General features: G+C 47.2%; 1 protein-coding gene and 1 non-coding gene across 9 annotated transcripts; both read left to right on the top strand.

The window, feature by feature from the left end:
* Positions 1–34,721: 34,721 nt before the first annotated feature.
* PRRC2B (proline rich coiled-coil 2B) lies at positions 34,722–111,133 on the top strand. 8 transcript variants are annotated; one of them, XM_038744786.1, is made up of 33 exons: positions 34,722–34,799; positions 61,385–61,554; positions 61,943–62,120; positions 64,740–64,842; positions 66,974–67,046; positions 70,749–70,892; positions 72,679–72,920; positions 73,374–73,495; positions 73,860–74,002; positions 77,302–77,392; positions 78,663–78,855; positions 79,926–80,241; positions 82,570–82,751; positions 84,813–85,020; positions 85,649–85,871; positions 86,641–88,707; positions 90,257–90,465; positions 91,423–91,568; positions 92,682–92,823; positions 93,346–93,428; positions 94,004–94,192; positions 94,348–94,542; positions 94,819–94,911; positions 95,068–95,154; positions 96,293–96,397; positions 96,607–96,799; positions 98,226–98,323; positions 98,828–98,955; positions 99,299–99,539; positions 102,148–102,324; positions 102,715–102,806; positions 104,153–104,234; positions 105,764–111,133. In XM_038744786.1, exons 2-33 carry the CDS (start codon positions 61,440–61,442, stop codon positions 105,896–105,898), a joined length of 6,795 nt encoding a protein of 2,264 aa, XP_038600714.1. In that variant the 5' UTR covers positions 34,722–34,799; positions 61,385–61,439; the 3' UTR covers positions 105,899–111,133. The 8 variants fall into 8 exon arrangements, with proteins under 8 accessions (XP_038600714.1, XP_038600712.1, XP_038600716.1 ...); XM_038744784.1 differs by having other exon boundaries at positions 94,001–94,192; XM_038744785.1 differs by having other exon boundaries at positions 34,726–34,799; positions 61,389–61,554; positions 94,001–94,192.
* On the top strand, positions 97,364–97,449 carry LOC119927527. The gene has a single exon (XR_005450522.1). It is a non-coding gene; the product is annotated as a small nucleolar RNA SNORD62 (small nucleolar RNA).
* Positions 111,134–113,010: the final 1,877 nt, after the last annotated feature.

Raw genomic sequence — 113,010 nt, 5'->3', positions numbered from 1 at the left:
CACTGAACCTAATAATAATAATTATGATACTTGTTAAGCACTTACTATGTGCCAAGCTCTGTTCTAAGCACTGTGGCAGATAAAAGTCAATCAGGTTCAACGCAGTCCCTGTCCCACATAGGGCTCATAGTCTTAATCCCCATTTTACAGACAAGGTCACTGAGGCATGGAGAAGTGAAGTGACTTGCCCAAGGTCACACAGCAGACAAGTGCGGAGAAGGTATTAGAACCCAGGTCCTTCTGATTCCCGGGCCCGTGCTCTATTCACTAGGACTCGCTGCTTCTCTAGGAAAGAGCAATCATAGTTTTTGCTTGGCCCACCCCTGGCTGGGGGATTTTGAGCAGGTCAATGAACCTCTCCGTGCCTCATTGTTCCCATCTCCAAAATGGGGTCATCAGTGCCGTTCCCCTTTCTGTTTCCGTGGGATGGGCAGGGTTGAGGGAGATCATGCATGGGAGATGCCCCCAGCCCCTCAGAAGGCACTGCGTGATGTAGGGGTGGCCAAAGTTACCTGCCCCTTGAGCTGTATATGCTCTTCCAGGAGCCAAGAAGACAGTGTCACTTCTGGGCCCCGCAGTTCTCTGAGGGTGGTCCGGGAGCATTAGCTGCCCCCGGAAGAGAAAAAGCACAGGCCTTGGAGTTAGAAGGTCAGGGATTTTTATACTGGCTCCTCCACCTGTCTGCTCCGTGACCTTAGGCAAGTCACTTCACTTCTCTGAGCTCAGTTACCTCATCTGTAAAATGGGGGTTGAAACCGTGAGCCCCACATGGGGCAGGGATGTGTCCAACCTGATTTTAGAAGCAGCATGGCGTAGTGGCTCCAGCACGGGCCTGGGAATCAGAAGGTCGTGGGTTCGACTCCCAGTTCCGCCAATTGTCCTCCGTGTGACTTGAGCAAGTCGCTTCATTCTGCCTCAGTTCCCTCACCTGGAAAATGGGGATCCAGGCTGTGAGCCCCACATGGGACAGGGACTGTGTCCAACCCAATTAGCTTGTATCCACCCCAATGCTTAATACAGTGCCTGGCACATAGTAAGCATTTAACAAATGCCATAATTTAACAAATGCCAAATGGCGCTTGAATCCAGAAGTGGGTAACTTTTTCCAGAGTGAGCAAAGATGTGGCAGCCAAAAGCCAGCAGAAAGTTGGGGTCCAACCACTACCTGACAGCAAGTGACGTGTGTCTTAAAGAAACCAAAAGCACCCAGAGGTTCCAGGGATGACTCCATCCCTCCACCTTACCCCTCACACAGTGTCCTGAACTTAGCATTTGACCCTCAGCTGCTTTGCTGTATATATTTGTAATTTTATTTGTTTGGATTGATGTCTGCCTCCCCCCTCTAGACTGAGAGCTCACTGTAGGCAGGGATATGTTGCCAACTTGTACTTCCCAAGCGCTTAGTACAGTGCTCAGCACACAGTAAGTGCTCAATAAATACGATTGATTGAATGAATGAATGAATGAATGGTCACTGTTCATTGTTGTATTGTTCTTTCCAAGTGCTTAGTACAGTGCTCTGCACACAGTAAGCACTTTATAGATACGATTGAATGAATGTGAGCAAAGCAAGCGGTGCAGTCTTTTTCTGGAAATGTCATCTTGGGGTCAAGAAGAAGAGAAACGTTCCAGGTGGGTACAGGGGAAAGACTCATTTTTGGCCTTATTCGTTTCTTCCCCTGGTTTTTAAAGCCTTCTGCAGCAACGACACCGGCTGTTGGGTTTCCTGTCTCGTTAAACCCTCTTCCTGTTACCCAGGATGCTGCAGCTGCTGGAGGAGAACTGGCGCTCTGGACCGGAAAGCTGGTGATAATTTTTCTTCCTCCCTCCTGCGCGGCCCAATTTGCAAGATGCGTTGTTCCAGTAAATGGCTAGGGAAGCGAGGCCCACTAGGCAGCCGACCCTGCGAGTCGTGGGGTGGGGAAGATGGGGTAGAGCTGCGTGACCTAGCGGATACAGCCAAGGCCTGGGAGTTAGAAGGATCTGGGTTCTAATCCCGGCTCTGCTACTTGTCTGCTGTGTGACCTTGGGCAAGTCACTTAACTTCTCTGGGCCTCCATTCCCTCATCTGTAAAATGGGGATTAAGACCGTCAGCCCCATGTGGGACAGGGACGGTGCCCAAACCAATTATCTTGTATGTACCCCAGGTTTAGAACAGAGATTGGCACATAATGCTTAACAAATACCGCAATTATTATGCGGGCAGGGAATGTGCAAATTGTTTTACTGTACTCATGCTTTGCATATAGTAAGTGCTTAATAAATGCCATCATTATTATTATTATTACTCTCCCAAGTACTTAGTACAGTGCTCTGCACACAGTAAGTGCTCAATAAATATGATTGAGTTGAATTGAATTATTATTATTATTGTTATTATTATTCCTCAAGTAAAATGGCTGGGCAGGCCTGGAAGGTTGTATAAAGGGTCTAAGAAGCTTCCCAGACTCTGGTCAGTAAGAACACACTTCCAAAAGGGCCTAAAAGCATTCCCAGGGCCCCCAGCTCTGGAATCAATAAATCAAATTTATTGAGTGCTTACTGAGTGCAGAGCACTGTATTAAGTGCTTGGGACAGTACAATATAGTAGAATTGCTAGACATATTTCCTGCCCACGATGAGCTTGCAGTCTAGAGGGGGAGACAGATATTAAAGTAAACAAATAAACTATGGACTTGTACATAAGTGCTGTGGGGTGGAGGGTGGGGTGAATAAAAGGAGCAAATCCAAGTACAAGGGTGATGCGGAAGGGAATGGGAGAAGAGAAAATGAGGGCTTAGTCAGGGAAGGCCTCATGGAGGAGATGTACCTTCAGTAAGGTTTTAAGATACTGGGGAGAGCCAAGAGAGGCTTGACCTATGCCATGTTTGAGGAGATTAGGGAGGGCAGAGGCCAGGATCCATTTTCCCACCTTGTCCTTGAGCCTCAACCCTCTCCATTCAGAAGGACTTCAGCCTCAGACCAGCCAGATCTGAATGGCTGGATCTCTGGGGGCCCCGAATACACCAGTGCAGGGCCGAGGTTGGGAATCCCTGCAGCCTCCCGCCCCATCCCGAAAAGTCCAGTTTCTAGGGGTAGCTTGAGCTGGAGACGCTAGGGAAGACAGGAATCTCCGGCACAGTTGGCGCTTCCTGTTCCGTGCTGCCAATTCCAAGATGCCTCTTGCCAAGGATGCGTGAATCTCTGATTCCTCAGGCTGGATGAAGGATGGGGAGTTCAGCTGATGCCTTAGGCTAGAAACTCAGCTGAGAGAGGATGGAATGAGAAACTTCTAACGCTGGCCCAACCACTAGCATAGTGTGAAGGGGTATTTAGCCTCTTCCAAGGGACCTCAGTTTCTCTTTCATTATAGATGGAATTGTATTCCAGGTATTCCTCACGGGAGAACCAGCAATTATGTAAATATTTTTTATTTATTTCATTCATTCATTCAATCGTATTTATTGAGCGCTTACTGTGTGCAGAGCACTGTACTAAGCACTTGGGAAGCACAAGTCGGCAACATATAGAGACGGTCCCTACCCAACAGTGGGCTTACAGTCTAGAAGGGGGAGACAGACAACAAAACAAAACTTATTTGTATCAATGGCTCCCCCCAACAGACTGTAAGCTCACTGTTGGCAGGGAATGTGTCTGTTTATTGTTTATTGTACTCTCCCAAGCACTTAGTACAGTGCTCTGCACACAGTAAGTGCTCAATAAATATGATTGAATGAATGATTGAATGAAATGATGGTAGGAAGCACTTGGTCTTTCTAAGTACCCTTTTTAAACAGCATAGACTGTACACATTCATTCATTCAATCATATTTATTGAGCACTTACTGTGTGCAGAGCACTGTACTAAGCACTTGGAAGAGTACAATATAGCAATAAACAGATACATTCCCTGGCCACAAACAAGCTTACCGTCTTCAGATCAAGTGCCTTAAGTGTATCCTGGTCCTAGGCTGAGGTTTTTACATTAAGACTGTAAGCTCACTGTGGGCAGGAAACAAGTCTGCTAACTCTGTTGTGCTCTCCCAAGTGCTTAGTGTGGTGCTCTGCACATAGTAAGCGCTCAGTAAATACCATTGAGGGATGGATTGATTGACCGTCATCTAACTGCCCTCATGGGCAGAGAAGCATAATAATAATAATTAATAATTTTGTGATTTGTTAAGTGATTACTATGTGCCAAGCACTGTTCTAAGCACTGGGGAGGATATAAGGTAATCAGGTTGTCCCACGTGGGGTTCACAGTCTTAATCCCCATTTTACAGATGAGGGAACTGAGGCACACAGAAGTGAAGTGACTTACCCAAAGTCACACAGCTGGTAAGTGGTGGAGCTGGGATTAGAACCCACGACCTCAGATTCCCAAGCCCGGGCTTTTGCCACTGAGCCGCGATGGTACAGGGGGTTGTTGGGTAGGGACCAGCGTGGCTCAGTGGAAAGAGCCCGGGCCTTGGAGTCAGAGGTTATGGGTTCAAATCCCGGCTCCGCCAATTGTCAGCTGTGTGACTAGGGGCAAGTCACTTCACTTCTCTGGGCCTCAGTTCCCTCATCTGTAAAAAAATGGGGGATGAAGACTGTGAGCCCCCCCGAGGGACAACCTGATCACCTTGTAACCTCCCCAGTGCTTAGAACAATGCTTTGCACATAGTAAGCATTTAATAAATGCCATTATTATTATTATTATATGTTGCCAACTTGTTCTTCCCAAGTGCTTAGTACAGTGCTCTGCACACACTAAATGCTCAATAAATACGATTGAATGAATGAATGAGTGAGGAAGAGCAGCATGGCCTAGTGGATAGAGCACAGGCCTGGGAGTCAAAAGGTCATAATTATTATTATTATTATTAAGCACTTAATATTATAATATATAATATTATAATATATAAGGTATATTATTATAATTATTAAGCACTTGCTATGTGCAAAGCACTGTTCTAAGCACTGGGGAGGTTACAGAGTCATCAGGTTGTCCCACAGGGGGCTCACAGTCTTAATCCCCATTTTGCAGATGAGGGAACTGAGGCCCAGAGAAGTGAAGTGACTTGCCCAAAGTCACACAGCTGACAATTGGCGGAGCTGGGATTTGAACCCGTGACCTCTGACTCCAAAGCCCGGGCTCTTTCCACTGAGCCACGCTGCTTCCCAATAGGTCAGGGGTTCCAATCCCGGCAGTGCCACTCATCTGTGCTGTGAACTTGGATAAGTCACTTCACTTCTCTGTGCCTCGGTTGCTTCATCGGTAAAATGGGGCATGAGACTGTGAGCCCCACATGGGACAGGGACTGCGTCCACCTTGATTTGCTTGTTTCCACCCCAGTGCTTAGTACCATGCCTGGCACACAGTAATCACTTAACAATGCCACAATTATTATAATTATTAGGAGTGAAAGTCTCGGGATTTCAAATCTAGTGCTTCTGTGGGAGAAGTAAGGGAGGCTGGAAAACTTCACCTGGATGGGGGCGGGGCAAGGGGGCTCTTCTCTGCTGATTGATCTTTTCCCATTAAAGTCCTGGAGATAAGGAATTCAAAATTCATTTTCTCTACCAGGAAGAGCAGTGGGCTGGGACTGCAATTAATGAGATGATATCTCCCTGACATACACCCAGCCTGGGCCGATTCCAGTGGATGGTTATTTATTCAATCATATTTATTGAGCCCCTACTGTATGTGGAGCACTGTGCTAAGCGCTTGGGAGAGGACAATATAACAATTAACAGACATATTCCCTGCCCAGTACAAGAGGTTTTGCCCATTCTTTCCCAGCCCCACAGGCACTGAGATGGATGGGTGGGAAGAGCAGACATTCCTACTCTCCAGGATATAGCTCAGGGGCAAACATCAGCCCTCTGCCTCTTGGCCTACCCCTCTTTCAAGCAGCTAAATTAATTTCAATATAAAGTGAGGAAAGGGGAAGGGGCAGGGGGCTTCAAAGCCTTACTGAGGGCACATCTTAGTACGGTGCTCTGCACATTTTAAGTGTTCAATAAATACCATCGATTGACTGACTGATTGATTGATTGCTGGCACTCAGACCTCCCTTAAGGCTCCACCTTCCCAGTCTTCCCAGCGGGGAGAAAGCTCGAAGGAGGGAGGAGGGGAAGGAAGAGCTTTCCCCTTCCCACTCGGCCTCTCTGTCTTGTGATGCTGAAACCAAAGAACCCCCTGACTCAGCAGGTTATTAATAACCCACCCGCCCTCTCCCCTCACCTATCCTCCTGGGGCAGCAGCTCTGGCAGAAGGGACCTTGAACAGTGCTTTGCGCAAAGTAAGAGCTTAATAAATGCCATCCTTATTATTATTACCTTGTGCCCTCAGGAACAGGGAGATCGGAAAGCACGGTTCGCAGATTCGGCCCTCTACTCTCAATTTCGTCCCCGCCAAACCCAGGCAGCTCACGAGCCCCTTCCTTCCTCTCCCCCTCGTCCCCCTCTCCATCCCCCCATCTTACCTCCTTCCCTTCCCCACAGCACCTGTATATATGTATCTATGTTTGTACATATTTATTACTCTATTTATTTATTTTACTTGTACATATCTATTCTATTTATTTTATTTTGTTAGTATGTTTGGTTTTGTTCTATGTCTCCCCCTTTTAGACTGTGAGCCCACTGTTGGGCAGGGACTGTCTCTATATGTTGCCAATTTGTACTTCCCAAGTGCTTAGTACAGTGCTCTGCACATAGTAAGCTCTCAATAAATAGGATTGATGATGATGATGATGATGTAAATTACCCCTCCCTGTTCATCTCCTTGAACTGTTTACTTTCTCCTTCATGCTCCTTTTGAGAAGCAGCATGGCCTAGTGGATACAGCACAGGCCTAGGAGTCAGAAGGACCTGAGTTCTAATCCCGGCTCCGCCACTTGTCTGCTGTGTGACCTTGGGGAAGTCACTTCACTTCTCTGGGCCTCAGTTCCCTCATCTGTAAAATGGGGATTAAGACTGTGAGCCCCGTGTGGGACAAGTACTGTGTCCCTCATCTGTAAAATGGGGATTAAGACCGTGAGCCCCATGTGACTGTGTCCAACTTGATTAGTAAGTCGACAGTAAGCACTTTACGAATACCACAATTATGATTATTGATATTGTTATTCTGGGATGAGTCGTATTCTCGGAAAGAGGCGGTTCTTTTTTTTAATGGCATTTGTTAAGCACTTACTTTGTGCCAGGCACTGTATTGAGCCCTGGGGTAGGTACAAGTTTATCAGGACAGACACAGTCCATGTCCCACACGGGGCTCACGGTCTAAATCCCCATTTTACAGACGAGGTAAAGCTAGGGAGGGAAGCCAGGCCCTAGATAAACACATCCTTAGCTTTCACTTGCACCTCTAGACAGTGAGCTCATTGTGGGCAGGGAATGTGTCAGTTTGTTGTTGTATTGCACTCTTCCAAGCCCTTAGTACAGTGCTCTGCACTCAGTAAGTGCTCGATAAATACGATGGAATGAACAAATGCCACAATTATTACTGTTATTATTGTAATTGGTAATTGGTAAACATAATTGGTAGTCATGTTAGTGTGTAACAAAAGGGTATGAAGTCCAGTTCCTTGTATTTTTCGTTATTCTCCTCCCATTCACCGACCCAGCAGCGGCATGGCGTAGAGAAGCGGCATGGCATAGTGGATAGAGCACGGGCCTGGGAATCTGAAGGTCACGGGTTCTAGTCCCGGCTCCACCACTTGTCTGCTGTGGTGACTTTGGGCGAGTCATTTCACTTCACTGTGCCTCAGTTACCTTATCTGTAAAATGGAGATTGAGACTGTGAGCCCCACATGGGACAGGGACTGTGTCCAACCCAATTTACTCATGTCCACCCCAGCGCTTAGTACAGTGCCTGGTATCTAGAGAAGCAACATGGCTCAGTGGAAAGAGCACGGGCTCTAGATCATTTTTCTAGAACATTATCTTGGGCATGTCTCCCTGCTTCTCAAAACTCTCTAATTGTTGCCCATTCCTCTCCACCTCAAGCCTTGACCCACTGACCTCAGTTGATTCTTACCCTCTTTTCGGGCAGGGAATGTTTCTGTTATATTGGACTCTCCCCAGCACTTAGTACAGCTCCATTACACCTCCACTCACATATTTTGTTCTCCTCCAACTAACTCACTCACTGAGTCTCATTCTCGACTGTGAGCCCACTGTCGGGTAGGGACTGTCTCTATATGTTGCCAACTTGTACTTCCCAAGCGCTTAGTACAGTGCTCTGCACACAGTAAGCGCTCAATAAATACGATTGATTGATTGATTGATTGAGTCTCACTCCCTGAGTCTCATTCTGGTGAAGCAGCGTGGCTCAGTGGAAAGAGCACGGGCTTTGGAGTAAGAGGTCATGAGTTCAAATCCCGGCTCCGCAAATTGTCAGCTGTGTGACTTTGAGCAAGTCACTTCACTTCTCTGTGTTTGTTACCTCATCTGTGAAATGGGGATGAAGACTGTGAGCCCCATGTGGGACAACCTGATCATTTTGTAACCTCCTCAGTGCTTAGAACAGTGCTTTGCACATAGTATGTGCTTAATAAATGCCATTATTATTATATAGTAAGCGCTTAACAAATACCATTATTATTATTATTATTATTATTATTATAAGACACCCGGGGAGGGAAGCAAAGGAGCCTCTCCATTCCTGGTTTATCTCTGTTGCCGAACTGTACTTTTCAAGCACTTAGTACAGGGCTCTGCACACAGTAAGCACTCAATAAATACGATTGATTGATTGATAGTAAGCGCTCAATAAATACGATTGAATGAAAGAATGAATGGTTCCTCCCCCTCCCCATCCCCCCCGCCTTACCTCCTTCCCCTCCCCACAGCACCTGTATATATGTATATATGTCTGTACATATTTATTACTCTATGTATTTATTTATTTTACTTGTACATATTTATTCTCTTCATTTTATTCATTTTATTTATTCTCTTCTCTCTGATCTCCCATCCTCGTGTCTCTCCCCACTTCAATCCATACTTCATGCTGCTGCCTGGATTGTCTTTGTCCAGAAACGCTCTGGGCGTGTTACTCCCCTTCTCACAAATCTCCAGCGGCTACCAATCAACCTGCGCATCAGGCAGAAACTCCTCACTCTCGGCTTCAAGGCTGTCCATCCCCTCGCCCCCTCCTACCTCACCTCCCTTCTCTCCTTCTCCAGCCCAGCCCGCACCCTCGGCTCCTCTGCTGCTAACCTCCTCACTGGGCCTTGTTCTCGCCTGCCCCGCCATCGGCCCCCGGCCCACGTCCTCCCCCTGGCCTGGAATGGCCTCCCTCTGCCCATCCGCCAAGCTAGCTCTCTTCCTCCCTTCAAGGCCCTGCTGAGAGCTCACCTCCTCCAGGAGGCCTTCCCACACTGAGCCCCTTCCTTCCTCTCCCCCTCGTCCCCCTCTCCATCCCTCCATCTTACCTCCTTCCCTTCCCCACAGCACCTGTATAGATGTATATATGTTTGTACATATTTATTATTCTATTTATTTATTTTACTTGTACATATCTATTCTATTTATTTTGTTAGTATGTTTGGTTCTGTTCTCTGTCTCCACCTTTTAGACTGTGAGCCCACTGTTGGGTAGGGACTGTATATGTTGCCAACTTGTACTTCCCAAGCGCTTAGTACAGTGCTCTGCACACAGTAAGCGCTCAATAAATACGATTGATTGATTTTATTTTGTGAATAGGTTTTGTCTGGTGGTCTGTCTCCCCCTTCTAGACTGTGAGCCCGCTGGTGGGTAGGGACCGGCTCTAGATGTTGCCAACTTCGACTTCCCAAGCGCTTAGTGCAGTGCTCTGCACACAGTAAGCGCTCAATAAATACGATTGAATGAATGAATGAATGAGTGAATGAATGAATGAATGAATGAATGAATGAATGAATGGTTTTTGTTGGCCACCAGTTCAGGCCAACTGGGCTCTCTGTGGCGGCGGTTTCTGTCCCACAGTGCCCTCTTGCGGGAAGCGATGGTTAAGGCAGATAGTTCATTCATCCAATCGTATTTATTGAGCGCTTACTGTGTGCAGAGCACTGTACTAAGCGCTTGGGAAGTACAAGTTGGCAACATATAGAGACGGTCCCTACCCAACAGCGGGCTCTTGGCAATGGCAATCGACAAGCTTAGTAAAGTTCACTCTTTCACTCATTAATAATAATTATGGTCTTTTTTTAAGCGCTTACTATGTGTCAGGCACTGTACTAAGCGCTGGGGTGGATACAAGCAAACTGCGTTGGACACAATCCCTGTCCCACATGAGGCTCACAGTAAAGCAGCGTGGCTCAGTGGAAAGAGCCCGGGCTTTGGAGTCTGAGGTCGTGGGTTCAAATCCCGGCTCTGCCACTTGTCAGCTGTGTGACTTTGGGCAAGTCACTTCACTTCTCTGGGCCTCAGTTACCTCATCCGTAAAATGGGGATGAAGACTGGGAGCCCCCCCGTGGGACAACCTGATCACCTTGTAACCTCCCCAGCGCTTAGAACAGTGCTTTGCACATAGTAAGCGCTTAATAAATACCATCACTACTATTATTATTTTACAAATGAGGTAACTGAGGCACAGAGAAGTGAAGTGAATCCCCAAGGTCACACAGCAGACAAGTGGTGGATCCAGGATTAGAACCCATTCTAGACTGTGAGCCCATTGTTGCTGACTTGTACTTCCCAAGAGCACAGTAAGCGTTCAATAAATACGATTGAATAAATGAATGAATGACCTTCCGACTCCCAGGCCTGTGCTCTATCCATTACCCTACGCTGCTTATATTTATTAAGCGCTTACTGCATGCAGAGCTCTGTACTAAACACTTGGGAAAGTACAATACAACAATAAGCAGTAATGATCCCTGCCCACAGCGAGCTGACAGTCTATAGCGGGGGAGACAGACATCAATACAAATAAATAAAATGACAGATATATACATAAGTGCTGTGGAGCTGTGAGGCGGGGGAAGAGAAAAGGGAGAAAGTCAGGGTGACGCAGAGGGGAGTGGGAGATGAGGAAAAGTGGGGTTTAGTCTGGGAAGACCTTCAATAAGGCTTTGAAGGGGGAGGAGAGTAATTGTACTTAGGGAAATCCCTCATTAAATCACAGCAATCCTCACCAATTTATTCACCTGGACAAATTGTCACTTTTCCAGAGTAAATAGGAAAGGGGTTAGTTAGGACCCCAGAAGCAGCATGGCATAGTGGATAGAGCACATGCCTGGGAGTCAGAAGGTCATGGGTTCTAATCCCAGCTCTGCCACTTGTTAGCTATGTGACCTTGGGTAAGTCACTTCATTCAATTGTATTTATTAAGCGCTTACTGTGTGCAGAGCACTACACTGAGTGCTTACTTCTCTGGGCCTCAGTTACGTCATCTGTAAAAAAGAGATTGAGACTGAGAGCCTCACATGGGAAAGGGCCTGTGTCCAACCCGATTTCCTTTTAACCACCCCAGAGCTTAGTAAGCATAAAGTGTGGTAAGATCTTAATAAATACCACAATCATTATTATTATTATTAAATCATTCAATTGCATTTATTGAGCATTTACTGTGTGCAGAGCACTGTACTAAGCGCTTACTTCTCTGGCCCTCAGTTACGTCATCTGTAAAAAAGAGATTGAGACTGAGAGCCTCAGATGGGAAAGGGACTGTGTCCAACCCGATTTCCTTTTAACCACCCCAGAGCTTAGTAAGCATAAAATGTGGTAAGCACTTAATAAACACCACAATCATTATTATTATTAAATCATTTAATTGCATTTATTGAGCTTTTACTGTGTGCAGAGCACTGTACTAAGCGCTTACTTCTCTGGCCCTCAGTTACATCATCTGTAAAATAGAGATTGAGACTGAGAGCCTCACATGGGAAAGGGACTGTGTCCAACCCAATTTCCTTGTATCCACCCCAGAACTTAGTAAGCATAAAGTGTGGTAAGCGCTTAATAAATACCACAATCATTATTATTATTATTAAATCATTCAATTGCATTTATTGAGCGTTTACTGTGTGCAGAGCACTGTACTTAAGCGCTTACTTCTCTGGCCCTCAGTTACGTCATCTGTAAAATAGAGATTGAGACTGAGAGCCTCACATGGGAAAGGGACTGTGTCCAATCCGATTTCCTTGTATCCACCCCACTTGTAAGCATAAAGTGTGGTAAGCGCTTAATAAATACCATAATCATTATTATTATTATTATTAGATCATTCAATTGCATTTATTGAGCACTTACTGTTTGCAGAGCACCGTACTAATTGCTTACTTCTCTGGCCCTCAGTTACGTCATCTGTAAAAGAGAGATTGAGACTGAGAGCCTCATGTGGGAAAGGGACTGTGTCCAACCCGACTTCCTTGTATCCACCCCAGAGCTTAGTAAGCATAAAGTGTGGTAAGCGCTTAATAAATACCGTAATCATTATTATTATTATTAGAAGCATCTGTGGTCAGTGGAAGTTTTTTGTTGCTGTTGTTGTTGTTTTTGTTTTAGTATCAGAGACACATGTGGAACTCTCCAGCCCCATCTGCCTCCAATCCAGAGTCAACCCATAGTCATGATCCAGAATGCCTTTGTGGCATTGTTTGACTCCATCCAATTCCCTCTCATGTCCTTCCTCCTTGATCCCAGTCCCTTAAGGTTAGTAGGGGTCCCCTCCCCAAATTACAGATTGGGAAACTGAGGCAAAGGGCAACGTTTTCACCATGTTTTGAAAACTCCGAAGGTTTTTGCAAAACCAAAGGAGTTTTGATTCCAGAGAAGGTCTCGATCAACGCTGGGTTGTCCTTGGAGGACATTCTATTTTGGTGATTTAGATGGTAAGCTTCTCGAGGGCAGAGGCCATGCCTTCTATTTTGATTGAATGTGCCCAACTGTCTTGAACAGTGCTGGGTACTCAGCACAGCCTTAATAAATCCTGATGGTGGTGATGATTCAGAACCCTCCAGGACGATCAGTTGTCAAAAGATAATAATAATAATGGCTTCTGGAGTTCGTGGAGCACTTTTATCATCCACTGCACTTTCCGATCAACAACCGCACATCTGAAAGGCAGAAAAGAGCAGACACTGTGCTTCCCGTTTACAGATGGGGCAACTGAGACCCAGAGAGATTAATTGAGTTACGCCCATTTTACCCAGCAGGACCAGAGCAGATTTGACTGGAACCCAAATCAATCAATCATAGTTACTGAGTGCTTACTGTGTGCAGAGCTCTGCACTAAGCACTTGGGAAAATAGAATATAACAGAGTTGGTAGACACCTATTGCCTGCCCCGATTTTCTGCCCTTTACTCTTTCCTCAAAACCACGCTGGATTTTGATTTGGTCACAGAGAGATCCCAGAACTTGGAGAAGGAAAGCCTTCAAGCATATACTTACCTCCAGAACGTTACTCAGAATCCAATCCGTTTAGGTTCCCTGCATCCCAAAGAAGCTCTCTCACGAAGGGTAACATGGTAACTGTTAGAAAGGTGAAAAGTGAAAACTGAGGGTCCATTTCGCTTCCCACCCCCAGAATAATAATAATAATAATAATAATAATAATAATAATAATAATAATAACTGTGGTATTTGTTAAGCGCTTACTATGTGTCAGGCACCGTAACTAAGCACTGCGATGGATATAAACAAACTGGGTTGTACACAGTCCCTATCCCACATGGGGCTCACAGTCTCAATCGTCATTTTACTGATGAGGTAACTGAGGCCCAGAGAAGTGAAGTGACCATGTGTCACTTAATCCTAGTGCTTGGTTTGGGGGGCACAGAGCACTGGTACCTATTTCCAATGGATCTGTTGGGTTCTCTTTCAAATTCATAGAAAAAAAAAATCCTTAAAAAAAAAAACAAACCCACCTGCTTCAAAAAAGGCATTTCCGGGCTGAACTGGCACCTTCCTGGGCCTGCTTTCCCATCAGCCATGTTGACAATCAATCAGTCAATGGCATTTATGGAACACTTCTTTTGGCAGAGCAGTTTGCTAAGTGCTTGGGAGAATACAATACGGTTGGTAGTCACGATCCCTGTCCTCAAGGAGCCTCCAATCTGGTGGGTGGGAGGCAGACATTTATTCATTTATATTAATATCTGTCTCCCCCTCTAGACTGTAAGTTTGTTGTGGCAGAGAATGTGAATGTTAAATTGTACTCTACCAAGTGCTTAGGACAGTGCTTTGCAAGCAGCAAGCACTCAAATAAATATGATTGACTGACTGACATTCAAATAAATTACAGGGTAACAGAAGCAACTATGAGGCTCTGTATGGATAATAATAATAATAATTGCATTTGTTAAGTACTATGTGCCAAACACTGTTCTAAGGGCTGGAGTAGAAACAAGCTAATCAGGCTGTCCCACGTGGGTCTCACAGTCTTAATCCCCATTTGACAGATGAGGTAACAGAGGCACAGAGAAGTTAGTTAAGTATTAGGTGATACTTGTCTTCTGTGTGACCTAGAACAAGTCAGTTTCACTTTGCTGGGCTTCAGTTTCCCCACCTATAAAATGGGGATTAAATACCTATTTTCCCCCTTCAACTGAAAACCTCATGTGGGACAGAGACAGGTTTAATTGTATCTACCTCAGCACTAGCAGAGTACTTGCCACGGAGTAAGATCTTAATAAATACTATTATTATTATTATGCTATGCTGCACTGGGAAGGGGTGGGGCAGAGGTAGCAGTTGCCACAGGCTAGATGTCACAGCCTCATGTGTATAAATATATTGGTACTTGTTAAGTATTTACTTTGTGCCAAACACTGGGGCAGATGCAAGATAAGCAGTTCGGACACAGTCCCAGACCCACATGGGGCTCACAGTCTATGAAGGAGAACAGGCATTGAATTATAGATGTGGAAACTGAGGCACAGAGAAGTTAAGTTACTTGCCCAAGGTGCCAGCTGTGTGACCATAATAATAAAAGAAAAAAATTCATTTACTATGTGACAGGCACTGGGGTAGACACAAGAAAATCAGGTCCTGTTATCTCTGGAAGTGGAGGAACTGGGATTCAAATGCAGGTCCTTTGACTCCCAGGCTCTTCCTCTTTCCACTAGGCTATCCTACATATAGCTGCCTTTATTATTATTATTATTATTATTATTATTATTATTATTATTATTATTATTATTACAGAAGGGCTACCAGACTGAGCCCCCTCCTTCCTCTCCCCCTCCTCCCCCTCCCCATCCCCCTGCCTTACTTCCTTCCCCTCCCCACAGCACCTGTATAAATGTATATATGTTTGTACATATTTATTACTCTATTTATTTTATTCATACATATTTAATCTATTTATTTTATTTTGTTAATATGTTTTGTTTTGTTGTCTGTCTCCCCCTTCTAGACTGTGAGCTCACCGTTGGGTAGGGGCCGTCTCTATATGTTGCCAACTTGTACTTCCCAAGCACTTGGTACAGTGCTCTGCACATAGTAAGCGCTCAGTACATACGATTGAATGAATGAAATAATGAATGAATGAATGAATGCCTTTTTATCTTTGCCCTTGCTAATTGTAAATATTTTTATGTCCATCTCCCTTAATTGAGTGTAAGGTCTTCATAGACAGGGAACATGTCACGTCTTCATTGTCAACTTCTCAGCCACCTAATGCAGAACATTACCCTAATAATAATAATAATAATAATAATAATAATAATAATAATAATGATAATAATGGTACTTGTTAAGAACCTACTCTGTATCAAGCACTTTTCTAAGCTCTGGAGTAGATACAAGTTATTCAGGTTGGACAGTTCCTTCCCACACGAGGCTCACACTCTTAATCCCTATTTTACAGTTGAGGGAACTGAGGCCCAAAGAAATGAAGAGACTTGCCCAAGGTCACATTGCAGACGTGTGGTGGAATTGGAATTAGAACCCAGATCCTTCCGACTCCCAGGCCCATGCTGTACCCACTAAGCCAAGCCGTTTCTTGTGGACATTTAATAAATGCCCCTAAATGGGCATTCAATCAATCAATCAATCGTATTTATTGAGCGCTTACTGTGTGCAGAGCACTGTACTAAGCGCTTGGGAAGTACAAGTTGGCAACATATAGAGCCAGTCCCTATCCAACAGTGGGCTCACAGTCTAGAAGGGGGAGACAGAGAACAAAACCGAACATATTAAAAAAATAAAATAAATAGAATAGATATGTACAAGTAAAATAAATAAATAGAGTAATAAATATGTACAAACATATATACATATATACAGGTGCTGTGAGGAAGGGAAGGAGGTAAGACAGGGGATGGAGAGGGGGGTGAGGGGGAGAGGAAGGTGGGGGCTCAGTCTGGTGTTACTTTTACTACTATTCATTCATTCATTCAATTGTATTTATTGAGCGCTTACTGTGTGCAGAGCACTGTACTAAGTGCTTGGGCAGTACTATTTGGTAACATATAGAGACGGTCCCTACCCAACAACGGGCTTACAGTCTAGAAGGGGGAGACAGAGAACAAAACCGAACATATTAACAAAATAAAATAAATAGAATAGATATGTACAAGTAAAATAAATAAATAAATAGAGTAATAAATATGTACAAACATATATACATATATACAGGTGCTGTGAGGAAGGGAAGGAGGTAAGACGGGGGATGGAGAGAGGGATAAGGGGGAGAGGAAGGTGGGGGCTCAGTCTGGTGTTACTTTTACTACTATTCATTCATTCATTCAATTGTATTTATTGAGCGCTTACTGTGTGCAGAGCACTGTACTAAGTGCTTGGGAAGTACTATTCGGTAACATATAGAGACGGTCCCTACCCAACAACGGGCTTACAGTCTAGAAGGGGGAGACAGAGAACAAAACCGAACATATTAACAAAATAAAATAAATAGAATAGATATATACAAGTAAAATAAATAAATAGAGTAATAAATATGTACAAACACATATACATATATACAGGTGCTGCGGGGAAGGGAAGGAGGTAAGACGGGGATGGAGAGGGGGACGAGGGGGAGAGGAAGGAGGGGGCTCAGTCTGGTGTTACTTTTACTACTATTCATTCATTCATTCAATTGTATTTATTGAGCGCTTACTGTGTGCAGAGCACTGTACTAAGCGCTTGGGAAGTAGTATTCGGTAACATATAGAGACGGTCCCTACCCAACAACGGGCTTACAGTCTAGAAGGGGGAGACAGACAACAAAACAAAACACGTAGACAGGTGTCAAAACCGTCAGAATAAATAGAATTATAGCTATATGCACAACATTAACAAAATAGTGTGGTAAATATTTACAAGTAAAATTGAGTAATAAATCTGTACAAATATATACATCATTAGTGGCAGAGGAGAGGAGTGTGTGGGCTGGGCTGTAGAAGGAGAGAAGGGAGGTGAGGTTAGGAGGGGGAGAGGTGATGGACAGCTTTGAAGCCGAGAGTGAGGAGTTTTTGCTTGATTCGAAGGTTGATAGGCAGCCACTGGAGATTTTTGAGGAGGGGAGTGACATATCCAGAACGTTTCTGTAGAAAGAGAATCCAGGCAGCGGAGTGAAGAATAGACTGAACTGTTACTAATGCTGCAACTACTCTCACTACTCTGTTCTGGGAGTGGGTATGGTCTAAGTGTGGTGATTTTTGAAATAGACACATGTGGGCAAAGAGGGAAAGTAGGGGTGAGAATGGCTCCTGAGAAGGCCTGAGGAACCCAGCCCTGTCATGGGTTTGGGAATGCCCTGACCTCTCTGTGGCAATCAATCAATCAATCAATCGTATTTATTGAGCGCTTACTGTGTGCAGAGCACTGTACTAAGCGCTTGGGAAGTACAAGTTGGCAACATATAGAGACAGTCCCTACCCAACAGTGGGCTCACAGTCGGAGAGGCTCAGCATTCAGGTGAGGCAAATGCCACAAGCAGCTCAGTGAGATGCAGTTCAGAGAAGCAGCTTGTCCAGATCATCATCATCATCATCAATCGTATTTATTGAGCACTTACTGTGTGCAGAGCACTGTACTAAGCGCTTGGGAAGTACAAGTTGGCAACATATAGAGACAGTCCCTACCCAACAGTGGGCTCACAGTCTAAAAGGGGGAGACAGAGAACAAAACCAAACATACTAACAAAATAAAATAAATAGAATAGATATGGACAAGTAAAATAAATAAATAAAAAGAGTAATAAATATGTACAAACATATATACATATATACAGGTGCTGTGGGGAAGGGAAGGAGGTAAGATGGGGGGATGGAGAGGGGGACGAGGGGGAGAGGACGAGGACGAGGGGACGAGGTCCAGATGGATAGAGCAAGGGCTTGGGGATCAGAAGGACCTGGGTTTGAATCCCAGCTCCTCCACCTTTCTGCTGGGTGACCTTGGGCAAGTCACTTCACTTCTCTGTGCCTCAGTTACCTCATGAGTGAAATGGGGATCAAGACCCTGAGCCCCACTTGGGACAGGGAATGTGTCCAACCTGATTACCTTGTATCTACCCCAGTGCTTAGAACAGTATTATAATCCCTCAGAGTAGTGAGAGTAGTAGCAGTATTAGTAACAGTTCAGTCTATTCTTCACTCTGCTGCCTGGATTATCTTTCTACAGAAACGTTCTGGGTATGTCACTCCCCTCCTCAATATTTGTTATTCTAACAAATACTATTAAAAAATTTTTAAAAAAGAAAGGAGGCAACACAAGCAAAGAGAAACAGAACCTGAAAGAGGGGTCAAAAAACAGTGAGACAGAAAGGATTTATTAAATTAAACGGCCCAGCTGGCTTCTAGAGAGTAAGGACAATAAATGAATAAATAAAATAAATGAAGATGCAGATACTTAGCATCTTAAATATCTGCTTCTGGCTGCAAAAAACCGAGCACACTGAAGGTAACTCCAAAACTGCAGGATCAGAGTAGCACTCAACTGCCAAGGACCCGCCAGGGCCAGCTCTCCAGAGGTTTAGCAGAGGGGGGAACCCGCCAGAGGGGTTCCTGAGATCTGTCGTATTCAACTCTCCCAAGCACTTAGTACACTGCTCTGCACACAGTAAGTGCTCAATAAATATCATAGATGATGATTAGAACCTATACAAGACAAACCTCAGGGCTGGTCTCTTTATCAGGACCTAAGCAACAGAAACGTCAGGGCTGGTCTCTGGATTTGGTCTGTTAATTCTTCTACCTGTCCAGACAGTCAGGACCAATGTGATTGTTTCTGATCAAAGACTTCAGACAGACCGAGTTGAAGAGGCACAGTTGAAGACCGCTTCAGACTGCTCCGTTGGTGGCTTCAGAGCGAAAGTCAGTGTTTGGATGTGGATAACATGGAGATATGGCCGTGGCATCACTATGGGTCGGAAGCGACTCGACAGCATAAGACAAGAACGTTGGAGGGGACCGTTATTAATCAATCAGTCAAATAATAATAATAACTATGGCATTTGTTAAGTGCTTACCATGTGCCAGGCACTGTACTAAGCTCCAGGTGAGAAACTACAAGGTAATTGGGTTGGAAACAGTCCCTGTCTCACATTGGGCTCACAGTCTTTATCCCCATTTTTCAGATGAAGTAACTGAGGCACAGAAAAGTGAAGTGACTTGCTCAAGGTCACACAGCAGACAAGTGGCAGAGCTGGGATTAGAACCCATGTCCTTTTTACTCCCAGGCCTGTGCTCTATCCCCTAGGTTTAGCAGAGTATCGGGTTTTTTTGGCATTTACAGATAGAGATTCTTTTTCAGCGGCACATGCAGTAGCCAAATTGGAGGAGGCCCAGTGAATGGTGCACTGAATGGGTCTGGGCCTGGCTGGGAAGAGAGTATGCTTGGCAGTGGGGGTGGAGATCAAGGGATGACTATGTATTTTGGGGTTCTGCCACTATCTCCAGGTCCTGAGGCTCTTGGAGGACACCCCTCAGTTTACCTGAGAAATGGGTGGAGGATTTGCTGGGTTGGATAAGAGGGTGGGGAAGGAGAGAGAGGGCTTAGAGAACTGGAGGGGGCAGAAAAATATAAGTACTAAAGATCTGAGGAAAAGAAAAGCAAGTAGAAATGGCCAGTATCCTGATTCACTGAGCAAAGTGTGGGTGTGGGAGTTTTTTGAGGGCAAGAGAAGGGGCTGTTTCAGGCTGGTGATTGTATTATAGGGAGCTCGGAAGGACAGTTAACAAACGACAGAGAGAAAGGGCGAGAAGCAGTGAGGGGAAGACAGGAGGAATAATTGCATTTCAGGACCTGAGGGAGTTTGACATGGATGTGTTTTCCCCTTTCGGTGAGAGTAGTCTCCTAACTAAATGAGGGTTTCATCAGGGGGTTGATAGTCAAAATCGGGCAGGACTATAATCTGAGAAGCAATCAATCAATTTTACTTACAGAGCACCTAGAGTAGGCAAGTCACTTAACTTCTCTGTGCCTCAGTTTCTTCATCTGTAAAATTAAGATTAAATACCTGTTCTCCCTTCAGTTTAGACCATGTGCCCCATTTGGGACAGGGACTGTGTCTGACCTGATGATCTTGTATTTATTCCAGCACTTGGTAGTGTTTGGTATATAGTAAGTGCTTAACAAATATCATAGTCATCATCATCATTTTTATTATTGTTGTTACTATTATTAGTGTGCACAGCACTCTACTAGGGTTCAATAGAAGACATGATCCCTGCCCACAAAGCTCTTACAATCTAACTAAGGAGGCAAACATGCAGTAATTTACAATTAAGGGAAGAAGTACTCCAACACGATTTCTACATTGAGGTGTACAATTGTACAATAAGGGGCTGTGGGCACAAAAGTTCTGAGCATTGAGGAGATAGTTGAGATGATGTAACCTATAATCCACCCCGTGTGACTGAATCCTCAGGAATCAGCCAGAATGACGGAGAAAATCCCAAAAGCTTCTCCTGCAGAGAGATACTTCAGGACGTGAAGGTAGAGGGAGGAGCAGTAAATCCAAATGACAAGCATTGGAACTTTCTCCAAGCTGTCCAAACCCAGACAGAGCACAGTATTTCAGTAAGAATGATAACTGTGGTATTCGTTAAGTGCTTACTATGTGTCAGGCACTGTACTAAGTGCTGGGGTGGATACAAACAGATCGGGATGGACAGAGTCCCTGTCTCACATGGGTCTCACAGTCTTAATCCCCATTTTACGGATGAGGTAACTGAGGCCCAGAGAAGTGAAGTGACCTGCCCGAGGCCACACAGCAGACAAATTGCATAGCTGGGATTAGTGCCCATGACCTTCTTCCTCCCGGGCCCGTGATTTATCCACTAAGCCACGCTGCTTCCAAGCAAGTTCTAACCCAGATCTCCTTGGACTTTGACATACGTTGTCACTAGGCCTTAAGTACATATTTAGAACAGCATTCCTGGGCCTATTTGTGCTTAACAAGTACCATAATTATTATTATTATTAATTCAACCATATTTATTGAGCATTTACTGTGTGCAGAACGCCGTACTAAGCACTTGGGAGAGTACAATTCAACAATAAACAGACACATTCCCTGCCCACACTGAGCTTATATTCGGGGGTGGGGGAGACAGACATGAATAAAAATAAGTAAATTACAGATCTGTACGTAAGTGCTGAGGGGCTGGGAGTGGGGGAAGAACAAAGGGAGCAAATCAGGATGATGCAGAAGGGCATGGGAGAAGAGGAAAGGGGGGCTGAGTCAGGGAAGGCCTCTTGGAGGAGATGTGCCTTCAATAAGGCTTTGAAGGGCGCGAGAGTAGTTGTCTGTTGGATTTGAGGAAGGAGGGGGATCCAGGCCAAAGGCAGGATGTGGGCGAGAGGTCAATGGCGAGATAGATGAGATCAGGGCACAGTGAGAAGGATAGAATTAGAGGAGCGAAGTGCTTTTTAGTAGGAGAGAAGCAAAGTGAGGTAGGAAGGGGCAAGGTGATTGAGTCTACGACCTCAGGGGAGATCAAGCTAGTGAACTAAAAATCAATCAGTCATTCAATTGTATTTATTGTTGTATTTATTGAGCACTTTTCTATGCACTTACTATATATGTGGGTTGCTCATTTTTCCAAATTTATTTGCCACGGTGCTTCACATAAGTTTGTTTTTTAACATTTTCTTCTTTCCTCAGCCTACCTCTGAACTGAAGATGGCCCTATTATATCCAGTGTATACCAGCTTTTCTTGTTTGTTTAACTGCTATTAACCTGGAAGAAAATAGGCTAAGAAAGATCTATTTTCTGTAAAGGAGTTTTTAAGCAATCATGTCAATAGAATGAGATCCCTAATAATAAACAGCGATTATGTTTTTTTTTTTTTAAACATCTTCTGGGAGGTGAGAGAGTCAAATAATGGCCCATGGGACCCCATTAGCACTAGCCATAAAAGTGATTGGGTGTCCTGAGCAGAATTCATTCATTCATTCATTCAGTGGTATTTATTGAGGGCCTACTGTGTGCAAAGCACTCTATAAAGTGCTTGGGAGAGAAGCAGCATGGCTTAGTGGAAAGAGCATGGGTTGGGAGTCAGAGGTCATGGGTTCTAATTCTGACCCCACCACTTGTCAGCTGTGTGACTTTGGGCAAGTCACTTAATTTCTCTGTGTCTCAGTTACCTCATCTGTAAAATGGGGATTTAAGACTGTGAGCCCCATGTGGGACAACCCGATTACCTTGTATCTATCCTAGTGTTTAGAACAGTGCTTGGCACTTTGTAAGTGCTTAACAAATACCATCGTCATTGTTATTATTACAGTATAAGAATAACAATACAACAATAAACAGAACCCATGACCTCTGACTCCGAAGCACATGCTCTTTCTACTAAGCCACTCTGCTTCTCTCCCATGCACTTAATAGAGTGCTTTGCACACAGTAGGCCTTCAATAAATACCACTGAATGAATGAATGAATGAATTCTGCTCAGGACAACTAAACAAGCTGCATTAATCTGGTCCTGGGAGAGGGGCATTCATGAATTTAAACTTGATTCTATAGATGAAATGCCGGTGAGCAGACACATATTGACAACGAGCTTAAATTGTAACAGCAAATTAATAGTTCAACCATTTTCAGTCTGGTTTTTAGAATTATTTTCCAAACAATGAGGAACTCTTTCAAGACCTAGTGGAAAGAACATGGACCTGGGATTCAGAGGACCTGGATTCTAATCCTGGCCCTGCCGCTTGCCTACTATATGACCTTAGGCAATTTACTTCACCTCTCTGCCTCAGTTCTCTCATCTGTAAAATGGGGATTAAGATTGTGAGCCCCATATGGGACAGGGACTGCGTCCAACCTAATTATCTTGTATCTGCTCCAGTGCTTAGTACAGTGCCTGGAACATAGTAAGAGCTTAACAAGTACCATACCAAAAAAAAAAGGAATAATTTGTATCTGCACATGGGCATTTCATCTATAGAATCAAGTTTAAATTCATGAACGCCCCTCTTCCAGGGCCAGATTAATGCAGGTTGTTTAGAGGCTTCAAGGGAGCGGTGACTGTGAGGAGTTGGATTAGGGACCATCTCTATATGTTTCCAACTTGTACTTCCCAAGTGCTTAGTACAGTGCTCTGCACACAGTAAGCGCTCAATAAATACGATTGAATGAATGAATGAATGAATGAATGAATGAATCTGAAACCCCACGTCCCATCCCCCTGCTTTGGAGAGCTCCACTGGGAGCTGACTAAACCCTCATTTCCTCTTCTCCCATTCCCTTCTGCGTCATCCTGGTACTTGGATTTGCTCCTTTTATTCACCCCTCCCCAAGCCCCACAGCACTTCTGTACCTATCCGTAACTTATTTATTTATTTTAATGTCTGCCTCCCCCTCTGTAAGCTCCCTGTGGGCAGGGAACATGTCTACCGGCTCTGTTATATCGTACTCTCCCAAGGTCTTAGTACAAAACTCTGCACGCAGTAAGCAGCAGTAAGTAGAAGCAGAGCACTGTACTAAGCGCTTTGGAGAGTACAATATAACAATAAACAGGAACATTCCCTTCCCAAAATGAGCTTACGGACTAGAGGGGGAGACAGACCTTAATATAAATAAATAAATTACAGATGTTTACGTAAGTGTCGAGGGCCAGGGAGGGGAAGATGAATAAAGGAAGCAAATCAGGGCGGCACAAAAGGGAGTGGGAGATGAGGAAAGGAGGGCTTAGTCAAGGGAAGCCTCTTCCCTGAAAGTATTTCCCTGATGATAGTATTTATTAAGCGTTTGCCCCGTGTGCAGGGCAATCACTGTACAAAGAGTGGGGCCTATTGGATTGAGCATGTTCCACCGGTTGTCTGCTGTGTGACCTTGGGCAAGTCACTTTACTTCCCTGAGCCTCTGTTACCTCATCTGTAAACTAGGGATTAAGTTGTGACCCCCCACGTGGGTAAGCAGCGTGGCTCAGTGGCAGGAGCCCAGGCTTGGGAGTCAGAGATTATGGGTTCTAATCCCACCTCTGCCACTTATAATAATAATGGTATTTATTAAGCGCTTACTATGTGCAAAGCACTGTTCTAAGTGCTGGGGAGGTAACAAGGTGATCAGGTTGTCCCACGGGGGGCTCACAAATCTTAATCCCCCTTTTACAGATGAGGGAACTGAGGCACAGAGAAGTTAAGTGACTGGCCCAAAGTCACACAGCTGACAACTGGCGGGGTCTGGATTTGAACTAATGACCTTTAACTCCAAAGCCCAGGCTTTTTCCACTGAGCCATGCAGCCTGTCAGCTGTGTGACTTTGGGCAAGTCACTTCACTTCTCTGGGCCTCAGTTCCCTCATCTGTAAAATGGGGATTAAGACTGTGAGCCCCTCGTGGGACAACCTTGATTACCTTGTATCACCCCCAGAGTTTAGAATAGTGCTTGGCACATAGTAAGCACTTAACAAATACCAACATTATTATTATTATTAAGCGCTCAATAAATACAATTGACTGACTGACTGACATGGACTTTGTCCAACCTGATTATCTTAGTAGAGTGCCTGACATTGTAAACACTTAACAAATATCATTTTTAAAAAAGCACTGGGAAGGAATACATAGGTTGGAATTGAGTATGATTCCTGTCCCTTGGGAGAGGACCCTCATAATTTTTTTAGCTTGGTGGGACAATTCTAGCTAGCCCAGAGCCATCGCGTATGTGACCAATGTAAAAACGTTAGCTATTGCACTGTCAATGTTAAGTCAGGGAAAATATTTCCTTAGGGAAGTCATGTATGACTTCCAACTCATGTATGACTTCCAAGTCATGTATGTTGCCAACTTGTACTTCCCAAGCACTTAGTACAGTGCTCTGCACACAGTAAGCGCTCAATAAATATGATTGAATGAATGAATGAATGTATGAAACCTTTAAATGAAATGGGGATTAAGAGGGCATGGGACAAGTTCTGTGTCCAACTCGATTTGCTTGTATCCACCCCAGCGTTCAGTACAGTGCCTGGCCCGTATTAAGCACTTAACTAAGTCCCGCTTTTTCTCAGCTCCCCCTCCCTTCCGCATCACCTCGAATCACTCCCTTTGCTCTTCCCCCCTCTCCCTGCCCGACAGTGGCTCAGTGGAAAAGAGCCTGGGCTTTGGAATCAGCAGTCGTGGGTTCAGATCTCTGCTCCGCCAATTGTCAGCCGTGTGACTTTGGGTAAGTCACTTCACTTCTCTAGGCCTCAGTTCCCTCATCTGTAAAATGGGGATTAAGACTGTGAGCCCACCGTGGGACAACCTGATCACCTTGTAACCTCCCCAGCACTTAGAACAGTGCTTTGCACATAGTAAGCACTTAATAAATGCCATCATCATTATGATTATTATATATCAATAATTCTATTTATTTATATTGCTGCCTGTTTACTTGTTTTGGTGTCTGTCTCCCCACCTCTAGACAGTAAGCCCATTGTGGGCAGGGATTGTCTGTCTTGCTAAATTGTATTTTCCAAACTCTTAGTACGGTGCTCTGCACACTGTAAGTGCTCAATAAATACAACTGAATGAGCCCTTGGTGGGCAGGGATGGTCTCTCTTTATTGCCATATTGTACTTTCCCAAGCGCTCAGTCTGGTGCTTTGCTCACAGTAAGTGCTCAATAAATACGATTGAATGAATGAATGATGTATGTTTACTTGTTCTGATGTCTGTCTCCCCCCTTCTAGACTGTGAGCCCCGTGTGGGCAGGGATGGTCTCTCTTTGTTGCTGAATTGTACTTTCCAGGCGCTTAGGACAGGGCTCTGCACACAGTAAGCGCTCAATAAATACGATTGAATGAGCCCATTGTGGGCACGGATGGTCTCTCCTTGTTGCTGAATTGTGCTTTCCAGGTGCTTAGTAGGTGCTCTGCACAGCGCTCAGTAAATACAATTGAATGAATGAATGAAGCCTGTTTACTTGCTTTGATGTCTGTCTCCCGTCCCTCTAGACTGTAAGCCTGTTGTGGGCAGGGATTGTCTCTGTTGCTGAACTGTACTTTCCGGGCGCTTAGTACAGTACTCTGCACACACAGTAAGCACTCAATAAATACGATTGAATCGAGGAATGACACCTGTTTACTTGCTTTGATGCCTGTCTACCTCCTAGACTGTGAGCCCGGTGTGGGTAGGGATGTTCTCTCTTTATTGCTGCATTGTACTTTCCAAGCGCTTAGTACGATGCTCTATACATAGTAAGTGCTCAATAAATGCGACTGAATTAATAAATGATGCCTGTTTATTTGCTTTGATGCCTGGCTCTCCCCCTCTAAACTGTGAGCCCGTTGTGGGCAGGGATGGTCTCTCTTTGTTGCTGAATTGTACTTTCCAAGCGCTTAGTGTGGTGCTCTGCACACAGTAAGCGCTCAAGAACATGGCTCACTGGCTAAGCAACAGACCTGGGAAGCAGAAGGTCGTGGGTTCTAATCCCACCTCCGGCAGGTCTCAGCTAAATCAATGACCTCATCTCCTAAATTTGAATTAACATCCTGAGCCATGAACAAACACCTTTACTTGTACAAGACTTGAGACTTGGGATAAAAGCTTAATTTGAGAAATCCCATCATTATTATCCAGCGCTTAGAACAGTGCTTGGCACATAGTAAGCACTTAACAATTATTAAATACATTGACTGAGAGCTCACCTCCTCCAGGAGGCCTTCCCAGACTGAACCCCCTCTTTTCCTCTGCTCCTCCTCCCCTCCCCATCACCCCCACTCCCTCCCTCTGCCCTTCCTCCTTCCCCTCCCCACAGCACATGCGTATATTTGTACATATTTATTACTCTTTTTTATTCATGATGTGTACATAGCTATAATTTGATTTATTCCGATGGTTTTGACACCCTTCTACTTGTTTTGTTTTGTTGTGTGTCTCCCCCTTCTAGACGGTGAGCCCGTTGTTGGGTAGGGACCGTCTCTATCTGTTGCTGAACTGTACTTTCCAGGCGCTTAGTCCAGTGCTCTGCACACAGTAAGCACTCAATCGTGGCTCAGTGGAAAGAGCCCGGGCTTGGGAGTCATGGGTTCTAATCCTGGCTCCGCCACATGTCTGCTGTGTGACCTTGGGCAAGTTACTTAACTTCTCTGAGCCTCGGTTACCTCATCTGTAAAATGGGGATTTAAAGTGTGAGCCCCCTGTGGGACAACCTGATTATCCTGTATCTACCCCAGTGCTTAGAACATGCTTGGCACATAGTAAGCGCCTAACAAATACCGTCATCATTATTACTACTTATTTTGTTTTATTGTCTGTCTCCCCCCCATAGACTGTTAGCCCATTCATTCATTCATTCAATCAATCGTATTTATTGAGCACTTACTATGTTCAGAGCACTATGTACTAAGCTCTTGGGAAGTACAAATCAGCAACATATAGAGACGGTCCCTACCCAAAAAGGGCTCACAGTCTAGAAGGGGGAGACAGACCACAAAACAAAACAAGTAGACAGGTGTCAATATCATCGGAATAAATAGAATTAGAGCTACATACACATCATTAATAAAATAGAGTAATAAATCTGCACAAATATAGACCAGTGCTGTGGGGAGGGGATTGTTTTGCACATATTACTCTATTTTATTAATAATGTGTATGTAGCTATAATTCTATTTATTCCGATGGTATTGACACCTACTTGTTTTGTTTTGTTGTCTGTCTCCCCCTTCTAGACTGTAAGCCCGCTGTTGGGTAGGGACCATCTCTATCTGTTGCCAAATTGTACTTCCCAAGCGCTTAGTCCAGTGCTCTGCACACAGTAAGTGCTCAAAAAATACGATTGAATGACTGATGAAATGACTATGACTTTTTTTAATGGTATTTATTAAGCACTTACTAGTGCTGTGGGGAGGGGAATGTTTTGTACATATTTATTACTCTATTTTATTAATGATGTGTATGTAGCTATAATTCTATTTATTTTGATGGTATTGACACCTGTCTACTTGTTTTGTTTTGTTTCGTTTTGTTGTCTGTCTCCCCCTTCTAGACTGTAAGCCCGTTGTTGGGTAGGGACCGTCTCTATCTGTTGCCAAATTGTACTTCCCAAGCGCTTAGTCCAGTGCTCTGCACACAGTAAGTGCTCAAAAAATACGATTGAATGACTGATGAAATGACTATGACTTTTTTTACTGGTATTTGTTAAGCGCTTACTATGTGCCAAGCACTGTTCTAAGCGCTGGGGCAGATACAAGGTAATCAGGTTGTCCCACGTGGGACTCACAGTCTTCATCCCCATTTTACAGATGAGGTCACGGAGGCACAGAGAAATTAAGTGATTTGCCCAAGGTCACACAGCTGATAGGTGGTGGAGTAGGGATTAGAACCCACAACCTCTGACTCCCGAGCCAGTGCTCTTTCCACTAAGCCACCTATGATTATTATGAAGTAGGGTATTTGCAGCATGGCTCAGTGGAAAGAGCTCGGGCTTGGGAGTCAGAGGTTGTGGGTTCTAATCCCGGCTTCGCCACTTGTCAGCTGTGTGACCTTGGGCAAATAACTTCTCTGTGCCTCAGTTACCGCATCTGTAAAATGGGGATGAAGACTGTGAGCCCCATGTGGGACACCCTGATGACCTTGTCTCCCCCCCAGCACTTAGAACAGTGCTTGGCACATAGTAAGCGCTTAACAAATGCCATCGTTGTTATTATTATTATTATTATTATTCTTTGTGCCTCAGTTCCCTCATCTGTAAAATGGGGGTGAAGACGGTGAGCCCCACATGGGACAACATGATCACCTTGTGTCGTCCCCCCCCAGCTCTTAGAACAGTGCTTGGCACATAGTAAGCGCTTAACACCCTAGCCACTTCCCCCTCCCCATAGCACTTGTATATATTTGCACATATTTATTACTCTATTTTATTAATGACATGTATATAGTTATAATTCTATTTATTCCGATGGTATTGACACCCGTCTACATGTTCTGTTTTGTTGTCTGTCTTCCCCCTTCTAGTCTGTGAGCCCGTTGTTGGGTAGGGACCGTCTCTGTATGTTGCCAATTTGTACTTCCCCAGGCGCTTAGTCCAGCGCTCTGCACACAGTAAGCACTCCATAAATACGATTGAATGACCGACTGACTGATGGAACGACGATGATGATTGAGAAGCAGCGTGGCTCGGTGGCAAGAGCCCGGGCTTGGCAGTCAGAGGTCGTGGGTTCAAATCCTAACTCTGCCACTTGTCAGCTGTGTGACTTTGGGCAAATCACTTCACTTCTCTGGGCCTCAGTGTCCTCATCTGTAAAATGGGGATGAAGACTGTGAGCACCCCGTGGGACAAACTGATCACCTTCTCTCCACCGCTCCAGTGCTTAGAACAGTGTTTGGCACGTAGTAAGCGCTTAATAAATGCCATCATCATCATTATTATTATGAAGTAGGGTAATTTGCGGTGTGGCTCAGTGGGAAAGGGCTCAGGCTTGGGAGTCAGAGGGCGTGGAGTTCTAATGACTGGGAGCCTGTTGCTGGGTAATAATAATAATGATGATGATGGCATTTGTTAAGCGCTTACTATGTGCAAAGCACTGTTCTAAGCTCTGGGGGGAATGTAAGGTGATCAGGTTGTCCCACGCGGGGCTCACAGTCTTCATCCCCATTTTCCAGATGAGGTCACTGAGGCCCAGAGAAGTGAACACAGCTGACAAGTGGCAGAGCCAGGTTTAGAACCCACGACCTCTGACGGCGGAGCCAGGATTAGAACCCACGACCTCTGACTCCCAAGCCCGGGCTCTTTCCTTGAGCCACGCTGCTCCTCTTCTAGACTGCGAGCCCGTTGTGGGGTAGGGACCGTCTCTATATGTTGTGGATTTGTACTTCCCCAGCGCTTAGTGCAGTGCCCTATGCACAGTAAGCGCTCAATAAATGTGCTTAGTCCAGTGCTCTGCACACAGTCAGTGCTCAATAAATATGGTTGAATGAATGAATGAATGAATATGATTGAATGAATGAATAAGTGCAATTGAATGAATAAATACGATTGAATGAATGAATAAGTACGATTGAATGAATATGAATGAATGAATACAATTGAATGAATGAATGACTACAATTGAATGAATAAATAAATAGGATTGAATGAATGAATGAATGAATGACTATAATTGAATGAATGAATAAATAAATAGGATTGAATGAATGAATAGGATTGAATGAATGAATTAATAGGATTGATTGATTGAATGAATGAATAGGATTGAATGAATGAATGAATGAATAGGATTGATTGATTGATTGAATGAATGAATGAATGAATAGGATTGAATGAATAGCGTGGCTCAGTGGAAAGACCCCGGGCTTTGGAGTCAGAGGTCATGGGTTCAAATCCCAGCTCCACCAACTGTCAGCTGTGTGACTTTGGGCAAGTCATTTAACTTCTCTGGGCCTCAGTGACCTCATCTGTAAAATGGGGGTTAAGACTGTGAGCCCCCCGTGGGACAACCTGATCACCTTGTAACCTCCCCAGCGCTTAGAACTGTGCTTTTCACATAGTAAGTGCTTAATAAATGCCATTATTATTGTTATTAATCAATAGGATTGATTGAATGAATGAATAGTATTGAACGAATGAATAGGATATGTATATATGTTTGTACATATTTATTACTCATGTATATAAGTTTGTACATATTTATTACTCTATTTATTTTACTTGTACATATTTATTCTATTTATTTTATTTGGTTTATATGTTTTGTTTTGTTGTCTGTCTCCCCCTTCTAGACTGTGAGCCCGCTGTTGGGTAGGGACCGTCTCTATATGTTGCCAACTTGTGCTTCCCAAGCGCTTAGTACAGTGCTCTGCACACAGTAAGTGCTCAATAAATACAATTGAATGAATGAATGAATAGGATTGAGTGAATGAATAGGATTGGATGGATGAATGAATGAATAGGATTGGATGAATGAATAAATAGGATTCTATGGATGAATGAGTAGGATTGTATGGATGAATAAGTAGGATTGATTGAATGAACGAATAGGATTGGATGAATGAATGAATAGGATTGATTGAATCATCATCATCAATCGTCTTTATTGAGCACTTACTATGTGCAGAGCACTGTACTAAGCACTTGGGAAGTACAAATTGGCAACATATAGAGACAGTCCCTACCCAACAGTGGGCTCACAGTCTAAAAGGGGGAGACAGAGAACAAAACCAAATGGCAGCAAACCTTGTGACTCCCAGGCCCCTACCCTGTCATCATCAATCGTATTTATTGAGCGCTTACTATGTGCAGAGCACTGTACTAAGCGCTTGGGAAGTACAAATTGGCAACACATAGAGACAGTCCCTACCCAACAGTGGGCTTGGGAGAATATCCGGTAGAGTTGACGATCACGTTCCCCGCCCACGAGGATTGGGTGAATGAATGAATGAATAGGATTGGATGAATGAATAGGATTGATTGAATGAATGAATAGGATTGGATGAATAATAATAATAATAATAATGGCATTTGTTAAGCGCTTACTATGTGCAAAGCACTGTTCTAAGCACTGGGGAGGATACAAGGTGATCAGGTTGTCCCACGGGGGGCTCATAGTCTTCATCCCCATTTGACAGATGAGGGAACTGAGGCCCGGAGAAGTGAAGCGACTTGCCCAAAGTCACCCAGCTGACGAGTGGCGGAGCCGGGATTCGTACCCATGACCCCTGACTCCGAAGCCTGGGCTCTTTCCACTGAGCCACGAATGAATAGGATTGGATGAGTGAATGAATAGGATTGATTGAGTGAATGACTAGGATCGGATGGATGAATTAATATAAATGAATGAATGAATATGAATAAATGAATAGGATTGATTGAGTGAATGAATAGGATTGGATGGATGAATGAATAAATATGAGTGAATGAATGAATGAATAAATAGGATCCTCTCCTCCGAGCGCCGCCATAGACGCCCCCTGCTTCCACCCCCCCCCCCCCCCCCCACTTAAGCAACCTTCCTTCTAGTGCCCCCCAACCCCCCTTCCCGGTCCGGTCCTGACTGACTCTCCCCCGCCATCCCGGGAAAAAGGCCCTTGTTATCACCAAGTTACATTAAGGACAACCTCATTCGCACCTACTCAGCCCTCCTGTCCCGCCATGGACCCCCGGCCCACGTCCTCCCCCTGGCCTGGAATGCCCTCCCTCTGCCCATCCGCCAAGCTAGCTCTCTTCCTCCCTTCAAGGCCCTACTGAGAGCTCACCTCCTCCAGGAGGCCTTCCCAGATTGAGCCCCTGCCTTCCTCTCCCCCTCATCCCCCCTCCATCCCCCGCATCTTACCTCCTTCCCTTCCCCACAGCACCTGTATAAATGTATATATGTTTGTACATATTTATTGCTCTATTTATTTTACTTGTACCTATCTATTCTATCTATTTTATTTTGTTAGTATGTTTGGCTTTGTTCTCTGTCTCCCCCTACTAGACTGTGAGCCCACTGTTGGGTAGGGACTGTCTCTATACGTTGCCAGCTTGCACTTCCCAAGCGCTTAGTACAGTGCTCTGCACACAGGAAGCGCTCAATAAATACGATCGATTGATTGAATGAATGAATAAATAGGATTGAATGAATGAATGCACAAATAGAACTGAATGAATGAATAGGATTGATTGTGCGAATGAATAGGATTGGATGGATGAATGAATAAATATGAATGGATGAATAAATATGAATGAATGAATAGGATTGGATGGATGAATGAATAAATATGAATGAATGAATGAATAAATAGGATTGAATGAATGAATGCACAAATAGCACCTGTATATATGTATATATGTTTGTACATATTTATTACTCTATTTATTTATTTATTTTACTTGTACATATCTGTTCTATTTATTTTATTTTGTTAGTATGTTTGGTTTTGTCCTGTCTCTCCCCCCTTTAGACTGTGAGCCCACTGTTGGGTAGGGACCGTCTCTATATGTTGCCAACTTGGACTTCCCAAGCGCTTAGTACAGTGCTCTGCACACAGTAAGCGCTCAATCAATACGATTGATGACGATGGTATGAATGAATGAACAAACAGGATTGAATGACTAAATGCACAAATAGGACTGAATGAATGAATGAATAGGATTGAATGAATGAATAATTAGGATTGAATGAATGAATGCACAAATAGGACTGAATGAATGAATAGGATTGAATGAATGAATAATTAGGATTGAATGAATGAATGAATGCACAAATAGGAATGAATGAATGAATAGGATTGAATGAATGAATAAATAGGACTGAATGAATGAATAAATAGGATTGAATGAATGAATAAATAGGATTGAATGAATGAATGCACAAATAGGACTGAATGAATGAATAGGATTGATTGTGTGAATGAATAGGATTGGATGGATGAATGAATAAATATGAATGAATGAATAGGATTGGATGGATGAATAAATATGAATGAATAAATATGCCTGAATGAATGAATGAATAAATAGAATTGAATGAATGAATAAATAGGATTGAATGGATGAATGAATAAATATGAATGAATAAATATGCCTGAATGAATGAATGAATAAATAGGATTGAATGAATGAATAAATAGGATTGAATGGATGAATGAATAAATATGAATGAATAAATATGCCTGAATGAATGAATGAATAAATAGGATTGAATGAATGAATAAATATGAATGAATAAATATGCCTGAATGAATGAATGAATAAATAGGATTGAATGAATGAATAAATAGGATTGAATGAATGAATGAATGCACAAATAGGACTGAATGAATGAATAGGATTGATTGAGTGAATGAATAGGATTGGATGGGTGAATGAATAAATATGAATGAATGAATGCACAAATAGGACTGAATGAATGAATGAATAGGATTGAATGAATGAATGAATGAGCTTGAATGAAAGCACAAATAGGACTGAGGGAGGGAGGGAGCGAGGGAATGACGAGGACGATTATGGCGGGTGCGGGGAGGGGGGTTGCGAGGCGTCGGAGGGCCTGCAGGGGGCGCTGGGCGGCGGGGACTCCGGGCTCTGCGGGAAGGACCGGCTCCGGGGCCCACCGACCTACCGACCCACCGACCGACCGACCGACCGACCGACCCACGGGGACGGGACACCGGCGGCGAGCAGGAGGAGGAGGAGGAGGAGGAGGGGGCAGAGGAGGAGGAAGAAGGGGAGGAGGAGGAGGAGGAGGACCGGGCCTGGCAGCAGCGGGGGAGGGGGAGCGAGCGAGCGAGCGAGCGAGCGCCAGGCACCGAGCGCGGCCCACACCCAGCCGGGGCCCGGACCCGCCGGCCTCCCCCTCCGCCTCCTCCTCCTCCTCCTCCCGTTCCCTGCCCTTCTCCTTCTGCCCGTCCTTGTCGTCCTGCCCCCCGCCGCCGAGCCCGCCCCGCTCAATCGGCCGCCATCCTGCCGCCCGCCCGCCCCCCCTCCCGAACGGCCCCGTCCCCCGCGGCTGGGGCTTTCCAGGCCGAGCCCGACCCCCGGACCCCGAACAGGTGGGTATTGGCCGAGGAGGCGAACACAAAATGGAGGCCGGGCCTCCTCGGGCCTCCCGCTTTTGTCCTCGCCGGCCCCCCGCCCCCGGCCTGGCGGGGACGGGAGCGGTAGGCCCGACCGCCCGGCAAACGCCATTGTTATTGTTTATCCGCCCCCAACGGGCAGCCCCCCCGGGTGCCCCGCCCGTCCTCCCTCCGTCCGCCCGTCTCCTCGTGTCCCGAATTGGGGGGGAGGGAGGGGAGCGGCCCCTCGGTTCACCCCCGCCCCCCCCCCCCAAAATAAAGGTGATCCGGGGGGGCCGTGGTGCGCACACGGGACCCCACTTTACACCCCCCGCTGGGGAGCGATCCGCCAGCTCTGGGGGGGGTCCGTAGCCCCCCCCAACCCGCCCCCCTTTTCCTGCTTGGAAGGCCGACGGGGGTGAGGGGGCCGGGGGGGGGACGACACGGTGGTTGGGCTTTGGCCCCGCCTTCAAGGCCGGGGGGGGCCCGGGGGGGGGGGGCATCGGTTTTCCCACCGCCCCCCCGGCGGGGTTGGCGTTGTCGTGATGGGCCCTTTTCGCCCATTGTTTTCGTCTGCCGAGCTCAGAGGGGAGGGGGCGGGCGGGGGGGGTTGTCTCTGTGCGTGTATTTGAGAGGGTGTGTGTGTGGGGGGGAGAGAGTGTGTGTGAGTGTATGTGAGAGTGTGTGTGTGAGTGAGAGAGCGCGTGTGAGTGTGTGTGTCAGAGAGAGTGTGAGAGAGAGTATGTGAGAGAGTGAGAGTGTGTGAGAGGGAGTGTGTGTGTGTGAGAGAGTGTGTGAGAGTCTGTGTGAGAGTCTGTGTGAGAGTGTGTGTGTGAGAGAGAATCTGTGAGAGAGAGAGAGAGAGAGTGTGTGTGAGAGAGTGTATGTGTGTGAGCGAGTGTGTGTGTGAGCAAGACTCTGTGTGAGAAAGTGTGTGTCTGTGAGTGTGTGTGTCTGTGAGAGAGTCTGTGTGTGAATGTGTGAGAGATAGTATGTGTGAGTGTGTGAGCGTGTGAGAGACTTTGTGTGAGAAAGTGTGTGTGTGTGAGAGAGAGAGTCTGTGTGAGAGTGTGTGTGTGAGAGAGAATCTGTGAGAGAGAGTGTGTGTGAGAGTGTATGTGTGTGAGCGAGTGTGTGTGTGAGCAAGACTCTGTGTGAGAAAGTGTGTGTGAGTGTGTGTGTCTGTGAGAGAGTCTGTGTGTGAATGTGTGAGAGAGAGAGTGTGTGTGTGTGTGTGTGAGCGTGTGAGAGACTTTGTGTGAGAAAGTGTGTGTGTGTGTGTGAGTGAGAGAGAGAGTGTGTGTGTGAAAAAGGCTCTGTGTGAGAAAGTGTGTGTGTGTGTGAGAGAGTGTGTGAGAGTGTGTGTGTGTGAGAGAATGTGTGAGAGTGTGTGTGTGTGAGAGAATCTGTGAGAGAGAGAGAGAGTGTGTGAGAGAGTGTATGTGTGTGAATGTGTGAGAGTGTGTGTGTGAGCAAGACTCTGTGAGAAAGTGTGTGTCTGTGAGTGTGTGTGTCTGTGAGAGAGTCTGTGTGTGAATGTGTGAGAGATAGTGTGTGTGTGTGAGCGTGTGAGAGACTCTGTGAGAAAGTGTGTGTGTGTGTGTGTGTGTGAGTGAGAGAGAGAGGAGTGTGTGTGAAAAAGGCTCTGTGTGAGAAAGTTGTGTGTGTGTGTGAGAGTGTGTGAGAGTGTGTGTGTGTGAGAGAATGTGTGAGTGTGTGTGTGTGAGAGAGTGTGTGAGAGTGTGTGTGTGTGAGAGAATGTGTGAGAGTGTGTGTGTGAGAGTGTGTGTGTGTGTGTGTGTGTGTGTGTGTGTGTGTGTGTGTGTGTGTGTGTTGCAGGGGGAGGCAAAAAAGAGTGGTTGTCTGCCTGGACTGGAGGTTATAATTGGGTAGTTTACAGGGCACCTTCCTAGTAAACTATAATCTTCGGATCCAGCCCTCACCTCCAAACCCCCGCCCCCCAAACACACACACACACACATACACATACACCCCTCTTTTCAGAAAGATGTGGGGTGGGAAGGTAGTGCCTGGTAGCACAAAATAAGGGGGTGGTGGGGTTTTAAGGCTGGTGCTTTTTGGTAGATTCTCACGCGGTGTGGGTTCACAGTCCCTTCTAAGCTTCCGGGAGGCCTTCAGAGATCTGGCGTCGTCATTTCTTAAAATATTTCTGCTCGCATCTCGGCAGCCCGTATTGTGTAGCGGTCTCTTTGTGCAGGGTGAGGAACAGCTTCCTGTCTAAGGGCTTGGAACAATAATAATAATAAGCATGGCCTTTATTAAGCACTTACTATGTGCTATGTGCAAAACACTGTTCTAAGCGCCGGGGAGGTTACAGGGTGATCAGGGTGTCCCACGGGGGGCTCACCGTCTTCATCCCCATTTTACAGATGAGGGAACTGAGGCCCAGAGAAGTGAAGTGACTTGCCCGGAGTCACACAGCAGACCAAGTGGCGGAGCCGGAATTTGAACCCGTGACCTCCGACTCCAAAGCCCGTGCTCTTTCCACTGAACCACGCTGCTTCTCTGCTTCCCCGAATACCATTGCGGGGAAGGGAGAGCCTGAAATTCCCAACTTCTGAGGCCTTGGAATGGTACGGAAGCAGCGTGGCTCAGTGGAAAGAGTACGGGCTTGAGAGTCGGAGGTCATGGGTTCTAATGCCGGCTCCGCCACTTGGTCTGCTGTGTGACTTTAGGCAAGTCACTTAACTTCTTTGAGCTTCAGTGACCTCATCTGTAAAATGGGGATGAAGACTGTGAGCCCCACGTGGGACAACCTGATCACCTTGTATCCCCCCCAGCGCTTAGAACAGTGCTTGGCACAGAGTAAGCGCTTAACAAATGCCATCATTATTATTATTACAGGCAGGGGGCTGGTTTTCTTCCTCCTTTCTTGCTTTTGGAGCACTGTTGAAATTTAGGAGACTGTATGTTCTCAGGATGAATAGTGCTTGGTGTTTGGGGACAGGAGGCTGGAAAATATTGAATCGTGAAGCAGCTTAAATTTTTTCCATACATTTAACGGGAGTTAAAAGGTGCTCCGCTATCTGGAATTATTGGCTTGCGCCAGAGAGCCGGAGGAGATGTGATCCCCTCCAGAAGATAGGTTTGTGTTGGCCGATTTGGGGTGTCAGGATTGTGTAGGAACAAGAGGGTTTTAAAAAAAAACAACTTATAATCTCACTGCTAAAAACAGTTTAATAATAAACAGGATGTAGCTCTGCAGGGGCCTGCCAGATGGGTTTTTTTTTTTCCCCTTCTTGACTTCTAAATAAGAAACAGCACTCTCTTGGAAATTTTGGGTTCTGATGGGTGGTTTTGCTAATGCAAAATTGTAAGGTGCTGATTTAAACACCCAGGGTGGTCCCCACAGACCTTCTGGCTTACGGATAAGAGAAATATTTCATAAAGTATGGCCAAGCTTCTAGAAAATGTAATGAATGTGGGAGTTAGTCGTTGAGATTGTCATTTAACAAACGGCTTCCAAGGTGCAATCTTTATCAGATTTCAGTCTACTTAACACCGTAGAAACCTTTAGAGAGAGATGATGATGATGATGGCATTTATTAAGCGCTTACAAAGTGCAAAGCCCTGTTCTAAGCGCTGGGAAGGATACAAGGTGATCAGATCATCCCACGTGGGGCTCACAGTCTTTGTTTTCCAGGTTTTGGCTACATTAGTTGGAAGTAACTCATCCTCATCATTTTTTTGGAGGGGAAGTTCTTGACCACCCATCTGAAAACTTAGTTATGGCTCCTCAAGAAGCAAACCATCCTTATTCATTCAGTCACATTTATCCTAATCAAAGAGTAAATATTCAACAGCGAGCAAATGAAATGCTTTTTCCCCATTGTCTGTGATGGGCTCTGATGTAGGAAAATATTTCCTATTTATGTTTAAAGCAAAACAACAACAAAAAAAAAACCCAAAGACGACGACGATACAGACAAGCCAGGATGACGTGCTTATGATGAAGTATCCAGTGCTTTGGCTGTTAAGAGGGGAGAGAGTACTGGGAGACTTATTTGGGAAGCAGCATGGCCTAATGGAAAGAGCACGGGCCTGTGAGTCGGAGTACCTGGGTTCTAATCCTGGCTCCGCCACTTGCCTGCTGTGTCACCTTGGGCAAGTCACTTAGCTTCTCTGTGCCTTGGTTTCTTCAGCTGTAAAATGGGGCTACACTGCCTGTTCTCCCTCCTGCTTAAACTGTGAGCCCAATAAGGGACAGGGACCGGGTGGATGCCTCAGCGCTTAGAACAGTACTTAACACATAAGAGGCGCTTAACAAATAACATAGTGATAATAACATTTTGGCGTTTTCATCTCTGCCTTGGGCCCTGCCCCTCTCTTTCTTGTTCTTTCTATGAGCCTGCTGCCAAGGTGTCTCACCTTGCTTTCCTCCCCCAGGATGTTGGGAAGGGAAAAACTATTTCCCTTCCTTTCCCCTGTAAATTCCTTTCCCTGTTGAATTTTGATTTCACAAGTTAGCAGGATCATAGTGCCCAGTGGGTTCAGAACACTCATCGTAGTAAAAAGGAAGAACAGCACATAACCCCTGGCCTCAGGGAATTTACAGTTAAGCAGAGGAGCTGGAATGAATGCCAATGCAAAATATCTAAATGCATGCAAGAGATGGAACACTTGACAAACCTAAGAATGATCTGCAGGGATGTACCCAGAGGTTTGGGGTTTTCTGGGGTGATGGGAGTAGCCTGACTCAGGAAATGTTATGTTGGGAAGGTTTCGTGAAGGAGAGAGATTGTGGTAGAGTTCTGAAGAAGGTGAGGGGCTCGCTTTGACAGGAGAAGCGGGGAAGTCATTCCTGGGCGGGGGAATGGTATGTGCAGCGACTCACATGTGCAAGGGGTGGCAAGAGTGTAAGCCTCTTGAGGGCAGGGATTGCCTCTACCCCCTCTGTTGTAGTAGCCCAGGGCTCTGCACCCCGTAAGCGCTCAGTAAGTACCATTGTTTGAAGAGGGTCTGCCTGCTGTAGTGGAGACTACCAGCGAGGGAGCAGGTTTGGAATGGGAGGCCAGTTAGTAGAACTATCTCTTTTCCTGTGAGTCCACAAATTGGCCTTTCTTCAGATGCTTATGAGGAGCAGTGTTGGCAAGGGTATGGCCAGCTTGAACCCTGGCTGCTTAGTTCTCCTGTCTCTTCCCCCCCAAGCCCCACCAACTTGGAAATCTTGCTGTAATGTTAATAATAATTGTGGTGTTTGTCAAGCGCTTACTATGTGCCAGGCGCTGTACTAAACACTGGGGTGGATACAAGCAAATAGGGTTGATCAGCATCCCTGACCCACGTGGGGCTCACAGTCTCAACCCCCATTTTACAGCTGAGGTAACTGAGGCCCAGAGAAGTGAAGTGACGTATCCAGCAGACACGTGGCAGAGCCGGGATTAGAACCCAGGTCCTCCTGCCTTCCAGCCCGTGCTCCATCCGCTACGCCACGGTCTGTGGAAGCCGTAGTGGTACAGACTCCGCTCTCTGTTGACCGGAGGGAAAAGAGGAAGAAAGGAAAATGCCAGCCTCAGCTCCATCCGACTACTTTGAGGGAGGGAAGGGGTCAGTTGGAAAGCATTGAGGGGCTCTGGGGTACGTCGGGCCCTCCAGTGTCCTCCCTCCCACCCCGTGCCAGAGTGTGGACACATCCGTAACTCCACACATGCTCCGGCCTCGCTGGCACAGGCAAAGCTGTTTTTGGATGTGGCCAGTGGTGTGGCAAAAGTCAGAGCAGACAAGGGCAGACTGTTGAGGTGGTTGCAGAAGGTTGGCAAAATCCCAGTTTGCCCAATGGATAAAAGGGCCCTGGATGTTTTGGTCTGCTTTGTAAATGCAACTCAGAAACTGACCCTGGTTTTGCAGACATGGTGTTCCTTCAGCCCAGAAGAGGGTTGTTGTTTTTTGTTTGGGTTTGGTTTTTTTCCGGTCACTTTGGAAAAATTCTGGTCCTCGTACTCGCTGCTGCGGTTTTACGTTAGTAGCAACTCAGCTGGGAACCACTCCCCCTGTACCTTCTCTGGCCCAGAGAGATAGCCACCTTTCCAGGACAAATAGGTATTACTGGGCTGAGCATCCACTGTGATTTATTGCTTCTCCTCCTCCCCTTCTTTGGGCCTTTTTACTCCTCTTTAGCATCCCCAAACAAAGTGGGAGAAGAGTAGGTGGGGCCTCAAAAAGCTTTGGAACTGAGATTGCAGGCAGTGTTTATTTCTGCTGCCGACGTGCGGCATTTTTAAAAGTTTGAGCTTCGAGGCGATCGAGTCTGATGATGGCAGAAATGAAGTCTGGGGGATTGTCCGGTTATTCCTGTCCACGTTGCCGCGGAGAATGGAGAACTGGCTGGGCCGAGCGTCCGCCGAGGGAGGCTTGTCACAAGCGGAGCCGTTGTCATTTTGGTACAAAGATGGCGAGACTTGCCTTCTGTCTGCTCCGCTTTTCCTTCAGGCCGAAATGAATAAAAATACAGCACGGGAAGGAGCGACCTGAATGGAGGGGAGAGAGGCATTTCTATAATAGCAAGTCAGAACCAGTCTCAGAGTAGGAGTTGGTTGAATTTTGCTCAGTTTTGTTGCCTTTGGTCATTGGCCAGCTAATGCCCCCATCTTCCTCTTCATTGTCAACTCTCCATTTTCTTGGTGATTTTTTTTATTATGCATTTAACAATGGTTTTGCCTTGCATAAAACAATGACTCATGTAATGGCTGTATCTAGGTAGTCGTTCTTTCATTATTTCATCATTTAGGATTATTTTTGAGTTCAGTTTGATTTTTATCCCAGGAATCCTCTCTCTGCCAGGTAGTTATGTCCTGTACAAATATTTCTGGAGTGTAATAATTCCTCCCTACCATTAGAAAATCTGGGAAAACGGAACAATTGTAAGCACCCATAAAATATCGTTTTCAATATTGTAAAGGTCTTTGTGAACTTGTGTGGGGATTAAAAAAAAAAGTAAGTCCTAGAAAAGGTGCAGAACAGCCAGATCATCTTCCTTATGTTTCAAGATTCAGGATGAAAACCTGACTTCATTTGAGAATGAGAAATTTCTGTGTAGCTTTCAGGAAACTTGTGTTTTGTGACTGAAGCCAAGAAATGGGTTCCTATGGTGAAGGAGAAATTAAAACCAGTGAGTAGTACAGTATGGTTTGAAATTTAAACTAAAGTATCAAATTTCAGTATTTCATGCCACTGGTGTTTTGAAGGCTTAGATTTATGCTACCAGTGACCTCACTTTTTATACCTACAGGTGGACACTTGGGAGAGCTCAACTGGTAAAGCGGGATTGGGATTTTAGAGGCTTTAGTTTAGGACTGGGAGACAAGAGTCCTCCGTTCTGTTCGTTTGACATGGAAAGAATCAGAGAAACCAGGCTTAATTAGGGTATTTGTTAAGCGCTTACTCAGTGCCAAACGCTGTTTTAAGCACAAGGACAGGTGAAGGCTCATCAGATTGAACACACGCCTGGTCCCTCATGAGGCTCACAGTCTAGGAAGGAGTAGAATTAAGTCCCATTTTACAGATGATGAAAGTGAAGTGCAGGAAAGTGAAGTGACTTGCCCAGGGTCATACAGCAGACAAGTGGCAAAGCCAGGATTAGAACCCAGGTGCTCTTTCTCCCAGGCCCAGGCTTTTTCCATTAGACCTTGCTGCTTCAGTCTCACTTTCGATACCTGTGGTTAAATTGGCTTGAAATGCTCTTCCGAGAATCCAAGCGGCCAGAGCCAGGTGTTGTTTATCTGTAAACAGTGGTTTCTATATTTCTTGGGATGTGTTGGAGTGTAAAATTATTCCTCCTCAGCGGCAGCACCCAGGTAGTCTTTACTCCTTGGGAAAGTACAGTAGAGTTGAAATCATGATCCCTGTCCTCAAGGAGTTTACAAGCTAGTGGGGAAGACAGGCACAAAGTAAATTCCGGATGAGAAGAAGAAGGGAATGGAAATAGGGATGTGTTGAGGGAACAGATGCTTAAATCGGAGAGTATGTATGTTGACGTGTAAAGAAGTGCCATGGGTGGTAGTGAGTGTAGCCAAGTGCAGAGGTTCAAGTAACAGAATCTCCCATCAGGATGAGCGATGGTCCTGTGTCTTTAGTCACCTGCCATCGATATGTTGCCAACTTGTACTTCCCAAGCGCTTAGCACAGTGCTCTGCACACAGTAAGCGCTCAATAAATACGATTGAATGAATGATTATACAGCTAAGGGAGCAGTTGGGAGGCTACCACATGGGGCAAGAAAAGTTAATCAAAGAGAGCCTGTCTGAGGAGGTGGGAGTTTCGAAGGGCTTTGCAAAGGGGAGAGCTGTGGTCTGGTGGCTTTGGAGTGGGGAGGGGAGGTCCAGGCAGGTGGAAGAGCATGAGCAAGAGCTGAGACAAGAAAGATGAGGTACGGTGACTAGATTCATTTAAGAGGAACAAGGAGTGTGAGCTGGGATGTCGTGGGAGAAGAGAGTGGTTAAGGGGGAGCTAGTTGATTGCCTTAAAGACAGTGGTCAAGAGTTTGTGCACAGTTCGGAGAGGAGTGGGTAACGTGGAAGGTTTTTGAGGAGTGGGGAAATGTGTACAGAACAGCATTTTGGAAAAATGATCCTAGGACTAGATTATCTGGGATTATTATTTGTAGTCCGTGTTTTTTTCTCTGTTCAGAATCATTTCTTCTCCACGTCTGCAGTATCATCCTGTTGGATTCCCATTCATAATCCAGTCTCTGCAGTTGCTATCCTCTCCCCTGCCACCTATGATCGTATGTGAGTTGAAGAGCAAACCAGAAATGAACAACTTTTGCAGGTTAAAAATGGTCAGAATCTTGCATGCAAAGAGGGTTTCATTCAAAAAAAAAGAGTAACAGTGGAAATTTGCAAGAAAGGAGCTTGTTGGTTACGTTGTTTTCTATCCAGGTGTTCAGAGCTGTGGTCTCTCATGAGGGTGCAGACTTTTGGACTGCGAGGATTTACCATGTTTTGCCGTGAGTAGAGTGGATAAGTGAGAAGCAGTATGGCCTTGTGGATAGAGCATAGGTCTTGAAGTCAGAAGGACCTGGGTTCTAATTTCGGCTCCCGCCCTTGTCTGCTGCATGACCTTGGGCAAGTCACTTCATTTCTCCGTGCCTCAGTTACCTTATCTGTAAAATGGGAATTGACCCGGAACCCTATGTGAGACATAGACTACGTCCAACCTGATTAGCTTGTGTCTACCCCAGTGCTTAGAACAATGCCTGGCACACAGTAAGCGCTTAGCAGATTCCCTGAAAAAAACTGCCGTGGCTCAAGATACTCAATGTCATTCCAAAGGTGTCTGTCCCATCTCCTTTTGCAGCATGTTTGAACAAGTTTGTGATCCTGTTGGAAAGGGAAGTGAGTCCAGACAAGCTTTTCCAGACTTCATACATGTCCCGACTGTCTCTGGGAGGTGTTTTCCAAGAATCAGGGCTGGAAGGACTTTGTGAACATGTGTGGGTTTTAAAAAACAAAACAAAACAAAACTGTGTGGACTGGTGTTTTGAAAATCATGCCAGCTCCAGGTAGGTTATCCTGATTCCTGCTTAGTGGCAGTGGGTACAACTCCCAGGTAGAATTGAAGGGTGTATTCTAAGGCCGTTTGAAAGAGTAGAAAATCATTTTCACCTGTGTGGTGGATACCCATGGATGTAAACTTTTGTAGCTGAATCACACGGCATCAGACATAGGTTGTTAAGAGGAGAGCAGTAATCGGTGAAAGCCAGCCCAGTGTGCAGGGTGCTGTATCTTTATAATGTTTTTTATTAGGTTAGTCAGTGAGCACATTGCAAAAGCACTGCGACAGCTAGTATTGCTTGTGTTTTTTAATGTAGACATTGAAATAATGGAGGGATTGTTCTGGGCATCTCATTTGAGGGATAAAATGGGGTGAAAAGGTGGAATTAAAAGGGGAAAACAATGGCCAGCGGGTCAAGTTGTGAATTTTGAGGAGCTGTGTTGTTGGGGGTTTTTTTCCTTTTTTATAAAATGGTATTTAAGCACTTAATATGTGCCAGGCACTAATAATAATAATAATGATATTTGTTAGACACAGTCTGCCAAGAACTGTTCTAAGTGCTGGGATAGGTTCAGGTTCATCACGTTGTCCCACGTGGGCTCCAGATGAGGTGACTGAGGCCCAGAGAAGTTAAGTGATTTTCCCAAGGTCACACAGCAGACAGGTGGTGGAGGCGGGATTAGAACCCACGCCCCCTGACTCCCAAGCCTGTGCCCTTTCCACTAAGCCACGCTCCCTCTCTACTGAGCACTGGGGTTGATGCAAGTTAATTAGGTTGGACATAGTCCCTGTACCACATAGGGCTCCCAGTCTTAATCCCCATTTTACAGATAAGGTAACTGAGGCCCAGAGAAGTGAAGTGACTTTCCCAAGGTCACACAGCAGACAAGTGGCGGAGCTGGGATTAGAACCCGGGTTCTTCTGGTTTACAGGCTCATGCTGTATCCACTAGGCCAAGATTGGAAATCCAGATCCTTGCCGGCATTGTATATTCCTATTCGAATACCCCTTTTCTGAGACTTTTGTGTGTCCCCTTGGAGATGTGTCAGGTTCTTAATGTTGCATTTGTGTGGTTTCGTTGCTGTTGGAAATGTTTATTTTTGTTTTGTGACTCCGATCCCCTGTTTATACTTTCTGAATTAATGGCATACCACTCTTCAAACCACTGGTGCGTTGTGCCGTACCAGATCCCTATACAGTAATCCCACCTCTCCCACTTAGTCCACTGTCTTTCCTTGTTTTCTTCCATTTCTCAGCAATATCCCCGCTAATTGTCACCTGTGAAGTGCCTCTGCAAAAATTAAATAGCCGGCAGGGTCTGTCTGCTTGGTATTTATTTTAGTCTGTAAACCACTTTGAATCCTGAAAAGATAGAAAGTGGTTGGATAATGCAGGTGGGGATTGTGCTGTTATGGCCCTGGATTGAATGTCTTTTGTTACCCAGTGCTTTGAGATAATTCGCTATATGAGTGATGTGGTTTCCTTTCTTTTTTTCTCCTCATTCTCCAGTGGCCCTATAAGATAGTCAAAAAAATACAACAGTCCTAGAATATACACCAAAAAAACTCTTCTTGTTTAACCTCGAGAACCAGAGCCTAGAGGGTTGGAAATAGGCAAGCGAATGCTCTTGGGGTTGGTTTGTTTATCTAGTTTTAGTGCTCTGCGTTGAGGGAGAGAGCTTTGACTGACTTCTGGTGACCAACATTTTTCTACCAACTGGAAAATCGCTTCCTAGTAAGCACATCACATTGGCATCTCCCTTTTGTGATCCTTGGTCATTCCTTTGTCACTCGGAGGTACCTGTTACAGTCCCAGAACAAGCGTTTGAAGATGGGGGATGAGGAGAGAGCGATGCAGGAAGATGGCAGATGTGGAGGAAGCGGTATTTAATGCACTTGCTTCAGCCCTCTTTAGGGACTGGTGTAGTTCGTGAAGTCATTCAACTTAACCTTGGTATCACTTCGCTTTCTAATTTATCTTACTCCAAATGTACTGTATTGTAGCCAGATGGAAATCTTTCACCAGTGTTGGGGAAGTCGAAGCTTTTACAGATGACCCGCTTGAAGAGCAGAGAATACGGCCATCAACAGGCGTTGCCAATATAATTCGGTGCAAAGAGACTGAAACAGTACGGCACAGCATTGGAAATGTGTCGCATCTGGGCAATTCAGTTGTTGTTTCTCAGGGACCCAACTCTGGTCCTCTCCTTAATTCATTTTGGACAGGTTTTAAAATGTTGATCGATTGAATAGGTCCAGGACCCTGGGATATTTATAGATAATAGCCCAATTTCTTCGTGGATCTCAAAGGACGTTAAGCACAGTTGTAGTGTAATCTGGTTATTAGCCTCCATGTACAGATAGTTCGGGTGACGGGGTGGGAAGGAAACTGGCTATAATTTTGAGGGATGTGATGAAGTCGTTTAAGCAGGGAAAACAGTATCTTTTAAATTTTTTTCCAGAGATTGCTTGAGATCTATACCAAATAAATGGGTTGTTTTGGCAAAGTCTTCAGAGTACAGAATTGTTTGTTTATGGCTGGGAAGGGAGGTGGAAGGATTATTTTTTAATGCAGACAAAAATCATTTAAATTACTGTCAGTTTGCTGGGTAGTCAAATCCTCATATTTTGACTGCCCCCTCCAATCACAGGTCAGTAAAATGATCTCAGAAGACTTCTGGTCTTGGAACGGATGTGGCCAACGTGACAGATTCCGAGCGACATTTGGTCTTTATTTTTGGGTTTTCTCTTTCTCCGTTAACACAAAACACGGTATAGTCTGATGGGTGGCTAATGTGACTAATTTGTGCAAACTAAGTCGAGTTTCCCCTTGGATTCTCGGGCAGGGAGAGTGGGAGGAGGAGGAGATAGCTCCATTTGGAGGCCTGGAAGGACACCGCTTTCCGTGACTGAATTTGGTCCAGTGTCCTTAATTTCTCTTGCCCAGCAGGCACTGCAAGGGGCGTTCTTTTTTCTTTTTCATGACTGTCATTTTGCACATATAATGTGTAACCTGGAGAGATTCATAAAGCATCTGTCTGTGAAATGAGTGCTTTCCCACGTGTGGGTGAGAGAGAGATGGAAATACTCTCGGCTTTAAGGAAAAAGTGAAAGGGGAAAAGAAGCTTAATTCAAGGTCAGAATGGTCAGGGCCTTCCTAGGCAGTCTTCCATTTGGCTTTGGAAAAGTCGCTGCCGTCGCTTATCTTCCTGCTTAGCATGGAGTGTGTGGCTCTTCAAGGATATGTAGCGAAGATGAATGCTTTTCATTCATTCAGTCATATTTATTGAGTGCTTTCTGTGCGCAGAGGGCTTGGGAGAGTACAGTATAACAATAAACAGACACATTCCCTGCCTCCAATGAGCTTACAGTCTAGAGGGGGAGGCAGATGTTAATATAATTAAATAAGTCATAGATACATAAGTGCTGAGGGGCTGGGGATGGGGGTACGAACGAAGGGAGCAAGTCAGGGTGATGGAGAAGGGAGAGGGAGAAGAGGAAAGGAGGGCTTAGTCCGGTCAGGCCTCTTGGAGGAGGTGTGCCTTCAATAAGGCTTTGAAGCGGGGGAGAGTAAGTGAGTGCTTTAAAGCCAGTGGTGAAGAGTGTTTGTTCAGTGCAGAGGTGGATGGGCAGCCAGTGGAGTTTCTCGAGTCGGAAAACGTGGCCTGAACATTTTTGGAGAAAAATGATCCACACAGCAAAGGGAAGTATGGACTGGAGTGGCGAGGGACAGGAGGCAAGGAGGTCAGCAAGGAGGCTGATACGGTAATCAAGGTGGGGGAGGATACGTGATTGGATTAATGTCTACATGGTTTATGTCTACATGTGCTGACCAGTTGGAAAGGTCTAGACCTTGTGATATTTCTAGTAATATTGCATTTTCTTTGTGGATCTCAAAGAACTTTAAGCCCAGCTGTGGATACAATTTGGCTGCCACATAGTATACACGTGTGCGTATATTTATATATATATATATTAGAACAGTGCTTTTCACATAGTAAGCACTTAATAAATGCCATTATCATATATGGAGAGCGAGCACGCTCTGTTTTGTGATCTTTCAGCCAATAGCCATTTGCTCTGTAATTTTTTTAATTAAAGTTCTGTGGTTATACAGCACCTGGAATTTCTCTGTTTAGGATAAGAAGCTCTCTACTCTTCGTTCTCCTTCCCTTTTTTTTCTCTTTTGGATCTGTCTTGCAACCTCGCCTCCGACCTCACCCTCCACCAGTCTTTTCCAATTCCTTCAATATAAGCAAGAACTCTTCTTGCTGAAAGCGATAGGTGGCCTGTGGTTTGGGCTGTTATTGAAATCCATAGCCTTGGTGTTTTTTGTTTTTTCCTGACTCAGTCAGAAATGCCATGGAAGCAGGCATTGCTTTGTTGCGTTTTGTTGTGGTTGTGGTTCAGGTCTTACTCGTCCTTACGCTCTGCCGTTCTAACAGTTTTGCTTCCCCAGATTTGAGTAGCATCGGAGCCTCTGATTAATCAATGGAATTAATGGAGCACCTCCCGTAGATAGAGTACTGTACTCAGTGCTTGGGAAAGTACAACAGATTATTAGACATGATTCCTGCCTTCAAAGAGCCAAGAGCCCAGTGGGAAAGCCGGGCACACAGAATTAGACGGGAGGAAGTAAGAGAATATCGAGAATTGTATAAAACTGATGAGGGTGTTTGGGAATACTTGGGTTCTTGGGTGATGCAGAAGTGCTGAAATAGGGGATATAAGGTTGGGAAATTAGAAGTCAATCAAGGAAGGCCCTCTGGAGGAGATGGGATTTCAGAAGGTCTTTGTAGGTGGGGCAATCATTGATCTGTTGGGAGTAGGAGGGCGAGAGCCCATTGTTGGGTAGGGAATGTCTTTATATGTTGCCAACTTGTACTTCCCAAGCGCTTTGTACAATGCTCTGCACACAGAAGCGCTCAATAAATACTATTGAATGAATGAATGAGAACAAGGTACGGCATGAGGAACAAAGATTGCGAGCCGGGGAGTAGCGTAACAAGGAGAGAACTGTTTGAGTGCTGTAAATCCATTGGTGAGGAATTTCTGGTTGATGCTGCGAGGAATGGGCAATCACCGGGGAGTGATATTTCAGAAAAATGATGCAGGCAGGAGAGGGAAGTATGGACTTGAAAGGGGTGAGAGTGGAGGGAAGATTAGTGAGGTGGCTGATACTCTTCAAGCTTTAACATAGCCCCTGCTTAATCCTTGCCATCCTAATTGCCCTCCTGCAGGATTGTGCCACATGTGGAAGATACCGAAGAATCCATCCCTGTTCTGCTTCCTGAGGCAGGGACCCTCCCAGCACCCCCCTTGTATTACTATATCACCCTGCTCCCATCCTGTCCAAAGTCTTGGAATAGATTGTATACATCCACTGCCCCCGCTTCCTCTTTTCCTGACCCCCAACCATCTGCTTTCTGGCCCCTTCACTTTACTGACCACATTCTAAGATCTCAAATGCCCTCCCTGCTAAATCTAATGAGCTCCACTCTATCCTAAATCTCCTTGGCCGCCTTTGACAATTTTTTTTAAGACAGTTGTTAAAGGGCATACTGTGTGCCAGGGGAAGATACAAGCTAATCAGGCTGGACCCATTCCTTGTCCTACATGTGGCTCACAGTCTTAATCTCCATTTTACAGATGAGGTAACTGAGGCCCAGAGAAGTGATTTGTCCAAGGTCACACAGCAGACAAGTGGTGGAGCCAGATTAGAACTCCGGCCCTTCCGACTCCCAGGCTGTATCCACTAGGGCAAGCTGCTTCACAATGTTGACCACTCTCTTGCCCTGGAAACATCACTCAACTTTTGTTTTACTCACCGGTTGCACTCCCGGATCTCCTGTCTCTCTAGCCACTCTTCGGTCTCTTTTCGTTTGCATTTCTTCCGTCTCTCACCCCTTAAAGGGGTATATCCCTCAAGACCTTTACTACCTTGTCAATCACTTGTTCAGCGAGCTCATCTACTCTCTTCAACTTCATGGATAACTCCCACGTTTATCTCAGCCCTGGCCTCTTACCTCCCTCCTGAACGTCTCCTCACAGATGCCCCACCGACACCTTTAGCTCAGTTGTGTCCAAAATTAAACTCCACATCTTCCCTCCCAATCCACCCTTCTGCCTTTCCCATCTCAGTTGACAACATCATCATCTTCTCCCTCCCAGAAACCTGCAACCTTGGAGTCATTGTCGTAATAATTGTATTTATTAAGCACTTCCTATGTGTCAATGTACCGAGCACTGGAGTCGATACAAGATAATCGGAAAAGCCCATTTCACATGGAATTCAGTCATAGGAGGAGGGAGAATAGGTTTCAAGTCGCCATTTTACAGATGAGGAAACTGAAGCATCGAGAAGTTAAATGACCTGCCCCAGGTCACATCATCATAATAATAATAATGGCATTTGTTAAGCGCTTACTATGTGCGGAGCACTGTTCTAAGCTCTGGGGGGATTCAAGGGGATCATGTTGTCCCACGTGGGGCTCACAGTCTTAATCTGTATTTTACAGATGAGGCAACTGAGGCTCAGAGAAGTTAAGTGACTTGCCCAAGGTCACACAGCAGACATGTGGAGGAGGCGGGATTAGAACCCATGACCTCTGATTCCCAAGCCCGTGCTCTTTCCACTAGGCAAATTCTCACGTTCCGTTTGACGCTCAGTCCTCCCGGTTTTTCCTCCACAAATGTTTAGCAGATTGGCCCATTCCTCTCCATCCAGATGGTCACCACGCTGATAGGGGCGCTTGTCATACTCCAGATAGACTACCGTGTGAGCGTCCAGCTTTCCCCTCTCTGGTCTAGATCACTTTTCTAAAACATTCTACACCCACCTCCACCTCTCAGAAACCCGTCCCTCTGTACCATAAGCAGCAACTCGTGACCATTGGGTTTAAGGCTCTCTCCCTCTTACAGATCAGTTCTCCTCTCCCACAGCATTAAAGTTCCCCCCTCATCTTTCCTCTTTATCCTGCTTCCTCGCTGCGATTTTGTTTTTGACTTTCCTACCTGCTACCCCTTGCTCAGGACCTTCCTCCTCGGTCAGTCGTATTTATTGAGCGCTTACTGTGTGCAGAGCACTGGACTACACGTCTGGGAGGATAGTACAGTTCAACAGAGTTGGTACGAGCTTACATTTCTGGAGAGGGAGACGGACATTAATTAATATGAATGAATGTGTTATGGAAAGGTCCATAAGTGCCGCGGGGCTGAGAGAGGGGCGTATAAAGGGAGCAAATTCAAGGGCAAGGGGGATGCGGAAGGGAGTGAGAGAAGAGGAAATGAGGGCTTCATCAGGAGAGTTCCCTCATGCCTGGGACTCTCCCCATTCAAGTCTCTTCCCCCGCCTCACTGGCCACATCTCCCTATTTTCAAATCCCTTCTGAAGTCTCAGTCCCTACAGGAGGCTTTCCTGGAATCATTTTTCTACTCCATACCTCAGCATTTATGCACTGACAGTCGCCCACAGCCCTTTTCTATATATTTGCCTTGGCTTTAAATCACTCAATCACCTTGCCCCCTACCTGCACCTACCTCCTACCTCACCTCGCTACTCTCCTACATGCTTCACATGCTTCACTCGTCTAATGCTAACCTTCTCACTGTACCTCGATCTCATCTGTCTCGCTGCCAACCCCTCACCGACATCCTGCCTGTGGCCTGAAACGCCCTCCCTCTTCATGTCCGGCAGACAGTTACTCTCCCCACCTCCTAGGCCTTATTGAAGGCCCATCTCCTCCAAAAGGCCATCCCTGACTAAACTCACTTTTCCTTTCCTTCCACTCCCTTCTGCATCACCCTGACTTGCTCCCTTGATTCATCCCCCCCCAGACTGTAAGCCCGTTGTGAACGGGGATTGTCTCTCTTCATTGCTGAATTGTACTTTCCAAGCGCTTGGTACAGTGTTCTGCACACAGTAAGCGCTCAATAAATACGAATGAATGAATGATCTCGCCATGCAGGAACTGAGAGTCCGTCACCTCTTCCTTGGGCAGCTTTCGAACTGCAGGCCGGCTTCTATTGTTGGCGTCCCTTTCCCTACTTAATAGCGCAGGGCATTATCTGGGATCTCTGGAACGAGTAAGAAGGCCCTTTTTTGTGTGTGTGTTTGTGTGCTCAGCTGTTGTGCCCGATTTAGAGACCTGGCCCCCACTTTAAGGTCAGAGTATACCTTATCTGGTATATTCCGAGTAGCACCTAGCAATCCGTAGCTGTTAATTGACGGCAAACTGCCTGCCCTGGCCATTTCAGGCCCGTACTTCACTGGCACTCCCTCTTCTTTGCTTAAGTGGTTTGTTAAGTGCCCGAGTGGGTGGGGAGGGGGATTGCTGGCTGTCACTCAGCCTCCTCTCCAGCTAAGTGCTTGGCAGAGTCCTTCCGTAAATGCTGGTGCATGGGAGCGTCTCCCCTGGGCCGGCTTCACAACTCCCCCTTGTCTCCCTGGAGCCACCAGCCAGAGGGAGGTCAGAGTTGGGTCTCAGGCCTGTCTCATTTCCAGCAGAACTATCAGTCATTCAGTCAGTAGTATTTATTGAGCGCTTACTACATGGAAAGCACTGTACTAAGCGCTTGGGAGAGTGCAGTATAACAGTAAAGAGACAAATTCCCTGTCCGCAGCGAGTTTACAGTCTAGAGGGGGAGAGAGATGTTAATATAAATGAATAAATTACAGATATGGACATAAGTGTCCTTAAGTGGGGCTGGGATGGGGGATGAATAAAGGGAGTGAGGCAAGGGTGATGCAGAAGGGAGTAGGAGAAGAAAGGAGGGCTTAGGAGAGGCCTCTTGGAGGAGGTGTACCTTCAGTAGGGCTTTGAAGGCCGGGGAGAATAATCGTCAGAGATGAGGAGAGAGGGCATTCCAGGCCAGAGGTTGGATGTGAGGGAAGGGTTGGCTGATCCCCCTCTCCCCACAGGTTTCCCGGCTCCTGCCCCTCTCCTACGACCTATGCCCATTGAGGTTCATTTATCTGTTTCCTCTCATTTGCGTTCTCTGCCTTCTGAATTCCCGCTTCCCTAGGCTCTGGTCCTCCTGCCTCCTTAGCCCCTTTGCTCTTCCCTCCTGCTCCCCTTCTGCTTTTCTCTGGTTCCTGCCCTTGTCTTCACTAAACCAATCACCCGTCAGGCACTGCCTCCCTGCCAGTCAGTGTGTGTTTGACCTATGTTAGCTCCTAACCGAGGGTCTGGGTGCGATCCCGTCTGCAGTTGAATTTTGATTATTCAGGATAGTGGAAGGGATACATGGTCTAAATAATACAAAGCCATGCCTGGAACGAAAGAGGTGAAATGACTCAGGTCTCATTTGGGCATTAGGGGGTTGGAGCCTTAGGCTAACGGAGCCTGGAGAAAAACACTTTGGTGAAATAAGGGTATTGTGGTGTGGGAGGGAAGGCAAGCTTACAGCTGGTGAGAGTTGAGAAACGCTGCGGATAATCCACAGAGATGGCTGGTTGGAAAGATAGTTGCTCTTTTGAGAATCCTTAAACTGGGCTTTGGTTTATGAGACTCTCACTCTCCCTTTGGCATTCAGGCAACCTGGTAGAGTTGTTATTTTTATTTTATTTTTTATGGCATTTGTTAAGCACTGTTCTAGGAACTGGTGTAGATACAAGTTAAGCAGGCCAAATTCAGGCCCTGTCCCACATGGACCTCACAGGTTAAGTGAGAGGGAGAACAGGAATTGAGTCCCCATTTTGCAGTTCAGGGAATTGAGGCACAGAGAAGTTAAGTGACTTGCCCAAGGTCACCCAGCAGGCGGAGTTGGGATTAGAACCCAGGTCCTCCAGCTCTCAGGCCCGTGATTTATCCAGTATTATTTGTCTCACAATATTTCTGTCCCGCAACCGTAAACCTGAATGAATGTAGGGTTTGGGCCAGTGAACAGTGAAGCCTTCTGGTGAGTGACAGATATCCTTCAGGCTAGGAGAGAGGGTGCTGACCTACCTCTGGCCAATAGCCGAAGCGTTTTGACTAGCAGTACGATGAGGTCTTCTGTTTACAGATAAGCTGCATCATACTGTGAAGGCTTTCTGATACGGACTGACGTGGTTCTCCGGAGGAGCAGCGTGACAGGTCTTGACGAGTGGTATCACTTCTCCTATTGGATCGTCACAATCCACGGATCAGTGCACTTGTTTAGCATCCCTGATGTTGGAAAACCATGTTTTGATCATTTTACTTATCTCGTTTTCAAGTAAAACAAAACGTTTATTGAGGCATTTGAGAAAAATTGGGATCCAGAGAGGTTAATAATAATGATGACAGTATTTGTTAAGCGCTTACTATGTGCCAAGCACTGTTCACAAGGTGATAGGTTGACCCAAGTGGGGCTCACGGTCTTAATCCCCATTTTACAGATGAGGTTACTGAGGCACAGAGAAGTGAAGTGACTTGCCCAAAGTCACACAGCTGACAATTGGTGGAGCTGGGATTTGAACCCATGACCTCTGACTCCAAAGCCCGGGCTCTTTCCATGGAGCCACGCTGCTTCTCCGCTGCTGTCAAGTGTCACAGGGCAACACAGAAAATCCAGTTGAGGGGCAGGAGTGAGACCTAGGTCTGTATGACCCTTATCTTTCTTATTATTATTTCTGTGGGCTTCCTAAAGCTTCAAGGAGAGATCCTTTAAAGACTGTTGGAAGTACTGTCTTTATGTGGGGTCTTTGGTTCTAAAAGATCCTTTTGTATATTTCATATATGTATGATGTCACTCTTGAAGTGCAGCCATTTCTGGTTTGCCATCAGCTTGCAGATGCTTCCCTTCCCGCCCCCCACAAGAGAAGTGGGGGGAAAGGGAGAACCTATCTGAGTCCTCGTGGGCCAGAAATCTCAATATCGGGGACCCAACGTGAAGTCTATAAGAAACATACGTGGGCCCAGGATCCGTGATTCACCTTTAGGGGTGCTTCTGTGGGGTGCTGAGACTTGGAGACGTAGCATCCCAGAGGCCAACGAACAGATGCAAAACCATCCCATCCGCTTTGTTACGACCTTCCCTACCGTGAAGGCAAGGGGCTGCGAGCGGTTTGGGAAAGGGTGGGGAGACTCTTGAATTTATTCATTCAATCGTATTTATTGAGCACTTACTGTGTGCAGAGCACTGTACTAAGCGCTTGGGAAGTACAAGTTGGCAACATATAGAGAGGGTCCCTACCCAACAATGGGCTCACAGTCTAGAAGTCACTTCTTATGTGAAGTACACTCTACTAGGAACTTGGGAGCATACAGTAAAATTAGGGGACACAACATCCCTGCCCTCGAGGAGCTTTCAGTTTAATGGAGGAGATTGGGAGACTCTCTCGTGAGCTTGCAGTGAGCTCCTTTAGGTATCACGTGGAATCCAGCTTGGGTAAGGCTCAAAGGCAGGCGGTCTCAAATCCTTTCTTCATTTGGTGACAGGAAGAGGAATCCACAAAGGCTAACTCTGCCACGGTGCATCTTTCTGGGGCAGGAGATCTTTAAGGAAGAAAAATGAATAAAACTCACTCCGGCAGCATGGTGTAGTGGATAGAGCACAGGCCTGAGCGTCAGAAGGTCACGGGTTCTAATCCCGGCTCTGCCACTTGTCTGCTGGGTGACTTAAGCCAAGTCACTTCATTTCTCTGTGCCTCAGTTACCTCTTCTATAAAATGGCGTTTGAAACCGTGAGCCCCTTGTGGGTCAGGGATGGTGTCCAACCCGATTTGCTTAGGGCAATCCAGCGCTTAGTGCAGAAATAAGCACTTAACAAATACCGCAATTATTATGAATTCGTTTTGTCTTCTGTAAGACTGTGGGCAGAGAATGCATCTACCAACTCTGTTGCATTGTACTCTCCCAAGCACTTAGTACAGTGCTGTTCACCCAGTAAGCACTCAGTAAATAACATTGATTGATTCCACAGCGTGAACTCCAGAGATACGCAGGCTTGGATTGCACACTTCCAAAAATCTAAAACGTAAAATTGTAAATCTAGATCGATATGCCTTCTTTCTGACTCCCAGTTTCGTGGTCCCCCTTACAATATTGGTGCTTGAGAAAGCCCACGTTCTCCCTCAGGCCTGGAACTCCAACAATCCACGACTTTCTCCGCCTATGAAGCCCTCTGACGAACACATCTTCTCCAAGAGACCCTCCCCGACTAAGCCCTTTATTTTCCCCTATCTGCCCTCCCTTCTGTGTCATCTGTGCACTTAGCTAGTCCCCTTTAATCATCCTGATACTCACCCCAACCCCATGGTAGCGATATAAATATTCTTATACTCTACCATGTCCCCTGTTCGTAATCACTTTTAATGTCAGTCTCCCGCTGTGTACCATAAGTTCCTTGCAGACAGGGATGGTGCCTTCCAACTCTGTGTATTGTAATAATAATAAAGATGGCATTTGTTAAGCGCTTACTATGTGCCAAGCACTGTTCTAAGTGCTGGGGTAGATACAAGGTAATCAGGTTATCCCATGTGCGACTCACAGTCTTAATCCCCATTTTACAGAAGAGGTAGCTGAGGCACAGAGAAGTTGTGACTTGCCCAGTCACACAGCTGACAAGTGGCGGAGCTGGGATTAGAACCCATGACCTCTGACTCCCAAACTTGTTCTCTTTCCACTAAGCCACGCTGCTTCTCAGCATACTTTCCCAAGTGCTTAGTGCAGTGCTCTGCATACTTTAAGGCACTTAGTAAATGCCAATTCTTGATTGATTAAATATCAGCTCCTTGGAAGTCACGCTGTAATCAATGAGACCTCTTTACTGTGATCGTCTTTAATACCTTCTTCCTCTTTATGTTTTTTATGGCATGACTGAAGCGCTTCGTACAGTGCTCTGCACATAGTAAGCGCTCCATAAATACGATTGAATGAATGAATCTATGCCTCAAATGTGGCACGTCCTTGATTTCAGGGTACAGATGGGAGAATTTCCATTTGTAGATGGAATGATGAGTGATTTTTTTATTTTTCAATTTCTCTGCTTTTTTGGGAACACAAAGTGCCTGGGCTTTTAAGACAAGCAACTGGCAAGTCCTCACTTTTAAAACTGAATGTATTTAGGGAATTAATCAGTACTCTTGAAAGCCAGAGGTTGATTGCTGTGGACCTGAGATCTTTAAAGCTGCGAAAACAAATGGAAAGACTTGTTCTAGTCCAATGTCTCAATTTCATAAAACTAATCAGAACCTGATCCTTCAAACCCGTCATTCCTAGTAATAGAGAATGGGGAAGATGCGGTGAAAGAGGAGAGTTTAATGAATAAGGGCTTTCATACTCTGTTGTTGTTTTTGCAAAGTGCTTTTTCCTTTTTTTGTTCAATCCTACTTCCCAGTCTGATTTTGTGGCTTCTGTATGTATTGACAATGGGTTTCTTCCAAATCACCCAAAACATTGGGTATCTAGGGGAGAATGACTTACTATAATTCCCTTGCCCACTTGAAAACCCGAAAGACATTCTTTTGATTCGAGTTTCACAACTCACTGGGGCAAACTGTTGAAAGCTCGCTAGACGTGGGAAGGGGAAAAACCCATAGATTTGGGCGAGACCCATAGGGCTCACTTGTTAAGGTCTCTGAGGAGGTTTTGGCGTGAGAGTGAATGGAGCGTCTTCTCGTGAAGGTTCAGTGGAGGAAGGTTAGAAACCTTAAGTCTCAAAGGCTCCTTGTTGTGAGGTCTTCAGTGCCGTCAGCCAGCTGAACCTTGGCCGGGTTGAACAGCTAAAGACTTAAGAAGCAGCTCCCATTCCGACCAACCAGGTAATGGCTGAAGGAATTAAAGCCAGAATTCCTCACTCAATCAATCCAGTGTATTTATTGAGTGCTCACTGTGTGCAGAGCACTGTACTAAGCACTTCGGATAGTACAGTGTATAACAATGCAGTGCGTCACATAGCGCTTAACAAATACCATTATTATTATTATTATTATTATTTGCAGAGCACTGTACTAAGCACTTCAGATAGTACAGTATATAACAATGCAGTGTGTCACACATAGTAAGCGCTTAACAAATACCATTGTTATTATTATTATTATGAAATCTGCCCTGGCCTTATCTTAATTTGTGCTTTTCCAGATCTGTTACACTTATTTCAGGTGGGATGATTCACCCCGTTGCAGATTGCCGCTCCTCTCAAGTTGGCTGGGTCCAGTTGGACCACAGCCTGCCTGGGCTTTGTATATAGTCCGCCTAATCCTCTTACCTGGAAATGGCTTTTGATAAGAGGATTACTCTGGGGAGTGGTTTCCTAGGTTGAGAAGATGGCGTCTTTCAGAGTAGCTCCAACCTGTCGAACAGGTGGAACAACTGTCTGTCAAAGGGCGACCGTTTTTAAGCTGGCTGTGAAGATTTTTGCATTGCACATTCAATCAGTCAATCAGTCGTATTTATTGAGCGCTTACTGTGTGCAGAGCACTGTACTAAGCGCTTGGGAAGTACAAGCTGGCAACATATAGAGACAGTCCCTACCCAACAGTGGGCTGGTAGTTCCAAACACCATCTTCCCAGCATTCTGTTTAAACTCTGGCCATATCTGGAAACTCTGGGGAGCCCTCTGAGATTTTTGTTGTCGTTGTTGTTGTTGTTTGGGGGGCCATGTTTGATAAGATTCCCTTCCTTCACAACATCGCTAAAATCCGCTCCTCCCTCTCCATCCAAACTACTACCACATTAATGCAAGCACTTATCCTATCCCACCTTGGTTATCATATCAGCCTCCTTGCTGACCGCCCTGCCTCCTATCTCTCCCCACTCCAGTCCATACGCTACTCTGCTGCCTGCATCATTTTCCTTCAGAAACGTTCAGACCATGTTTCCCCACTCCTCAAGAAACTCCAGTGGTTGCCCATCCACCTCCACGTCAAACAAAAACTCCTCACCCTTTGGTCTTAATAATAATATATTATATACTATAATATATTATATTATAATAGTAATATTATTATATATGTTGAGTGTTTACTATGTACATTGTAATAATAACAATGACATTTATTAAGCACTTACTATGTGCAAAACACTGTTCTAAGTGCCGGGGAGGTTACAAGGTGATCAGGTTGTCCCACGTGGGGCTCACAGCCTTAATCCCCATTTTCCAGATGAGGTAACTGAGGCACAGAGAAGTGAAGTGACTTGCCCAAATTCACACAGATGGCAATGGGCGGAACCTGGATTTGAACCCATTACCTGCTGACTCGCAGGCCCGTGCTCTATCCACTAAGCCATGCTGCTTCAAAGTGCTTTAAAGCACTCAATCACCTTGGCCCTTCCTACCTCACCTTACTACTCTCCTACTCCAACCCAGCCTGCACACTTCATTCCTCTAATGCTAACCTTCTCACTGCACCTCGCTCTCGTCTATCTCGCCACCGACCTCTTGCCCACATCCTACCTCTGGCCTGGAATGCCCTCCCTCCTTATATCAGACAAATAATTGCTCTCCCCTACTTCGAAGTCTTATTAAAGGCACATCTCCTCCAAGAAGCCTTCCCTGACTAAATCCTCCTCTCCTCTTTTCCTACTGCCTTCTGCATTGGCCTGACCTGCCCCCTTCATTCATCCTTCTTCCCATCCCCACAGCATATATGCATATATCTGTAATGTATTTATTTACATGTATTAATGTTTGTCTCCCCCTCTAGACTGTGAGCCCGTTATGGGCAGGGACTGTTTCTGTTTGTTGTTGTATTGTACTCTCCCAAGAACTTAGTACAGTGCTTTGCACACAGTAAGCACTCAGTAAATTCGATTGAGTGAATTAACTCCCCATGCCCCTAATCCACTGTATTCTTCAGGTTGATTCTAGGTCCTGTTCTTTGGCCCCCAGTGAGTAACCTTTAGTCCCCTGCTCCTTTAGCTCCTTCGTCTCCTGACCCGAGCCAGAGAGCATCTCGGCATCGCCTGGCCCTGAGTATACCCGTATGAACCCGGTTTGAGAAAACGCTGCTCCAACCTTTTGAAAAGCGTGTTTTCTCCCACGGAGGGACTCCAGTTTCCTCCCAGATGTTTGGTTCTGGTTTCTCCTGCCAGAGGTCGGATAATAGTATGGCTTGGAGGCCAGGTGAGGGGGAGTGATGTTTCCCTTGTAGGAAGAATAGTGAGTAAATCAGCTAAAGGTGTGATCTTACTGAAACTACTCAAAGTTGTTCCTTTTGGCCTAATGTTTATGAGAGAGACCCGGGCCAGCAGCCAAGGGGGTGTATGTCTGGCCTGGGACCCTAGATGTAGACAAATCTCCAGTGGGGGAAACTTGAATGACTGTCTTTGTTTCCTTATTTTTCCTGTCAGAGTTGGGGTATAGCAAAACACGCACCTCTAAGCCCGGTAAAGAAAATTCAGTGCTAGAAGAATCTCCTGATTCCACATGGTGATCAAGAATTTAAATGAATAAATGATTAGGAAACACAAAGATGCTGTTACCATAACAACAGACTCATGCACGTTGCCTGTTGGCGGGGAAAGGCGATGTCAAGAGAATTAGAGCCTCCCTCCTGAGGTTTGGCTGCTTCTCTCTCAGTCCCTCCTAAGCGGGGAGGGGAGAGAGGTAGAATGGAACGGTCCACTTAGTCGATGTGGACAGTTACCATAGACATGTTCACCAGTGTATGTGCTGTAGTGAACCTGTTTATTTCCCATATGTTCATCTCAAAAATCTGCCTTTTTAAGGGCAAAGCAGATGTTTATTTTCCATCTGAATGGGCAATGCTTTGTGTTTGAAACCTCACACTCCTGAATGTACCCGAATGGATTACTTATTTGTGTTTTCTCTCCCCTTTTGGTTTTGTTTAGATTTGTGTTTTTTTCCCCTAGACTGACAGTGCTAAATTGTGTTGTTTGCCCAGTGGCCTCTCCTCTTCTCTTACTTCCCATCTGTTTTCTTTGATGTTCAATTCCTGTCCACAAACGTAGAGTAAATATTCTCCAATTTGCAAGATCCCCTCTGAACCTGGGGACTACAGAAGCAGAAACTCTTGTATTTCAGTGCATGTGGATTTGTAATAGATGTTGGCCGGCTCATTCTAAAGAAATCTAGTACACGTAGGGAATGTGTGATCATAGGGGAAGAACTAATTGATGCTCCTCTCCCTCCTTCTTTTCAAAGGCAGATCGGAAGCGGCGCCGAGAAAAATTTCCTTACTAGATGACATTTCATCGCAATGTCCGATCGTTTGGGGCAACTAACCAAGGGAAAGGATGGGAAAAGCAAGTACTCGACTCTCAGCCTGTTTGATAAGTATAAAGGAAAGTCAGTAGAAGCTATCAGAACCACAGGTAAAGAAAGTGGATACCTCTTGGCCATTGCTTTTCTTGGATGATGCATGTCAGAAACCAGAAGCTAGAGGGGAGAGGGGATTCTCGAGGGTCCTGTTTTGGGTTGGGCCTGTGGGACCTAGGAATCTCTATGTTCTGTTCCTTGCGGTCTGACATTCCTTTCACTACATCGATTTACGTAGTAAAATTTGGCCCCCACCAGGTTTCCTAGGGCTGGCTAGCTGCCGTTGAAAGGACTATTGGATTGCAAAGGGTTTTATTGTTGTTATTTACCTCGTCGGCTTTTCTCATTGCTGCTCTTGGGAAGAAACTGTTCCATTGTGGTCCAGCTCCTCTGGCACTTTTCCATTTTGTTGTTTGTGGCTATAGCTTTTCTTCCATTTTGCAGTTATTCCTAGACATGGCTTACAGAGTCTCGGGAAAGTTGCCACTGCTCGGCGTATGCCACCTCCTGCAAACCTGCCAAGTTTGAAGTCTGAGAACAAAGGAAACGACCCCAACATCATTATAGTACCTAAGGACGGTACAGGATGGGCAAACAAGCAGGATCAGCCAGACCAAAAGAGGTAGGGGGGCCGTACAGCTTCAAGAGGCGGTGCTTTTGTGGGTTAGGCTAAAGGCTGCTTTCCGGGCTCAATTTTTTTAGGTCACTTCCAGGCATGGGAAGAGAGGGATGGGTGGCTGTGGCTGGTGGGGGGAATCCAACCGCGGCTCTTCTCCCTCGGGACATTGCTAGAAGGGAAGGAGTAACTCTGTTTCTTGATCATCCTCTCTATTGCCCTGATTGTTGGAGGTGACGCTCTTCAGTGAGTAGCAGTTTCCTTCCCTGTGCCTTCCTTATTCTTCAGGCAGGCCCTGTCTCACTTCATCTGGGTGCAGAGCTGCTCTGGAGCTTCGGGGCTGGTGGCATCCGCCGTTTTTGGTGTCCCAGTTCCTAGGGAATCCATGCCCCGGCTGGCATGATTTGGATGGGTGGTTGGAAGACATTCATTCATTCATTCAATCATATTTATTGAGCGCTTACTGTGTGCAGAGCACTGTAGTAAGCGCTTGGGAAGTACAAGTTGGCAACATATAGACACGGTCTCTACCCAACCACGGGCTCACAATCTAGAAGGGGGGAGAGACATAATCACAAGACAAAATCACAAGAGTCAGTTGGCCACTGGTAGATTTTCAGAGGTGCAGTTTTAGCCCTTTCATTTTATTTTTTTATGGTATTCTTTAAGTGCTTACCATGGGCCAGGCACTGGACTAAGCACTGAGGTAGATACAAGGTAATTAGGTTGGCTATCGTCCTCGTCCTGCATGAGGCTCACGGTCTTAATCCCCATTTTACAGGTGAGGGAACTGAGGCCCAGAGGAGTAAAGTGACCTGCCCAGGGTCACACGACAGACGAGTGGCAGAGCCGGGTTTGGAACCTCTGTCCTTCTGACTCCCAAGCCCCTGCTCCATCCACTAGGCCACACTACTTCACTATCCTGCGTTCCCAGGCTACTGATAGGTTTTTAAAGTGAATGAACTTCAGTCAGGATCAAGCGGGTAGGGTCGAGGGGATTCTCAACTCCCTTCATTTTAGATTAGAAGCTCCTCCTGGCCAGGGACTATGTGTTCTGCTTCTGATCTACTTTCCCAGATGTTTAGTACCATCAATTGAAGGAAGCAGAAATTGTCAAATGGACAAAAAAGGACTTTTCATAACCACAGTTGGGACATAACTTTTGGCAGTAATAATAATAGTAATGATGATATTCGTTAAGTGCTTACTGTGTGCACTGCTTTAAGCGCCGGGGAGGTTACAAGGTGATCAGGTTGTCCCACGGGGGGCTCACAGTTTTAATCCCCATTTTACAGATGAAGTAACAGGCACAGAGAAATTAAGTGACTTGCCCAAAGTCACACAGCTGACAGTTGGCAGAGCCGGGATTTGAACCCATGACCTCTGACTCCAAAGCCCGTGCTCTTCCCACTGAGCCACGCTGAAAACCCAAAAATCCATGCAATTTACTTTATTTAATCTCCTCAGTCTCTTCAAGAATTATTCTATACATGTGTCCTGAAAGGAGGTAGAGTGAAATTCAGGTTCTCCTGGAATCTTCTGTGGTGCTGCCTGGGGCAGAGGTTGGAGAGAGAATGCCTAAAGAAGGAGGAAATCATTCCCCTCCATCTAATATTGCTCAGGCTTGAAATAGGAGTTTTGAACAACGGTAATGAGGGCTATTCTTGGTGCAGATCTGACTGGGTAGAGGTGGGAGAATTTGTGTCGAGAGCATCATGCCTGAATAGTCACTGCCGAAATCCCTGGACTGTTTTTCTCAGGGTTTTTTTTGGCGGGGACGGGGGAATGGGAGTTGGTTTTTCTTCTTCCTCCTACTGTTCCTTTTTTGTAACCACTGAAAAAAAAAAAACGGAGGCCTCCCTGGGTATATCCGTCTTGGGCTAGGAGGTACAAGAGGGACATCACCAGGAGACTAACCATAGATATGGGCATTGGAAGAGGAGGAAGAGCAAGGACCTTCACTAAACAGAAGTTGCAAGTTTTGAGGAGAGGAGTTGGAGAGAAAGCAATGTGCATGGGAAGCTGTTGAGTCTGAATGTTCTAGACTTTGGAAACATTGAAAAATAACGGGAAATCTGGAATCCGGAGGGTTTTTTCTCCAACGTAAAACCTCCTTATTAAAACCCACTACTTGCGCCCTTCTTTCCCCAGCCGCGTTTCAAGGCAGTGAAGCTTCCTTTGGCTCAGAGAAGTGATGTTTCTGTGCCGGAGGAATAAAGCGCATCGACCAAACTTAATTAATGTGACCCTGGGAGAACCAGGGGACCCGACTACATTGATGCGAGCTGGGGGAGGCCGCCCGGCCTTCCCAGGACTCAGTTTCTCCTAATGCGTCAGCTGTGGTGATTTGCAGCAAAGTATGGCTTTGGGAGACAGAAGGCACTCACAGAAGGGCAGAAGGTTGTTCTGTCCCTGTGTAAAATGCCAGCTTGTGTTTAGGCCCGAGGAAAAGCTTCATTTCAGGTTCACTTCTGCCAGAAGAGGAGGAAGCAGAGGGAAAAACATTTGGTTAGAGTAGACCTTTCATCCCGCAAAGTAAAGCGTCGAAGCAGCTGTCGCCTTATGGAGAATCTGGGGCCTGGGCTTCAGCCCATCAGCTCTTCACGATGGTGTCGCCTCTTGTAGTTCCAGTGTGACGGCCGTACAGCCGCAGGAGTCGCTGCCGCAGCCGGGTTTGCAGAAATCTGTCTCCAATTTACAGAAGCCGACACAGTCAATCAGCCAGGAGGTAGGTACAGGCTCACTGTAGCCTAGTTCATTCATTCATTCATTCATTCAATCGTATTTATTGAGCGCTTACTGTGTGCAGAGCGCTGTACTAAGCACTTGGGAAGTCCAAGTTGGCAACATATAGAGACGGTCCCTATCCAACAGTGGGCTCACAGTCTAGAAGGGGGAGACAGAGAACAAAACAAAACATTAACAAAATAAAATAAATAGAATAAATATGTAGAAATAAATAGAGTAATAACTATGTACAAATATATATATATATATATATATATTTATATATATGGGGAGGGGAAGGAGGTAAGGCGGCGGGGGATGGGGAGGAGGGGGAGAGGAAGGACGGGGCTCAGTCTGGGAAGGCCTCCTGGAGAAGGTGAGCTCTCAGTAGGACCTTGAAGGGAGGAAGAGAGCTAGCTTGGCGGATGTTTGGAGGGAGGGTGTTCCAGGCCAGGGGGAGGACGTGGGCCGGGGGTCGATGGCGGGACAGGCGAGAACGAGGCCCGGTGAGGAGAATAGCGGCAGAGGAGCGGAGGGTGCGGGCTGGGCTGGAGAAGGAGAGAAGGGACGTGAGGTAGGAGGGGGAGAGGTGATGGACAGCCTTGAAGCCCAGGGTGAGGAGTTTTTGCCTGATGCATAGGTTGATTGGTAGCCACTGGAGATTTTGGAGGCTAGTTGTCCTCTGGCCCTTAGTCTTATTATTATGGTATTTGTTAAACGCTTACTATGTGCCAGGCACTGTACTAAGCGCCGAGGTGGATACGAGCAAATCAGGTTCGACACAGTCCCTGTCCCACGTGGGACTCACGGTCTCAATCCCCATTTTACAGATGAGGGAACTGAGGCACAGAGAGGTGAAGTGACTTGCCCAAGGTCACACAGCAGACAAGTGGCAGAGCCGGGATTAGAACCCAGGTCCTTCTGGCTCCCAGCCCCTTGCTGTAGCCACTAGGCCACGGTGCTTCTCTAGCACCATTCTGAGGTGCTTCCTTTTTGGTTTCTGGGAACTCACAGGTGCTTTCATTCATTCAATCATATTTATTGAGCGCTTACTGTGTGCAGAGCACTGTACTAAGCACTTGGGAAGTCCAAGTTGGCAACATATAGAGACGGTCCCTACCCAGCAGCGGGCTCACAGTCTAGAAGGGGGAGACAGACAACAAAACAAAACATATTAACAAAATAAAATAAGTAGAATAGTAAATATGTACAAGTAAAATAGAGTAATAAATCTGTACAGACATATATACAGGTGCTGTGGGGAGGGGAAGGAGGTAAGGCGGGGGGAGATGGGGGGAGAGGAAGGAGGGGGCTCAGTCTGGGAAGGCCTCCTGTAGAAGTAGGTGCTTCTACTTAGGAGGGTAGTTCTTGCACAACCAGTCTGTCCCAGCAAGCAGTGATGTATGGCATTTATGTCCTGGCTCAGGAGGACTGTGGGAAACGCCCTAACTGGTAGAGCTGAAGTACCAGGCCTTGTTGCTTCACCCTGCCTGTCTTGTTCGGACAATGTCGCAGCTGTTTCTGTGTTGATCTTCCGCATTAGAATGTAAACTCCTGGAGGGCAGGGACGTGCCACTTGGTTATTCGGCACTTCCCGAGCGTCCAGTACAGTGGGTACCCTTGCACCAGGTGGGCACTCGATAAATGCTTCCACTGCTTTAGAGAGAGGCACCAGAAGACTGGAGAGAGTAGGAGGCGGGAGGAGTTAACATGTGCAAATGAGCATACTTTCCCTCCTCACTGAGAAAGTCCAATTGTTTTCCTCGCAGCACTGGCATTCTCTTTCCCCTGCTGAGGAAGGGAGGGACAGGGGAAGAGAGATAGTAGATTGTGGTAGCCCCTCCTCTTGGATTGGATTAATGAATTGCAGGGAAAGGTTTCAGCTCCTCTTGGCCACTGTAACAAATTGGAGGGAAAAGGTTTCTACTTCCACCTTCCTTCCTGTTAGGGGGAACCCGGCAAACAAAATGACTCTCTTGATCATTGGGGAAATTTGTGCTTAGAAGGGAGTGAGTGAGGTCTGAATCCCAGGGACACCCCAATTAATAAGAGGAGGGCTTTCTCATGTAGCCTGAAATGCGGCTTTCTGATTTTCTTTTTGTTTTTTTTCCCCTCCCCTTTCTTTGTTACAGAATACAAATTCAGTGCCAGGTGGACTAAAGTCATGGGCACAGCTGAATGGAAAGCCAGCAGGACACGAAGGTGGTGAGTGAGTTTGGGTGTGTGAGTTTGGGTGTGTGTGTGTGTAGGGAATGGTTCACTAGTTCTGTAGAGTGTATAGCCCAGCCAGTCCTGAAATAGTGAGCGTTCCTCTGCATTCTTGAATGCCAGATCTGCAAGTCTAAGCATGGCTTCTGGTAACAGCCACACACATCAGTGCTTGGGAAAGAATGGCGTGGTGCCTATTAACTAGCACTTAGAACGCCGTTCCGGGTACCCGTGCACTTGACGGAGGCAGGTTCTTTGCTTGTTGACTTTGTTTCCACCTCAGAGCACGAAAATCAGTATTCCTGCCGAAGTAAATGTGCGGGGGAGGGCTGAACCCTCGACCCCCACCACCGTGTCATTTGATCGGGCTGCTGACAGAGTTGGCATGGTAGTATGCCTGGGATACATCTGCTTTCCCTCTCCCAGGACCACATGTAGGAGGTGTTGTATTGCTTTGCGCCATCTCAGGGCAGGACTCTATAAATAAAATCACCCCAGGGACGTAGGCGCTTAGTTGTTGACAACTACAAAGAAGCAGTCAACAGGTAATATTCAGTGAATCTGCACAGGAAAAGAGGGAGGCTTCCATAATCTCACCAAGAAATATGGTGGACAACTGTTTGGAAATAGAGGTGATATTCAAACTGAATAATGTATTCCTTTTTAGCTATTACCTTCAGTGTGCTACTGCTGCAAACCTATAGGCCCCAGAGCTTCTTAAAGCTGAGGTGAAACCTGAAATGGGAGCGATGCATACGGATTGACGGTGGCCAAAGAACTTTAAACTGAGACGCGAGAACTACAGTTTTTGTCCCAATCTAATCTTGCTCTCCCAGTTAAGAGGCTTCATGGGGAGAGTAGTAAGTAGGGAGATTTGGTGAAAAATAAATACTTTAAAGAAGCAACGTGGCCTAGTGGAATGAGCGCTGGCCTGGAAATTAGAAGGACCTCGGTTCTAATCCTGGCCCCGCCACTTGTCTGCCATGTGGCCTTGGGCAAGTAACTTAACTTCTGTGCCTCAGGTACCTCATCTTTAAACTGAGGGTTAAGACTGTCAGCCCCATGTGAGACATGGACTATGTCCAACCTGATTAACTCAGTGCTTAGAACAGTGCTTGGCACATAGTAAGCGCTTAACAAATACCAACATTATTATTATTATTATTGTATGTACCCCAGCACTTAATACAGTGCCTGGCACATAGCAAGCATTTAACAAATACCAAAAAAAAGGTAATCTGGTGCGAAAAAATATCAGTTTTCACTTTTATAATTTTTACAAACTTCCTCTAATTTAATAGAGCATCTAATGTGATGCAAATAATATTCACTGTTCTTTATGCTGGGAGGACATAGCTGATGCCTTAAAGGTCACAGGAGAGGTTGTAAGATTCTCATGTAGATGGTAAGTTCCTTGAGGGTAGAGAGCATGTATACAAACCCTTTTGTACTCACCCAAGGGCTTGGTACAGTGCTCTACACGGGGCAGGCGCTCAAATACCGTTGATTGAAATGGGGTTGGTCCTGAAATGAGGCTCCTAGGCCAATGTTGAGAACTCTTTGCCTGTTTCTAGGACTTTCCTTCCAAGATGATGTAGATCAGAAATATAAGTTCAGTCGTTTTTGTGAGATCATGGATGTTTCAGTCCAAAAGATTTATTTTTGGTGTAGTTTTTCTTTTGCTTAAACTTTTCCTCTGAGAAGGTTAATGAAGAGGTCGTTTTTGGAAAATTAAAAGGTGCTTGAAGTGCCAGTCTCCCTGTATAGAGGCTGCTTCACTTTGTGATTCCCACAGCCACTTGGGAATATAGGGGGTCGTTCAAAGAAAAGCTGGGAGTTGAGGCTACCATTTACTCAGTGTGTGTGTTCTGGAGAGAAATCATTTCACCTTTTGGCCTTAGGCTCTGTGAAATAGGTGCTCTAGATATTGATTAATGCACCCTCAAATTCCATCACTTGTATCAGTGTAGTCCCTTTCCTCCCAGGGCATTATGGAAGTTTCAAATATTGTACAGTCGGTTCTCCCCAAATAATAATAACAGTAGTAATTACGATACTTGTTAAGTGCTTACTGTGTGTCAAGCACTGTTTTAAGCTCTGAGATAGATATAAGCTAATCAGGTTGGACAGAGTCCCTGTCCTACATGGGCTGCACAGTCTTAATCCCATTTTACAGATGAGATCACTAAGGCCCTGAGAAGTTAAATGACTTGCCCAAGGTTGCACAACAGGCAATTGGTGGAGCCGGGAATAGAACCCACAACCTTCTGATTCCCAAGCCAGGGCTTTATCCACTAGGCCTTGCTGGTTCTCCCCAGACAAGTGTTTTCCCAGCAGGTTTGGGGTAGAATGCTGTTGTTCTTTCAGTCGAGTAGCTGTCTGGTTAGGACCCACAGGAAGAAGTATCAGGGAAAACAGATTCGCTACAATACAAGTTTTCCTTAACATGGGCCTCTTCAAAAACGTGACCCCTACATTTATAACACCACCAGGAGAATCCAGGTTTAGGCAAGTTCAAAAACGAAGGCTATGTTCTCCATAGGTTTAGGTCCAGTAGGCTGCAGTAAACTAGGGGTCGGGAGGTGGAGAGGAACTTTTCATGTTTTTGCCTCACCAGTTTACCATAACAAAACTACTGTGTAAGTGAAATACCCTTCTCATCAACAAGAATTCCTTGCGATACTTGTAAATTGGCTTTCTGGTTAATAGCTAGTGAATAATGCATGCAGTGATCAGGGTAGCAGGTTTATTTGACTCTGGGCCTCCTTACAAACTGGGGTAGTGGGTAAGTTGCCATTTACTACGGCCGCAGTGATCTCGGCTGTATCTTTTTGGCAAGCTCAGCCCTGGTTAGAATTATTTGCCGATTATTTAGAGAATCAGCAGGGCTTTGAATCAGTGATGCCTAGGCCTGAGAAAAACCTGTTCCTAACATCTTAAGTTGTATAGGGGAACAGTGCACTCCATAGGCATTTGATACACCATTGTTATCCCCATTGTTCTAATTTTACCAATGCCAGCAGAAACTTGAGAAGCAGCATGACCGAGTGGAAAGACCACGAGCCTGGGAGTCGGAGGACTCTGCTGATTGCTGATTGCTTGCTGTGTGACCTTGAGCGAGTCACTTAACTTCTCTGTGCTTCAGTTCTCCGGTTGTCCCTCCCACTTTGACTCTGAGCCCCATTTGGACGGGGACTGTGTCTAACCTACTTGATTTGAATCTACCCCAATGTTTAGAACAGTGTTTGACACATAGTAAGCACTTCACAAATACCGTAAAAAAACCTTAGAGCACCAAATCCCACCATGGGCTTCTAAGGGCCAGATAAGTCGGTTCCAAGGAATTTGAGAGAAATTTTGTACAAAAGCAGCAAACTAAAATGGGCAGAGAAAGGGAAGATTAGATGTCTGGGGGTGCGAGAAGCCCGACATCCTTGTTGAAGCCAGCAGAGGGTGAGGAGGTGAGAATTTGGGCTATGGGACGAGGGCCTCTTACTGGCAAGGGTTCCCTACTGCCCATGCATGTGGAAGCAGGGCCCGGCCTGGGTGGACTCTTTACCAACAGCCCCTCATAAGCAGTGCTTTAGACAGGCCACAGATTGTAGGCAGAAGCTTTCCCGAGACTTGGGGCATGAAGTTCAAGGTTTTTCTGGCGATGAGATCCCTCTCCCTACTAAATCACTCTGGTTTCCTTGACAGGTTCAAGGGGCTCAAGCCGACTCTTATCCTTCTCTCCCGAGGAATTTCCGACGCTGAAAGCAGCTGGCGAGCAGGACAAGGTTGGCAAAGAAAAGGGCGTCTTAGATCCGTCGTATGGGCCCGGACCAAGCCTCCGCCCCCAAAGTGAGTGAATTGGCAGCTTATGCCTCTTGGTACCGACCCGGGGAGTACGATTTTCTCTTCTTTCTGTCCTCTTCTCTATATATTGGCTTGCAGCCAAAGCCACCTGTAAGGATAGGGGATTCATTACTGGTAAATAAAAATATGCGCAGGTTAAGTGAAAGTCAGTTAATCAGGTGTGATTAATCCAGAGATGGTCTGTAACATCTTCCTTGAAATGGGCACTGTGGACCTTCTGATTCAGGAGTTTGGGGAGATTGTTTATTGATAGTGCTCTGCATATAGTAAGCACCCAATAAATATGATTGATTGTTACTTAATGCTACTAGTATCTTGAGTGCCCAGGCAGATGTGTGTAATCCAAGACTCCCTTTTAGCTCCAATCAGAGAGATCCTAATGGAACTCTGATGGCTTTTACCCATGATTGTGGCTTAGGGTGTTACTATGGACAAAAAGTATGGATGATCAGGCAGGTACCCAAGTTTACCCTGTGCTCCTCTCCCCATGGAGATTCACAAAATAAAAGATTAACAGTCTCATTCTCCACTTTGTACTACTCTGGCTGAAAACCAGGTGATTGTTATGCATCTGCTTACCTAATAATAATAATATGGTACTTGTTAAGTGCAAACTGTGTGCCAAGCACTGTTCTAAGCACTGGGGTAGATACAAGTTAATCAGGTTGGATACTGTCCATATCTCACATGGGGCTCACACTCTTATTCCCAATATAATTCCCTTCGGTAGGCCTGTTCCAGGTTTCCCAGGATCCTCCTGGGTCCGTGCTATCCATTCCAAGGCCAACATTCTGGATTTTCAGTGTTAGAAGGCTTTTCTTTGTCAGATGTCTACCCCCTTCCCCTCCCCGAGGATTTATATGCAGCGGGTGGGTGACTTCACTTACTGGGCCTTAGTGTACCAATAATTTTTTTTATTCCTCTCCCTCTCTCCAAGGGCTAGCTAAGCAGAAAAGTTCCAAACAGTCCTTGAAGTCTACAACATTTTGCAAAAGCCCAACCTCTGCTTTCCACTTGAATAGTACTGGTGTACTGATGGCAACAAGCATTAGTAGCCTAAAGAAGAATGGTATTAATTTGGGGGATTATGCCATCGCTTGCATTAAAACTCCTAATGTTCAGACTTTGAGTTCTTCAAACCTGGCCCATTTCCTTGTTTGCCCATTCTAGTTTACAGCTGGGCAGAATCTTACTTAGCTCTCTGTTTTTGTCTTGTCCCACCCCTTTGTTGGGGAAAGCTTCGTGTTTTATAATAAAATTAACATCTCCCCGTCTGCACTTCTTGATAGCCCCTTTTCTCATGGACTATATATCTACGTAGCAGTAATGGTACTTGCTAAGTGCGTACCCTGTGCCAAGCACTGTACTAAGCACCGGGGTAGAAACAGGAAAATCCGGTTGGACATAGTCCCTATCACACATGGAGCTCTCAGTCTAAGTAGGAGGGAGTAGGATTTAATCTCCATTTTAGAGATGAGGAAACTGAGGCAGAAAGAAGTTAATTTGCTCACGGTCACACAGCAGACAGGTGGTGGGGCTGGGATTAGAACCCAGGTCCTCTGACTCCCAAGCCTGTGTTCTTTCTTCTAGGCCACTCTGCCCTAGGGGGATGGATTTCCGTTTACCCCCGTCTTGCAAATTGCCCAGTACTCAACTCAACTCAATATGACCCCCTCATTTTATATATTCTCGTGAAAGAGGGTGTTCCCTGATTCAGTACCTCATACAACCCCTCCTCCCCCCACCCCCTTTTGCCCCTTTTAATTTCCAGATGTGACGAGCTGGAGGGAGGGCGGTGGGCGGAACATAACCTCTGCCTCGTCTCTGACCGCCTCCCCAACTGAGCCGGGCAGCAAGAATTCAAGTACAGGAGACGGAGCCCCCTCCTCGGCATGTACCAGCGATTCTAAGGAGCCTTCTCTCCGCCCGGCTCAGCCTACCCGAAAAGGGGCTTCACAATTCATGGGAAATGTATACCACCCACCTACATACCATGACATGCTTCCTGCTTTTGTAAGTCCTTGGAGAATTCGGCGTGTGTGAATTTTCCCTAAAGTCGGATTGTTAGTGTCCAGCGGAATTTAGGCCAACTGGTCACTCCCTTTCCCAGATGTTTCCCTGATAGTATTTTGGAGATTCTTACTCCGGTAATTTCCTCCTTTAGACGTGGGGTTGAACCAGTCTCTCTCCATAGTTCCTTACACTATTTTGACTCCAGCTCTTCAGGGAAAGAAGAGTCAGGTGTTTGCCAAGATACCACTGTCACATAGTTTGCCTACAAAAGAAAGAAGGGCATTAAGTAGGAAACCTAAGATTGCCCCATTCGTTTCCTCCCCCCGCCCCCTCCTCCAGTCTAGCTAGAACTCCAGTCTCCTTCCCCCAGTCAGCCCATTTCGTATGTCAGACTCAGATGGTTTACCTTTTGGTACCTCAGAAGAAAACCCATCTATCAACGTTGTGTTTCAGATGTGTACTCAGCAGTCATCAGAGGCCCAAGGAACAGTGGAACGAGGGTCTTTCCCCCTCCCTCAACTTCGCCTGGAACCCCGAGTTCCTTTTAGACAGTACCAGATGAATGACCAAGATGGGTAAGGTTGCTGCCTGGGACCGATGAGAAATGCTTGGAGCCAGTGGTCTTAGCAAGTGGCCCAGACAAACCGTGCCCGTACTCAGAACAGATGGATCAGCCTGATGGAGTCTGGGGCCTTGTTTTCCAATTTTGGTTTCAGATCTTGGTGAGGCTGCGAGGTTGGAAAGTAGTGGCTGGGATGCGGAGGGAGTAATGCTGGGGAACCGTGGGAGGGCAGGCAGAGGTCTCAGGGAGGGTACTCGGATCAGAAGGGTGATCGTCGTGAACTTTAGGTTGAAAGCTGAAAAGGAAGCAAATCAAGATGATCACTTCTAGCTGAATGGTGCGGCCAGCCCCATAAGTGGTCTTTGTCTTCCCCATAGGAAAGAGACCAGAATGGGAGTGTCCCGCCCAACTCGCCCAGTTAGACCGCAAGGAGAGCGGGTGCCACGCCCCACCATTATCAATGCTGAAAACCTGAGAGGACTGGACGAACTTGACACTGACGCGGATGACGGCTGGGCAGGTAACGGGTAGTTCCGTGATGTTCGGCTCAGGTCGGATAACAAATCCTGAATGTCCAAAGGTTCTGTCGCCTAGAAATCAGCTGTCGATCGTTCACTTGTCGAAATCATAATATAGAAGCAGCGTGGCTCAGTGGAAAAAGCCCGGGCTTAGGAGTCAGGTCATGGGTTTGAATCCTGAGTCCGGTACTTGTTCATTCATTCATTCAGTGGTATTTATTGAGCGCTTACTGTGTGCAGAGCACTGTACTAAGTGCTTGGAAAGTACAAGTTGGCAACATATAGAGACAGTCCCTGCCCAGCAACGGGCTCACAGTCTAGAAGGGGGAGACAGACAACAAAACATGTGGATAGGTGTCAAGTCATCAGAATAAATAGAAATAAAGCTAGATGCACATCATTAACAAAATAAATAGAATAGTAAATATGTGCAAGTAAAATAGAGTAATAAATCTGTACAAACATATATACAGGTGCTGTGGGGAGGGGAAGGAGGTAGGGTTGTGGGGGATGGGGAGGAGGAGAGGAAAAAGGGGGCTCAGTCTGGGAAGGCCTCCTGGAGGAGGTGAGCTCTCAGTAGGGCTTTGAAGGGAAGAAAGAGCTAGCTTGGTGGCTGTGCGGAGGGAGGGCATTCTAGGCCAGGGGAAGGACGTGGGCTGGGGGTCGACGGCGGGACAGGGGAGAACGAGGTACAGTGAGGAGGTTAGCGGCAGAGGAGCGGAGAATGCGGTCTGCTGTGTGACCCTGGGCAAGTCACTTCACTTCTCTGTGCCTCAGTTACCTCATCTGTGAAATGGGGATTAGGACTGTGATGCGGACAACCTGATCACCATGTATTCCCCCCCGCCCCAGTGCTTAGAACAGTGCCTCACACGTAGTAAGAGCTTAACAAATGCCATCATTATTATTATTATTATTATTATTGATTCACATCATAAGGTGCCAAATCGTTTTTTCTGTCAGAAGCCTAAAACCAAGCTGACGTAAAGAGGGATATTTTTGATTAGGGAAGCACCCTGGCTGCTGAGAGTCAGAAAACCCGGGTTCTGATCCTGGCTCTGCCACTTACCTGTTGTGTGACCCTGGACAAGCCCCTTCTCAGTGCCTGGCACATATTAAGTGTTTAATAAATTGAGAAGCAGCATAGCTCAATGGAAAGAGCCCAGGCTTTGGAGTCAGAGTCATGGGTTCAAATCCCAGCTCGACCAATTGTCAGCTGTGTGACTTTGGGCAAGTCACTTAACTTCTCTGGGCCTCAGTTACCTCATCTGGAAAATGGGGATTAAGACTGTGAGCCCCCCGTGGGACAACCTGATCACCTTGTAACCTCCCCAGCGCTTAGAACAGTGCTTTGCACATAGTAAATGCTTAATAAATGCCATCATCGTCATCATTATTATTATCATTATTGCTATTCTCTCCCTTCAACTACCATCCCAATGAAGATGATTCCCAAATCTACATACCCACCCCTACTCTTTCTCCTTCTCTGCATTCGTGTATTTCCTCCTGCTTTCAAGACATCTCTACATGGATGCCCTGCCGATACCTCAAATTTAACATGTCCGAAACAGATTTCTCATCTTTCCACCCAAACCCCGCCCTCCCCACGACTTTCACATCACCGTAGACAGCACCACCATAATAAATAATAGGAGGCACATGAATGTTACAAGTGGGGAAAATTCATAAGTGGAAAGTGTGGCTGCTGAGCTGACATGACCCTTCGGATTTGGAGAGACAATTGGGGAAGGCTTCCTGGAGGAGGTGAACAACTCGTCTACAGCCTGGAAGAGACCAAGGAAGAAGAGAGAGAGATTGTTGTTTGTGGGAGGACCCTTTCTGCCCGGGTGTTTTCTACTGCTAATATTGACCAAAAGGGTAGCCAGTAGGGACCCGTTGGTTTGATATTGGCCACAAGGACTATGGGCCACCCCCATGATTTCTCCCCAGTTTGAGCCAATGGGTTTCTTGTTTTTTAAGGTTTTTCCATTTTCCCTTTTCAAAAGAGCTGTGAAACAACTCCTTTCCGCTGCTGCATCTTGCCTCAAGGCCTCTTTGGTTCAGTATGGAACATTTAGATTGTGAACCCCATGTGGGACAGGGACTGTGTCTGACCTGATTATCTTATACCTTTTCCAGAGCTTAGAAACAGTGCTTGGCACATAGTAAGTGCTTAACAAATAGCATAGTTATTATTAATAATTAACGTGGCTTAGTTCATTCAATTCATTCAATTGTATTTATTGAGCGCTTACTGTGTGCAGAGCACTGTAGTAAGCGCTTGGGAAGTACAAGTTGGCAACATATCTGCCCGGGTGGCAAGAACCCGGGTTTGGGAGTCAGAGGTCATGGGTTCTAATCCCGGCTTTGCTGCTTGTCAGCCGTGTGACCTTATGCAAGTCACTTAACTTCTCTGTGCCTCAGTTACCTCATCTGTAAAATGGGGATTAAGGTAATGAGCCCCCACGTGGGACAACCTGATTACCTTGTATCTACCCCAGCGCCTAGAACAGTACTTGGCACATAGCGCATAACAAATTCCACCGTTATTATTTAATGTATCCTGCTCCAAAGTGGGCTCCGGGCCTTGGAGCCCACCCGACTCGAATTTTGGTGCCTTCATTTCGGGATAGAGTTCAGAGCAGTATTCACTAGTGCACCTTCTCTTTCTTGCCTCCCCTCCCTCAAAATATCAACCTTGCCTCTATTTGGCATTCCACCTCCCCTTTTGCAAAATGGAAAAAGGATCAAGCTTACGTGGCCAGTGTAAATGGTGATTTAGTAATCATTCGTCTGAATCATCCTACATTTAAGGAAGTGAAATTGAAAACTAAATGTTAAATCAGTGAATAGCCAGATAACCAATTTAGGTTAGTTGTTTCAGGGGGATGGAGGGGTGAGTTCTCGATTACCACCAGGCTTAAACAGCTCACGTGGCTTCACAAGTGCTCGTGTGTTTTAGATTGAACTCGAGCGAATCAGTTTTCAATAACATACCTTAGAGATGAATGTTTGCTCATTGCTACCTGCAGTCTTGATTTTGGTGCTTTTTTTTTGATGGCCTAGTGGATAGAACATGAGCGTAGAAGTCAGAAGGACCAGGGTCTAATTCCAGCCCCACCTCTTATCTGGGAAAGTCACTTATGTGTGTCCATTCTGGTTATCTTGTGTCTACCTCTACCCAGCACATAGTAAGCACTTAATAAATACCATAAAAAATAGCTTCCAGGTCTCGGCATATCAGGTAGCTGTTAAGATCTTCTCTTTCACATTTGTGTGCATTTCCTTCCTGCTTTAGGACTTCATGAGGAAGTGGATTACTCTGAGAAACTGAAATTCAGCGAAGATGAGGAGGAAGAGGAAGCTCTTAAGGATGGAAGACAGAAGTGGTAAGTGTGTTCCATCCAGTCTTCGCCAAGAGCCCCAGGGTCTTTCATTTTAGTAGGCGTCTAAATGATTCGAGTATTTTAGAATAAATTATAGTGGGGGTAAGGCATCAGTGTAATGGCAGTCTGGGGTTGATTTTCTTGAATGTTCCTTCTTTCAGGGAAGTGTAAATGAGGGTGTAGTAGGTATGGAGTTTTATGAGGATCTCGCTGTAGTGAACGGAAACAAAATCACCGTGAATTGGTGATTGTGCCAAAGATAAGAAATCTGAACCACTCTAACAGGAGGCCAGCAACCTTGCTACAGTGTTCTTGTTTTTTATTTTAATCGGACTTGAACTTGGAAAAATTGAATTCAGTCAGGGAGGATGGGATCGGGGGAGATGGGGTTGTCAGTTGAGGTCATCCTCGGTAGCTGTTACTTCTTGCAGCTCCTTTCACCTCACCACTCTGCTCTCTTTCCCCCTGTCCCCTGCATCACGGTCCCCTGCAGTGTAGTCACTGGAGTTGAGGAGAAATGGAGGGGGGTTTTTGCCACCAGAATGATTCCCTTTCTCCCTGCTGTGAAATTTGGACCACGAGTGAAAGTTTTTGACTCCTTTTCTGTTCCCAGCCACACCATCTCTGGATTAGAGAAGCAGCATAGTCTAGTGGAAAGAACACGGGAGAGGGAGTTGAGACCTGGATTCCACTTCTGGCTCTGCCACTTGCCTAGTGTGTGACCGTGGGCAAGTCACACACACACAAAAATATAATAATAATAATGGCATTTGTTAAGTGCTTGCTATGTGCAAAACACTGTTCTGAACTTAGTTCTGTGCGTCACTGCCTTCATCTGGAAAATGGAAACAAAATATCTGTTATCCCTTCCCTTTCGACTGTGGGCCCCATGTTGGGACATGAACTGTGTCTGATCTGATTGTATTTGCCCAAACACTTAGCATAATACTTGCCCCACAGAAAGTTCTTAACAAACACCCCTTTATTATTATCATTATCATCTTCCTCTCACTTCTCCCCATCAGACTCACATATTTGGAAAAGAAAGTTGGAAAGAGTGGAAAGGTTCCTTTTTGCTCACATTGGACGTTAACTGATCAGCATGCACTTACGCTCTCTCACCCTTGATTCTTACCCTGGACTATTTGGGTAGTTTAGATCAGCTAGACTTTATTTTAGTTTCATCGGAATTCCCATCCCTTCTAGTAGTGAGTGAAATGAGAATGAGGATTTTGGCACCTAGGAGAAGTACCCAAAGATATTTTGATTTTAGGAATAACTGGGATCCTAGAAGACAGCGGCAGCTCTCCCTGAGCTCTGCAGACAGTGCTGATGTCAAGCATCCTGTGGAGGAAAACAAGAACTGGGGCGACCCCGCGGGCCTGTCCCGGGCCATCCGCAAGGTGCCCGAGCCCCAGCCACCATCCAGGAAGCCGAACAGCTGGACACCAGCTCCTGATTATCAGGTATTCTCACCTGTGTTGGTTCCTGTAGCCCAGGTGGGCCACGTGATCCCTTCAGGAGCTCGCTGCAAGCTCATGAGAGAGTCTCCCAATCTCCTCCATTAAATTGAAAGCTCCTCGAGGGCAGGGATGTTGTGTCCCCTAATTTTACTGTATGCTCCCAAGTTCCTAGTAGAGTGTGCTTCACATAAGAAGTGACTTCTAGACTGTGAGCCCGTTGTTGGGTAGGGACCCTCTCTATATGTTGCCAACTTGTACTTCCCATGCGCTTAGTACAGTGCTGTGCACACAGTAAGCGCTCAATAATACGATTGAATGAATGAAGTGCAGATGATGATGGTGATGATAGGCTAAAGGCGTAAAGTGTGGCCAGATGAAAGAAGACTTCCTTTATAGCCAGATATAGTCCTCTCATTGTTCAGAAGGCATTATTACTTGCTTCTCTCCTGGAAGAAAGAGGTGGCAATGGGAATCTAGCCATCTGGACTCACCTGGCCTGCTTGGCTCCTTCTGTCAGTCAGTCAGTTGTATTTATTGAGTGCTTACTGTGGGCAGAGCACTGTACTAAGTGCTTGGGAGGGTACAGTACATCTGAATGTCCTCTGAATCAGAGCTCGCTCTTTCGTTTGAAACAGAATTGCCCATCTGGAAATCCACCTGTTATCCCGAGCATTTGAGCTTTGGTGGGTCAGTAAAGTGGCTCTGCAGAATGGCTTGGTGAAATCATCTTGTAACCCCACGTCACTCTCCAGAAGAAGCTTCATGTTCCTTTTGGAGCAGATGCCTTTAATGCCTTCACGTGAGATCCTTAGCACCCCAAAACATCATCTGATGCACATTGCTCAGGGACACCCACAAGTACACCTGGCCTTTTTAAGGAGAGAAGTGTAGAAAGAGCGATTTTTTTCCACAGCTGTCAGTTGATACAGAGAAACTGGACTGGATTTCTCTGGGAGAAGAGTTGAGAAATTGGAACCCCCAAGGCCCACGCTCGATCTTTGCATTCTGTGGTTTGGGCTTGAGGGGTGGAGAAAGTGGTGCTGAAGCTTCCTTGGCCTTTCTCCTTTCGGCAGAAGCCCTGTCTGGGGGGTGTCCTCCGGCAACAGTCTCTGGAGGAAAGAGAAGAGAAGCCTCCTCCGCGGCAGAAGTTCATCCAGTCGGAGATCTCTGAGGCTGTGGAACGGGCGCGGAGGCGGAGGGAAGAGGAGGAACGGCGGGCCCGGGAAGAGCGGCTGGCTGCCTGTGCCGCTAAGCTCAAGCAATTGGATCAGAAGTGCAAGCAAGCGCAGAAGGCCAGCGAGGCGCAGAAGCAAGTGGAGAACGAAGAGTCCCACTCCCCTAGTACCGAGAAACCCCTGGTGCAGGAGAACGGCCACCCTCTGCGCAGAGGTAAGATCCTGATATCTGGCCTTGTTCTCTGAAGGCCTCAGGGTTTTAGTAATGGCGTTCGATTCCATGGCCCCCTTCATTCAGATGGGGCTCTGAGTGTTCTCTAAAACACCATTGTTCCTCCTTGTGTGGTTTTTCAGAAGATTTCAGAGAAGAACCGGTGAGATTTTGCTCCGTTTTTATTGATGGGGGAAGCCAAGCTCACTGGCCCTGTGCAGAGGTGTTAACAGGGCCAGGAATTGAGCTCAGTCTTCTAACCACTGGAGCAGACCTTTCCCCTCACCTAGGGTGGTAATTTGAAATGAAGGCTCTAGCCCACTGTTTGCTGTGGCTTCAGACACGAAATTCCCCGTGACCGTAGGTATCCTGTTTTAGCTGCTGTCTTGGTCGATCTTTTCCATTTGTTCACTCTCCACAAAAAGAACACTTTTTTTTTTTTTGTTATCCCGCAGGCTTCCAAGCTGCTTGGGTCAGAGGAGACTTTTCATTTTGGAGACCCATTTGTCCTTTCAGTCATCCCCCTGGGGCTTGGGAGGCACTCGTGGGTTGTGAGCACCCTAGGTCACCACACCGTCCTGGGGCAGTCCCTTGACCAGCTCTGTGTCCGCTAAATGGGAGTGAGCATGAATTCGTTTAAAACTGTAGCTCAAAAAAGCCAGATGAGTCCCTTGTTTGTGATGTGGGTTTGATAACTTGGGAGATGCGGCCATTTCCTAACTCTTGTTTTTATCTTGGCAGTATCTCTTTTTACCCCTGGGATTTTAAAGCAGGCTGTGGGTGACTTGCCCTTTTCTGTCCATCTTCTTTGATCCACTTGTAGGTTGAGGGAAGCCTGGCCTTAATCTGTAGCTTGCTCAGGGGTGAGCATATTTTCTGTACTTTGGCCCATGGAAAGCAGAAACTCGTGTCCTCAGCTCTCCAGTTTGCGTACTGCCTGATTGATTCATCATTCTGTCCCTATACCGTGGAGGGGCTTTTGGCATGATGGGAGGGGGTGGGCTGGGGTGGGTAGGGGACAGGAAACCATTGCTATTGGACTTGGAAGAAAGCTAGGTCATAGTGGAGAATTTGGCTGTTAAATCAGGAGAAAGTAGAAGGAAAGGCTTGGTTTGTGTTTTCTGCAGTGTGGTAATGGAAGTTGCTGGGTATTAAATTCCTTCTGAATTAAACTGGAGCCACTGGTCACTAAATTTCTCTGCAGTCTCATGTTTCCTCCTACCTCCAGGACATCTACTTAGTTGTCCCGCTCTCACCTCCAACTTAACATGACCAAAACAGAACTCATTTTACCACCTAGCCCTGTCCTCATGACTTTATCCCTGTAGACACCACCACCATCCTCCCTGTCTCACCCCTTACCGTGGCAGTACCCTTGAATCGTCTCTCTCATTCCGCTCACACATTCAGTCTATCATCATATCCAGTCAGTTCTACTTTCACAGCTCTGGAATCCATCCTTTTATCTCCATCCAAACTGGTACCACACTGATTCAAGCAGTTGTCATAACCCGCCTTGCCTACTCCTCACTGATCTCCCTGCCTCTCTCTACTCTGCTGCATGGATCGTTTTTTAAAAAACTATCCAATTCTAATCTCTCCACTCCTCAAGAACCTCCAGTGGTACCCATCCACCTCCACATCAAACAGAAACTCTACCATTGGCTTTAAGGTACTCACTCAGCTCTCCCTCTCCTATCTTACCTTCCTGATTTCCTACTAAAGCTCAGTCCAGCCACTTCGCTCTTTTAACACCAACCTACTCTCTGTACTTCGATCTCATCTGTCCTGCTGCTGGCCACTTGCCCATTTCCATCCACTGGCCTAGAACTCCCTCCCCTCTCGTTTTTGTCAGACCACCACTTGTGTTCCCAGTTCGAAAGCCTTCCTAAAATCCCATCTGCTTTAAGAGGCCTTCCCTAATTAAACCTATTTCCCTACTCCCCCGACTCCGCGTTGCCTCTGCAGTCGGCTCTGTTCCCCATAACCACTCTGTTTACCCCACAGCACTTCTGTACATGTCCGTACAGACTGCCATTTCCCCTAGCTCTAGTTTATTGGAATCTGTCTCCCTCTCTAGACTAAGGTCCTTGTGGACAGGGGTTGAGTCCACCCGCTGTGTTGTACTGTACTTTCCTTAGCACTTAATAAGGTACTCTGCACACAGTAAGTGTTTAATAAATACCACTGATTCCTCTAAGTGCTATGTAAATGAACAATGCAGTGTGAGTGCTGAAGAACGGTAATAATTTGCCTCATGCCCCGAGTGCTTTTGCCAGCTGACAGTTGATCATTTTACACCCTGCGCTTCTCCTGTGGTTTGCCTCTCAGCGACACCGGAGCTTCATACCCAGGAGCCCCCGGCTGCTTATCCAGAAGAGGACCCAGTGGTTCCTCCAGCTGTGGCCCAGAGCAGCAGCGACGAAGAACTCAGAGAGTCCACCTCTCCAGCCCAAGAGTTCAGCAAGTTCCAGAAGTCACTTCCCCCAAGATTTCAGCGCCAGCAGCAACAGGTACGAAGGCATTTAAAGGGTGGGCCCAGATCTTCCAATCTCAGAATGATGCTTCCTTCTGCCACCTCCAAATCCAGGCATCAGCTCTTGGAGTTTACAGCAGTGGGAATAACGGTTATAGGGTGCGATTGCGAGGGCAGAGTCCACGCACTAAAACCAGGATCCAGAGTTGTGCTGATCTACGTGTCAGTGGAGTGTCTGATGGCAAGCGCCTGCCCCCAGTATCTCGTCGGAGGCAGGGGTGAACCAAAGTATCAAGTCTTAGAACTTGCTAATCGTGTGGCTTTGAAACAGGGTTTCTGCTTGACAGCATGGCAACCTTCTGTGCTCTTTAGAAGGAGGAGGTTGTTAACTCTTAGAAAATGAATGAGTGATAGTAAGAGAGTCTTTCTCTCTTCTGGTCTTTATAACTCACAGCCTTCGGAGAGGCCGAAGAGTCTATGATGGAATGAGCACAGCATTTTAGCTCAGAAACTTCCTAACAGGGGACTGCTGTTTAGCATCAGAAGCGGTTAATTTGATTGCTGGGCTTTTATAGAGCTCCCCAGTTAGCTTGGGAAAAAAGTAGCTAATCTCGAAAAACAGCTATCTTATAATTACATGTAGAGAAGGTGTTTAATTACTGATTGGGGTAAGTGTTTTGGGTAACCCCAGTTAAGGGCACAACAATAACAGTTGCTACAGTGAACTTCCTTGATTGTCCCACCCCACCAAAAAAAAACCCAGACCCCCAAAAAATACAGATTGGATGCAAAATAGAAAGCTCTGAGTAACGTAGAAGAATCTAATGCCCAGACCATGTGGTAAAATCCTTCAGGGACATTGGGGGTCTAGACAGGGTGCATGTCTACCAACTCTGTTATATTGTACTGTCTCAAGTGCTTAGTACAGTGGCCTGCAACACAGTAACCGCCCAATAAATAAGATCAATTGATCGATGGTCAAGAAAATCCGGTGCAGTCTCATCTGCCCCCAACCTGGAAAAGTCTAGACGTGCCCATCTGTCAAGCATGGGTTCAAATCCCGGCTCCGCCAGTTGTCAGCTGTTGACTTTGGGCAAGCCACTTCACTTCTCTGTGCCTCAGTTCCCTCATCTGTAAAATAGGGATTAAGACTGTGAGCCCCCCGTGGGACAACCTGATCACCTTGTAACCTCCCCAGCGCTTAGAACAGTGCTTTGCACATAGTAAATGCTTAATAAATGCCATCATTATTATTATTACTATTATTATTAAGCAAGAACCTGACTGAGGGCAGGCTGCCCTTAGTACTGTGAAGCGGGAGAAAGTGTCCCTTTAAAGGATTTATTATTTATTTATTTTTTGAAAAATATTTAAATGCCCGCAATGCATTTCCCACAACGAGTCCTGGCATATGGTATGGGAACTCACTAGACTGGCTGGGCAGCCCTTGATGTTTGTGGTTGGGAAGTGGCGTGACTCATGGATGCTGGAGGTGTGCGGGGTGGTTTACAATGTTCTGGGGCAACACATCTTGGCAGCAGGCTCGTTTTAGGCTGAGATGATCAAGATGCACCTTGGGAATGCTCACTGAAGGGATGATGCGTGGGTGGGGAGAACCATCATACAGGAGGAAATCAACTCTCTCCTGCTGATTTCAGCTTCACGTGAACAAGTGCTGGAACACCTCTGCGCCTCTGCTTTAATTACTGTTATTATGGTACTTACCGAGTGCTTCCTATGTGCCAAGCACTGTTTTAGGTACTGGGATAGTTACAAGGTAACGTCCCAGCTGTTGTTCTTCTCCCGTGCCGCCTCACAGACCTCCACTGAATCTGAAGGCCCACTCCTGTCTCGGGAATGGCGGCCCTGGGCCAGAGGATACCACTCTGACGTGTCTTTTCCCCCCTCTTCTCTCCAGTTGACTGGTCCGTGCCTTGGTTCCGTTTTTCCCTGTGGTGCAGAGCAGTATTAAATCCTTCACTCGTTTAGAAAGATTGGTGTCCACCTGGCTCAGGCAGGCCCAGTGCGCTTGTAAGAGGTGTTTGCCGTTCCAGGAATCGTGTGCTTACTCAGTGGTTCTGTTCTCCCGTTTGTCTAGGAGCAGCTGTATAAAATGCAGCATTGGCAGCAGCAACAGGTGTACCCCCCACCTTCCCACTCCCACCCTCAGCGCACGTTTTACCCAGCCCATCCTCAGATGCTGGGGTTTGACCCCCGTTGGATGATGATGCCCTCCTACATGGATCCTCGCATGACTCCAGCTCGAACCCCCGTCGACTTCTACCCCTCCGCCCTCCACCCTTCAGGTAGGAGACCCGACGGCGATGCCACTGCCTAGGCCAAACCACTTGTGTTGGAACTTCATAGGAAATCCCACCTCCGTAGGCCCGGGGCTTTTGGCAGAATAATCCTGCCAGGGGTGTAATCGGCCTTAGGCCTGCTTTCTCAGGGCGAGAGAGTAATTCGCAGTGGTACCGAAGTGAAAGTTTGGGCAGAGGAGTGGAAGCCCAGGTAAACGGACGGAACTGTTTTCCCTTTTGCTCATTTCCTCATATGGAGGCAGCTCTATTCGGGCTGCTTTTTTGGTGAAATTTGGGAGCGTTACGACATCATTATGGCCAGAGACTTGAAGTCAAACACAAAGGCTCGGCTCTGCCAGGCCCATTGCAAAGAAGTGGAATCAGGCTACCCACACTTTGTGCTTCCACTAGCCGGATGTTCTTATATTGGACCAGATCTGTCCGGATCTGGGGAAGTCTAAACAACCAGTACACCTGGTTCCTCTAAATGGCTGCCGCCGACTGGCAGCCCTCTTCCTCTCTTACCCCTCCACTCTCCTTCCTCCTTTCCCGGATGGTTGGTCACAGGCATGTTTCCTTTCTGAGATCTTTGGTACAACTATAAGATGTTACAGGTCCTTTCTGTGCTCTCCAGGAATAATGAAGCCGATAATGGCGCAAGATTCCCTAAACGGACCCGGCTGTCGCTCTGAGGAGCAGAACTGTCCGTCCTCTCTCCAGCAAGAAAGGAAAGTTGCTCCCATTGATCCAGCCCCTGTGTGGAGCCAGGATGGCTACGCGGCAATGCAGAGCAAGGGGTACTCGCTCCCACACCCAAAACAGAATGGGAGTTTGACAGTGGAGGGAGTTCGTGGCAGGTGAGGGGCAATGTCGTGCTTGCTGTTGGTTTGCTACTGCCCAGCCTCCGGCTGTCTTGAAAACCCCTGCTTGCTGGAGGCGGTGAAGAGTCAGTGGAGAGAGTGGCTGTCCCACGAGACCCTGACTCAGGAGGAAGGCCGAGGGGGTGGAGGGGTGAGGGGGCACACTTGATCTGAGTACCCTGAAGGAGTAGAAAGGGGGCTAAAGAGCTGCTGGGCATCTGGGGAAGAGAATTGCACTTCCATTGCGAATGGAGAGCATGGAACAGACAGACCTTGGACTCTGAAGGTCGGGGGAACGATGACTTTAATCCTGCCTCAGGCTCACGGAGGAGGGAACCTCACAGCTGCCCCCGACTCACACGGTTGTCAAATTTAGAGAAGGTAGCCCGACGGCAATCTGGCACTTTACTCCCCAGGCCCCTGACTCTTGGTGAACGTGTGGAATTCAGTTCGTTTTTTGCACCAGAGCATTTCTCTGGCTCCTCTTTTATCCGGGGTGGAATGTGTCCACCAGGGCCCTTCCTAGACTTCCTCAGGGTTGTGGACTTGGGTGCCATTGGCAGATCAGTAGGTCAGCAGGTGTGACGCTTGCAGACCCGTGATCACCTAGTTGGAAATAGAGCATGCATTTTGTGCTTGAATTTTTTTTTCTTTTTTCTTTTTCTTTTTTATTTTTTTCCTCCCTTTTTGCCGTAAACTGTGTTCAGCATGGGAACCCGGAGCCAGACTCCAATCACATTGACTGATTTTTCTGGTTCCTTTTCAGGAATGAAAGCTCTTACTCTGCCTCAGCTGGAAGGTCAGGGGGCATAAGTGCCCAGCGCGATCTCTTTGAGGAGAGAGGGGATGAGTACTTAAATGCTTTTGACAAGAAGGCCCCTGCAGACTTTGACAGCTGTGTACCCTCTCAAAGAATAGGCCAGGAGCTTTTGTTTCCACCCCAGGAAAACGTACAGGAGGCAGGTGGCCCCGGGGGCCAGCATTCAAGCCTCAGGTGCTCCCCGTTGGAGTCTGACTTGGTCCCAGCTGATAAAAAATCAGAGTACAGTGGTTGGGATGTCGGACAGACCCCAAAACCCTCAGACCCAGCCACGACTGTGAGAGAAGAGGCTCCCGGGGATGAGCAGCCCTATGACCCTGACTCCTTGAAGAAAGACGGAGGGGGCAACAAGCAGCCCGCCCCAGAGTCAGAGTGGACCCCCGAAAACCGAACCACCAGCAACCCACCTCAGGAGCAAATGGGGAGGTCCCGGAGATCGGGGCCCATTAAAAAGCCGGTCCTGAAGGCCCTCAAGGTAGAAGAGAAAGAGAAGGAGCTCGAGAAGATTAAACTGGAAAGTGGGGAGGAAAGTGCCCGTCCCCCGAAAGAGAAGGGGTCTCCGTACAAGGCGGAGAACGAAGAGGGCGACGGCGAAGACCCCGTGTCGGCCAGTTCCACGCGCTCCCTCCTGGATGAGAAGGGTCCCTCCCAAGCCAGTTTTGTCCGGGAGGCCGAGAAGTTTGACGAGGAAGAGAAGGCCGAGAGAGTCTGGGAGACCAAGCCCTCGAAGGATTCCAGCGACCTCCCTCCGACCAAGAGGAATAACTGGATATTCATCGATGAGGAGCAAGCCTTTGGGAGGGGTCAGAACAGAGGTCGAGGCCGAGGCTTCAGAGAGTTCACTTTCCGTGGCCGTGGGACCGTCGGGAGCAGTGGCATCGGGGGCACCAGGGGGGTCTACATCAGCCAAAGAAGTAACCGCGGGAGGGGTCTCCGGGATTTCAACCAGATAGACGACTTCCCCCGGGGCAAGCCCAGGCGCCGCATTGCCAGCGAGACCCACAGCGAAGGGTCCGAATACGAAGAGCTCCCCAAGCGGCGCCGGCAGAGGGGCTTGGAGACTGGAAATGAGGGCTCGCTGTTGGAGCGCGAGGAGAGTGACCTGAAGAAAGGGGACTTCAAAGATTCCTGGAGATCCAACAAAATCTACTCGGATGACCACAGCAGCCTGGATGCCAAGAACAGGGGCCCCCGAGCTTTCGGGCGGGCGCTCCCCCCAAGGCTGAGCAACTCCGGGTATGGGCGGAGAAGCTTTGTGACCAAGGAGTCGCCCCACTGGCAGGGCAGGAGCGGGGGATCCCCCTGGCAGGATTATGGCAGCGGCATTCCCTCCGATTCGTTTGGGGTCAGGCGAGCAGCCGACCGAGATTACAGCCAAGATTCCTACAAACATTCCGACTCGTTCATTGGGAGGGGTTTTGAGGAAAGCCACTTGGATGACAAGAGGTCCTTCTTCCAGGATGACTACGCGGCCGATCCAGAAAACATCGAGAACCGGCCATTTCGGCGACGGCGGCCCCCCCGCCAGGACAAGCCCCCCCGGTTTAGGCGCCTGCGGCAAGAGCGAGAATCCTTGGGCCAGTGGGGCAGCGAGGAAGGGCCAAACTCGCTGTCTGGCCAGTGGCCCGGGAGACCCAAGCTGGCCCCCGGGGAGAAAAGCAGCGCAACTGGCAGGAGATCCCCCGAGTTATCGTATCAGAACTCTTCAGACCATGCCAATGAGGAATGGGAGACAGCCTCCGAGAGCAGCGACTTCAGCGAGAGGAGGGAGAGGCGCGAAGGCGGGGCAGCCGAAGGCGACACCCAGCTGGACGGTGGCTTGGCCGGAGCCAACTTGGGCGAAAAGAGGGAGTTGGCCAAGAGGAGCTTCTCCAGCCAAAGACCCTTAGTGGAAAGGCAGAGCCGCAAGACGGAGCCCGGAGGGTTTGGGGAGAAGTCCGTAAGGACAGGCGGAGGCGGAGCTGCTACCCGCTATGAGAGCCAGCAGAACGGGACGCCTTTGAAAACCAAAAGGTAAAAACAAAATCAAACAAATCCCGGTTCCTTAAGAAAAAAAAAAGCACCAAAAAAAAAAACCAACATGTGCTTCGGGCATGCATGTGGCGCCGTGTGTCAGATGGCCTGGGCCTGTCTGGAGTTGCGTGCCAGAAGGGTGGACTCCAGTGAGGCCATTGTCCGTGATTTCCTCCATCACCCGCTCTAGCATCGTTTGTCTGCTCCTCTGGCGTATATTATTGTGGCTTAAAAAAAAAAAAAAATCCAAAACACCCCCGCGCACACCCACACACCCACACAAATCATCCTAATCCCCCCCCCTCTCGTGGCTCAGGAGGTGGGAGACCGCCACACTTCTGGCGCCTGCACTAGGGGTCCGGCAATCCTTCCCAGGGTCCCAAGCCCTGTCGGGATCGTTGCAGAGAGGACACGGTTCCCCTGTGCAAGGAACTGATAAGCACCGGCAATTCATCCAGATTTCTCGACTTCAAAGCTTCTTGGGGCCGGCAACCCTGGCTGGGTGGGGGATACGCCCGGGTCTTGCCGCACTGAATCGGCCTTTCCAGGAGCAGCCCTGCTTCCTGGCAGAAGGGGAAAGGCAGTGCCCCTTCCAGGCATGCCAACTCAGTGTGGCAAGGGCCAGGCGATAATGAAGGCGTCAGGGTCTGTCTCCGCTGTTGCTCAGGGGCCCGGACTGCCTGAAGGCTCTACAAGCACATCTTCTCAGCGGCGGAAGCTTTGAAGTGGACAATCCGTGCTGCTCAGTGACAACGGCTACCTGGTGGTAACCTGCGGGCTGCTCCTGGTTTGGGGAGAGAAAGCAAAGCAGGGAAGCAGGCGGACTGCTGAACGTTGCTTTTCCCCCCCACCCCTCTCTCCATAGAATCGTGGGAATTAAGACATGAAGACCTGTTGGTCACACACCTAATTCACCCCAAAAAGGGAGCCAGTGCAGGATTTATTAGGCTTGCAAATGTTTCGTCCAGCATAACTTGAAGTGTCCTCGAGAGCGATGCTCAGGATTGCTTTGGTTCTCTGCCCCTCTCTCGGTGTGTCTGGCCAGCCCCTCTGGGAGGAGCGGCCTGGAGCGGATGATGGTCGGAATTGCCAGATGGGTCCAGAAAAGACCTATGTGGGCCTTTGGCCTCAGCACTTCAGTCCCTTTAGACTCTCCTTCTTGCACTACCCTGAATGTGGCGGGCACGCAGTAGAGAGCTGAAGTATTTGTCACAGGAAGAACTGGGGGGCAGTGTTGGAGCTGAATTTTTTTTTTCCCAAGTCCTGGACCCTGAATAAGTAAAAGTTTGGCGGAAGGAAGCTGTGCCGCTGCATTCTAGTTAAGCTGGCCGTGTGCGCGGGGGCCCACTCGCGCTGTTATCGCGCAGCGATTCGATCAGTTACGAAATGAGTGTCAAGGGAAAGTGCTTGCTACCCGCTGGGGCTTTGAGAAAACGGGGAATGAGATCCAAAGGTATAGGTGCTCAGGGTGTGCTTTTCCTCTTTTCCTCCTGCCCAGCTCCCGGGTCTGCGTCCTTGCTCAGCAGCTCTGAACCTCTTCCCTCCGCAGGTCTCCCGAAGAAACTCTGCCTGGAAGCCTCAGCGGCACCAATGGTGGGAGCGGCCATCCTTCGTACAGCCTGGAGCGGGCTGCTCATGCCACTCCCTCCGATACTGCCGAAGCCGCGGGGAAGAAGCCGGAGAAAGAGCCCCAAGTGGCTGTCCAAAGAGCGGGCGAGAAGGGAGAGGCGATGCCACAGTTTGACCTGAGTTACGGAAGTAAGTGTATTTCCAGGCCCGGCCTCCGAGATCATCGCGGGGAAGAGGAAAAAAGCGTGTGGCAGAACAAGGACCGGGTCGTCCCAGGCCTGCTGCTGGACTCCCCCTCGGCAACTCCTCTGTTGTGGGAGGATAATGTTTTTTGTGAAGAAGTTGGACCGTTTAAGTACACTGGGGAGATCCCAGGGAAGATCGATTTCCCCTAGTCACGGTAGCTCCGACCATTGATTTGGAGCAACTCCAAAAAATGGCAGGATATCTGGGTTCAGGATGGCGAAACGAGTTTGCGTGTTGCGAGTGTGGACGTCTTCTGAAGCACAGGCCCTGGGACCCTGGCACCGCACCTCCCTGGGCTTACAAGGGGCTTCAGTTCCCACTTGCCCTTCTGGCTGTCCTTTTCGGGCTGCAGGAACCCCAATCTAAAACTCTCCCCCAGCTCCCATAGCCAGGATAGTCTGCTGCTAAGGTGGCAAGGAGCTATCTGAGGGCCAAGGAAAGAGTTTCAAGAGGTCCTATTATTATCAACAACAATAATAATAATTGGAATGTGGTATTTAAGCGCTTACTCTGTGCCAAGCACTGTATTAAGCACTGGAATCGGTACAAGATAATCAGGTCCCACGTGGGGCTTACAGCCTAGGGAGAGAGAGCAGGTTTTAAATTCCCATTTTGCAGATGAGGGAACTGAGGCACAGAGAAGTGAAATGACTTGCCCAAGGTCACACAGCAGGTATGTGGCGGGGCTGGGATTAGAACCCAGGATGTCCAACCCCCAGGCCCACGCTCACTCCATGAGGTCACGCTCTTAGTTGGCCTTCAGCGCTGCCGAGCGATCTGCTAGGACCCCGAGCCTGCCCAAACTGAAGCGAGGCTTCCCGTTCCGAAATTGGGGTGTTTTATCGACCTGGTCTTCGAATGAGTGGAAAACCCTCTCCTTCCCCTGCATCCCCCATTCAGATGCCATCATTGACAATCGAGTGTCGAGCCCTGGGGAGGAGAGCGAGGTGGGCCCCATTGTGGGCGAAGGCTTCATCGAAGTCCTGACCAAAAAGCAACGCCGCCTTTTGGAAGAGGAGCGAAGAAAGAAAGAGCAAGCAGTCCAGGTGAGCAGGGGCAAGGAGAATGGGAAGTGGAGAGCCTGGGGCTGGGGAAAATAAAAACATGAATTGTACTTTCTAATCGCTTAGAACAGTAAGCGCTGAATAAATACATTTAAATGATTGAATGAAGGAAAACAGAAGCAGTGGACCGGCCAGGTGGTGACTGACTCCCTAGGTTTCACTGAAGTAATCTGGTTGGAGGAAAGTACAAACAAGAGGAGCAGGGAAATGCAAGGCCTGGTTTAGATTTTGGGGGGATGGGAGGAGGTGAGAAGAGGGTCGTGGGGCAAAAGAGAAGCGAATGCAAGGGTTTTGGAAAAACCTTTCTCACTCCCTGTGAGTGTTCTCAGCTCTCAGTGCTGGGAATTAGTTGAAATTCTGACTTTCTCACCCTACTGGGTATTTGATTGGGTGCTTGCCGAAATATAAGAAGTGTCAATATTGGGTCAATCCAGCCCAGTGTCCCTTATCAAGTGTAGTGGTTTGCCCTCTTTGAAAGTCATCCTCAGGGTGGCTAAGGATGTGTCCTTCGGCATCCCTAACTTTTCCCACTACTAAGCTGTCATGGCTCTGACACGGATGACTCTGTCTAACCCAACTCATGTCCCCCTTTCCCCTGCATCTAACTCTCCCTCCAGTAACCCATCATGGAGCTAGTTTCTGGGAATCCATTTCAGTCCTTCTTGAGCTTACTGCTCCTTTCCTGCCTACACAACTCTTGAGGTGGTTAATTCCATATTTTTGCCACTCACTGTATACGCGCTTTAATTCCATATTTTTGCCACTCACTGTGTACATGCTTCTTTCTCTGTCTAAATCTACTCCCGCTAAACTGCAACGGCCATCCTCTAGACCACACGAAGGTGTTTCAGCCTCAAAAGGACTACAGTTCTGATTGATGCTTAGGTCTTGAGGGTGGGAAGAAAATTGACCTGATTAGGTAAGGTGGAGAAGAAAATAAACACCACCATCCTTTGTTGTTTAGGTTCTCATTGAATACCTCTGGCACTCCAAGGGCTAGGGACGTCAGGATGTCATTCTTGCAGCTCTCATATTCTTAGCTTCTTTGGGCCAAGGTCCCTGTGCTGGTTTTTATCACCTGACTCTTTCCCTCAGGTTCCTGCCAAAGGCCGAGGCCTTTCCTCGCGTATTCCTCCTCGGTTTGCCAAGAAGCAGGGCACCATGTGCTTGGAGCAAGGAGATGTTATGGTTTCTGGCAGCAGCCTGGGCACAGAGATCTGGGAGAGTAACAGCCAAGGTGAGACCTCCATCACCCCGTTGTCGGCCAGTGTGGCAATGTGCCTTCTCCAGGCCCGATCCGCCTTTGGGCTTTGGCAGATCCTGTTCCAAATCAGACACTCACCGGGTGTCACGGGCTCATTGGCTGGGCACGGCCATCTTCAAGGCATCAGGGGGCCACTTCCCCAGCCAGCTAGAGATAGGGCGTCTGCTTCTTTGTGGTAGATCCAAGTAGCTGCAGGTCCCCTACCCGCCTCATTTACCCCTGGCAGCCCTTGGCTGAGTAGCAGAGAACCAAAGTTCAGCTAGTACTCGGCTGATTTAGGGGGACAGTCATTTAAGTGGTCTGCAGGGACAGCTTCCCAGCACCCAAAGGCAGCCCTGTGTTGTCACCCGTGAGCGCGGGCTGCCTTTTGTTCCCCCATAGTAAGGACTCTGCGATAGGTCTTTCCTCTGGCGAATCGTATTTTAGAGATTGTAAAGCACGGATGCCGGTGGCCCCACCTCACCCTCTCTAACCTCAGCTCCTTTTGGCTTGTAGCACTCCCCGTTCAGTCACCCGGCAGTGATTCCTGGAGCAAAGCCGTCAATGCCTTCAACAGCACCGAGTCCAGCTCTACAGAGGTCAGTGGGCCCGAACTCACTTGGGTGTGCACGGTTCATGCGTGCTCATAGCCAGCCCAGGCCACAGCCTCGGTTGGATTTGCTGACTCTCCCCGGGCTTGTGTCCCGCGGGAGTGGGTGGACACCATCCTGAAACAGGCTCCTGTTCGAAACGGGTCGTGTGGTCCTGGTTTGCAGTGGCTCGTGGGCTGCATCTACTGCATCTAGGCTTGGTGGGGGGTGGGCGATGCAAAAAAAATAAAAAAATAAAAAAAACAACCAAAAACCTGGGCAAAGAGAGGAGATTGCTGGACACGGCAGTTGCCTTTCCCCTGTGGAGACTGGAGTGCAATCTGGTTTGGGTCATAAGTGAAATGAGCTTGGCAAGTCTGTCTAGGGGCTCTTGGGAGTTTTTTGGGTTACCAGGCTGCAGCGGAGTTGCCACCTTTGGTGATGTCTGCTCTGGAGATGGCAGAGGGCTGGACCGATTCAAGGGCAGGAGGGGGCTCATCCGTAAACTATTCAAGTCTCATTTTGATTTCCCTTTTGAGTTTGGCGGCAGGGCGTTTTAACCCATTTCGTGCTTTGCATAGCAGGGTTTTAAAGGCAGCCAGGGGGATAGTGGCATTGACTTGAGTGCGGAGTCTCGGGAATCCTCCGCTACCTCCTCCCAGCGCAGCTCCCCATATGGCACTCTCAAACCAGAGGAGATGAATGGGGCTGGCCTGGTGGAACCCAAGCCCGACTGCCAGAAGGAGCAGGCTCAGAAGCAATCTGATAAAAAGGTAATCTGGACTCGCAGAGCAAACCGACACACCCTCCCCCAGGGCCCGGGCTGACCGACGGATGGGGAAAGCTTGTTGTTCTCGGGTCCCTTGGAGGTTAGAGCTTGGGGTCTTTCTAGTCTGCGGGGTCTCAGCCTCTCTGCTTTTCCATTAAGGATTCAGAACAAGGCTCGGGACAGAGCAAGGAGCACAAACCCGGACCCATCGGCAACGAGCGCTCTCTGAAAAACAGAAAGGGCTCTGAGGGTGCGGAACGGCTGGAAGGGAATGTCCCGCCCGTTAACGGGGTGGAGATTCGCGTGGACTCCGTGCTGCCCGTCCCGCCCATTGAATTTGGAGTCAATCCTAAAGTGAGGATTTTCTTTTCATTTTCTTTTTTATTCATTTTGGGGTGGGAGCGGAGCGGGCCCAAACTCGTGAGTCTCATGCGAGGTCCCGCGGACAGGGCCTTTCTCCGGAAGAGGGACCAGTTGGGCAGGACCGGAGTGAGAAGGAGGCTCCCTCGGGATTAGTCAGGTTCTGCTACTACTGGGACCAGGCGCTGTTGAATTGCCTCATAGATTTCATTACTGACACAAACCAGGTTCTCAGGATGACTTGGCTCATGTGTTCGCTGTCTCCATCAGGAAAACGAGCGGTGTGGGAATGCAGGAAGGGGAATGGATTCCCAGTACCCCGTGTGCAATTGGGAAATGTCTAGCCCTTCTGCCGAGCACAGGGTGAGCGATTGGCTGAATCTGTGGCCCTCACTGAGCACTGCTTAGTGACTCTCCTCAGTTGCCGAGATCATGACGAATAAACGGTGAACTTTCCTCCAGGCACGTGCATAGGGTGATCCGGGCGGGGTCTGACCAGGGTGTGTTGCCTGCTTTCAGGACTCTGATTTCAGCTTGCCTCCCGGCTCTGCCTCTGGTACGTCTGCGAACCCTGTTGCCAAACTTCAGGATGCCTTGGCCAGTAACGTAAGTGTGGGCCACTTCCTACTCTCCCCTCACCTACCCATTTTGCGAAGGGGTCTGGAAATCCAAAGAGACAGTTGACAAACAGGAGTTTTTAATAATAAAATAAAACCGAGCCCTTGAGTAGTCTCGGCCTTCAAGGCCAACTGCCCTCCTTTGTGGTCGAAAACTTTCCTTCGCTTTGAGTCTTTCAAGGCCCCACTCTCCCTCGCTGCAGATGGGGGCTAGACTAGGAAAGGGACGAGGCTTTGGGGATAGATAGGGGCATAGGATCCACAGCCCTGAAGGTCATTGGTTAACCTGAAGGATCATTTGGGGGGTACAACCTAAAGTATGGCATACAGGACCATACCCTTTCATCCTTTTTCATCCTCCTCTCATTGGCCAGACCCGGTGCCTTAGTAGCTCAGGAGCACTATGCAGTCAAGAGCACTGAGATGGAACAGCTGGCAACAAGCTGGCATGAGAAGTAGCGTGGCGTAGTGGATTAGAGCCCGGGCCCGGAAATCAGAAGGTCAAGGGTTCTAGTCCCGACTCCGCCACTTGTCTCTTGTGTGACCTTGGGCAAGTCGCTTCACTTCTCTGGGCCTCAGTTCCCTCATCTGTAAAATGGGGATTGAGACTCTTGAGTCCCACGTGGGACAGGGACTGCGTCCAACTTGATTTGCTTGTATCTACCCCTGCGCTTAGGACAGTGACTAGCACATAGTAATCGCTAAACAAATACCGTAATTAGTATTATCATTATTGAGTCATGACTTGATTTAATGGTGTCACTGTATACTTGTCCTGATCTAAGAGGGTGTGGGGAAAAAGATTGACGGGCAATGGTGATATCTCCAAGGGTTCAGGGGGGATAGCAAAGGAAGAGGCAGCTTAACCTTGCCTGTGCCTTTTAAGGGAGACACCAACAAAGTTTTCTGCATGTCATTCAACCCGTAGTATTCACTGAGCACCTGCTGTGCGCAGAGCACTGTACGGAACGCTTGTCCGGCCTTCTCCGTGGGAGTGTAGTTGAAGCTAATGTGCTTTTGGTCTTTGCTCTTCTCTTTGCAATCTGTGTTTGAGCGGCCATTTCCTTCACTAGAGAGACTTCCTTCTGATATCTGTTTGTGACCTTCCCCCTCTGATCCCTTTCCAGGCCGGGCTAGCGCAGTCCATTCCCATCCTCCGTCGAGATCATCACCTCCCACGGGGCATCAGTCTGAATCCGATGTCCTTCCCGACAGCCGACCTCACTCTCAAGGTAACATGAGTACCACCTTTCTGGAGTCACCACAAACCCCTGTAGCTGAAAAGATGGGGAGGAGAATTTATCTGGCTGGATTTCCCCTTTGTTCCCTATCCTCAAAGCTCCCGGAGGCATTTCCCTAGAGAGTTGTAGGTTCTTGCCTTGTTCGCTGCCACTGCTGGTGGTAATTTTCATCCTTCCCCCCACCCTCCTTGCTTCCAAAGATGGAGTCTGCGCGCAAGGCTTGGGAAAACTCCCCCAATTTGCCGGAGCAGAGTTCTCCAGGAGGCGCTGGTTCAGGAATCCAGCCTCCGTCCAGTGTTGGAGCTTCCAACGGGGTCAACTACAGCTCTTTCGGCGGAGTTTCCATGCCACCTATGCCTGTGGCATCTGTAGCACCTTCTGCTTCTATTCCAGGTATCTTGTCCCCTCCCCACTTCGACCAGCTTGTGGCATTCCATCTAGTGTCACTAAGAGGCACGCACAGATTGAGTGAAAAGTTTTTTGTTTTTTTTTTGCCTTGGCGGCTTATGTAAATATAGATTTGTTTGTCGATACAGAGGAAGAAATGTATCACAAGAGACGTGGGGTTCAGAGGACCTCGGCTCTAATTCCGACTCTTCCACTTACGTGCCGCGTGACTTTGGGCAAGTCACTTAACTTCTTTGTGCCTCATCTAGAAAATGGGGTTTCAGTACCCATTCTCCTGCCTACCTCTTACTTGTGAGTCCCACTAGGGACAAGGGACTGTCTCCATTTGTATCTACCCCAGAGCTTAATACACTGCTTGGCACATAGTAAGTGTTTAACCAATACTATTTCATTATTATCGTTATTGTCATTAATACTACATGCCTTTAAGCGCCATTTTCAAGGGACGAGGGACCTTTGGGTTTCATGGATGATTCCTGCATACCCGTTGATCTGGCACAAAGGGCAGGCTTCACTCTTGAATCCAGGGCATAAAGATTTCGCGCTGAGTCTCTATGATGTATTCCAATAGATCCTTCTGACCCCGTACTGTGCATTCTAAAAAAGGGGAAATGAAGAGATGCGTGACTGAGAGACTTGAAGAGCTGATCTTTTCTTGCCTACATTCTCTGGACACTTAAAGATGTATGGAATTAGAGACTAGGGAAGCAAGGTAGTCAGGTGGAACTTCAATTCCTCCTGTAAATGTTTCTCTGCAAGGCCAGAATAGGCCCTCTCCCGATCCCAGGGTCTGTTGCCTCAGATCAGCAGTTGAGCACATTGGGTTTACCTTCCGTGGAGTCCTCCACCTCCTCAAAGAAGTAGCATGATCTAGTGGATAGAGTGCAGGCCTGGAGTCAGAAGGGCATGGGTTCTAATCCCAGCTCTGCCACTAATCTGCCATTTGACCTTAGACAAGTCACTATACTTCTCTGGGCCTCAGTTACATCATCTTTAAAATGGGGGTTAAGACTGTGAGCCCCACGTGGGGCTGTGTCCACCCCAATTTGCCTGTATTTCTCTGCCCCCTTCCCACCCCAGGGCCTGGCACATAGTAAATGCTTAACAAATACCACAATTATTATTATTATTATTATTGTTGTTTTGTTATTATCATTATTATTATTGAACCCCTGACTGCAGACACCCTTCTGCAACTAGAGAAGTCTCTGTTGTTTTTCTGGCCATCAGGGCTGTTGACTTTGGCACATGTAGCAGGAATTGAGATGTGAGCAAGGGGGTTAAAATGAGCAAATAGGCTGAACTTGGTAGGAACCCAATTCCGTCTGTCCTCCCGAAAAGGGACCAGTCTAGGTGGACTGAAAATGGGGACCACACCGCACTGTACTCTCTGCCTGAATTTTGATTTTAGGTAACCACATCCCACCTCTGTACCTGGATGGCCATGTGTTTGCAAGTCAGCCTCGCCTGGTTCCCCAAACGATACCTCAGCAGCAGAGTTACCAACAGGTAAAAAAAAAAAAAAAAAAAAAAGGTATCTTAATTCACGGGGTCAGGTAGGTTAGTTGTGTGAACCTAAACTTCCTATTTATTGTGTTTGCCTGATATTTGCTCTTGCATCTCCTGGAACCAGGAACCCTTCCTGGAATATGCTTCTGAGATCAGACCCATTTCTGGGACTTTTTTTTTTTTAAAGAAAATAAGTGTAGATTGCATGGTGGTAAGGATATTAGGGTGAGCCTAGGTAAGAATGAGGTCATGCCTCTTTGTAAACCAGTGTTTCATCTTACGGCCTTCAGTAGAATATTTTTGCAGGGGACACTTTGTCTTTGTCAGGCGATATGGATTTCCCAGTGAAACTAACAGTAATTCCCTTGGAGCCAGAGGCAAGACTTACTCTGGGAATAGGAAAGTCTTGGAAGGCAGAATAACTGGAGAAGACTCTCTGAGTGGTCTCTGGGCTGTTGTCACATCTTCCCATCCTTTAATTTTCTATGCCCCCTCTCTTTACAGGCTGCCGCTGCCCAGCAAATTCCAATATCCCTTCATACATCTCTGCAGGCACAGGCTCAGCTGGGGCTGAGAGGGGGACTCCCTGTCTCCCAGTCTCAGGAGATATACAGTTCCATACCACCTTTCAGGTAAACTTTCTTGTGGATGTCACTGGGTTTTCCAAATCTTGGAAGGTTGGCCTTCAGGCAGCTGATGTGCTTGGAGAATATGGACTGCTCATGTCATTCCTTCATTCCCTTTCGTCGTTCTCCCGTTAGACTTTCCTTTCTGCTCTACCACTAACAAACCTGTATAGTCACCTGTGGACTGCTGAGCAGATACTTCATTGAAAAAGGGCGGTTATTTGCCTTCGCATGTCAAATGTTCTGCATTTTAAACAGACCATTTTTCTTTCAAAAGTTCTGTCACCCCGCTATAACCCGAGGTAGGGGCGTAGCCGTCATTGGATCTGATTTAAGTCTCTTTCTCCAGGTCTCAGGTGTACATGCACCCTAGTCTGTCCCAGCCCAACACCATGGTCCTAGCTGGAGGAACTGCTCTGAAGCCCCCATACTCCGCCTTCCCGGGCATGCAGCCTTTAGAGATGGTGAAAACACAGTCGGGATCTCCTTACCAACCGATGAATGGAAGCCAGGCCCTGGTGTACGAGGGTCAGATTAGTCAGGCGGCCGGAATGGGAGCTTCGCAGATGATGGACTCCCAGCTAACACAGGTTAGGAGGCGACAGCGGAAGGAAGAAGGGGTTCAACGCCGTCTCGCTTTCTGTCCCCTTGCAACTGACGCTATTTTGGTCTTTCCTTTGAGTGCAGTGAGCCCGGTACCCCATGTGGCATCGTAGCCGCCAGGAGTCAATAGGGCACCGTGAAATGCCAGGAAAGATAGATGGTTGGTCACTCTGGAAATTGTATTGCTGCCCAAGAATAGGGTCCTTTTGGGGAAGTTGATATTTTGTCAGGGTACCTTCCAGGACAGGCTTAGAAATGAATCATCTAGGATCATCTCATTGCTCTCCCTACGAGCATTTAATAGTGCCTTATTTGGTGCAGACCACTGCACTGGGCACTAAGTAGGAGAGAAGACAAACCTGTAGAAAAGAAATTCAGTTGTTCAAAAATGGAGCAGCTCTCAACATCAGTAGCTATAAAACGAACAAGTAATGAGAGCTTTTTGGTTGTTTTTTCTTTAAATATGTCCAGAGAGAGCCCCACAGACTCCCACCAATTCTGGGATCCTTGGAGTTGCTTTGAAAACTGTTCTTAGCGTGCTACGGAGAAATTTTCACTGTTCCCTGGGGTGGGTGCAAACCCTTTGCTGCCGCGCTGGGATGGTGATGGTGTTGGGTGGGTGGGAAGGAAGAACTGCTCCCCTCTGTGGCTTCAGGTCCTGGCAATGGGTGACTCTTCTTGCCATGTGACGTTGGTGAGAATTGACTGGAACAATAGTCGAATTGTACTTTCCAAGTGCTTAGTACAGTGCTCTGCCCACAGTAAGCACTCAGTAAATATGATTGAATGAATGAATAGTCTGGCCTGGTGGTGAGAAGAAAGTTTTGCGTCTTAGAGTAATTCAGGAAATTAGAAATGACAGAGGACTAGTGTATCATCCAATCCACCTCCAATAAACTGGCCACGGTAGCAGAGGCAAGAGTGGAGAGGGAACCTCTCTCACTGCCCAGAGTAGGTGCACAGTGGAATTAGACCACCCCTCAATGACCTGTCTCCAGCCTCAGATTTAAGTCCCCAGGAATAATAATAATCGTAATAATAATAATAATAGTATTTGTTAAGCACTTACTATGTGCCAAGCACCGTTCAAAGCCCTGGGGGAGATACATGGTTATCAGATTGTTCCATGTGGGGCTCACAGTCTTTATCCCCATTTGACAGATGAGGTAATTGAGGCACAGAGAAGTTAAATGACTTGCCCAAAGTCACACGGCTGACAAGTGGTGGAGTCGAGATTAGAACCTATGACTCCCAAGCCCGGGCTCTTTCCACTGGGCCACGCTGCTTCTCTAATGCAGAGGAATGGCAGGGGAATCCTCCTTCCCCTGCATCGCATTTTAGATAGTTGAGCTCTGTTTGTTTCTTTCCCTCTTTCCAGTGTTATCTGGCTTGGGAATGCAGTTTTCACCTGTGTCTTCCTGTAGAGTCAGTTGTTTGGAGAGAGTGAAGCTTTGCCCTGAACCAACGGCCGCATTCATATTGTTCAGCCTGGTCTGGTGGAGGGGATTGTATATGTGTTGGGTTTTATTTTGTTGTTGTTGGGTTTTTTCTCCTTTGACCTTAAGTTGATGTCTGGAGGTATTAAGGACCCACTTGAGCTCAGACAGCAAGGAAGAGTAATAGTAATAGTGGTATTATCATCATCAGTGATATTTATTGAGCGCTTACTACATGCAGAACACTGTACTAAGCACCTGGGAGAGGACAACAGAGTTGGCAGGCATGTTTCCTGCCCACAGTGTTAAGCACTTACTATATGACAAGCATTTTAGTAAGTGCTGGGTTAAATACAATGCGGTCAAATCGGACACACTCCCTATACTATTTGGGGCTCTCGGTCTGAGAGGGAGGGAGAACAGATGCTTCAACCCCATTTTACAGATGGGGTAACTGAGCCAACAGACAAGTTAAGTGACTTGCCCAAGGCCACGTAGCAAGCAAGTGGCAGAGCTGGGATTAGCACCTAAGGTTTCTGACTCTCAGCCCACATAGTCTTTCCACTAGGCCACGGGGCTTCACAAGAAAAAGGGCAATTGAAGAATTTGTATTTTTAACAGGAGCCTTCCATTTGAGCCTGGCCCTGTCAAGAGGAGAGTGTATGTGATGATCAGGCAGATGCCTTTGTAAAGGAGGATATCTGTATTCATATCCAGATATCTGTATCTGTACTTGGGTGTCCTCCCGTCACCTCAAACTTAACATGCCCGAAACAGAAATCCTTATCTTCCCACCCAAACTCTGTTCTCCCCCTTACTCTCCCATCGCTGTAGACGGCACTGCCATCCTTCCCGTCTCACAAGCCTGTAACCTTGACGTTACCCTTGACTCTTCACTCTCATTCAACCCACAGATTCAGTCCATCACTAAATCCTGTTGGTCCCACCTTCACAACATCGCTAAAATCCAGCCTTTCCTCTTCAACCAAACCGCTACCACGCTAATACAGTCACTCACCCTATCCCTCCTAGGTGTGAATGAAGTCTTCCTTTTGCCCTCAAAAAAGAGAAAGTATAGATGTTGGGATATTTGTACTTGAGTTGACTAGGTTTGCATCTTCCTGCCCCGCTCCAAGTAATCGTCTCCATTTTCCTACAGTTAACAATGCCCCTGCCTGGCTCCCAGCTTCCTTTGCCTCGTTATGGTTCTGGACAACAGCCCCTGATTTTGCCACAGTCCATCCAGCTTCCTCAGGGGCAGAATCTCTCCGTAGGAGCTCCCCGCAGGATTCTTCCACCTGGATCCCAGCCTTCGGTACTTGCCACCAGCAGAGAGGTATGATAGTTTCCGGCTACGATTGGGTCCCGAACACATTTGGAGGATTAGATCTGATCGCCTTGACTCTTAAAAATGACAGTCAAGCCAGGGTAGAGGAGAAAATGGGCTCCACGTGGGTTGGCCGGCTGGTTGGTCATCCCCAGAATCCAGAATGTCCCCAGCTCCTCGTTGGTCTTTGCGGAAAACTAGACCTCCACCGGGCCACTCCTATTTCTGTGCTTAGGAAGTGGAGTCCTCCAGTGAGGTCATGGATATCGTATAAGTCTGAGTGAAAAGTTCCTGCCCACTTGGACAGAAATCCCCAACTTGTCCCAAACAGCACAGTGTGATAGCGTTGGTTTTGGGTGTTGTCAATCTGATGGGTCTTAACCTCTTGGTTTCCTTTAGTCCTCGCAGATGGAGATGAAGGGGTTTCACTTCGCAGACGGTAAACAGAGCATCCCTTCCGGAGGGTCTGTTCCCTCACCACAGACCTACAGGTAAAGAAACCACAGGTGTTTGGTTCCGAGTAGCCGATCTATCTGTGAGGTTGAACTTTGACTTGCAGAGAAAATAGAGTGGAATTCGAGATCAGCAGAGGAGTGGGATGTGTGCATCATTGTCCTGTCGCCAATTCAGGACATGCATTTTATGCGGGAGCGTTCGGGCACCACCTTAAAGCCTCTCTTTGCTACTGTAGATCTGTGTTCCACCTGGTACTTGAAAGCTATGAGTGTGGAGGTGATGGCCTGAGAGTGTCTGATCATCCTAGTGAAATACTGTGGTTTGAGAGAGCTTTCTAGAGGGGCAGAGATAAAGCTTGGTTAGGAAACAAAGCTCCTTTTTCTTCCTTTCCGACCAAGGACAGTGAGATATCTATATAGGGTATTAGTGAGGAGGACAGAGATGGAAACATTTTGTCTGTGAGAACTGCCTCCCCACAAGAACAGGGCAGACGAAGAGAACTGACCCATGGCCCTGCTTGGCAATTCTCAACTGCAGTGTGTGGACCCCCACCCCACTCCTCAAATAAACTGGCCGGCTGGGACCATCATTGCTCCTTGGCCGATTCCTTGCTCTGCCTCCCTTGGACTCTGAGAGGGTTGTTGTGGGTTGGGGGGAGCCTCCTGAGTTTTCGGTGAGACCTCCCTGGGGCCGATGGTGGGCTCAGCATGGGGAACCAGAGTATGAACTTTGTAGAGCAGGATATGAGAATTCCCCGTAGGGGGTGGAGGGCAGCATCCAGACTCCTCAGGGAATGTTTGAAAAGCATGAGGTCAGTGGGCCCTACCCTGTTCTGTGCCTGTGGTTTGCGAGAGAGACAGACCCGTAGTGCCTCTTCTGTTTTTTCTCTTCTGGTTTAGGAAGGGTTTTTTTGGCCGGGGAGAGGGGAGATCATTTATTTTTATTTCTTTCACACTGAAACTTTAGACATTTTTTTTTTCCACTTGAGTTTTGTAAACATAAGTACATATTCTGGCCCTTTTCTTTTTTATTCTTTTTTTTCTTTTTTATTCTTTTTTTGTTTTTTGTTTTTTTACATCTTGAACACTGCCTTTCGGGGTGCTGCTCTTGGGTTGCAACCCCCTAGTTGAGAATCATTCTGCCCTCACTAGCCCGCATCGTCCCTGGTGAAGACATCCTGGTTCTCATCTATACTCCCCGCTACTGCAGCGCCTTCATTTTTTTTTTCATTTCTCCTAAAAGATCAGCAGGCTGCCCAGATGGGTCCAGATGCCCCTGCCAGAGAGGACGTCCCATCATGCTTCCTCCATATACTAGGCTTTTGTTCCATTTTTGTGGTAATACTCTGTGTATTCTCAACCACTCCCTTTGGTTTTTTCAGGCCTAGCTCTGCTAGCCCCAGTGGGAAGCCATCTGGACCAGCAGTTAACATGGGCTCTGTGCAGGGACACTACGTTCAACAGGTAGAAGATGGCTTTCCAGATCTCCAGTCCTGGCCTTAGGCAAATCTCCAAGCGCCAAAGGGAAGGGGATTTTCCATCCTATCCTGGACACGCTCCCTTTTTTCTCAAGGGAGGAACGTGCTCTAGAGGTTTGAGCATGGGACTGGAAGTCAGGACGCCTGAGTTCTGTTCCCATCTCTGCCCCCGTGTCCTGAGCTGAGCCACTGACTTGCTCTCTGGGCCTCTGACGTCTCTTGTTTTTACCAAGCGCGTAAAGATCTTCCAGTGAAAGGCGCTCTGGAAGACTTAGGTCTGTGTTAGCTTAGAAGTTGGTGTTTGTGTGCGTGTGTTAGCTCTAGAAGGTGATGTTTGTCTTAGTCGGTCTTAATGCTTAGTCTATCCGGTGGCTGTTCTACAAATTCAGTGAGCAGTTTTTCCCATTTTATAATCGAAGCATTTTTCCTCATTCTTCTTTTCCTCTCCCTACTACTTTGTGCTGTTAATAGAAAAAAAAAAAACGGCACCCAAAATGCCCCAAAGATATTAACTCCCTTGGTTTAGGTTTTCAACTAAAATACCCCAATGGACTGAGAAGTCTGCAGGTCTTATTCGTTATCTCCAAAAGTTCTGAAGACACCTCCCAATTCGTAGAGGAGCAGTACAAGCGTTTTGGCCAAAACAAAGAGCCATGATTTAAGATGCAGTTCATAATCAAAGCTGACCACATTGGAGCGATTTAGCAAGTGGAGCCGCGTGGTCCACTGAAGGTGCAGGGCAACTCCTGGCACTTGGGCCTCTGCATACAGAGGAGGTGCTTGACAGTGGAGAAGGGTAACAGGAGCAGGAACCTGAACCTGGGACAAGGAGGGATGGAGGTCCCGAATCAGCATCACCGCATCAGTGGCTACGTCACAGCCGCCACCTTCCCCGGGGAGTCAGTCATGTGCCCCATCCCCTCCTCCCTCCGGGCTCCTGCAGATCAGCCTGGCAGCCCTTTTGCTTTGGTTATGTTTGCCTGGGGGGTGGTGACAGGAACCGTGGGATAAAATTTGGACTCCCTCGCCTCCTGTAGTCAGTGGCTATCCCTCGTCACCCCCTCGGCGAAACGTGGTTGTGGTCACCTTTTTGGGACATCTAGTAGATTTGGAAAAATGATGTACAAAGTGCGGGGCAGCCCGGGGCAAGGCCTGAGAGCCCCTTTCTCAGGCAAGAGGGGCTGGGTGGGCGGTAGGATCTGTCAGATTACCACACGGTCTATCCTGCTCATCCTCATACGGGAGGCACGGTGTGGGCCCAGGACACCTCAGGATTGCACTAAGTAATCTTGCTGCTTGACTGGATCATTGCCCTGAAGCCCCTTAGGGAGGGGAGAGGAATACACTGGAATATGCCAATTTCCAAACAGCCCAGTGCTTCGGCTGGATGGTGGACCTTCGGCAGCTCTTTCTTTGCAGCCCCACAGGAAGAAAGGGGAAGGTGGGAGCTGTTGACCGGGTTGGAGGTCGACCCGCTCAGCTAACCTTCCTCCCTTGTCCCTTGTGTGTCCAAAGGCAAAGCAGCGAGTGGATGAAAATAAACCCAGCTTGGGAGCTGTGAAACTGCAGGAGCCACCCCCGGCGACCCAGATGAAACGAACGGGAGCCATCAAGCCCCAGGCGGTGAAAGCGGAAGAGAGCAAAGCCTAGGCGTGGCCGCCGTTGGCCACCGTCAAGCCGACGGAGGAAACCGCACCGCAGCTCGGACGTTCCACTTACCGGACGGTCAGCTATCCCGCCAGATCCACCGTCACCACCACCCTCCTGACTCTGACTCGCTGAAGCGACATCTTCGGATCTCCCTTCCCCTTTCCGTGCACCCCCACCCCGGCTCTCCCCTTTCTGTCTTCTAATCAAGCAGTTTGAAACTGTGGAGATGGCATTGACCTGCTTGCTTTAATAACAGACAACAAAAGAAAAGGCAAATGACTCCTCCATCCCCCATCCCCCTCTCCCCTCCTTGACGATCACGTAGCCCAGGCCGACTGTGCAGGGCAGATTCACAACCCTCCTCCCCACCCCCTCACTCCCACTACCACCACCTTTGACTTCTGCCTGTCCTGCACCTTCCCCCCTGCCCCCCAACCATCCCCTCTTCCTCCCACTCCCCATTCCCAATAGCCAGGACAGCATATGGGCAGTGACACCCTTCCCCCACCCTTTCCCAACTTTTCTCTCGGCAGACCCGGGCACAGGAGCGTGGCAACGGGGGCATTTTAGTTTGAGGCTTCTCATTTTAAAAGGCAGCTGAGGTTTTTACGAAGGGGAAACAAACAAACAAAAAAAGAGCAAGCTATATCTTTGTGTATAGCCACCTTTTATACATTCTTTTCAGTGCCCCCTCCCCCTGTCCACCTCTTCTAAACAAGTTTTCTCTGACCTTTCCCTCGTTTAATTTTCTATGTTGCTGCGCTACCTTAAGAGCTGACTCAACTTTTCCCTCCCCTCCCCATTCCCTTTGAATCGTGTAACTTTCAAGATTATATGAAAAAAGAAAGGGGAAACATATAAGTCCGTATCGCTCAATAGTTTTTGTTCTCGCTAGAAGCAGGCTTAACTTTCAAGATCATTATTTGAAAAAAGAAGTGGAAACCATTTAAGTCCGTATTGCTCAGTAGTTTTGGTTCTCGCTAGAAGCAAGCCGTCGGCTTTAGAAGCGCACGTGGGACTAAGGCCTGTGGTAGTTGGGCGCGCCGATTGGACCCAGGTCCCTTTTCTGGCTTTTCCCGAGGTGCCCGTTGGCCAGGAAACCTGACAAGGTTTTTCAGCATCAGGAAAGATGCCGAACTTTGTTTTGGACTCATGTGAATCTAGTTGAGAGACTGTCCCAGAGGCTGCCAGGGATAAATCGTGGATTTACAAACGGTCTGGTGTGTTGCCACCTTCTCTTGCGTGGCTAAGAAGAGCTGGTCAGAACCAACAGAGCTCCTTAGCCAACTCCCTAATTGTTAGGTCACATTTCGTGCTCCCGTCGGCTAGTTCTCTCGGCCTCTTCTTTCCCCCTCCTCCCCACCGGGCTGCTCTGTTTTCACCCACGTGTACTTTTGTACACACCTGCTCTTTTTCAAAGCTACTCTCTGAGCTTCAGTCCTCTCCCCCACCTCCCAGGCCCTCGGGCTCGCATCTTCTGTTTTCCTGTATTTCTGTGTCTTCCCAGCGTCTCGCACGGCTCATCAGAAGAGAAACAGTAGAAATTCACCTGCAGAGCAGCGATGGTGAACGAAGACTTTTTTTTTTTTGGTCTGCAAGGCAGTTGTGAGTTTTTTGGGTTTTTCCTCCTTTTCCTTTTCTCTTCTCCCCCGCTCCAAGCAATCCCAGCAAGTGGATCTGGGCTAGAGGGACCAAGCAAGCCCGGGACCTCCAGCGGGTGTGTCAGAGTTACTCATTGAACTTTTCTTCCAAAGAGCCAGGGGCTGGGGTTTGGAGTGGGGCGCGGATTCCAGGGCTGGTTTCCTCGTTCCCAAGAGCTCTCGAGGGATCCCTGCAGAAGGCCAAGGTCTTCAGTTGGCTGAACTGCCTCCAGCTCATTTAGGAACAAGCTGGTTATGTTGTTTTTTACGGAGATGGGAAAAAATGGCAGACCAGGGCTAGGGTAGGGAAACCTTTGTTCCTCAGAGGCTCTTTTTACAGACTAACCGTCTGCCTGAAGGAGTTGCTACCCTGTATCTGCTGGGGGTTCCAAAGAACACATTTTGAACAAAGAATGTATTGGGGGAGGGGGGCCCGAGGATATGCCCATGAGAGGTCCTCCAGGGTTTTCTAGGAATGCTCTGGAAGTGGTAAGCTAAGTATAAATGAGGGTGTTTATACATTAGCCTTAGCTCTGACTTCTAAGCTCTTTTTCCCCATAGAGAGATAGTGACATCCCTCCTCTCGTGTCTGTCCTGTAGAGTGTGGGAAAAGCAATCCTCAAGGGACTGTGCTAGGTTGATTCTCTTTTTTCGTTGTCGGTTTTGGGGGTTTTTTTTTGTGGAGTTGTAAGGACATAGTGGGGAATATCCATAACTCTCTTGCTCCCCAGGTAGTTTTGGGGGTGGGGAAGCGTAGTGAAAAATGCTTCCTTCCCCATCCCCGCCCTCCCCTTCAAACTTTCAACAGTCCCTTCCTGCCACCTTCAGACCTGATTTCTCAGCAGCTTGTCTGTTTTTCTTCCTCCTTCCCAATAGTCTTCTCTCTAGACCTGTCCGCCAAACTCCGCTCCGTGGATGGTTCAACCCGGCTGGGCCCCGGCCCCAAGCGTATCACACCCACCCGACTTTCCCTTCCTCTCCCCGTTCCTCCCGAGTATTGTGTGAACATACGACTAGACTCATGCCTTTATTCCAGCCCTTCCCACCCCCTCTTCCCTCCTCCGAGATCATGGCTCAGGCTGTCGGCTGAGGCCTTGATTTAGATTCAGGTCTCTACGTGTACAATACGAGGGGACTTCTCTAAACCCACTCAGATCTGATTTAGGTCCAAGCTGCGAAACTTATCAAAAGGACAAAAAAAAATAAATCACTCCCCTTCAGTGTACAGAAAATAATCCTGATTGCGGTTTCAGCTCCAGGCCAGATGGCGCAGGCCCTTGAGGGGAAACACATCCTCAATGGTAGTACGCCCTGTTGGAGAAATGAAAAGGAAAAAGGTCACCTCACCCAATCTCTTTATCTTTAAACCCCCTGCCCTTTGTCCCTCCTCCCTCCCCCCCCCAACCACACACACAAAAAGAACACTAGAATTTATTTATACGTATTTGATGTTGTAGGTCTAGGTGGAAAAAAAAAAAGTAAATGTTTCACTGCTCTATTTATATATAATGTCTGAATTATTCTGTGCAGGAAAGGCCAAGAAGTTGCATGTGAATTCCATTGCGATCACCTCTGTGTGACTCAGCTGCAGTTTCTTTTCCCCTCTAAGATAGAGATTTTAACAGATTAAAAGAAAAAAATTCCTCCTCTCTCCCCCTCCCCACCTCCCTTTTGACTTAGAGCAGAAACTTTTTAAGGTGCAATATCCCTTTTCCCTTCATGTGGTTTTAGAGCTAAGCTCCGGGAAGTGCAACTCAAGAGCTCTCTTCTTCTGGTTAAAAAGCCCTGTCGTCAAGGGGCAGTGATATCAGAGGGCTGAGCTGCAATGTAACCAGCTCCCTGGAGGGAATGGGGCAAGGCTTTTCGCAAGGGATCGATGGTTTCTGATTTCTAGGGAACTTACCTACTTTTCTTCTGAAGTGGGCGTTCGTTCAGATTTGCCTCACTGAACCTCCGGGTCTAGAGTTGCTGTGGTCACGGTTTCAGCTGCTTAAGAGAGGTGTAGGTAGCGTAGGGAGGGAGGAAAACCTGTCGTTGAGCAACAAGTGGTCCAGGGGATGATTTGTGTGTGCGTGTGGTGTGTGTGTGTGTGTGCGTGCGTGATCAGTTGCCTTGCTGGCGCTGTCGGCTTCATTCAATCTGGCTTTCTTTCCTGGCAAGTTAGCAAAAAAAAAACCAGACCAATAAGGTTTTAAAGGACCTCTGGCCATAGGGTTTTTTTGTTTTGTTTTTAAGGGGAAAAAATGAAGGGTGAGCGTAGCACATGCTTAGATAAACAGTGGAACAGATAGAACCAGCAGTTTCTATTTTCAGAAACTTAAAAGACCTCCTTCCCTCCCACGGTCTTCATAGAGCTACGTCGTCCGCATTAGACAGCAGCTCTGGGTGGATGGTGGTGGCGTTAGTACACTCCCCGCTCTACTTTAAAGAAGATTACTTAGGGGTCCGTGGTTCCAAATGACATAGCCACCTGGCCCACAAGGCACTACGTGTGCGTGGGTGGCCTGCTGTTGTGTACTACGTGAGTGTGCAGCGAGTTTCTCCCCCCTGGTGCACAACCGGTCTCAGCGGTTCTGCTACTTTTCACCCGCTTGCTGAGCTCCGTCTTCGCAAAAAGCAAGTGAGCAGTGGTGCATGCAGCCCTCTTTTCCATACATTTCCCCCCCCACCCTTCTACTTCTGCCTTTCCTCCTTTCTCTCTGCTTCTCCCAGGGTAAGCCCAGAAATGAATTCCTTGTAAATGACTTCTGAGAGCCAGCTGCACCCGAGTTTTCTTACTCTGTTACATTCTCTTTTGGCTGGGATATGCCAGCATCAAGAAATCAAGCCCTCCCTGACCCGTCGGTGCGACCCAAGGACAGAGTAGGTTAATCCGGACGATTCATAACAGATCTACAACTTTGTTGGGTGTACAAATCCAAGAGTCACCTATCCTGTGGTCATCGACATATAATCTTGGCTGCAGTATCGGAGCATCTGCAGTTGCCTCATTTCCCCCCCAAAACTCCCCCCTCTCCACCCTGTTACGGTGGCCCCGGGGATTGTAGCAGAAGTCAAAAGGCTGTGTCTTAAGCATGTTGAGGTGCCTCGTAGTGGAAACCATGTATTTAGGCTCAGTGTGGATGACATCCATTGTTTCTAATGGGGGATATTGTATTCCTTAATGCTTTTTAACCATGCCCTGTATAGTAAAAAGTTTTTTGAGGGGTTTTTTTGTCTGGGGGGTCGGGGGGAGGGGGGGCGGTTTCGGTTTCTTTTTTTTTGTTTGTTTTTTTGGCCTTTCCTCTCTTTGTCTTTTCACGTAGACCAGATATTTGAAAGGGCAGACGATGGATAAATGTGCAACATGCAACCTGTTTATATTTTATTTTTTTGGAAACTATTTTAACTTCGATCAGAAACTAGAATCATGGAATCACCAGGCCAGTGGTGGCACTCTCTCTCTTTCTCTCTCGCGCGCCCTTTCCCTCGGTTTCAGTACCTATTGTTTCTCCTTTCAAATATGTGATTGTATTAGCTCTTTCCATATGAAAGAATTCTCCTTATTTAAATAAAAAAAAATCTAAAAAAATAAAGCAGATTATGCTTTCTCAAATTCCCGAGTCAGTTGCGTGTTAATGCTCCCCTTCAGATGGAAAGATCCAGGTACTCAGTGTGCTTTAGGTGGGAAACTGACAGTGTCTCTGGCTAGTTTCCCTTCTCCTAGTTAAAGCAAGTCACACTACAGTCCCCTGAATATTGCAGTTCCAAGGCCGCTTAAAATTATCTTTCTGAGAGGAGGTGGTCTCGGCTTTCTGGGTTTATCCTGCTGTTAATTTAGTCCCTGTTGCCCCAGAAGCTAATTGTGGAGCAAGTCTGTGGATGTCAACAGCTTGGAGTGATGAAGGGTCTTGGGGCCACAGGCTCTAATCGCCAAGGGTGACACTTCCATGAGGATCTGTTGGGTAGGGACTGTCTCTATATGTTGCCAATTTGTACTTCCCAAGCGCTTAGTACAGTGCTCTGCACACAGTAAGCGCTCAATAAATACTATCGATGATGATGATTGGTTTGCCTCTAGGTGAAGATGCAGGGGGAGGCATTGTGGTTTCCACCAACAACCCACCTCAAGTTTAGGGAGCAGAGCTCGGCAGGTGGAGAAGGCATAACAGCCCCCATTCTTCGTTTAATTAACGGCCAATTCTACCTTGAGAAGCAGTGTGGCTCAGTGGAAAGAGCCCGAGCTTGGGAGTCGGAGGTCATGGGTTCTAATCCTGACTCTGCCACTTGCCTGCTGTTCGGGTAAGTCACTTCTCTGTGCCTCAGTTCCCTCATCTGTAAAATGGGGGTGAAGACTGTGAGCCCCTCATGGGACAACCTGGTTACCTTGTATCTACCCCAGCGCTTAGAACAATGCGTGGCACATAGTAAGCGCTTAACAAATACCAACATTATTATTATTATCTTAGGCTGTGCAAGACGAGGGGGATGCCCAGCCAGCAGTCAGGGCCCAATTCCGGGAGTCCCATCAGGGTCTATCGGTCAGTGATGTTTACTGAGAACTTACTGAGCGCAGAGCATTGTACTAAGCTCTTGGGTTAGGGAGGCAGAGCTCCCACACATCCAAAAGTTCCTTTTCTTGCAGTTAAAACGCTCATCATTTTTGGCAAGGGAGTAGCAGAATCCCCAGACCAACAAAGTCTGGAAAAATCTTGACGGGATTAAGAATCCAGCGGTTTTAATGGAAGAAACTGGGAGTCAACTTGGCCCCCCTTGGGGAAGCTATTTAACATCAGTGGCACTTTCCCATCTGTAAAACGGGGACATCGCCTGCAGCAGCGACCTCCCGGGGATGTGAATATAATTTGAATGTTAGGTGTAAAAGAATATAATTTGAATGTTAGGTGTAAAAGAAGTTTTTGAGCTTTACAAATCGGAAGTGTCGATCATAGTTATTGAGCGCTTCCCGTGTGCAGAGCACTGAAATAATAATGATGGTATTTGTTAAGCACTTAGTATGTGCCAAGCACTGTTCTAAGCGCTGGGATAGATACAAGGTCACCAGGTTGTCCCTCGTGGGGCTCGCATTCTCAATCCCCATTTTACAGATGAGGTGACTGAGGCACAGAGAAGTTAAGTGACTTGCCCAGGGTCATAGAGCAGACAAGTGGCGGAGTCAGGATTAGAACCTACGACCTCTGACTCCCAAGCCCAGGCTCTAGACAGTAGGCCATGCTGTGTCCCCACTCCCAGCGCTTAGAACAGTGCCTGGTGCATAATAACAATAATAATATAGTATTTGTTAAGCACTTACTATGTGCAAGGCACTGTTCTAAGCGCTGGGGAGGTTACAAGGTGATCAGGTTGTCCCACGGGGGGGCTCACAGTCTTCATCCCCATTTTACAGATGAGGGAACTGAGGCCCAGCGAAGTGAAGTGACCTGCCCAAAGTCACACAGCAGACAAGCAGCGTGGCTTGATGGAAAGAGCCTG

Source organism: Tachyglossus aculeatus, chromosome 4, assembly GCF_015852505.1.
Source record: "Tachyglossus aculeatus isolate mTacAcu1 chromosome 4, mTacAcu1.pri, whole genome shotgun sequence".
NCBI lineage: Eukaryota > Metazoa > Chordata > Mammalia > Monotremata > Tachyglossidae > Tachyglossus > Tachyglossus aculeatus.
This window is presented reverse-complemented; position numbering and strand designations above follow the sequence as displayed.

Bases quoted from the DNA above. Each gene is read 5' to 3' on its own strand.
- PRRC2B (XM_038744784.1), top strand. From the start codon at position 61,440: ATGTCCGATCGTTTGGGGCAACTAACCAAGGGAAAGGATGGGAAAAGC. The intron at 96,398-96,606 runs GTAACATGAGTA...TTGCTTCCAAAG, and splicing joins CAGCCGACCTCACTCTCAAG to ATGGAGTCTGCGCGCAAGGC. The intron at 96,800-98,225 runs GTATCTTGTCCC...TTTTGATTTTAG, and splicing joins ACCTTCTGCTTCTATTCCAG to GTAACCACATCCCACCTCTG.